The sequence below is a fragment of the Cervus canadensis genome, chromosome 2, assembly GCF_019320065.1.
Source record: "Cervus canadensis isolate Bull #8, Minnesota chromosome 2, ASM1932006v1, whole genome shotgun sequence".
Taxonomy (NCBI): Eukaryota; Metazoa; Chordata; class Mammalia; order Artiodactyla; family Cervidae; genus Cervus; species Cervus canadensis.
In genome coordinates, this window is record NC_057387.1 from 11343936 (window position 1) to 11486836 (window position 142901).

At 50.4% G+C, this 142901-nt stretch overlaps 1 protein-coding gene across 4 annotated transcripts; it reads right to left on the minus strand.

The window, feature by feature from the left end:
- Positions 1–5443: 5443 nt before the first annotated feature.
- KIRREL1 (kirre like nephrin family adhesion molecule 1) lies at positions 5444–105486 on the minus strand. Of its 4 annotated transcripts, none has more exons than XM_043452746.1 (15): positions 105116–105483; positions 23823–23972; positions 21865–22014; positions 16506–16663; positions 14157–14307; positions 13044–13149; positions 12736–12884; positions 12431–12558; positions 11575–11749; positions 11381–11481; positions 9630–9828; positions 8033–8140; positions 7761–7900; positions 7114–7191; positions 5444–6845 (listed from the first exon to the last, which is right to left on the minus strand). In XM_043452746.1, exons 1-15 carry the CDS (start codon positions 105165–105167, stop codon positions 6369–6371), a joined length of 2322 nt encoding a protein of 773 aa, XP_043308681.1. In that variant the 5' UTR covers positions 105168–105483; the 3' UTR covers positions 5444–6368. The 4 variants fall into 4 exon arrangements, with proteins under 4 accessions (XP_043308681.1, XP_043308689.1, XP_043308685.1 ...); XM_043452754.1 differs by having other exon boundaries at positions 11575–11701; positions 105116–105482; XM_043452750.1 differs by lacking the exon at positions 105116–105483 and adding an exon at positions 28912–28963.
- Positions 105487–142901: the final 37415 nt, after the last annotated feature.

Genomic DNA, 142901 nt, shown 5'->3' on the forward strand with positions numbered 1-142901 from the left:
TTTTTTTTTTTTTCCAACTCTCTTGTTTACTTCTGGATCTCAACTATCATGCCATATTTTACCTGTGCCAGTTCAACTTACCTGGCTGTAGACTCGAGATTCACACTGCATGGGCCTCTCATCCTCACCCAGGTTGAACGCCCTGTGGGCTATCTACAGGTTCATGGTCCAGGATACACTGAAACTGCAGTCCCCACTGCATCCTGCCCCTCCCTCTGTAGTAGCTCTTGGTCATGCTCTACAACCTTCTTGGAAATGGGTTGCACTCTCTCAAGTATATTTTTCAGCTCCTACGTCCCTATCTGTCTATGACTGTGTCTGTGTCCCTTGTGTACAAATAGGCTGCTGTGGACCATCTTTAGTTTGCTGGTCTCCTAACCGGATGAGGGAAATGTGTATGTATTATCTGCTCAGTCATGTCCGACTCTTTGAGACCCTATGGACTGCAACCCGCCAGACTCCTCTGTCCATGGGATTCTCTAGGCAAGAAGATTGGAGTGGGTTGCCATGTCCTCCTCCAAGGGATCTTCCCAACCCAGGGATTGAACCCAGGTGTCCCGCATTGCAGGCAGATTCTCTACCATCTGAGCCATCAGGGAAGCCTGGATGAAGGAAATAAACCATTGTATTTCTTTTGTGATTTATAGTTTTCAAAAACATTATCTGAAAACAATTTTTTTTTCTTTTTTTTTTTTTGCCAGTTATCCTCTAAGACTGCTGTGAAAAGAGCAAAGTAAAATCTCTGCAAATTCTACTAAACTTGGGGAATCCAGCATTTCTCAGCAGGATGGTCTGTGTGTGTGTATACTGCTGCACCATCTGTTTTTTCATTCTGTCTCACTTCAAGTTCAAAGGGCTGGTGACCCGGCGATTTTGAACTTTTACCCAAACCACTGCATTTTTAAATAAATGAAATCAGTCCTGTTCACCCTCACACTCCCAAATCCTTTGGGATTTGGATCCCAGATTCAGTCTCCCCTTCCTATCCCCATAATCAAATTTGGCACTGAACATTTGGATGCTGTGTTCCAAAAGCAGGGAGCCTCTGGCTGTTTGTCCCTGAACTGCCATAATTGGCCTCAGGCTTTTGCGACACTCACAAACTGGTGAATAAAACGTGTTTGCCCCACGGCCTGGAGGTGACACAGATAAATAGTCTCTGCCATCTCAATCCAAAAATCGATCTTCTCCTCCAATTCAGATCATTTCACCCCAAATCAGGCAAGCTTTTAAGTAACTAGAGCTGCTTGTACATTAAACACCACAAAACATAGTACTTTTTAAAACATTTATATTTATATATATATAAAAAAATTAAATATATATAATATATAGTGTGTTTGAGACTAAAAATATAGTACATAATATTTAAAAAAAAAGGAAAATGAAAAAAGGCAGAATAGGAAAAGGTGTGAGGGACACACAGATACACATTGCTAAAAATCTACGATGGTTTGTCCTAACAAAAATAATATTTTTTTCCTCTTAATTATCATCATGGATCCATTTATTATCGGGGCTTGGGTGGAGAAAATTTAACTGGAGCCAGAAATGGAGGCTGTAATCCCAAGAGTGGGGTTAGAAAATGTGACCGCCGGGAGCCCTGGACCTCATTCTGGTGTGACTGGAGGCAGCCAACTCTCCTGGGTCACTATTGCTAGCAAGACTGTGTCAGAGTTTGATTGTATTGGTAACTTGGCTGCTCTCTCCCGAGTCAGGGGTACTCCCAGGAGACAGCATCTAAAAGTCTCCAGATGAGAAGAGAAGAACCCATTGGCCCACCAACACTTGCAAAGGCCAGTGGTTGGGGACAGCAAAAAGCCAGGATTAGGGGACAGGAGATTGGTAGGAATGAGTGACAGACAGCTCTATGCAAACGGAGTTATTATCATTACTGTTATTATTTTTAAGGGCAAGCTTGTACCAGAATCGCCCAGTATGGCCTGTGACTTTTGCGCAGCAATTATTCCTCCAGGGACAGGGCCTGGAGCTCCCTCACAGTGATGCAAGAAAATGTGATTCCCCCCCGCCCACCCATTCTGAAACCCTCCTGAGCCACACATCCTTCCATCCCCTCCAGAAGCCCAGAGGTGGAGTGTCAGGACCCAGCTGAAAAGTGAGGCCAATGCCTTTCAGAAACCAGGCTGGCCTCCAGGAAAGGAGCAGCAGTGGTAAGGGGAAGGCCAGGAGAAGGGGATGGGATATTTAAATGCTAATTTTATAGCCTCTTCACAAAAATAAATGCCTTTCCAATTACATCGCTTGGTCTGCGCACTTCAGTGTTCTATTATCACCTCCTTACTGGTCCCACCAGGGTCGGAAGCTTCACTAATGCCTTTCAAGTGATTCCCCACCATGCAGAAGGGCCTGGAGAGGCACAGAGTGAGTGACCTGGCTCATGGCACACAGCACTAAGCTGGCAGAGAAGCCAGGGTTTCTGAGGCCTGAGTCCTTCGCATACAGCAGTGGGGACAGAATCACCCTCTCCGCAAAGAGTGAGGAAGTGATGTCACTGAGCCAGTTCAGCACAGCTGGGGTAGGTCTTGTCTTTAACACGGCTTTCTCCAAACCCGAGTGGCCCGTGTACAACGGCAATGCACATGAGCCAAATACACTGAGACACCATCTGATTCCATCTGAGAAAGCCCAGGACGTGTGGCTCTAGACAGCCAGCCACCCATTTAATGAGAGGGTACCAGGGCAAAAGAGACTCCAGGGCAGTGTGCTCCATCCTGTCAAGCAGAAAAGGCTGCCCTCAAAATTACCGGAAAAGCAGCACCTGGACAAGGAGAGGGCGCAGTGCTTGGAGACGTGAAGGGTTGGGGTGAGATCCGACTAACCTCTGCCATCCCAAGCAGACGAGGTATCTGTGTGAGCACTGCGCCGCTTTCCTTTCTGACTTATGTTGGACTTTGCTTCATGCAAATATTGTGCCTAGACTTTGATGGGGGATCCCGGATTTAGGATGCAAGCTGAACCCTCCACAAGGAGACGGTGGGTCACCCAGCATCACAAGGACCTCTTCAAGATGCAGAACTGGAGTCAATAACTGCTGGACTCCCTCCTCACTACCACTTGCCCTTCTGAACTTCTCCAGAACAGACAGGTCAGCTTGTTCTCACACCTTGCCCTCTAGCTCAAGATGCCTTAGCCTGAAGGCTTCCCCTTACTCTGAGACCAGCTTTCTGGGCCATGGGAGTGCTCCAGAGGACTGGGGCGGAGTGTGGCTGCTTTCATTTCTCCCCAAAGGTTACCTGGAACCTGGGGGCACAGTGAAGGAAAGTCACCATGCCCTGCCTGGGCCAGAGACACCTTTACAAACGTGTCAGGCTTCTGACTGGGGAGCAGCACAAGGTCCAAAGGATAATCCCACATCAATTTCACCGAAGTTTAGGATATTCTTTTTGCTTCTGTTTGAGATCAAGGGGTTTTTAGTGGAAACTCATTCACAACACTTCTGACAAGAGGATGAAGTCCACAGTGAAAGCTTCTTTCAAGAGAAGAACCTTTCAATTTCCCCCCACCCATCCACCTGCTGTTACCAAATCCCTGCCAGGAACGGCAGGCCCTTCCACCTCACCAAATGAAAATATGCAAGAGTGGGACAATCTGAGGTTTGTACAATTCTCCCTTCTCATCTTAAAGACTAGAAAATAGTGGGCGATGAACCTAGAGGTTAGGCCAAGGTCACTCAGTAAACGGCAGCTTCAGAACTGGGTCCCAAGTCTCCGGATGCCTCGCTCTTCCCACCAACACTAGAATGTCGAAGGCAGTCAGGATCACCAAGGTGACCACATCAAGGGCCGAGGCACCATGCTGGAGGATTCTAGCCTTAGGTAAAAACCGTCCAAGCTCAAGGGCATCTACCACGCCCCAGAAAGGCAATTCCATTGGCTTAACAGGTTGGTCCCCACTCAGATTCTGATCAACCCAGAGTAAAAAGTGCACAGGATAGAGACAGTCTTGAACGCTGACATCTCCCTGGGCCTTGCATGGTGCTCACTTGATACCCAGGTAATGTGTTAAGGAACAGAAAACAGGGAAATAACTATCTGGCTTCTGAAACCCATGGTCCCTGCAGTGTCAGCTGGGTTACCAGTGACCTCAGGGCCTCCTCCCCTCCACCAACAGAGTAGACCCAGGACTAAAACCAAAAAGGAGGAAACGAAAGAACGCAGCCAAACCCCAAACAAAAGTCAGCTGGAATGTTCCTGTTTAAAAAGCCACCATCTTTAGATTTTAACTGTTTAGATTACCCCATGGCTCCTGTGCAAATCATCAAAATATGCCTGAACAGGAACCTGCATCCTTATTAGACCTTATGTCACCAAACTCACAGAAAAGGACTGTGCAGGAAGGAGTCAGCTTCCAGGGGTAAGGGTGGAATAACTGCGAAACTATATGAGGCCTCTGAAAGGGCCCGTTCACGGGACTTGCCCCTGCTGAAGTGGAGGAGGATGCGGATGCCGCCTGAGAGGCCAGAACTGGAGCTACAGGGTATGCGCTGTCCTTACTGCCAGGGGATGGCGAGGAATGTCACCCCACAGACCCATCTGCAAAGGTGGCGATGGCCCGTGGCTGATGAGCATGTAACTCATTAAAGCGAACATGACTAATGAATGGCGACCACGAGAAAGGGCAAAACGCATTCTGGGAATTGCAACAGAGGACCTTCCCGTTAGGGCTGAGCTAAGGAAAGAGCAGACCAGGCTTCTTGGGAAGGGAAGGCCGGGGCAGAGGAGGGAGTTCTCTTTGGAGCGCCCGTTCTCTTTGGTCAGGAGGTGGCGGCTGAGCATGTGGAATGCGTATGTGGGCGTGCGTGCAGGTGTGTGTATGGAGGTGAGGGTGGGCGTGGGAGGCCTCATGGGCCGCGGCTGCCTGCAGTGCCTTTCCGTGTGACCTTACCGGGTCAGCCCTTTCTCTTACTAGGTCCCCTCGCCCGTCTGTCGCCTAAACTCTGCAACGCTCGGCAGTGAGTTTGCGCTGACAGTACCGGACCCCTATGCAGCCACCCACACAGGGCCGGTCAACCAAAGCCGGACACTCAAGGCACTGAAAGCGGAAGAAGCAATCTGATTGGTCCGGGGGGAGAGGGGGGGAAGCTAGGTAACAAACGAAAACCCGTCTAAAGAGAACATCTCCCACAGATGTCCCCCAGAAGGTGGCCTCTCTAACCAGCTGGTCAGCTCTGGGGTAGGACAGCAGAGCCTGACAGCCAGGCCCCCTTCCGGTCCTATAGAGCCCATCGGGTGACAGGTCTCATCACCTGAATGTTTAAAATGGATTCAAAGTGCTTCGAGATTGAAAGAGTAATGGAAGGTACTGGAAATCTGATAGAGAACAGGTTCTCCCTTTCCTTTCCACTGGGACTTGTGTTTGGGTGGGGAGCTCCCTACAGCTTCTTTTTATTTTTTTTTTTCCCAAGTGAGGTTTTTTTTAAAAAAATTATTTTTTGTTGTCTTTGAAGAATAGCCAATAGCACCCCCGCTTTCACCAACACTCCCCAGGCAGGCTCATTAAAGCCAGGAAGTGGGGCCTGCTGGGGAGGAGAGGGGGCTTGGATGGGCTCCCTCTAGCGTGGGTTCTGGAAACCGCTATGTAGCGCTCTGCTGTCTTGCTGGTGACTCAACGTGGTTCCTGACCTTTCCTTCTCCATCACGACCCCCTGACCTACCGGCTGGCGCAGCACAGAGGAGGAGGAGGAGGAAAGGGCAGCGCTAGGGGAGATACCTGGGTCCCTCTGCAGGCAGAGAGACAGGTGTCCACAGTGGGCAGCCAAGATGACTTGGCATTTTAATCCCAGCTGAGCTGGATCTGAACTCGGTGCCAGGGCTAACAAAAACAAATCCAAGGTCCCTTCTGCAGTCCCGAGGAGGGAGAGACGCACCCAAGGTATGACGCGGACAACAGATGGGACGGGCCAGGCAATCTATCTGTACCAGAGCCACCCACCCCGACACTCCGTGTCCCCTGGGCCAAAGCTTGCTCCTCCCCACGGGACCCCTGCCCTGTCTGCTCACGTGAGACCAGAGGGGCGGCATAGAAAGGGAATGCTAAAAAGTGGCCCCTCTACTCTCCGCAACCTTCACTTTCCCAGTCCCCAGACTAGGGCCAGGCAAGAGTGCAGGTCAGAAGAGACACATCCTCCCGAAGAAGAGGGAAGGGCAGGCCCAGGAGGCTGGGGCATGCGCAGAGCACCATCCTCGGGACGGGGTGTTTCCGGGAGACCTGCTCCCTGCCTGCCGCGGTGGGAGGAGGAAGGCTGGTCCAGGACGGGAGCAACAACGGGCAATGTCCCTGAATATCAGGGAACAGCTGTAAGAGCCTTCTCCTCTGCCCCGCAGAGACGCCCCGGCCAGGCGCCGGCCCTACACATGCGTCTGCATGCGCTGCTGGAATCTCTGGCCGTAGTCCGAGTGCTGGGAGGTGTAGGAGAATCGCGTGGCGGTGGCGTACTTGCCAATGGGGTCGTATGCCTCGTACGGGGTCCGCTCCAGGCCGGACGGTGGGGCCTGGGGGTAGCCCAGTCGGTAGGTGGGGTACCCTGCTGCCCCGGGGAAGGGATGGGAATTGAACTTCTCATAGTTCTCGTAGGACAGCTGGCTGGCGGTGTCATTGCCAGCGGGGGCAGCAGGACCAGGGGGCGTGGGCTCGGGGCCGTAGTCGGGGGCCGGGGCCCGGCTGTAGGTGTTGAGCTGGGCGTAGCCGCTGGAGTGGGAGAGGCGGGACGAGGGGCGGCCGTCGAAGCGGGCAGGGCCGGGGGCACGGTAGTCAGCATAGAGCACTGCCCTGGAAGACGGGCGGTCTTCGTGGGCACGCACGTTGTAGTAGCCATTGGTGGGGTCCTGGGTGGCAATGAAAGAAGAGGATGAGAAGGTGGGTCCGTCTCGGGGAGGGGTGTGGAGTCTCATCGAGGCCCGCTCGGCCTCCTTCTCTGGCTCTGCCCGGGTTCTCAGCCAATAACTCTTCATCTCCTCTGTTCCCTCAGGAATCTCCTGACCCTGCCTCCGCACACCTGCCCTCACCTCCACTCTGCCCACCCCTGGAGCCCGCGAGCCATGTCCCGCGCCCCTCCAGGGGACCCTTGGGCGCTGGCCCTTCCCCGATCCGCACCTTCATCTCATACTCCTCCCGCGTGTCGATGGTGTCACAGCGCAGGTCCTGCTTTAGGTCCACGTCATCCTTGAAGGACTGCAGAGGAGCAGGGGCTGGGCATCAGGAGACGGATGCCTGCTCTTGCCCGCCCTGCCCACCCCCATCCACACACCCAGAGGCCGCCTGTTAAGAGGAAGGATCTGGGCCAGGGGCAGACTTGAACCCTGCGTCCTCTCCCCGCAGAGACTCTGGAGTATAGTGGGAAGAGGCCAGAGATACGGGTTCTAGCACCAATTCTGTGATCACGCGCAGTGCTTGTGTTATATCCCTGCCCCTCTCTGCGGCTGTTCTTCATCTGATGGAGCACTGAGGCAGTTGGGCCAGAGAACTTCCAGTTGGGTCAAAAAACTCTTGACACGCTGTCGCGGGGAGAATGGGGTGAAGGAAGCCTGAGGTCCTACCCGCCTGTCCTCAAGAAAATTAGCCTGGGGAGCGTGCGCATGTTTATGGGTCTGTATGTATGAGAGTGGGTGTGGGGTGGAGGGGACAGGACCAAAGTAGGTCAACTGAGGGGGCAGAGAGTGGCAGTTTTAGTGACCTGGGGTGGGGCTGGCCCCAAGAGTGTGAAGAAGAGGGTAGGCCGGCAGAGGGGAGCGGACGCTCACCGAGTAGATGGCCTTCATGACACGGGTCGCCGTGGAGACGCTGGCAGTGTCGTCCTCCCGGTCAGAATGCATCGTGAGCGGCTCCCGGTTCACGGTCTCCACTTTGATGTCCAGCTTCCTCAGGGTCACGTCTTTGCGACCTGGGGACAAGGGCCGCAGCCTGGACCTACCTGGCCTGGAGCGCGCAGCTGCCAAGCCCTCCTCGCCCCTCCCCAGCCCTGCCTGTCAGAGGCCCTCGGGAGGGCCGTGGCCCCAGCAGGGCCCATACTCACTGCCTTTGCGACGCCGGTAGAGGAAGAACACCAAGGCGATGAAGAAGAAGATGAGCAGGATGCCTGCACCAATGGTGGCCCCGGCGATGATGCCCACGGGTAACACCTCTTCAGATGGGGGAAGGAAAGGAGGAGGGTGAGGATGAGGTCACAGTGATGGCTGAAGCTCGGAGCAGCCGAGCTCCAGGCCCCTGGACTTTGCACAGGGTTACGTTTCAGCTGACGTCAGTTAAAGTCAAGGTGGCATTTGAGAGGAGGTCTGCACTGTGTCTGGATTTAGACCTTCACTTCATCAGAGCTGGGATCGACTGGTCCCTGGCCGTGGTGGTCTGTCTGTCCCTCTCTTGCAGCCCACCTGCCTGGGAGACTTGTCTCTCCTTCCTGGGCTGGGGTCTTGCCTGAGGTTGGCTGTCCCCAAACTTTCCCACGGCCACCTGGGTTTCCACCTGTTCCACTGCCTTCCTCATCCACACCATTGTGACTGCTCCATCTGCACCTGTCCTCCCAGGGCTCAGGCAGTGCTGGTTGGATCCCCCTGCTCCTTGGAGATGAGAAGGACCCAGGAATCCTGCCTCCAGTTTCCTCTCCCTTCCTGTCTGTCCTGGATGGATCAGATCCATGTAGGGCTCTTCCCTTTCAGAAGTGTTTCCTGCAGAGTCCTCCTCACTCTGTCTCCTCTGTTCTTTCCCACCAGCTCCTTGCTCTTGCTGGTGCCCTTAGCTAACTAAGACAGACCTCCTCCCCTGCTCCGCCTCCCCCCCAGTTATTTCTCCCCATCTCCCACATCAAATAGCTAGTTCTTACTTAAAAAAAAAACTCTTTTCCTCATCAGAGTTGGGAGCTTCCAAGAAACTCAAAAGCATTATGTCTCTTTTATCAGGCTAGAAATGCCTTAAGGGAGAGAATATGTGTCTCCTATCAGACTAAGGATTTATGAAAAGGTGCGTGTGTGTGTGTGTGTGTGTGTGTGTGTGTGTGTGCACTCAGTCATGTCTGACTCTTGCAACCCCATGGGCGTAGCCTGCCAGGTTCTTCTGTCCGTGGAATTTTCCAGGCAAGAATACTGGAGTGGGTTGCCATTTCTTTCTCCAGGGGATCTGCCCAATGCAAGGATCAAACCTGCATCTCCTGCATTGGCAGGCAGATTCTTTACCACTAGCGCCTCCTGGGAAGAGGTGGGAGAACCAAAGCTTCCTATGCTATTCCAAAGTACTCCATGAATATCTTCTCATTAAATCCTCATACCAACCCAGTGAAGTATGGAGTGTTAGTGCCTTTACAGTTCATTTTATTTTTCTGCATCTGAAGTCATTTCCTGCCACTCTCTAGGTCCTCCACTAAACTGAAGGTTCCCGGATGGCAAGGATGGTGTTCATTTACATCTGTCCCTGCGGTTCCTAGTGCGGGGCCTGGCACATAGCAAATGCTCAATGAATGTTTAAAACAGTGAGTGGTTTCCCAGCTGAGCATAGAGACCAGGCTGGGGTGCGCAGGCCCAGGAGAGAGCAGTGTCTCTGAGCCATGCCCCTGGAGAGAAGAGGGAGCGGAGTCCCCAGGCTGCCCTGTGCCCTGGCGACACAGCCAGCGCCGCGGTTACCTCGCTCTTCCAGCTGGATGATGGCCGTGCCCGGCCCGAAGCTGTTCCAGGCGGTGCAGTTGTAGTGGGTCTGAAAGTCGGCCTCCATGACGTTGTTGATGGTGAGTGTGGACAGGACCCCACTGCCCGAGTTGGTCCTCTCCACCGTGTAGCGTTCCAGGGTCCCCACCTCCAGGAAGTTCTCCTTCCATGCCCAGGCCTGGGGTGGGGAGGGCAGGATGGGATGAGGAAGAGGCAGGTGGTGGAAACACCTGACCCAAGGCAGACTCATAGCCTCACCCTGTGTGCCCTCCAGCCCAGACCCACACTCACCCTACAACAAGCCCAAGCCACCTGCTGCCTCCAATCCTGGCATCAAACCTCCAGTCTAGGAGGAGCAGCGGCTCCCAAACGTGCTTGAGACACATGCTGTGACCATTCAGATAAGCGTAGGGACACTCTTTCACATGAGGATTGCTGGGGCTTAGCTCCTAAATATGACTCTCTAGGGCACAGGCCCAGGAATCTCTCTATTTGGTGGTGGTGGTTGTTGAGGCAAGGGAGAGCAATTTGATTCGGAAAGCCAGCAGACCTGGAAGATGGCATACCAGTGTCCCAAAGACACATCATTCCCAAGTTAGAACTGAGGCTTCTCTTATTGGGAATCGCTAGTTTTGTAACAACCCCAGCTGATCCAATGAGCCAACAAGTGGGAACAAGTCCTGGCCGGACAGCCAAGAAGCCTGGGCTCTCGGCCTGGTCCTCCCTTTGGGCCCTGGGTGGCCGCCCCCTTCCGTCTCTGGGCCTCAGCTTCCTCGCCTGTAAAAGGAGAGGACCAGGCTAGTGTAGATGGTGCTCCGGCTTCCTCCAGCTCTGACAGTCTGAGACTCTAACTAAACGTAACTTCGGCCTTGCCTTTCCCACCCCACAGCCAGCCCCGCATGAACCCACCCAGCGGCTCTGGAGACCCATCCACAGACCCTTATAAATGAGTGGGCCTCTCCCAGGCTCCTCCATCCCCCGTCCCCCAGGCTGGGGCATGCCCCCTCCACTGTGTCTCCTCCCTCAGAGTGGAGCCCCAGGGAGAGGGAGCCGCCGACAACTGGCTCTTTTCCAGGGATCAGTCCTCCTCGCTCTGAAAGCGAGGCCCCCCGGGAGCCGAGCCGCCCGCTGCCCAGGCGGCCGTGGTAATGAAGTGTCCCTGGGCAGCCCTGGAGTTAGCCAAATGGTCATTAAATGTGATGAGGGGTTTGACGGTTAATGGTCACGGAAGGAATTAATGGCTCGTGGTGTGGGGGAGAGGGAGGGGTGGAGAGCGGCGGGCGCGGTGCTGGTAGGAGGAGGAAGGCAGGAGAAGGGAGGGGAGTGGATGGCTGGGTGGGATGGAACTGATGGGGCAGGGCTGGGGGCAAGGAAGAGATGGGGAGGCTGAGGAAGGAGGGGGAGATGAGGGAGAGGACAGAGCAGGAGGGAAAGCCCAGGGGAGCGAGCAGCGCATCCAAGGAGACTTCACCAGGACTTTCACACCTGTTGTGAAAGGCAACAGCAGCCCTGTTCAGTAGGGACCACTGCCCCCATTTTATGGATGAGGAAACTGAGGTTCCAAAGACCAAGTAACTGGCTCAGGGTCACCCAACAAGGAAGAGAGGAGGTGGCGTGTGAGCAAGGGGAGGAAGAGAGTCAGAGGATGAGAAGCACAGGGCCTAGAAAGGGCCTGGGGAGAGCGGGAGGGGAGGCTCAGGCAAGGCTGGCCCGAGGCCTGGCCCACTCACAATGCGGTCTGGGGGTGGCGTACTCCCGATGAAACACTCGACCTTGCCGCCGTCGCCCCTGACAGCGTACTGCACAGCCTCGCTGGAGATGATGGGGGGCCCTGCAAGCAAGAGGACAGGGCCAGGGCCAGCTGGAACCTCCAGCAGCCCGCCCCCAGCACCCCCCCCACCACCGCCTTCATCAGGCCCCTCACCGTTCACGTAAAGCGGCACCTCCCGCTCAGCCACTCCGATCCGAGGCACAATGGCCCGGCAGGTGTAAGTGCCGGCATCGGCCTGGGTCACCGACTTCAGCAGCAGCTGGTTGCTGTTACTCAGGACCTGGGCAGAGAGAGCAGCCTCGGGTGGGGAGCCAGGAGGCCTGGGCCCCTAGATCCGTGTGGGCCCCCGCATTGGAGGCATTGGAAAGAAAGCAGGAAGGGCCACAAGTGAATTCCCAGAAGGGAAGCAGAGTCCCGAGTCTATCTGGTCCATCCCTTGATTCTAAACAGGTTAGCATTTAGACACAGCATCTCTGTAAGAGTGGGCAGACCTGGGTGGAGGTGCATGAGGGCAGGTGAAGCTGCCGTGATTTTTAAAAGAGGACGCAGCCACTGCTGGTGGCCTCTCCTAGTGCTTCTCTTGCCAAATGAGGAAGTTTCACTCTAAAATCCCTCTTTCTGCAACTCTGGCCCAAACTGTCCCCTATCGGTCTCTGCAGAGCTGTAGAACTCAGCCTTCTCCCCTCTGGTGCACCACCCCGGCCACCCCACCCTGCTATGCAGCATTCACCGCCCAGGTCTCTCGCTGCAGCAGCGGCTCCACTCCGGCCCCCCTTCCCCCTCCCACCCACAGGTCACTGTCCCTCTCACTGCCACGGAAGCAGCCAGCTGTCTGCCAAGGAGGGGTGGGGTTTACTGCCAGCACCGTCCTTCTCTTCCAAATCCAGAGAACTTGGAAATATCCCAGGTTCAACTTGAAAAAGAATGCTGTGCCCCCTGCGCCCCCTCTTCCCAACCCAAGGCCAGGCTCCTACCACCCAGTGTCCAGGAGAGGCGGAGAGCTTCTTACCATGTTTGAGTCCTTTTTGGTCCAGGTGAGGGTGAGGGGGGGATTCCCAACCCAGACACAGGTGAGGGTCACATCAGAGCCAATGTCTGTGGTCGTGGGTTTAGGGTCAACTACAATCCGAGGGGCAACTGAGGTAGAAAGGGACAAACAGATCATCAGGGTCCTGATCTCATCGGGGCCGGGGGTGGGGGGTGGTAATTCCAGTCCTCCTCCTGCCTTGCCCCCTCTCATGTCTCCTCAGCCCCAGAGAGCCTCCCCCAGCCCACTCCAGGTCCTTTAAAGCCCTCGCCCCTGCAGCTACTCACAGTGGACATTGACCAACGTGCTGACATTGGTGCTCCCCACTTTGTTGTGAACCTCACAGGACACCGGCTCCGTGAAGAAGGAATAATCGACATTTGTTTCATAGCGACTCTCATGGGCATCTTCAATCAGGAAGCCCCCCTTGGCCCACCTGGAGGAGGCAGCAGAGAGCAGGGTCAGGCCTTGGAGCCCTCTCTGGGACATCCCGTGGCCTGTCCTCCCCAGCGCCCCCCGCCCCCCAGCTCCGGATCTCAAGGGCCTCCCAGTATCCCTCCCCTGGGTGTGCCCGCCCCCGCCCCTCCCCTCCCACCTGTAGCCCAGGATCTCCGGGTTGGCCGTGGCCTGACAGGTAAAGACGACGCGCTCGCCCTCCTGCACCGTCTGGGGCTCGATAGACAAGGTCACCGTAGGGGGGTCTGCAAGGCAGAGGACGGCAGGTCAGGGCCTTTTCTGTCCCTCACATTTCTTTTTCTCTCTCTAGCACATACACTGAGACCTCACCCGTGTGGTGATCTGGGAATTTGAGTTTGCAGTGTACCAGCTCCAGTAAATAAGCTTTCCTCACCTTTATTCCAGGAGCCTCTAGGGGCCGGCTAGGGTGAGGACCAACGATGATACCAAAGGGACAAAGTAGGCAGACCATGTAGTGACCAGCTGTGACCACTAGGCGTCAGTGTGGGTTCGCCAGGCTCACTAGCCGGGATGGGGGTGGGGCGCCTCTCCAATTGCTGCCCACACTTGCACCCTTCCCTGGGCAGTGGGGATTTATTGAGCACTTACCCAGTAGCGTACTCCATGTGAGATGCTCGTATACTAGATCTCACTTAACGCTCACAACCCTGAGAAGCAGGTACAGGCCATCACAATCCCTTATCTGAAACCCCCGGCATTAGATGTGTTTCAGAATTTGGAATTTTTCAAATGTTAGAAAGGTTATGGTGACCACAGACCATTTACTGTGCAAGACCCCCAGCAGAATCTGGGCAACATCCCATAGAAACACGCATTAATATATCTGCAGTGAAATGTACAGCTATTCCAGTTGAGTTATTAAATAAAAGACTACAAAGAGCTTCCGTTCAGGTTTTGCCACCCAATCACTTTTGGTTTGGAATTTCCGATAAGGAGCTGTAGGCCTGCGTTTTATTTTCTGCACATATTCAGAATTAGAAACTACGGCTCAGAGAGATTACGTCATTGCCCAAAGTCACACGGTTTAAACCCGGGAACTGCCTGGCTCACAGCTGATGCCTCTTGTGCCAGCTCTCAAAGCCTACGGTTCAAAGCAGGGAATCCAAGAGGACAAAGAAACGGAGCATCTGTCCTGGGGCCCCAGGGGATTCTTCTGTGCTTCCCAAGGGGTGCTGCCCCCCCAGGGTGCACGTTGCCCACCCCCTCCCCTCCACCCCGGGACCCTGCTCACGGTGCACATCGAGCTCAATGGACGTCTCCTTGCCACTCGGGATGGCCTCATTCACGCTGCGGCAGGTGAAGACACGCCCAATGTCCAGGTCTGTAGGGTTGATGAGCAGCTGGCTAATGGTGGTCTCCCTCTTCCCATCCTTCAGCAGTTCCTGGGGTGGGAGGATGAGGTGGGGAATAAGGGTGGGAGACACGGTCAAGCTCAAAGCCCCTTCCTCTGCTCTTGGGGTGATCCACACAGAGCTAGGCTTGCTGGAGGGGCATTTAACCTGAAGCTCTGCCCTCCCCCTAGCCCCTACCTCCTCCCCAGGTTTAGGTTTGTTTTTAAACTAATAGACTTTATTTTTTAAGAGAAGTTTTAATTTTGCAGAAAAATTGAATAGAAAATACAGAGAGTTCCCATATATCCTCCTCCCCAACCCCAGCTCCCGCTATTGTTAACATGATGCACTAGTGTGATCCATGTTACACCTGATACATAAGACAAGTGATGCACCAACATTGATACCCTATTACTAACCAAGGCCATAGTTTACATTAGAGTTAAATCCGTGTTGTACAGTTTTCTCCATCCTTTTAAGTCTCGTTCCTGGAATTCCCTGAGTCCAACCCAAGCCCGTCCTTCTCTGGAAAGTCTTCCTTTGCTCATCCCAGCTCTCAGGACTCTCGCAGACTGAACCTGTGGCCCTCACAGGCAGTCTGTCCTCCGCACTGCCCTGGTCACATCGCCTTGCCGCTTAGGCAGCGGGCCTGTGTCTCAGGGCTGGGCCTCTCCTGCTAGACCATAAACTCCTTGAGGGCAGGGAAGGGAGTCACTGGCTCAAAGTCTCACAATGGTACCCAACCAGACATGATCACAGCACCCTTGGGCTGTTTTCCAAGGCTGTTTGCACACTGCCTAGGGGAAACCATAGTATTAGGCCAAGCGGGGGCCCACGGTTTAACAGCAGTACAAGCATCTTACTAGGCCTGATGCAGTGCTGGAGCAGCACCAGTCCAGTGCAGTAACACTGGCTTCCTCCTGCTGCTTCAGAGCTCCATCGTCTTCAATAAATATAAAAAAAAGGAAGGGGCAGGAGATGGCAAATGGCCATTGACCAGTCAGCTTGTTTGGTTGCCAAAATACTTCAAAACATGTAACCACAGAGGGGAGAAGTGAGAGGGTTCTCGGTGGTGAGAAAGTTAAGCACCACCAAAGCCAGACTGTCAAATGGTGAAATGAAGGCCAGAGAGACGTGAATTGTCCAAGGTGACACAGAGTGTGGAGGGCAGAGCAGACCCAGGCATTCCCTGGGGCCATACTCCAATGCACACAGGTGAAAGGTCTCTCCCCTCAATGAGAAGTGTCTCCTGCAGCATCTAGCAAGGGGGGCTGGGTACACCTGTGCCTGTCCACAGCTGGCAAGAGGAGCTCCAAATAGGACACCTAGATTCTAACTCCAGCTCCACCTCAACTTTGCCATGTGATCCTGGGCAAGTCATTTGATGTCCTTCTCAGCAATAGGTTGCTGCTGCTGCTGCTAAGTCACTTCAGTCGTGTCCGACTCTCTGTGACCCCATAGAAGGCAGCCCACCAGGCTCCGCCATCCCTGGGATTCTCCAGGCAAGAATGCTGGAGTGGGTTGCCATTTCCTTCTCCAATGCATGAAAGTGAAAAGTGAAAGTGCAGTCGCTCAGTTGTGTCCGACTCTTCGCGACCCCATGGACTGCAGCCCACCAGGCTCCTCTGCCCATGGGATTTTCCAGGCAAGAGTCCTGGAGTGGGGTGCCATTGCCTTCTCCCGGCAATAGGTTACTCATCTATAAAATGTCCATATAATCGCTGCTTACCCAAGCTCTTAGCTGTGCTGACTGGGAACATGCACCAGCTAGAGGATGGGGGAAGAAAGTTGAGAGGCTCGGTAGCAAGAGACTACATTCTGATCCAGGTATAAACCCCAGCTCTGCTGCATGTCAGCTGTGTGTGACCCTGGGCAAGTCACTCAACCTCTCTCTAAACATCAGTTCACTCTTTCTGAGTTGGAAGTAACAGCTAATTTATGAAACTCCTGTGAGGATTAAGAGAGACTGTCCATAGAGCTTAGCATGCACGGTGCCTGCTACACTGTAGGTGCTTAATGAGTGTAGCTATTCTCATAATTATTCTTACTCTCTGCTAACGACTGAATGGCCCTGAGAATTCTCGTCTGGACCTCAATTTGCCCAACTATTTAATGAGTGGATTGGACCACATGACTTCTAAGGCCCCTTTCCCCATCTGTGTCCCCCCGTCTGTGGTCAGATCCATGTGGGAAAGGAAAGGTGGCCTAGAGGGTGGCCTTCGAGGAGCTGGGGGGCAGTGGGGTCTCACCGTGCTGGCTACAGCACCCTCCTGCTGCGTCCCGTCCCGGAACCAGATGATGGTGGCGGCAGGCTTGGCGTTGAAGGCGCGGCATGTGAGGTTGTGGGGGGTGCCTGCCTGCAGCAGGATCACAGGACCGCCATCAATCCTGGTGTCCTCTGGGGGGACTGTGGGGAAGAGCAGAGCAGAGTCAGTCCGGGATGTGGCCAACAGTGCCCTGATGACCGAAGCCCCTGCCCCTGGAAGCAACTCTCCTAACACATGTCCACCCTTTGCTGGGGCAGTGCCATGCTTACCCCCTAACTTACAATCACTGAATCTGCTGCTCCTGTGGTCTGGGGGACCTGGCACAGAAAGGTGGCTACCTCCAACATAGCTTCTTATATCCATTCCCTCCTGTCTGCTCCTCCGCCCTGGAGCAGCTGGATGAGTGGGTCTATCACAGCAACCTCCCAAATAGACTCCCTGCCTCCAGCCCCTGCTGGCCTCAACCCATCCATCATGGCTGGCAGGTTACTTTCTCTACAGATCAGCCAAGTCTGTACCACTTCCCTGTTCAACCACCTTCCATGTCTACCAGCTGCCACGGGCACGAGTTGCAAGCCTCTCGACCTGCGACCAGTGTTCCCCAGGTCAAGTCCTGCACTTCCCCGCCTCCTCTTGTTTCTGCTCCCTTCCCTCACAGCTTCTCTTGAGCTGCCGTCCATCCTGTTCACATCCCAGCTCCTGCACCGGCCTTCCATGCCACATCCCCCTCAACCGCCGCCTCTGTGCGTCCCAGCCAGTCACTCGAAGCTCTGAGCACCATCTATCAGTAGCTTGTCTTTGGGTTACTTATGAGGGTTATCCATGTCCCCTCCCCAACAAAACCATTATCCCTGGAAAAGCAGGAACTCCATCACATTAATATTTATATAGTCTCCGGTGCCTAGAACATGACCAAAGCAGGCTCTGGCTAAATGCTTAAGGAATCGAATCAGTCAGATGTCTGAAATATTAATAGGAAATAGTTCCCTGTCCTATACCCACAGGCTTCGAAACACTCAGGTGAACCAGACTGCAAGTTCCCTGGGAGCAGGGGCTGCTTCTTTTTTCTCTTAAAGCCCTAAGATCTAGTGCAGAGGCTGGTTGATAACTCATCCTTGGGGCTATTAGCAAAATAAGTGGTTGATGAGATAAAGACGGAAGGGTTTTGATTATAATTTTGATATTTGGTCTACCTCATGTTCATCAGCCAGCAATGTGAAAGGGTTTCGTTTGCTTTTTTGCTGGGAAGACCAGAGAAATGCAGAAGGGGCTTTCCAAGGGAGCCCTTGAGAGAAGACCCTGGGACGCCCACGGGGCCAGGCGTGGGCAGGGCTGTCCTGGAGTTTATGAGATGACGGCCTCCATTTTCGGGGTTTCCGGGGAGAGGAACCTCTTGCAGCCCATCCCAGCATTTTGCTCAGCTGGTGCACGCAGAGTGGGAGGGTGGGGACAGCACAGGATATAGAAGCAGGCTGCCCTGGTTTCAAGTCCCGGCTCCTGTATTCATCTGTCAAGTGACCTCGGGTGAGGCTGTCAAGTCAGTTTCTTCAACAGGGGCATACGATGCCCATTCGCAGGGTCCTCGTGCAGGCTAGATGAGGGCGGAAGAGGGGCTGTCACGTGCGACCCGCGCCTGTGTTTACGTTAGTGCTCAGACAAGAGCCATCAGTGTCTCCAGCTCCTGGCTGGCCCGTGATCTGCTTGCTGCATCCCGGGATCCTCCTCTTTGCCCGCTAGTGCACATGGTTCCAGGGCCAGATGGATGCAGATTGGCACACAGGGTGGGAAGGAGAGAAAGGTGCAGAGAAATGGAGCTGCCACTCAGGCTGTCTTGGGCTGTGTGGGGCCCCTCCGAGGTCACGCAGCGCTATCACACCCCAGGAGGACAGTCCTAGTTGGGCAGAAGAGGGGGAAGCTTCTTCTCCCATCAGCTTTCCCTTCCCTCGTAACATTGGTCCTCACCCTTTACTTAGGGAAAGACCGCCCACCTGCCGCCTTTGTCACTAGCCCACCTTAGTACCTGGAGAGAAGCAGATATGGCCGTTGAGGTGTCTGCTAAGCTTAGTTGGACGGCATGTGTCCCAGAGGTTCTTTTTTTTTTAATCTGGCCATTGTTGTTCAGTCTCTGTCATGTCTGACTCTTTGCGGCCCCATGGACTGCAGCACATCAGGCCCCCCTGTCCTTTACCATCTCCCGGAGTTTGCTCAGATTCCTGTCCATTGACTTGGTGATGCCATTCAGCTATCTGATCCTCTGCCACCCCCTTCTCCTTTTGCCTTCAGTCTTTTCCAGTGAGTCAGGTCTTAGCTGTGGCATGCAGGATCTAGTTCCCTGACCAGGGATAGGACCCAGGCCCTCTGCATTGGGAGTTTGGAGTCTTAACCACTGAACCACCAGGGACGTCCCCATGAGTGTGTTTATGAGCACATTTTTAGGATTTGAAACTTAAATTTGTATATCAATATTTACGTGTCTGAGGCCTCAGTTTCCTTGTTTGTAAAATTTCAAAAAGCACATTGCCATCTGTTCCCCGGAGTTCCTACTGGGAGAATGAAAGGAGATCAAGGGTGTGAAACCGATGGTAAGCTGTAACATGATCAGAGCATCTCCACCACTCACTGACCGCTCACCAGGTGTCAGGTCAAGCGCCTCGTGCATAGGATTTCATTTCATCCTCACCACAGAGTATATTTCACTAATCCTTTCGTGGTAAATACCACTGACTGCCCCCCACCCCCCATTTACAGACAAGGCACTGAAGCTCAGACAGGCCAGGCCAGTGTGCTCAGAGGCAGGAGGCTGAGCTCAACGGCAGGGCTGGGATGAGGACTAGGCCTGCCGACCCAGAGCTATGCTCATCACCACTGCACTTGAGGTTATTGCCGTGAATAATGACGGAACCGTGGGTCTGTAGATCTATATTATGTCTGTGTCTGTCTGTGAGGGAGTGGGAGGCAGCTGCTCGGAGTTCTGCAAGGCCATTCTGTGGCCTGGGCTGGTCTGGGGTCGAGGGTAGACCGCCAAGGGGTATAGCGGCGAGAGAGGGGAGATGATGTGGCTGGCCATGTGCAGGGAGGCCGATTCCACACCCTGAACACAGCATACTCTCCACTCGGTCCTGCCCAGACTCTGAGCCCCGAATGAACAAAAGCTGTGTACAGGCAGGTGAGCAGAGGAGGGTGCACAAACTGTCCTGCCTTCCCACTGCCTCCATGTGGCTGCAGGAGGCAGGGGGTGTGAGAGCTCCAGAGAGACGAGGAGGGGACAGAGTGAGGGGAAAGGAGTAGACGCATTCATCTTCCATCTCTTTTACTCTTGGGGCCTCCTCCTGCTCCCCTCATCCACCTGAAACACCCAAATAGGCTACAGAGGTCCACATCCTCAACACCCTCCAAATAAGCCAGCCAGCTCCCTGCTCATGTAGACCTCCCTCATTGACTTGAAAGCTTTTTAAACAAGATACTTCTCTACCAAGGGTTCCCACTGATATTCTCCTCTGCCAAGAAGCCTTCCTTGATTGAACCAAGTTGCAGGATGTCATTACTAAGTTCCTGTTATATCTAGGGTCTTGGCTGGCCTTTATCCATCTTTCTCTATTTCTCCATCTCTATGCTGGGGCAGGAGGGGGAAGGAACAGTTTCAGGACCCCCTCATTCAAATGGCAGTCTCCAGTCTGGAAGCAGCACCTTCCAGGACTTAAGCTGAGGCAGTTAGAGAGGAAAAAAGAAGAGATAAGGTCTCCTAAGTATCTCATGTTCCCTTGGAATGCCTGGTCCAGCATAGGGGCTCATACACTCTCCAGTGAGGAGGGGAAGTTGATGCCTTAGCACTCCATGCCTACCCCTGGTGGTCAGCTAACTCCTGCTCCCTAACCTCCATCCTGCTCCATGCTAGTTCTCCCCATGTGTCTTCACCAGAGAGGAAAAGTGAGTCATCTACCAGCCTGGAGTCCTAGTCCTTCAGGGCCTTTACATCCAGAGAAACAGACTGCCGGGTCCCTCTGGTGCTCACTTATTCTGACACCTCACATCTGCCCAGACCTTCACAGTTTACAACTCCCCACTCAGGGAGCAGCAAAGCGGCAGTTGCTAAGAAAAGGCCGGCATCATTATGCCATGTTACTGATGAGAAAACAGATGACCAGAGGTCATGACCTCTTCAGGGTCACGGGGCCAAAATGGTCTAGGCCCTGCCCTGCCACGCCCAGATGGCTTGTCACGTCCTCACCCTTCTCCCCCAGGTAAGAATCTTCCTTGTGTCCAGACTCACTTAGCTCAGCTCCCCGCTCCTTCCTCCCATCCCTCCTGGGGGCATCCCGCACACTTCAACTATTTCGGGGTTGGGGAGAGAAAAGAGAGGGGGCGGGACAGATCAGATGGGAGCAGCAAGAGAAAGGGAAGGAGCAGATGACAAAGGGGAACGAAGAGGGTCACAGGCAGACAGAGCCAAGCCGGAGACAGGGGAGCAGAGGCCCAAGCAGAGCACCAGAGCTTGAGGGAGACAGAAAGATGGATGGAGCTGGAAGTGCTGCCAGGAAAGGGGTGGGGGATGAGGGCGTGTCAGAGCTGGCCTCATTCCGGCGCTGGGTCCTGCCTGCGTGCAGGAGAGGATCCCCTCATTATGCAAATGGCCCCGGGTGTTACCATAGAGGGACATCTGCTCAGTGCCCTGTGGGCGGCAGCCAGCACGGCTTCTTCAGAGACAAGTCCTCCTCTGGCTGCAGCTCCAGCCGACTCAGCCAGGACCCCTGCCCCAGCCCCTCCCCGTTTCTCAGCCCTCAAGGCCCGATCCCTCCAGTTCTGCCCCCCTGTTCCCTGGGGAGGCCAGGAGGTGAAGTGGAGAAGGTGGGGTGAGTGCTGAGGCGGGAACAGAGAGAAGGGGAGAGGGGCTGAGCGGAGGGGAAAGAGCGAAGGGAGCCGCCGTTTCTGGGGCATCTGCGAGGGAGCGGAAGGGAGAGGTTTCCAACAAGCCCTCTGCCAGGAAAGGCTCTCCATTGCCCCGCCAGGCCCCCACTCTGGCGGGGGCAGTTTATGTTCTGAAGGCGGAGCCTGGGCACAGGCAGGGCAGCGAGGATGCCAGAGAGTGGGTGCCCACGTGCCCATTTTTTTCTCTTCTATCTGAACTTGGCTTTGGAAGGAGTTTAAAGGATTGGGGGAGGGAAAGCGAGGGAGATAGTGGGGATAGTACCTGAGGCCAGGATCAGAGACAGAGAAGCTGGGAAATGCAAGAGGATGTTGGGGAGGAGGGGGACAGCTAGGACACCAAGAGAAAGAGACAGGAGGAGGTGGCGGGGCGGTGAGGGTGGGGTGGGGGTGCATGCGGGATGTTGGGGGTCATTACTGAGCACGGTGAGTTTCGCTCGCCGGGAGCGCAGGGCGGCCTCCGTGGCCTGGCACTCGTAAGAGGCATCGTCAGAAAGCTCGGCGTCTGTGATCTCCAGGTTGTACTGCCCGGCCTCCGCAGAGCCCACGACGCGGTACCGTGGCCAGGCTGCAGGAAGAGAAAGGGCTAGCCCAGGTGAGCCCAGCCCCAACCTGGAGCTCGCCTGGACCGCCCTGCCCCCAAGGGCACATCCTCTCCCCACATCAGGGCCCAGGGGTCCCACTGGGAGGCAGCACACCTCCCTCCACCCTCTCCTGGGACCCAGGGGGCCCTCGACGCGGATGAGGTCCCCGGGCAGGCACTGCGATGTCACAGCCTCCACTGAGGCGGGGAGCCACAAAGCTGAACGAGATGGGGGAGAGCAGAAGGGGGAGCTAAGCGGGAGCAGATGAAATCTCCGAAGCTGTTTGCAGACAAATGTCTCTCATAATAATAGGAAAGAAAAGGCAAAAAAAAAAAAAAAAAAAAAAAAAAAGGCAGACAGCAGGGAGAAAAGGAGAGGAAGAGGGGCGGGTGTGTGGGCGCTAGGAAATATAGGCCATTGCAGCTCAGACATGAGCTCACTGGGGCCAGAGGGAAGCCCAAGGCGGGCAAAGGTCTCGCCGTCACTCACCAAGGGAGGGATGTGAGAAGCAGGGTCCTGCCCGCTCCCCCAGGAACCCCTCACCTGCAGGAGCCTCGCGCTGTGGCAGGCGCACCTCTGTGCTTGTACGATCCAGCCTTCTCCCTCCTGCCTCCAGGCTGCCGTCCACCCCTCACAGGCTGTCCCCGCTCTCGTGCTCCCGACCCTCAGCTCCCTCCCACTGCCCACTGCCTCCCTCTGTTCAGAGGCTATCGATTCTTCTCACTCCATATCTATTGATCTCTCTCTCTCTCCCAGTTTCTTTCTCCTTCCATCATCAATAGATCCGCCAGCCCCTCTCCTTCCTTCATAGAGATTGCTCCATACAGACAAATTTCTCCTACCTGCTCTAATGCACGGAACCCACAGCAAATAGTCTGAAGCCCTGGATAACAATAAGAAGAAAAATACACAATCCCTCCCATGCTTTTACCATTACACTGCTTGACAGCGAGCAGTGTGTTTTCACATAGTCTCTCGTCTGGTTCAAAACTCACAAACACTTCCATAAAGCTGGCAGACCTGCAACTACCATGTCTATTTTACACAGTGATAAACTAAGGCCCAGAGAGGTGAAGTGGCTTTCCTGAGGTCACCTAGCTGGAAGGCAGCAGAGACGGGTTCTGACTCCCCATCCACTCTGCCAGACGGCCTTTCCAGAAGTATCTTTACTTGCTTTGGAATAAAGGAGGGCTCCCCCTGTCCCCACCTTGGCACATTATGTTTGTTTCCAAAGCGGCTCCATGGTGCTGGTTAAATGAATAAATAAGTGCTTAGGCTGAAATGAAAATGAATTTGTGGCCACAGAACAGACACTGCCTGGGCAGGGGGCGAGAGAGAGGCTGGAGCAAAGCCAAGCAGGCAGGAGACACTTGCGGGACGTAGAAGCTGCTATGTCCTCCCTCGGCCCTTGCAGGGGGCTCTGGAGCTTCCCAGCCCCTCCTGCTTGGCCCGGCTGCCTGCGGCTCCTCTAACGGTGTCCGTCTGCCTAAAGCTGTCCTGTGTAAAGGTCTTTTGGTCTCCCTTGATTCCTTGGACTTCCCGTTGGCCCTCTGTGAGACAGTCTGCAAACCAGGAGGAAAGGCAGAGCTGTGGAGTTTGGACAGCAGTAGAGAGAGAGCTTGGGACAGGGAGACAGACCCACTCACACGGAAGTGGAAGAGGGGAGGCTGGAGCCCAGAGACGGAGCGTGGTGGGAACGCAAGGATGCTGAGTCCAGTCCTCTTCGTTGGTGGGGGAGGGAGGCCATGATGGGGCCGTCTGGGCGCTGGGCTGCCCGCGCAGCCCCACTCACCTTTGAGGCCCTGGCCCATGCCCAGCGCCAGCCCATCCTTGGTCCACTGCACGATCCCCGAGTAGTTGAGCAGGACGCAGGGGAGCACGGCCCGCTGTCCCGCCACCACGGTCTGGTCGGCTGGCTCCTGGCTGAAGCGGGTCTGGGTCCCTGTCAAAGCCAAAGTTGGCACAGGGTCAGGAGATGAGTGAGGAGGGGTGCACCAGGAGGCCGTGCCTCCCAAGCTTCTGCCCCCACCCCACAGCGGCCCGAGAGAGATTGAGAGAGAGCCGCAGGCCAGGACGGCGGACCCTCTGGTCCCCACGCCACGTCAGCCCCAAAGCCTTCCCTCCAAGAAGCCATGTGCTTGCCCTTGATTCTTCCTTCCCTCCGTGGCCCATGGGACTGGCTTTCAGGAGCTGAGGCGCTCAGCAAGCATAGCAAGTGGTGCAGTGTTATGTAAAGGCCTCAGAGACCAGGCTAGTCCAGACCTCTCCCTGTTCAGACGAGGACCCTGAGGAGAGGAGAGTCACTTTCCCAAGGGCTCCCAGCGCGTTCAGGACAGAGCAGGATGCAAGCCTGAGCCTGAGCACTTCAGGTCCTGGGCTCCACCTCAACCACCGGGACCAGGGCTCCCCCGTCCCCACACCAGGTCACTGGGTGACGAATCCACAACACATGCCGCTGGTGATGCCACGGTTGCCCTCAACCCCTGAGAGGCGAATGTCCTACCATTCCCCCGCTTGGACATGTGTCCATGAGCCAATGTAAGATGACTCACGTGTGTAACTGCGCCAGGGGCAAGTCCCCCTTGGATGCACCCAACGAGCACATAACGGCATGTGCCGTGGGACAGTCACGTCCCCCTGTATGTGTATAAATATGCTTCCTGGGTGGCTGGTGGCGGATCCCAGGCAAAGTAGCTCTGAACCCACTTCCTGTACACGTCTCTGGTCCCCTGTGTTCACCCCGTTGCCCCTGAGCCCTGAGTGCTTACACACAATGGACACACCAGCACACGCCCAGCCTCCCGGCCCGTGGGACCTGACAGGGCCACGTGACTTTGTTCCACGTGACTTTGTTCCACTCTCCCTCTGGCTGCCGGAGCTACACATGGCTGCCCGGCTGGCAGCTCGGCCGGGAGCATTTGATTACAGAACTGCAGAGTAATTGCCTTTAATTGTGGAGCCTAAATAGAGCAGGGAATTGGATTTCGGGTTTCTTCGCCCCCGCCACCCACTGCTCCCACCCACCCACTCCAGCCACTGCTGGTCGGCCCGGTGGTGGGCAGTCCTGGGCACTGTGCTGTGACTGTCAGCTTCCCGCGCTGGGCCCCAGGAGACGGAAGGGCTGCGGGACAGCCCAGGGAGAGGTCTGGGGCTTCCCACGCGCGTCCCCAATCTGTCACACTCGGTAACCCAAATCAGTTTTCCCCCGGAACTCTGGGGACTCCTCCCTGTTCTTTCCCTCCCCAGCTTCCAAGTCTTTTAGAGATGACAATCCCCAGGTCCAACTCTTTCCTAACTCAGCTTTCCAAAATCTCTCTGATCCTCCATCACTCCTATGAACAAGCAAAACAACGGTCCCCCGCCCATTCCAAGACCTCGCTCTTATTCACCAGGAACAGGACTCTCATCTTCTCATCCCTCCCTTCTTCTTTTTCCTCCTCCAGCTCCATTTCTCACCTTTCCAAAACTGCCTCACCTTCCCGCCTCTTCCAGGAAGTCCTCCTGGATTGATCTTTTAGTTCCCTGGGCAAACACAGCTTGTCCTACCTTTCGGTCCTGCTGTCACAGCTCTATCCATGAAATTTCCTCTCCCAAGCTCTCAGAGTCTGCGTCCATGCTTTTGTTTGGGGGTAGAGGGCAGCTGTGGGTGGCAGTCTTTGCACTACCTCTTCCCTTAGAATGGGAACCTCTCCACAAGGCCAAAGCCCAGGCTGTCTCTTCTCTCTGAATCTCCCTGGACATATGACATCCACATTGGTTGTTGCATATCAAGGAGACCAAGTGAGAAAGGGGCAGAGCAAGGGTGGACTGATGGCCAGCATATGATTTACTACAACCAGGTAGCCTCTCTTAGTTAAGTGTGTAAACCCAGTTTTTTGGGTCTGCAGGGTGTCAGGAAGTTAGAAACAGCAGCTCCCCAACTCTCCTGATCTGACATCCCATCTATGTCTTCTAAGGGGAAAGGAAAAGGCTCACCCATATTTCCTGGGATTAGGGTGGCAGGTGCTGAGATCCTGGGGGAGAGGTGGGTCAGGTGAGCAGCTGGTATTATTAATTCAGGCATTGCCCTCATTATTATTCAAATTTATTCATATCATTGCGCATTTCTCTAGTGCAGCTACAGGCTGCAAATTCTACACACTCACGTTTCTCCTTCCCACGGCCCCCGGAGCCCAAGTCAAGGGCTTGCAAGTAGAGTGGCCTGTGCACCCTAGCTCAGAGATGGAATTTATAGTCACAGCTTTCCTGCATGGGGCCTGGACACCCTGGTCTCCTGAGGACAGTGAGAAGCTGGTTTCTTGTCCACTGGGAGGTCAAGGAGGCAGCAGGATGGAGGCGAGAGGCCCTGGGGGTGCGAGTCAGAGATGGGTGGGCGTCTCGCCAGAGGGAGTGGTGTGACCTTGGCCTTGTCACTGCCCCTTCCCGGCTCCTCCGTTACAATGACAAGTCTGGGCCAAGGACCGCAAAGTCCCTCTGAAGAGTAGAGGTTCAGGAAACACTGAGGTTTGCCTAGTACCTCTGCCACTCACTTCCTACCAGTGTGACTGTGGCCAAGTTATTCTGAGCCTCATTCTCTTTACTGGTAAACTGGGGTACGATGACACCTACCCGGACTGCTGGAGAGTTAAATGGGAAGAGGTGGATGATTTGCCTGGTACATTCCCTGGCATGTGCACTCTGAATGGTGGCTATGAGCTTATTTATCCTGGGCAGTTAGATAATCAGAGGGACGGATGGAAACCTGAGCAGTGACATGACAAACACGATATCTGTCATTCTGGGGTTTTTGAAATACAGTTCCCTCTTGGCGTAGGCTTGGTTGAAGCAATTTAGTCTGGAGACAGAGGGATGGAAGCAATGACTCCCATGAGAGATCACAGAGGAGGAGAAACAAAGGGTCTCAGGAATTTAACTCAATGGAAAGGTCCTGTAGATCCTGAGCCTGCAAAAGTGACAGGAAATGTTTGCTGACCCCCAAACAGCCTCTGCAGCCAAGACAGTATCTCAGCTACAGTCCAGATGCCCGTGGGTTGTCCTGACCTGGATCATGATTAGGAGGAAGCCCTAAGCCTGCCGCGCCATGGCCAAGGACCACTCACTCTTGTTTGCACACTCCAGGCTTCTGTCCTTGTCTCCAGGTCCTTATACAGGCCTTTCCTGGGCAGAACACTGCTCCCTCCCCTTCCCTCAGAATTCAAATGATCACCTCCCCTGTGAAGTCCTCCCTGCTTGCCTGCATGGCCCCAGAGCCCTCTGTACTCACTTCCCACCTCTGCTAGTGGGTGAGTCCACGCTGCACTACCCACCCCTCCCTGCCTGGGGAGAACTCCTTATGTCTGGACTGTGTCACTCAGAGCGTCAGCCCCATCACCCAGCACAGGGCCTGACTGCCAGGCACACAAAGGTGTTGTGAATAAGTCCGTTGATTGATGGAGTGAGAATGAGCAAATGCCTGAATAAACAGGGCTGCCTGTGCAACCCCATCAGGGAAGGAGGCAGATGCCCCGTCCTCCTGGCCAGGCTCACGGACTGCGGCAAAGGCAGCGAGGGCAGAGAGGGAGGGGAAGACAGGGCCCTCCCTGCGGGCAGAGGAGTAAGAGTGCGGGGGCAGGCCTGGGGGCTCCCTGAAGCAGGGAATGTGGAGCAGAGGGGAACAGAACTCTGGAAGGTTCTGGTGCAATGATGGGGGTGAGTGAAGAGGGGATATGGGGATTGCTGAGAAAAAAAGCCTAGAAAGTGAGCAGAGAGATATAGGCATCAGACAGGCACAAGAGGAAGGGCAGAAGTCACTTTACAACCGAAAAGGAGGTACTGGGTATATGTTAAGAAGGCACCAAGAACTGGTACCAGCGGCCTCATAAGCATGCATGCAAATCAGAGAACACACACGTGCCTCGGAAGTCCTGGCGGCCTGGGTCTCCCACCGGCTGGGACATATGTGACATAGGACGGAGTCTGCATTGGGACTGGGAGTGGGCATGGGGGTGAAATGTCAGCCCCATCCCCACATCTACACGCTACTTCCAGGAAATACTAAAAATGCAGGGGAATGGTTTGATGTGGGATGGGGAGCCAGGTGGGAGGGGAATCAAGAAGGGCCTGAACACAAACAGAAGGCTGACAATAGACCAGCCTCGAAAGCAAAAGCAGTGCCATCGAACAAGCAGCCTCTCCTGCCTGGCAGCTCCAGTCTGGGGCAAGTGCAAAGCCCCACGTGTGTGTCTAAGTGAATTCCCTTCTGCTTTCAGCCTGCTGCTTCCCTGTCTTCAGCGACTGGCAGATGTTGGTGAGCTCTCGAGCAGCCATTGTGAAGGCAGGCAGAGAAGAAGTGTGCTGCTGCACGGGAGCTCACACTCACAGGCCAACAGGGAGCCTGGCAGGGGCGCCGGTGACGCCGGGAAGCAGAGACAAAGACAGACACCCACCCGGCAGAGGGAGAGAGAAAGGAGAAGGGAGGAGAAGCGGGAAGGCAAGAGGAAGAGGAGATCTGGATTGGAAAGAGCCCAGGAAAAAAGAAGACATGGGCCCAGGGCAGAGACACAGAGGAGACAAGCACCAGCAAAGATCTAGTGATACAAAGACCCAGGGAGCCACAGAAACCCAGGCCAAGGCAGGAGAGCAGGCAGGCTGAGGACGCAGAGAAAGACAAGGACAGCAGGGCAGGGAGGTGATGGTGAGTGTGGTCACAGGGGGCCAGGGCCTCATCTCCAGATTGGTTCCGTCCTTTAGGCAGGAATCAGGAGGCTGGGGCATCTCAGACTCCAGGTGCCCCCTCCCCAGTATTGTCACTAGGACAGGAGATTCCAAGGAGGCTCAGGCAGGGACTGCAGGCAGGTGAAGAGCTGAACAGTGTGGGGAGGGCAAGGGGAGCACAGAGGGACCTTGGGAGAAATGAGAAAAGCAAAACAGGGGTGCCATAGGACAGAGGCCTCTGGGCTCCTCCCTGATTTCCCCCCAGCCCTCCTTCCTTCTGAGTTAACCCTGGGCCTCGCCACCCTACCCCATAGCTCAAAGCACCTCTGGCCTTCATCTTGGGATGGTTCCTCCCCTATTCTTCCTCCCCATTGTTTGAGCTTCTCGTTTTAGCACTTATCACAGCCTGCTTTGGATTAAAAGTTACTCATGTGTGTGCGTTTCTGCCTCTCCCACTCTCCTGGGAGCCCCTGGAGAACAGAGTTGCTTAAATTTTCCTTTCTTGTGCCTTCAGACCTAGCAACGTTCCTTAGTAATGCTAACTCCCGGTTAGAAGATGCTGCCTATGTGCTGGGCTCCACTGCACATGCCTTAGAGACACGGTTCCTGGTATTGTAATATTGTAATCCAGGGCAGAGTGGTGGTTATGGTCTCCATGTCAGAGTAAAGGGAAATGAGGAAGCGGCAGAGACGAGGATGAACTCAGGACTTTTAGGCAGTATACTCCCTGGGGCTTCCCTGGTGGTTCAGACGGTAAAGAATCTGCCTGCAATGCGGCAGACCCTGGTTCGATCCCAGGGTCAGGAAGATCCCCTGGAGAAGAGTGGCAACCTACTCCAGTACTCTTACCTGGAGAATCCCATGGACAGAGGAGTCTGGTGGGTTATAGTCCGTGGGACTGCAAAGAGTCGGACAAGACTGAATGACTAACACACGCACAGCCTGCTCTTGGTACCATGCTGTGCCATTAAGAATATCCAAGAGGCATTTCCTGAATGTATGGGACTCATGTCACCACCCCCGTCACCCACCACAACCACCCCAGAGAAATTCTGGTGCCCCCGACCTCTGCACTCATGTACTATTCTGATCTCCCCCCTACACTCAGACCTGCCTCTGAACTGTGTTTACCTCCCGGAAGGGCAATGCCCCCCTCCTCAGATCTGGCCTGTACTCTGTAACCACTCAGGCTTTGCCCCACGCGCTGCCGCCATCCATCAGAGAAGGCTTGGTGTAAATGTTCCTACATGAACGCAGAGTGGGTCCAAAGCCTGGCAGGCCCGTTAACAGCACCTAGAGGTTTCAGTCGATCACAAAACGCCATCCGTTAAGCCACCAACACCCTGCAGCGGGAGTCGGGGGCTCATACAGCCCTTTCTTGTGAAGGGCCAGTCACGGTACCAGGTACCTCTGTGAGACTAGTTTACTCAATGCACATGACAACTTGATATGGAAGGTACCATTATTATCCCTAACAAGGGCATAGGTTCAAAGAGATAAGCAACTTCCTTCCAGGCACACAGCTGGTAAGAGTCTGGGCCAGTGAGCACAGTGAGGGGCCAGGACACCGGCTCCCCTGGAATGCCAGCTTTCCAGCCTGGCCGCTGCTGCCTTTGGCCTCTCACCATCCCCTGGGCCTCTCAGCTCAGACTCTGGCCACTGTGCAAACTGCGGCCTCTCCATCTCCCGTTGGCAGGGTCCCCTCTCTAGGACACCCCCTCCCGTCTCTCAGCACCACGCCACCTCTCCTTCCCCACCCTGAGCTTCCTGGGGAGACACTGCTGTCCAGCCCAGCTGGCTCTCCACCCCCCTCCTCCACACAGCACAGAAGAGGCCACCCGTCCCTACCTCTGTGTGTGAACACATTTGCTCCCACTGGGTGCTCCCAGGATTGGGGGGACCAGCCTTCCACAAAGGCCTGGTGAAGACAGTGAGATCCCATCCCTTTAAAAAAATTTTTTTTTGACCACCCCATGTGGCACGTGAGATCTCGGTTGCCTGACCAAGAATCTAACTCTGTGCCCCCTGCCTTGGGAGTGAGGAGTCTGAACCACTGGAGACGTCCTTGAATCTCATTAAAAAAAAATTTTTTTTTTAATTTGTCTGCACTGGGTCTTAGTTGCGGCATGTGAGATCTAGTTCCCTGATGAGGGATCGAGCCCAGGCCCCCTGCACTGGGAGCTCGGAGTCTTAGCCACTGGATCACCAGGGAAGTCCCTGAATCCCATTTTTGACTGAAAACTAGGAAGTAACCTCTACATCTACCATAGAGAGGCTTGAAATGCTGACAGATTCTCAGACACAGTTGTGTACTTCTTGTGCACACATGTACATATAAGTACATATGTTCACTGGTGCTCCCCCCCACACACACACACAAACACACACACCCTCTTGCACCTCTGCATTCAAGTCCGCTGCATGGGCGCCTTTCTGCACCCATGTCTTGGCACATGGACCTTGGTGGTCATGTTCACGGAGCCTTGCCCGCCAGGCCAGCTGGGAACCAGAGAGGAAGTGGGGCCAAGCACGGGAGCTGCCAAGGAAGCCGGGCTGCAGGAGATGGGGGTGGCGGAGGCCAAGCCCTGTCTCCCCGGATTTATCAAACGAGCAGTAATGAACCCCCTGGGCCGGAGCAGTCCCCATGCTCACCACTCCAGATCGCTGCTGGTTCAAAGGGAAGCCTTTGATTCGCACTGACAGCTTTCAGATGGAACTAAATCTCTCCACACTCCACTCTTCCTCCTGCCACCCTCCCTCTCTCTCTCTGCCTTCACATCTTTGCTCTCCCACCCTCCCTCAGGCTCTCTCCCCCTCCCCAGCCATCCCCTCTCTCAATCTATGAAAAATACAACAGCCAGAGAGGGTCCCTCCCCTTGGTTGGATTCTCTCATGGAGAAAAGAGGATTGCGATTCTCTGGGCTAGGCCAGCAAAAGGGAGAGAAGAAAGAGAGATTTGCACTTTTGATAGAGGAGGGAAGACGGGGTGGGGGGGGAAATGGGAGGAAGGGGAGTTGCGGAGAGAGAAAGTGCAAGCAAGAGCATGCGCTGGCGGGGCAAAGACATGGAACATAGGAGAAAAGACAGAGATCCTGGCTGCCCCAGAGCGGAGATGTAGAGGCAGGGAGAGAATCAGGTTCAGGACCCTTGGAAGAGAAGCTGCCAGGAGGGAAGTACCACACCATCTAGCTGACTGGCATGAGGGGTGTGGGTCTGTAGACTCTGCTTTATACAGGGCCCAGCCTAGAATCCAAGTGTCCAAATGTGATGTGACCCAGTGACTGTAAGCCCCTTCTTGGACAGGTCAGGGGTCAGGGGTCAGAAAGCTGCATTGACTTGCTTCCAGCAGGTAATCTCGGGCTTGGCTGTGAGTAGAGGTCTGGTGATAGAGATATCAGATGGATGCCCCATGACAAGTTACTAAACATTCAAAGACTATTATCGCCCTGACCCTGCTGCCCACCAGCATTTACTATACCAAAGTACTATGCCCGCACTGCACAGTCTGAAGTGAAAAAGACCCAGTGGGCAGCACGGCCTGAGGAACAGATGCCTCAACTCCAGCTTCACCCTCTTCCCTCGTTTGGTCCTTTCTCGTCCCACAAGGTCAAAGCCAGAGCAGAAGAACCGGTTTCTCTTCCCTCCCTTCACAACCAGCTTGGCCAAGCCACCCTGATGTCTGTCTCCAAGGCTGGGGTTTGGTAGGGACAGCTGAAGGGGAAGCTTTCCAGGGACCAGATGGGCTTTTACAAGTGGCCACAATCTGGCCTGGTTTCCCTGCATTGAACAGACCAGAGAGACTGGCCGCAGGGCTGGTATTCATGGAGACAGGACACAGGAGTTTATTGGTCTGGGCCAGTGTGTTAGTTACTGAAAGAGGCAAGAACAGAACCTTGAAAGAGGCCATGGGGACTGGCCCAGCACTGCCTGCCGGGGCGGGAGGGGGGGCGGGTGGCGGGGACAGAGGATAATGGGCCAGAAGTCAGGAGGCAGGGGCTTTCAGGTTTTGCCTCCACCCCACCCAGCAGCACGACTTTGCGGGGTGGGGAGGAGGGGTCACTTCACTTCTCTGGGTCTCAGTTCTTTGTAACGAGAAGGGGGTAAAGTACCAGGCTCTGAAGGACCTCTCTGGCTCTGAGGTTCTAAGATTCTACTGCATCCCCTGCTCTTCTGGGGCCTCAGGTGGACCTTGCTGACATTTCTAAGGACTCAGCCCAGTGTTCCAGACTGTGAGAGAGTCGGCACACCTGGGGCCATCCTGGCCTTTCCTTCCAGCAGGCATGTGGAAGGAAGGCTGCAAGTTTATGACATTAAGATAGTAACTGAGAAATGCCAGTCTTTGTTTTCCCTGTAAGGAGCTCCCCATCAAGAGTTCCCTTCCAGTAGGTTCATGGTGGGAAAAAAAAGAGAGGATAAGAGGGCAGGCAATCCTGGGTCTCCAAAGTGACCTGCTAGCCCAGACCCACTCACAAGGATGTCAAGCTTCTGAACTAAAAAGACGGGCAGGTGCAGCTGGGAACACTCCCCCCACCCTGCTATATTTGGCTGTCCAGCCCCCTCTGCCCTGCCAGGCTGAGGCACCTGGGCCAGACCTGATCTGACAACTTTATGCAAATGCGCCCTGGCAGGGGACCCTGAGAATGTTCTATGGGAAGGACAACAGCATTACAAGCCCAAGTGGGGTTGGCTGGAGCAGGTATGACAGGCGGGACGAGAAAGTGGGGAGGGTGACAGGGGTGGTGGATGGTCTGCTGAAAAACTGAATTTCAATCTGGCTTCAGTGGGCGAGGGCAGGGCAGTGCAGGAGAGGGGAGGCAGGTGGCCGGCAAGGACTTCGCTCAGAGAGAAGACGCAGGGTATGCAGAAAGACAGCAAAAGGCAGGCAGAGGGAGGGAAGGAGAAGAGACAGCCGAAGAGGACAGTCACAAAGTCAGAGAAGGGACAGAGGACAAGACAAAGACAGAACAGAGAAAGAGATGCTAAGTTAGAAAGAGAATCTGAAGGCTGGTGCTGGAAAGGACCTTCATCACCAGTTCAGAACCTTTATTTTGAAGAAGCTTGGGGTCGGTAAAAGGAAAAAGGTATTTGAGGGAAGCATGCCCCCCAAACTTCTGGTGGCAGCCTCCAAGTTACAGAGGGCTCCTCTCCCCAGGGTCAGGGTGCAGCCCCAAATCTCCCCATCCTGCGATGATGATGGGGGCAAGATGGGGGTGGGGGGGAGCGGTGGTCAGGAATCTTTACCTGGGCACCCTGCCTTCCCTAAAAGAAGTTGGGGAAGCAGCAAGGGAGAAACTGGAGAAGCTGGGAAGACGTCATTTGGAAATGGGGGGTGAGAGTCAGGAAAGGTGTAAGGGACCATCTGGGAAAGGGAACCTGGGAAGGAGATAAGAAATCGGAGAAGGGGTGGGGTCAGTAGAAGCCCCTAGGGGCTGTGCAGGCAGATGGGCGGGGAGATCTGGGGCGGATTACCACCCTCTGGCCTCATCGGAAGGTCTTGAGCATTTAGGTCAAAGTAAAGGAGTGAAATCCTTGAGAAATGGAAGGGATTTTGGAAAGGATTAGCCAAGGTGGGGGAGGAGGAGAGGATGAGGTGGGTGGTATCTGAGTAATTCCTAAGGCTGCCCATGGAAGGCCCTGGTGTGTACCCACAAATGAGATGGGGCCAAGTCACTGGTCCCCCTCAGCCCCGTCCCATAGGAGCCCCCAGGGGGCTAGTGTGTCCTCGCCCTGGGCAGCAGTGTGCCCACCAGGAAGGAGGCCAGCATGTCACCTGTCAGCCACATACCAACCCCAGGGAAACAGGAAGTCCATCCTGGGGTCTGACCCCATCCCCTTCTCCCACCATGAACCGCTTCCCTCTGGCTCCCCCCTCAGGCAGGGAGGCACAGCGGCCTCCCTGTTCCAAGTTCCGCTCTGAAAGCTCCCTAGCTTGCTTTAACATTCTTAGTTACCCTGTTATGAATACAGCTTCAGAATACAATCTGAGAGTGTGAGAATTGCACCCCTGAGGCCCCCAGGCAGGCTTGAAGCCCAGGAAGAAATGCAGGCTGGTCCCCAGACTGTCTCCATCGAAGTCTCCTGGCACTTTTAGGAACAGACGCCAGAATGAAAGTGAAAGAGTTAGTCACTCAGTTGGGTCTGACTCTTTGCGACCACCATGGACTGTGACCACCATGGACTGTAGCGTGCCAGGTTCCTCTGTCCATGGGATTCTCCAGACAGGAATACTGGAATGAGCTGCCATGCCGTTCTTTAGGGGATCTTCCTGACCCAGGGATCAAACCCAGGTCTCCTGCATTGCAGGCAGATTCTTTACCATCTGAGCCAACAAGTTGCCAGAATATATAACCTTAACTCTGAGAAATCCGGAAACGTGAGGACTGGGGCAGCAGAAAGGAGGGCATTCTCCTCTTTATCCAGGAACCAAAGAGCCAGAAGGAAATATGGGTCTTCTGAGCCCCAGTTCAATTCCTGGGTCAGGAAGCTCTCCTGGAGAAGGGATAGGCTACCCACTCCAGTATTCATGGGCTTCCCTAGTGGCTCAGATGGTAAAAAATTCACCTGCAATGCAGGAGACCTGGGTTTGATCCCTGGGTAGGGAAGATCCCCTGGAGGAAGGCATGGCAACTCACTCCAGTATTCTTGCCTGGAGAATCCCTATGGACAGAGCAGCCTGGCGGGCTACAGGGCATCGCAAAGAGTCAGACACGACTGAGTGACTAACAACAGCACAGAGACCGGACCGGAGCTCTTATGGACACTTCTCCATTGCTACGTTTAACGAGCTTTGTTATATTTTTGCATCAACTCATACTCCACCCACCTCAAAATTAAAGAATAAAAAAGAAAGAAAGAAATAGCAGCAGGTCAGATCCAGGTGTTAGACCTTAATCGCTTCCCAGAGTCAGGAACCCTTCAGCACAGGTGACTCTGCAGATTCTCCAGCACTTCCAGATGGACTCTGAGAGCCAGGTGAGCAACTCACCTGGGAAGGCATGGGGCTCTGACGAGTGGCCTTGACCTTGGCTCCACACTAGTGCCTCTGAGAAAGGCTGCCTTGGCAGACATGTGTCACACCCATAACAAAGGCACATCCCCAGGCTCCATCACTGAGCCTTCCTTACAAAGCCCTAGAATGGACTTTAATGACTGTGGCTCCCAGGGGAGCAGATTTTTTTGTTCACATAAGAACCTTTTAGTAGCACTTGGCAGTGAGCTCCTTGTCACTAGAAGTATTCAAGATAAGGGTGGATGACTACCAGCCAGCAATGTTCCAGAGGGCTCTGGATACTATTTAAGATCCCTTTCAATTCTGGTTCTTTAGGATTCTATTCACACACCTCATATCTTACTTTGGACACACACCTATCAAATAATCAATTTGTAACAGTTCGATCAAGGTGGACTGAAATGATTTGCAGAACTGAAGTTTAACAGAAGGAATTCTAAACAGAGCCATCTGCAGGGGGGAAAAAAAAAAAACCAGTTCAAAAAAATCATCTAGGCTGGCAGTCAAGGATTAAGTAAGACTTTGGTCCCATGGCAATTAACCATGAAACTTCAATGTTTCGTGTAGTTTGAGACCTGCAGTTTAGTCTGTAACTAACTATATTGTATTTTATTCTCACTCCTTTTTCACATGAAGAGATTGCAAACTCCTTGAGGTGACAGATATGATGTTGGTTGTGTTTGTCCCAGAATGTGCTTTGCACACAATAGGTGCTCAATAAATGTTTATCATATGATTATCTGAATTAATGGATAAAGCACCTGCACCCAGAGGAAGTCAACTCAATTCAACATTCATTCATTCATGTAACAAGCATTTTAGGGGTGTCTACTACCAATCAGGAAGTACCCTGGGCTCTGGGATGCAAAGTGAACAAGACAGACCTGTTCCCGCCACCACCTAGCTTCTGCTCGAATATCCAGGCAAGATGGCATGATGAGGGTCCTGATGGAGTGACGTCAAGGAAAGAGCACTACATCAATGAATTTTTCTCATGTCTGACTTCCACCCCGGTCTGCCCTCGGGCTGAGACCCCTGTCTTGTTGCCCTTTGTTAGTCCTCAGTCCTTTCTACATCATACTGGTTAAACATGGTAGACCTTGCTTGGCACCCAGTAGGTATCCAATAAATACTCATTTACTGATTAGAACTGCCTTGAGTCTTGAGGACAAGATGGATTTCAACAGCCAGAGTGCTGGGGGAAGGGCATTCCAGACAAAAGGAACAGCGTGAGCCAAGTCATGGAGACATAAAAGACCAGCAAGCAGTTGGAAGTGGCTGGAATTTAAGCAGATAAAGAAATTAGAACCAAGGTCATATCTCTTTAAAAATTAAACAGTTTCTCCTTCTGGGCATTCCTGTCTCTGCCCTCCAGAAACTTCTAGGCTGTTGAGAAAGACTGGGGGCATGACATAGAAAGAAGGCCAGATTCAGGAAGACAGAAGTAGAAGTTGGGGCTGATCCAGGCCACACAGACTCACCCTGTGTCCACCTGCTAAGATCTGGGGAAGGGCTTAGAAGAATCAAAAGGCCCCAGGTGGCTATTTGAAGGTGGATGGTGTGTGTGAGACTGTGTGCTCTCTGTGTCCTTGTTTGCATTCATGTGTCTAGTGAACTTGTGTGTCTGTACACATCTACACACAAGTGTTGGCACGTAGCCACCCAAACGGAGAATGGGGCACTTTCTGCCTATAACTAGGACATTCGGGGCTTTTCCAATTAATCTCCATTAAAAAGATTTCCCGCAAAGGCGCTTCTAGAGGCCCCAAGTTGGGGTCATCTGGATCAATCCTGCATAAAGTAAAAGCAGCTCCGACTGGCGGCTCAATCGATCCATCTAACTTGGTTCATTCTACACGTGCAAGGGGCACGGAATGTTAATTTGCTGCGGGGAGCTGAGGGAGCCCAGCAGTGGAGCCTCTGTAATTAACAGCTGGAGGAGCAGGGTCTCAATATGGTGGTATTCAATTGCGGCACCCAGCATAGGGGAGGGAGGACTCACGGCAGGTCTTCAGTGTTGATGAACACTGTCTGTCTGCTCCTGATCTTTTTTGTTCTGCCTGACTCAGTTTGCCTGCCAAATGAAACACAAATGCCCCGAGAACAGGGAAACCCAGGAAAACCAAATCATTCATCTAACTAAGGTTGGAAGTTTACAGAATATTGATGGGGAGACCTGACCAATTGGGAGTCCAAGGCAAGAGTCCATGGAGAGACCTACTCTTCTAGGCCATGAACACCGGTGACTGTTCCCCAAAGCATGTGAAAGCCAAAGCAGCTCTTTGGTCTTATTTCCATGAAGGAGGCAGGAATTCAGCAGAAAGGGGAGAGCACCCTGCATGTACAGCCACCCTAACATCTCCTAGCAGGCCTACACCTGCTCCCATTCAGAGTCTGCTACAAATCTTTCCAATTCCTATTCTCCAGGCAGTCTTCCCAGAGGGGTTATGAAGAAAGTATTGATTTTCCTCTCTCATCCCTTCCAAACCAGCCCCTCTGGCCGGTGCCCTCATCAGCTTCTCCCATGTGCTCATGCCCTTTTCAACTTTTCTGCTACAAAATTTCTGTAAGCATTTCCTGTAAGCATGACCTGGAGACACCCAACCCTGCTCACTTGTCTCTCTGTCCTGTGTTCTGTGTCAGCCTCAGGACAGCCCAGATGCCAGAGGAGAAGCCAGGAACATGCCTGATGGATGCACAGACATCCCTTCAGGTACAGGAGAAACCCTGGAGAAAGCAGCCTGCCTCTCCCTTCACGCTTTCTCTCCGCATCTCTGATTCTTCCTTTCCCTTTTTGATCTTCCTGTGTTGCCCCCCAGAGAAATGGTAGTTGGAAGTGGGGGGGCCCTCTCCTTCCTCCACCTATGTTGTCTGCGGTCTCTGCAATAACCTAATGATTTCTCATTTAGCTGCCCAGCCCTCGATGGGGAGAGGCGCCCTTTGATTGCTTGTGACACCAATCTCACAACAAATTTAGCACCTCGTTTCCTGGACGAGCCAATATTCCTCCTCGATTATCTCCCTGTGAGGAGGACAGGGTGCTGTGCATTCCAACGAGTAGCTTATGCCTTCCCCCAGTATCAGAGTCAATCAAGCTCACAGCTCTAGGAAGGAAAGATGGAAGGGTGGGGTGGGAGAAGGTTCTCATGGGAGCACAGGAGAGCTCCAAGAGCAAGAAAAAGACAAGGAGGATGATGGGGAATAGAGAGAAGCCTCTGGAAACCTGGCTCTCAGCAGCTTATGTGCAGCTTCTCTGAGATGGGGATGGGAGTGGTGTGACCTTGACTCAGATAATTCTGGAACTTCCTTCCTAAGCCACGCCTGAGACCCTGGCATTTCATCCAGCCACCCCCTAGATCTTGGTGTGGGGCTAACGGAGGGAGGAAAAGGATACCCTGGAGTCACCCTATTTCACCTTGGAACGAATCAAGGGAGGAAGAGTCACTTCCGGACCCCAGGCCCCCCACTCCAGCATTCCTCAGCCCCTTGCTGTCCCATGGAAATGACTTTCCTGAACAAAATCACTTGCTCCCGGCTGGGATCTGCCCCACATGACTGATGAGGGGAGATGAAAAGAAATTTCTCCAGCCCAAGAGGCAGTGAGTTGGAGGGATGGGGTGGGAGATTCTCTGAAAGGAATCTACGGAGAAGGAAGGGCAGGCTGAAATCAGGGCCGCAGGAGACTTCTGACAGGACCCTAGAAAATGGATCAAAAGAGAAGCAGGGAGGGGAGTCATGAGGAAATATTGCTTCAGGGTAAGAGGGGAAATGAGGGGAGGCCAGAGAACCAGGAGAACCCCACTGGAGACAGAGGGTCCCAAACGTGTGCCCACAGAAGTGAGAGAGCCTGAGCTAGGTGGGCAGTGTGCAGGGGAAAGGAGTGGGTTGGGTGCATATGGCGGGGAGATGGGGAAGGAGGGGCCAAGGACGAAGATGCCCAGGGCGTGAGCCCCGAGAGGACAGGAGTACCAGGCCCACCGCTCCCAGGAAGGCAGGATGCAGGACACCTGTCAGGAGAGGCAGAAGGAGGTGAAGAGGAAGGAGACAGGGGCTGATCGCCAGGAGGGAGAGCAGATGGTTGCTGTCACTAAACGGATTCCAGTAAGTCCAGGATGCCTTAGACAGCAAAGACAGGCTCGGGTAAGCAGTGGGAGGGGGAAATCAAGGAGCAGAGCCTTGGAGGAAGCTCCACACCGACCTGTATGATAATACATCTACCCACATCAACCCTCCCGATTCCTCCTTGCACACTAACCTCAAGCAGGAACCCCTAACCCAGCATCAACCCAAACATTCATACCAATCTGAACCTGTCCTAACAATCATTCTAACCCCAAATCTGAACTAGAACATGAGCTTTTAGAAGGCAACGCATCTCGGATTCCCTCAGGGTCTGGTTGGCAGAAGTGATCAATAGATGTTTATTGAATACAGGAACACAGAAACCAAATCTTAACCCCTGCCCTTAATAGTCACCCCTGTTTCAAGCCTGACCCCTCCTGCCTCCCCAGGGCCCTGCTGCGCACCAGTGAGACCCCGGCCCTCACTCTCTTCCTGCCCCAATCCTAAAGGCCATGTTCTTAACTACAGTTTCACTTCATTACCTGTAATCTGCTTTCTTTTCTTTCTCCCTCCACACCTTTGGGTAGGTGGTTCAAATTCATCTGGGCAATCAAGGGGAGAGACAAGTAAAAGACAACAACTCCACCTGGAGGCCAAAACAAGGTGGGAAGGAGGCCCTGAATTCTCAGTCACGGATGTTTTCTTCTCTGCCCGGAACTTTCTGCCCCAGGGTCCTAGAAAGTGGGATGGAACACAACTATGAGGTTCAGGGCAAAGGAGCCTAATGCTTGAGACCCCAGGAAGAGTGAGTCAGATCTGAAGAGGCAGTGTGAGCAGAGAGAAATATGACAGAGAATAAGTGAATGGGCTCCAGGTCAGGAAGCAGAGACCCACCATCTATCTCCTGCTCACAGCTCCTACCCTGGGATCACTTGCCAGGACACAGGGCACTGGAAGCCTTCATGGGGTGTCTGTAGGAAGCCCCGCAGCAGGGAGGATGCCAGGATGCTCCAGAGACTTGGCCTATTGGCCCCCAACTCCGGAGCAAGGGACAGCTCCCTCTGGGCAGTCCCTCCTCCAAGGAGCAAGGCTTTGTCCATCTCTCAGGACCTGTCGTCGCAGTGCCTGGGAGAGGAGCTGAGCACTCTGTTCTGTTCTTGTTGCAGCCAAATCTGATTATCGGGACGTGTGATGGATGAGCTGGGTTTGGACCCCCAGCTCAGGGAGTGGGATGATGGAGTTCGTCTGTCACTCTCCCCAGGGGATGAAGCATCAGTCCCTGATGGCGTCTGGGATGTGCACGCCTCTGAGATGTCTCCCTAACCAAGATTCCTGGGAGGTCCGTCTCCAACCACTTCTTGACAGAAAGACCTCTGAGCACTGAAACGCCTGCACCAGCTCCCGGGGCTCTGCCGAAAGCCGGGTCGGGAGCCCCGGCGCGAGAATCCCCAGCCCTGGGTGAGACCCAGTGCCTCCGGCCAGCTGCCACCTCTGCGGGGGCCACTTTGAGGGAGGGAGTGGAAAAGCCTGCCTCTGCTCGGCTGGGGCCTGCAGGCATCTCTCAGTGACAGCCATGGGCCTTGGAAGCCTGGGGCAGGGCAGGCAGGGAGGAGGGAGAGCGATGGTACAGAATAATAATGAAGGATTTTTAATAACTCGTCAGCTATGGTGTCAGCTCAACAGCAGCGGCAGCACAACCCGTTGGGAAAACTTTGTGAGGAATTGTCTTCCTGGGAAGTGAGAGGAGAGTCACAAGGGCTGAGGGCAAGGAGAAGCGCCCTCCTCATCCCCGGCCACACAGAGCGTTGAGTTAGCATCCAGCCAGTGGTGCAGGGTGAAGTGCAAACAGACTCACAAAGCCCCAGGCCTGGCCCTCTGAGAGCTTCCACTCCGGGCCAGACCCAAGGGTCACGGCCGGGGCTGAGGACAGGAGCAGTCTATGAAGTCACTGCAGGGCACAGGCAAGCCTCCCTCCAGGAAAACACAGCCCCCAGCTTAATTTCTGAAGTCAATCAGCTGGAAGGCAATTACACACTTACCACAGGGCTCCTTCCTTTACCTAATAATTCACTAGGGGATTGTTTGAAGTAGGAGTGTCATCAAAGACACTGTTAGAGAAAGCCCTGGTGAGCATCTTCCCCTCATTCTTCAGATGAGGACGCTGAGGTCCAAAGAGGTTGCAAAGACAGTTGGTGGCTGTGCAGGACTCCTTGAACTGAGAGATCCAGGTCTCCAAAAAATAAACATGATTTTATAAAAATAGAATTTCCGTATATTTTTCCAGGGCCAACTGCTACAGAGAGGGCAGTAACCTGGGACTCCAGTGTGTCAAGGGCAGCTACCTTTCAGGTGGGAGCCATGGGGGAACTTGGGGGAACCCAGCATAACAATTATATGTCTTCTCTTTTCCTCCGATCATTCTAGGAAGGCTTCCTGGAAGCAGTGGCTATGGATGTGGGCTGGGAAATGGAGAGATTTCTCAAGCCCTTACAGTGATAGGTGCAAAAGGGTTTAGTGACATAGATAGAGGGGAATATTCGAGGTCTATAAAATGCCTTGGAAAGGAATGAAAAGATGAGCGTACTTATTAAACACATGTGAAAGGCACAGGGGCTGATGTGTGAGAGCTCAGAACAGTTCCAGTCCTTAGGTGGTCAAGGACCCTAAAAGTTTATTGGCTCTGAGCAGACCGCCAAAGACAAGGCAGAGTTTCCCCTCTAAGTCCATAGTGGTGAGCTAGCTGGGCTCCCCTGGAAGCCCTGGTAGTCTGCAGAGAGCACCCCACACTTCCCTCAACCCTAAAATCCAGCAGAAGGGTGGATGGGTGTCAAACCCTCAGTTGCCTTCACTTTAGGCCACAGTGCTGGGAGTGGGGGATTCACACCTCTATCCCATCCAATCCCAAGAGCCCTGGAGACTGTAACATCTCTTCATGCCCAGACTAGGCACACAACAGTCATTTAACCAGGGCTTGATGAATGAAGAAAGTGCTGGGAGCTTTTGATGATATGGTAAATAAAGGTCTGGAAGCAGGGGGTGGGATGTGGCAAGTGAGGGCACCTCCACACCCTTGCAGAAGGCCAAGGCTCTTTTAGAAAGAGAAACTAAGGCACCAAGGAGTAGACATGTGTTCCAGATGAGAAGTCCTGAAATGAAACCCGGCAGCCAGCCCCACAGCCCCAAGCCCAGGCTGCCAGCCCCCCTGCCCAGCCAGCCGTTCTGCAAGATGTAAAGTGCTATCTAAACGTGATGCATTATTAACACTTTAGAAATCATATTTCACAGTCGCCTGGCTGAAGCTGGGAAATGAATTCTTCCTCCTGCTCTCTGGCAGGGGAATGATCGCTGGAGCCAAATGGGACGGCAGTGACATGTGACTAGGGGCCAAGGGAGGGCAGTGAGGGGTGGAGGCCACGGGCACCCATGCCCGGCAGGTCCTGGGGGCTCTTCTTCCGCCTGGAGCCTCGAATCAAACACTCTACCCCTGCCCAGGCAAGGCAATCAAGCTCACCCCTCCCTCTTCCACTTGATCAACCTTTCAGATCAACCACTCTGCCAGGAGTCCCCGGCAGAAGGCAGAGCCTGTGACCCAGCCCCTCACCCCAGGACGTGCTGAGCACCTCCTCAGGTGCAGGAGGAGTTACAGAGGGTGGAGGATGCTCCAGTCTGATGGAAGAGGCAAGTGCTCAGCATGGACACGCAGGGGCAGATCTAGAAGGACGACGGGCCCTAAGTCACCACCACTGCAGGGGCTTCATGGAATAAGAGGGCTCAGGGCAGGTGGGGGAAGGAGTGCGATGAGGAGTTTGGGACGAGTGTCCTGGGTGGGGTGAGAGGCCTCCAGGCAGTCTCAGAGGTGAAAAAGAGAGGCGTGATGACAAACAGGGAGGTGTTTCGCCCAATTGGGCTGGAAGGAAAGGAGTGGGCAGGATGGGGGGGTGGGAGGAGTGTGTCCTGGGCAGAAAGGAGGAAGCAGGCAGTGAGCTGCATCCTGTCCTTATTGGAGGATCACGGGCCATGAAATGGGGAGGGAGGAGGGGGGATGAGGGGAATCCTGCCTGCAAAGACCAGTGCCTACTCATCAGTAAGAAACCAGAGGACCTCCCAAAGTGAGTGTGGGAGGGGAGAAGATGTCGAAGTGACTGCCATTCCCCCATCCCAGGACCCACCCTGGTCTTCCACAAGGGTGCTGGGCTCCTGCCCATGTGCTCCATTAGCCATACACGCAGCTTGTCATTAGGCACGGGGAACAGACAAACCGATTTTCAATTAAAACCTTATCTACGGGGTGCAAAGATATAAAGGCGGGTGGGTTTGATTCTTTTCTAAGGCAGCCTTCAATATTTGCAATGCTTGGAAGGAGACGAAGGGAGGGTGCCCAGGCAGCCCTGGCGACATATAAATTCTGCTCATAATTACATGACTTTCAACACCATGAGATGCCAATAAAGTATTTGCAAGGCACACAAATTAATGGTGTGTTGGCATTCCCAAGACGGTGCTTGGACGGCCAGGGCACCGGGAGGGGCTGCCGCTCCTGCCTAGGAGGTTGGAGGAGCCGAGGTTGCTGACACAGACCCCCTCCTCGGTCCTTCATCAAAGCTACCCGCTCTTCGGGTCCCCCAGACTGGCCAGTTTCTCTCTCTTGGAACCCCCCCACCCCCACCCCAGCTCTGTTAGGGCTGCAAGCATAAAGGATTTAAGTTGTGTTTCTTCCAGAAGGAAGTGGACGAGAGCCTGAGGGGGCGAGGCGAGAGGATCTGCAGCGCTGTGAACAGCTGCTGGGGGTGACAGCAGACGTCAGGTTCTCACAGTTCAGGAGCAGTTCCCTCCCCTCCCTGAGCGTGGTCCGTTCCTCAGCTCCCCGCTTCTTCAGGTGGGCCAGCAATAGACTACCAGCCCCTTCCCGCTCCCTGCTTCTCATCATCAGAGGGAAAGGCAGATGGCACGGGGGCAAGTCCTTGGGGCGTTGCTTGCAGTGAGTGCCGGCTCAGAGCCCTAGTTTCATCAGTGGTCAAACAGGGGCAGCGGGTGGACCGGGAAAGGGGGCAGCAGGAAGCCCCCCCTGAATATCCCCCTCCCTCGCACCCCGCCTCCACCCACAGTTTAGGCAGTAAACTTGTCAGCACGAGGAACTTCATCTTCCCCATCTCTCTCTCGTTTCAATATTCCCTGGCACGGCCTGCTCTGCAGGAGTGGAAATTCAATAAAATAAATATTTGTTGAATTGAACAGAATGGAGGAAGATAGATGAGGAGGAACCCTCACAGCAGTTTGGTGGGAGCAGGTTTCAGTAGCGGGAGTAGCAAAAAGTGCACCAGCTGGAAATCAGAAGAGCTGGCCTGAACTCCAGCTCTGCCGTTTACAACCAGGGAGACAGTGGTGGAGCCAGCACTCCCGTCCAGGCCCCCGGGTCCTCATCCACAAAGAGCAGGTGTCGGACAGAAGATCTGCAAGAAGACTTCCAATCCCCGAGATGGCAGGAGGATGGGGAGTGGGCTCTAGAACCTCTGTAGGAAAATGTCATGAGGAGTTCCTGGCATGGGCCTGGGTTGGCCCTTGGCACATTACTCAGCACTCAGCATGCTATTTGGAATAATCAAAAATTAAATAATAGCGATAATGATGCTTCCATAGGCATCCAAGGGCAATTTGTTGGTGAGAAGTCCTGTTGATAACTTCTGTGGAAGAATTTCTGTCAGGTTGAAGCTGTCTGCCCCCGGTTTCACCCGCACTCACCCTCAGCTCCAACCCATGCCCAGCACTCTGACTGGGGTCCATGGGGTCACAAAGAGTTGGACATGACTGGATGAGGAGGGGTGGAGGTTGGTGATCAGGAATACTATCAGAGGTGATATCACTTAGACTAAGATTTGAAAAATGGGAGGTGTTTACAAGCATATCCGGAAGATCCGCTGGAGAAGGGATAGGCTACCCACTCCAGTATTCATGGGTTCCCTTGTGGCTCAGCTGGTAAAGAATCCACCTGCAATGTGGGAGACCTGGGTTCGATCCCTGGGTTGGGAAGATCCCCTGGAGAAGGGATAGGCTACCCATTCCAGTATTCATGGGTTCCCTTGTGGCTCAGCTGGTAAAGAATCCACCTGCAATGTGGGAGACCTGGGTTCGATCCCTGGGTTGGGAAGATCCCCTGGAGAAGGGAAAGGCTACTCGCTCCAGTCTTCTGGGCCTGGAGAATTCCATGGGCTGTATAGTCCATGGGGTCACAAAGAGCTGGAAACCACTGAGCAACTTTCACTTAAAAGTAGATAAGAGGGGCACTAGGGTGGGGATGGAGGAATTCCTCCAGGCAGAATGTAAAGGTGAGCAAGGGCTCAGAGGCAAGGATTTTTGGTGAACTCTGATATCTGCAACTGGTCCTTTTTTTCGTTTTGACCACACTGCATGACTGAGGCATCTTAGTTACCTGATCAGGGATCGAACCCATACCCCCCTGCAGTGGAAACATGGAGTCTTAACCACTGGACCACCAGGGAAGTTCCTCTGCCAAGTGGTTCTGATGAGGAAGGGAGACAAAGAGAGAAAGAGAAATGGGGCAAGGGAGGCAGGCTGGAGCCAGATCATAAAGAGATTTACCTGCGGGACCAAGACTGGATTTTAACACAGTGGGTGAGAGGAGTAAATGAAGAATTAGATAAAATACTCTGCCAGTCATAGGGGAGGGTGCCACAGCAGGGAGCTGCAGCACTGCTCCTGGAGAGAAATTATAAGGATGTAAAACCAAGACAGTGGATAAAGAGAAATGGAATAGATTGGAAATACATTTGAAATACATGAAGTACATGAAGGAGGTAGCATCAGCAGGACTTAATGGTTGGGAGAATGTGGTAATGAAGGAAGGGAAAGGGAAACCAGACAGCGGGTGAAGGCAGTCATGGGAATCCTGGTGGAGGAGGTGGTGGTGGGGATGGCCTGGCAGCCCTCCAAGGTCATTCTAAGGGGAATGAACCTGACCCTGCTGATGATGGGGAGCCACCGAAGGGTGGATTTTAGGGAAATGACTCTTGCATCCACCCCAGGGGAAGAGTAAGCAAGAGAGGAGAATGAGTTAGGAGAAGGGAGGGAAAAGAGAGTCGGCCTCCACTCTGCATGTCCTCCAAAGAGGAGATGAGCAGAAGTCAAGAGCAGTGACAGTCACCCTAGTGGTCGGCATTATTGTGGCTATGATTTGTTTCCTGGTAGTGTCAATAGTTGTGAGGATTATATGAGGTATGCGTGCATGCTCAGTCGCTTCAGTCATGTCTGACTCTTTATGACCCTTAGGACTACAGCCCCCCCGCAAGCTTTTCTGTCCTTGGGATTCTCCAGGCAAGAATACTGGAGTGGGTTGCCATGCCCTCCTCCAGGGGACCTTCCTGACCCTGGGATGAAACCTGCGTCTTCTGCACTGCAGGCAGATTCTTTACTGCTGATCCACCGGGGAAGCCCCTGTATGAAGTATATATACACACAGTAAGTACTTTAAAATACTAGTCATCGTTATTATTTCGTTAACATCAACTCTGTCATCCATGGATATTTGTTGAGTGTCCATGAATGAATAATAGTAGAAGCTCATCACCTGTGATTGTAGATGACTGGAGCTGAAAAGAGGAGCTGAGAGTCAGGTTCTCACGTCTCCCCTGGCTTCAGGAAAGGTCGCGGGAAGGGGAGAAAACAGAATGAGCACAGGCTCGAGGTGGAAGGATCGAGAAGGCACAGTGTGTGAGCGAACTTTACAGCTGCCATGGGCTGCCCACGTGCTCCTTGCTCTCCACTTGCCAGGGCCTTCCATCATCAGAATAGGTGAGGACACTCTTTAGCCAACACTGAAGGCTGAGAGGAGGGAGCCTTTGTTCAGAGCAACAGTGAGAAGATGTTCATTCTCCCCAACGAGGTTTATGCTGAAGCAGGAGAAACGGAGGGCAGACATGAAGAAGGACTTCCTGCTCTTGAGTTTGCAAGAATCAAGAAAAGGCAAGATTTCAGGAAAGTGTAGATAGTGAGACCAGGGAAGGCTCAAATGGGCAGCAGTTATCTGACTGCATTCTTTAGAATCACAGAATTTTAGAGCTGGAAAAAACCCATATGAGCTGATCTAATCCAATCCTCTTATTTCACAGATGAAAAACCTAAGACCCGAAGAGGTGAAGTGAATCCTCCAAAGTCAACAGCAAAGCCAGGACATAAACTCCGGTCTCTCTAGACTCCTAATCAGGTGCCATCTCCACCTCTCCCCTCCCCAGTTCCCAGTCACCATAAAGATTCCTTGAGCACTGAACACTCTGTACCGCAGTGCTGAGTGGCCTCTCAAGATTAAGTGATTCCTTGCTTTCATAAGCAACATTCTCCTGTATTTCTGTGGGCCTCCAAGTCCTCTATCTGATATTCCTGACCTCTGGCAGAAGCCTGGGATGGAGGGAACTGGGACTGACCCTCTGTTCTCACCAGGAAGGCTGCCCGTGCCTTGGAGGGCAGTGCTACCGCCTGCGGTGCAGAAACGCATCAGCGGTGCAGAAGTCCTTAAAACTCAGGAATCACTGGTCGAATGTTCTAGAAACTCTCTCCAACCATTCACACACACAGACAATCCCCCCCACCCAAAAGCCACCTCCAGACACTGATCTGTGGCTTTAAACCTGAAAAACCGCCAAGCCTTTGGTCTTCATCCAGGGATTTCTAGGAATTATTCACCAGCACTTGAGACCAGTTCAGTCCACATAAGCCGTGGACTCCGACCCTGGGTCACAAGCAAGCACTGACTGCTGTGACCTCGGCATCATCTACCTCATTTCCTTAGGCCTTCTGCTCACCGATCCTGCTATTTCCCCATCCTCATCTAAACCAGGCACTCATCCCAGGCATTTTCTTCTCTCTTAGCTCATAACAGGTACCGCGAACACTCCTCCTACATAGGTCTCAATCCTACCCCTCCCCCTCCATGCTGACTCCCTTGGTTGAAGTCTTTGTCTTTGCTCCCCAGGACTATTGCAATAACCTCCTAATTGGCTCCTCTGCTTCCAGCTTGCTCCTCTTAAATCCGTTCTCCACACAGTTGCTAGAACGATCTTTCCAGAAGACAAATCTGGTATCATCACCCTGTGTAAAACCCTTCGGTGACTCCCCAGTGACTTCAGATGAAGTTCAAATTAGGTTAGGTCCTGCCTGACCTAGCTGCTATTTACTTTAGCCTCATCTGCTCTCTCCAATGTGCACTTTACTTTCTAGAAATCTCAGATGTCAGAGGTTTCTGCACACTGAGCTGCCTCCCACTCCAGCCCTCCACCTTTGCACGCTCCCCCTCCCCTACCACTTGCCTCACTCTTCGGAGACCTTCAGGAGGCAGTTCAGGCTTCATGCCCTCAGGAACTTACCCTAACTCCTCAGCCTGGGCCTAGACCCCACCCCGAGCTCCCATATTGCTTGCACACCATATGACTCCATGAAGCACTGAATTACAAGCTCCTTGAGGATACTATATTTTTATTTATTTTAATGAACTTTTATTCTTCAGTTATTAGGTGTACTGTTTTATAATTTTCAGTTTCTTTGGGGTGGTTGGTGATATCTTTCAGCTCTTCTCTGCTCTATTTATTTATTTACTTTATTTCTGACTGCGCTGAGTCTTCGCTGCTGTGTGTGGGCTTTTGTTTAATTGCGGAGAGTAGGGGCTACTCTCTAATTGTGGTGCACGGGCTGCTCATTGGCATGGCTTCTCTTGTTGCAGGGCAGAGCCCTAGAGCCTGTGGGCTTGCTCCGAAACATGTGGGATCTTCCCGGACCAGGGATCGAACCCATATCCCCTGCATCGGCAGGCGGATTCTTAACCACTGCACCACCAGGGAAGTCCAAGGATGCTGTGTTTTTAGTTCATCCTTATTATGATCATCGAACTCTGGCTCTCAGATGCTCAACTAACAGAGGTTGAATTCAAAAGGCAAGTTTCTCCTCCCTTTCCACGTCCCACACCACCTTGTCCTAATAAAAATGTCCAAATATTATTCATTCTTCCCCATCCCTTGCTAATCCAAGTGTTTCTTCCTCTCAAATGCAACCCAAAGGTCCCCTCCTCCAGGAAGCCTTTCTGGAGGAGTCCCACCTGACTGCTTCTCTTGGTATCTCGGAGCTCAGCTTGGGCCACATCCTTTAGCATCTTTCCCTTACCTTCTACTTCTCCCTTAAAAGTAAGCTCTACTCCTTCCAAACTGGACGGCTTGTCCTTTCTCACAGTTTAACACGTTATACTCTCTTGGCCAACATCATACTATTTCTTACCCTTGCAACTCCCCTCCAGCTGAGGGTGGCAAGGACATCGAGCCCTGCCTGGGGCAGCACCCAGCCACAGATTTCCTACAACAGGTACTTGGTTGCAGTTGTCAAGGGCCTGTGTTGAACTGCCAATTGTATGTTTTATGTTATTTTTGTATGTGGGCAAAGGTGTGTGTTCCCTTTTCCTTCGGAGGTGTTTTGCTTTGCCTCCCCGTGTCCCAGTTTGGACAGCATCTCTGAGATTCTCCCCACTTTGATGCTCTGTGATGCTGGAGCTGTGAGTTCACTGAGGGCAGGAACTAGATCTATTTCTTCCCCCAGAGCTTCAGCACCACGAAGGCTCAAAAAAGTCCTGCTGAATGAAAGCGAGTTTTTGAGTCTTTCTTTCTCTCCTCCTTTTTCCTGTTAAGGGAGGCAGTAGGGCACATCTGCTCAACATGTTGACTCAGTAACGGTCTCTGCTGCTCAACCTGGGGCAGCGGGCTTGCCTTCTCTGTGCCTCAGTTTCCCCACTTGTAAAACGGAGATGATATTAGTATTTCTCATAGGTAGTAAGCCCGAGGTAAGCTGTTGTTATCATCATCATCATCATCACCATTATTACTATTATCCTTACCCTATCCTTCTTCCTTCCATCCTAACGTTTTTTGGATATCTCACCCTCTTTAATTGTTTGGATGCTATTGTTACTGCTGTTCATTTGCTAAGTCGTGTCCAGCTCTTTGTGACCCCATGGACTGCAGCACAACAGTCCCTCACTATCTCCTGGAATTTGCCCCAAGTTCATGTCCATTGAGTTGGATGCTATAGGTCTCATCAACACCAGAGGAACCCAAGGACTGCTGATCCAGGAAGTCAAAAGAATCTCGCTTTAAGCCAAGCTCTTGAGTTCCAGAGATCTCCTGGAAGTAAGAGAATGATGATGCAAGAACAAGAAAAGGGGAAGGGTCAGGGCCAGAGGGGAGCAGCAGGAGAGAAAGTCCTGGGCAGAGGACAGGAAACTGGCGTAAATCAGAGCAGATTATTTTTTGTGGGAAGCAGACTGCGGAAAGCTCCAAGCAATCAGGGGAGGGGGCACGGGTTATGAGACATTTCTCAAGAGACCCAAACTCTGGCGCCAAAGTCCTTCCATGAGTGGGTCAGAGCAGGTTATACTCAGCAAGGCTGAGCCCTTGGCAGCCCCGGGAAGGGTGTGCACGTTGGACTGGGGACTTGTGAACTTGGTTCTGGCCCCAACTCCATGCTTAGAATAATTATGCAACCTGAGGCAAGGCTCACATCTCTGAGCCTCAGTTAGCCTGACGATAAAACAGGGATAACAGAACGATGTTGGCAGAGCTGTTTTGAGGATTAAATGTGCTCTGTAAATGATAAAGCACCACCCACCTATCAGCCATCATTTTTATTAAGGCTGTATCTACATGGCCTAGTCATCCAGAAAATGTACCTGATAACAGAGGCTCAAGTACCTTTTTAAGCCTCATTTATTTAGGCCAAATAGGTTCTCAGTTATCAGGAGACAGAAGATCCTCGGCGAACATTTATGATTCCCCTGCCCGGCCTGACCTTTCCCTGAACCCCCATTCCCTACCCCGGACCCCTCCCCAGTCAGATGCAGGGGCCCTCGTCAGCACTTTCCACACATATTATTACAACTGTCAGCCTGTGTGGTTCTCATCCACTGGCCAAAGGAGCTGAGTCTTCCTCACACCCTCCCTGGTGCCAAGGCCAGTGCCTGTCACAAAGCAGGCATTCAACACTGATTTTCTTTTTTCAGATTTTTTAATTTTTAAAGTTTTTATTGTAGTATAGTTGCCTTACGATGTTGCAAAGTAAAACGCTTACTTGTCTGTACAGCAAAGTAAATCAGCCATACATATATCAGATATACGTGTATCCTCTCTTTTTTGAATTTCCTTCCCTTATAGGCTCAACATTTTGAGCCATATAGGCCATACAGGCTCAACATTTCTTGAATGAGTAAATAAATGGGGACACAGAATTCTTATTGAGGCTATGCTACAATCCTCTTTGCAGCTTCTAACCCTCAGCTCTTCTCTCTGGAGTCACATAAAATGAATCTAATTCTCTTCCATATGACAGTCCTTTAAGCACGTGAAGAGTTATGACATGCCCCCAGAGTCTCCTCTTCTCATGACCAAACATCCCCAGTTTCTTAAACTGCTATTTCCTCTCCACGGGCATCCGCATACAAATGGGTTACATTCTCTCCCCTTTTAAAAAACTCTTTGGATCCCACACCCAGCTCCCTTTTTCTGCTCTCCTTTAGAGTACCTGTAATGCACACTTCTCCCACTCTGTCATGAACTCACACCAGAACTTTTCTGGTCAAGGTCACCAGCAACCTCCAAGTTGCTACATCCAACATTTATCTTCCTCTTAGCCCTTATCTTGCTTGATGGATCAGCAGCAATTGTTACAGTTACCAATTCCTCCCTTAGCTTGCAGGTCCCCACACTCTCCTGATTCCCTTCCTGTTCCCCAGTCCCATCCATAGTCTCCTTGGCTAGTAACTCCTCATCTTTCACTGGGAGTCACCAAAGGTCCCACGGGCCTGTCCTTGGCTGTCTTCTCACTCCATTCACCCCCCTCAGTGAATTCATCCAGTTATATAATTTAAAATACCATCTCTACACTGGTATTCTAGCAGTTCTGCCTAGCTCTGATCTCTCCTTCACACTCCAGCCACACCTGTCAAATCTGCTTACTTAACATCTCCAACTGGATGTATAATTGGCATCTCAGACTTAACATGTCCAAGACTGAGCTCCTGATCTTCCACTCCCAAACCCGATTCTCTCAGTAAATGACAACTTCATTCCTCTGGGTTCTCCAGACAAACTTCAGAGTCACCCTGCACTCTGCTCTTTCTCTCTCCCCCTGCACCCAATCCAGCCATGAATCCTGCTAATTCCAGAGAAGGACCGCTCCACGAGGCTTCCGTTGGTACCACTGTTGCCCGAGCCATCATCTCATGTCTGGATTACTGCAGTAGCCTCCTGAAGGGTCTCCTGCCTCCACCCTTTCCTCACATAGTCTTCTCTTAACATAGCAGCCAGAGTGACTCTGTTGAAACAGAAATGATAACATGTCACTTCAGCCTAAAACCTGCCACTGACTTTGCATGTTATTCAAAGTAAAAACCCAAGTCCTTGGGATTCCTTCAAGGTTCTTGTCCTGTAATAATCTGTCTGGTCTTTGTCTTGGGTTCCTGGGACAGGGATTCTAAATTCTTGGGATTTCCCCAAATGATAGGAGAGTCTTTGTTATTCACAGTGGACATTTGGACCCTACCTGGCTTTATGCTGATGAAGTGCCTGATTCTGGATGGGGCTAGTCTTGCTGGAAAGACCAACCATGTGGGGCTTTGGGCCACTGATATCAGCCGGACCTGACCTGCTCACCTCCAAGGAGAGGGTGAGGCTGGAAACTGGAGCAATATTAAAAAAAAAAACAAACACCAAAAAATCTCTGGGCACTGGGGAGCTTCCTGGTTGGGGAATACCTTGATGGGAGGGTGTCCTATCCTCTGCCAGGAGGGTGATGGCTTCATTCCGCAGGTCGGCACCTGGGACCCTCTCAGGCCTTGCTCCTTGTGTCTCTTCATTTGGTTGGCCCTGATTTGTATCCTTTAAAAATAAAACTGGGGACTTCCCTGGTGGTCCAGTAGTTAAGACTCCACACTTCCACTGCAGGGGGTGCAGGTTTGATCCCCTGTCTGGAAACTAAGAGCCTACGTGCTGTGGCGGCCAATAAATAAATAAAACCCAAAACTCTAAGTATGGCACTTTCTTGAATTCTGTGAGCTCTATCAAATTATTGAAACTGAAGGAGCTGTGGGAACCCCTGAATTTGTAGCCAGTTGGTCAAAAGTATGGGCATTCCATCACTTCTTTTAGATCTTTCTCAATTATCACCTTCTGACTAAGTTCTTCCCTTAAAATTGTACTTACAATTGCACCACTACCCCAGCACATTCTGGATTCCCTTTCTCTTGCTTTATTATCCCCATAGCACATATCACTACCTAACTTACAATGTATTTTACGTACTAACTTATTTATTGTCTCTCTTCCTGCATGAACCTTATAAAAGCCATGAGGGCAGGAATTTTTGCCTCTGCTTTGTTCATTGCTGTATCCTCACCCTTTTAGAAAAAGTGCTTGGTACTTTAAAAATACTGAATGGATAAATGAATCTGTTATGACTTCTAGAAGCTTTACCACTGTCCCTGAGGGAAGCCCAATATGTCCACTTCCCACTAAGTGGGTGTCCAGAAAGGATGGAAGCTCTTCTGGCATGGACCTCCCAGTGCAAGCAGAGGACTGTCCCCTCCTCCACGGAAGAGGTGACAGTAAGCCCTGAAGCAGCAGGCAGGGGTATTACCTCCCTGCCGTTCAAGGCAGGCAGAAGTGGGTTTACCTCCTGTTCTGCCACTTTTTTTTATATCTGCCTTTTACATCATGCTTCCTATGTATGGCACTTACCAGGCCTTGCAGACTGCTTGTTTCCAAAAAGGTAGAGTCCATGGCTACTTTGCTCACTTTTGTAAATCGAGCATATAGCACATCCCTGGCATCAAACTGGCACCCAGTTCACATTTGCTAAATGAATGGATGAATATTCAAGACATCAAGCTTGTCATTTTGTGTGGGTTGTCTCACTGAATCCTCAACAGCTATCATTATGAAACATATTATTAACCCCATTTTACAGACAGAAATGTAGAGTCTAAGAGAAATTAAGTAACTTGTCTAATTCCTAACTCGTCTAAGAATTTGCAGTGCTAGAATGGAAAAATAAAATTAAACACTGGCTCTTTTTGGCATCAAAGAGCAAGGAGCCCAACCTCAGTGCTATACTGCCTCAATGGTAATATAACTGTAGACAAGTGAAGTCAGCCCTCTGAATCTCAGTTTCATTTATCTGCAAAATACGACTGCAAAGATTAGAGAAACTGAAAGTATGGGAAGTGCTTGACCACACAACTGCTATGTAGATGGTAGCTGTTAGTAACAATTATGACTAGAAAGTGACGTGAAGTTGCCTTAGCCCTTTCATCATCCACACCGAGGCCCTCCATTCACCTTATGCTGGTTATTCATGGGCACCTTCCCTTACCTGGGAGTGAGTACAAGGGGTCCTCACAGGAAGCCCCCGCCCCCTAGGTGCCCCCAGAGCTGGTACTGGCAGAAGGATGGGGGCGTGCAGGGGAAGCGCCTCCCCTCCGCACTGTGGCTCCCAGCCCCAGCTCCGCGGCGCTCTCCAGAAGGCACATTTTCTGCTCTGTTTCCTCCTCTCCCCCTCCCTAAGCAGGGACCCAGGAAGGCAGGAGCCTCACCCACAGCTCTGGGAGCAGCCCTGCTGTGGGGTATCCAGGCCAGGGGAAGAGCATGAGAAGTGGCAGTGGGTGGAAAGAGGAAGCATTTATTTGGGGAGCCCCGTCTGACTTCCCAAAGCCACCCCTCGGGCTCCCCTGAACTATCGGTGTTCCCAGATCCCAGACACAGAGGCCTTTATGCCCTGAAAGGGAGCAGCCAGGCAGAAAGACAAAGGCCATATCTGATCCCGGCTGGGGCGGAGGCCACAGGTTGGGGGAAGGGAGGAGTGCAGAAGGGGCCAAGCAAAGGGTGGAGGGGGGGGCCTGGAGACAGTATTCCTCTTCCTCCCGCTCTGAGAGGGTAGATGAGATGCCAGTTGGTTACCAGGATACCTGGCAATTGTGTCCCCATGTTTATTTTATTTATTTATTTAGAAATCTTTTTGGAGTATAGTATAATCGATTTACAATGTTGTTAGTTTCAGGTGTACAAATGAGTCAGTTACACATATAGCTGCTCTTTTTTAAGGTTTTTTTCTCATATGGTCCATTACAGAGTACTGAGTGGAGTTCCCTGTGCTATTCAGGAGGTCCTTAGTAGTTACCAGTTTTACACACACACACACACACACACACACGTCCCTTGGGGAAGGGCCACACCATCACACATCCGCTCGCAGCCCCGGGTTTGCCTCTGGTCTCTGGTTTCTGAAGAGCTTTCTTCCTCTTCCTGGTCCTCACCCCATGCCTCCCTGCTGGCAGCTGGAGCTCTGGGAGTGCTGGGTAGTACAGCAAATTCTCTGAGCTTCTGTGAAGGCCCTTGAACTTTGTTCTCACTTCCTTCCCCCGAAAGAAGCTCTGAAACTGACCGACTGCCTAAACCATCCCATCTCTAGCTCTCCAAACCCATTCCCTCCAACTATCCATTCAGCCTGCTGCCCACAAGGATGATGGCTAAAATCCTAACACCAGCCTAGGGCTTCATAATGTACAAAAAGCACAGTAAGAGGTTGACTTGTGCGCTGTCCTGCACACGTTAGGTAATCTGGTTCTTCTGGGAGAGGATTAACATGCGGAATCTGAAGAGGGAGGAGAGGGAGGCAGAGGGAAATCAGCCCCCATTCCCCGGGGTTAGGTTCTAAGACAAGAGAAGACATATGCCGGCCCCCCACACTGCAGTTCCTGCCCAAGGTGCGTCTTCTCTGCTCACTCCCACCAGGGGCTCTGCCACCATGCCTGCCCCTTAGATTGGAGCCTCAGAACCTTCCTGAGGGACTGTTCCCTAGAGAGGCTGGACTCCTCCTCCCTCAATGCTTACCTCAATTTGATTGTCAATTCCAACTCCAGAATACTGTTTTGGAGGTAAATGCCTCCTTTCCTGATTTGTTCCTCGCTTGGTTCTAACTCATAGTCTTTGCCTCACTCCCAGGACCACCTGGTGTGGTTGTCTGCGTACATGATACCCCCGGGCACGGTGCCACGTAAGCACATCCGTGCGGGTGAAGGAGGGGCCTTGTCCACAGCCGTTAGGGTTGGCTGTCCCTCCTTCAGGCCTCCCAGGACCAGGGCTGCTCTCCAGCAAAACCCTTGCCACAACTTGGTATGTTACCCATCTCCCTGTCACCTTCAGGAATCTATCTTTGTATCCCAGTGCTCATAGAGTGCCTGGCACATAATAGCTGCTCATTAAGTGTTTGTTGGATGACTATTAATATATTCTATATTCTCTCCCAGGCCCACACTCACCCCACTTCCATACTGCCCCCTAAGGTTATTACCCTAGACACGAAATCGATTTATATCCCGTATTGCTTAAATACCTCCATCATGTCCCTGGCTCTTTGCAATATAATTCAAAATCTTTTGCTGGACACCCAGGGCCTTCCAAAACCAGATCCCTGTTCTCCTCCCCACCTTATCTCTGCCATGATCCCACAGCACACTCTGGCCTTCTTTCTTTGAAGAGGCCAGGCCTTTATTTGTTTTTTGGGTAGGGGGAGAGGGGGGAATGCCACACAGCTTGTGGGATCTTAGTTCTCAGACCAGGGCCTGAACGTGGGCCCTTGGCAGTAAAAGCGCAGAATCCTAACCCCTGGATGGCCAGGGAATTCCCCGGGCCTTTTCCTTACAAGGGTCAAGTTAAGGAAAGGGCAGTTCCCACTTTCTGGAATGTTTTTCCCCTCCATCTCCACCTGGGCAACTGCTCTCTGTGCTATAAGATCAAGCTCAATAACCACCTCCTCTGTGAAGCTCTCCTAACTTCCCAGGCAAAGTGAGACACTCTTTTTATATTCTCCCCAGACAGGGAAAAGAGGGATCCATAATTACAGGGCTCTGACTACATATTTGTTTGTTTGTTGTTTAGTCACTCAATCATGCCCAACTCTTTTGCTACCCCATGGACTGCAGTCCACCAGGCTCCTCCGTCCATGGGATTCTCCAGGCAGGAATACTGGAGTGGGTTGCTCTTCCCTTCTCTAGATCTTCCCTTCCTTCTCTAGAAGATCGAACCCATGTCTCCTGCATTGGCAGGCAGATTCTTTATCCAGCTTAATTTTCCCTCACAGCAACCTTAGAAAGTAGACATTATCACTTCACTGAACATGGGCTCAAGAAGGTCACAAAACCAGTAAAAGCTGGAGCCAAGATCTGAGTCCCAGTCTCTGGTCTTCTCCATCTCACCACCTCTTACTTCTACTGTGGGGGTCTCCATCCTATGCTTTATCGCATACGTTGTCTCCAATTCTGTTTCTCCCTTTAGACGTACAGTTAGAGGCTGGGTCTTATATTTACACTCACTCTCTGCAGGCCCAGGAGTGGTTTCATAGAAGATCTTCATTAATATGGCTAACTGAAGAAATAAATAAGTGAATGAATGAGTGAACTGAGGATTACATCACTCCCCCAGGCAGCAGCAGCAATAGAGGAACTGTCCAGGGTACACGAAACACACGGGACATCCAGCCTCATGCGCTGAGCAGGAGAACCCCTTGTGCATCAGCTGCCTCCTCTCTTCAGAGTTCTGCCCTATGAGCGAGTCATCAGCTCTCAAGGAGATGGCATGGTTGCCAAAAAACAAAACACCAAACACATCAAAACAAACCAAAAAACATAACAACAACACCCAGAGGTGACAAGCACAGCTCCCTATAAAGGATAAAGACAGACACATCCATTGCCTTCTGGGACCTCCCTCTGAGACCAGCACAATAACACAGGTAGCAACATCTAGGCCATTTGGAAAGGAGGCCTCGAAATAGAAAATCAATACATAGCAGACTGTATTTACATCACTGGCCCATTAGGAGATGTGAAGGAGTGGGCAGGCAGGGGAACACGGCGCTCAGGTGCAATAGCAAAGACAGTGGGTCCAGAGCGGTCAGAGGAAAAACAGCTTGATGACTTGGTGTGGGCCAGGGATGGAAGGTTGTAGGCATATGGCGACGTGAGTGTGCGCTCGTCCCAGCCTCACCACCCCAGCCTGGCTGGCTCCCGCAGCCCGCTCGGCACTGGCTGCTCTCCTGTCCTCAGCCCGTGTCTCGGGCCAATGCCACTAATTGTTTTCTCCACTGGCCAACTGGTGGGAATGAGAGGCCATAAAGGAAGCAAACAGCACATGCCGTGCGTCCAGCAATTTTACTGCTGGCAGCTTGATGCAGAAAAATAAAACAGGGACAGAGCTGCAGGGTCAGGGGAGGGAAGTCTATTTTCAGGTGATTCTCCCTTGTAATGTGGAGCAGTCAGGGCTTCTCTTTGTGGGCAAATCTACTGCAAGCAAGGCACAGGCATTGTTACCATAGTCCAAACATTTATGATGCAGGACAGGGCAGGCTGGGCCTGGAGAGAGGTGGCGACAGCATAGCAGAGTCTCAGTGCTGGAAGGGCCATGAAGGTCGCTGTGCATGCCAGTTTCTCCATCAGAGGTTCCCAGTCTGGCGTGCCCAGCGTGTGGTCAGCCTGGCTCATCCTGAACCCTCCCGGGCTGCGGGGCTCTCTGCCTCCTGAAGCAGCCCTTTTTTTGTTTGCTGGACAGCTCTGGCCACAAACTTTTTTAAAAAAAAACAGTCTATGAAGCTCTTTCTAACTGTGGTGCTGGAGAAGACTCTTTAGAGTTCTTTGGACAGCAAGATCAAGCCAGTCCATCCTAAAGGAAGTCAACCCTGAATATTCATTGGAAGGACTGATGCTGAAGCTCCAACACTTTGGCCACCTGATGCAAAGAGCTGACTCACTGGAAAAGACCCTGATGCTGGGAAAGATGGAGGGCAGGAGGTCAAGGGGATGACAGAGGACCAGATGGTTGGATGGCATCACGGACTCAACGGACATGAGTTTGAGCAAACTCTGGGAGACCGTGAAGTGAAGCCTGGCTGCAGTTTACAGGGTCGCAGAGTCAGACGACATAGCGACTGAACAACAGCATGAATCTCTTCCTCTCTGTAATGTCCACTTCCATTAATCCCAGCTGAGCCCCCTGAAGCCAGACAGTATTTACCGAGAACCTACTACATCCCACTACTCTAGATTGTGAAGTTAAAGCAATGAAGGAGACAAAGTTCTGTGGAGTATTTAAATCGAGTGGGCCAGTTAACTGTTTGCTCCACATGAGACAGGATTTTCCCCTTCTCCTCAGACCCTGTGGAACCCTATTTGTGTTCAATTTTCAGTTTGTGAGTTCTCTGAGAGCTAAGAGCAGTTTCTCCTGGGAATTCCTGGGAAGTCTGGCAGTTAGGATTCCATGCTTCCACCAAAGGGCATGCGGTTCAATCCTTGGTCAGGGAACTAAGATCCTACAAGCCACGTATAGCCAAAAAAAAAAAAAGAGAGAGAGAACAGTTTCTCCTATTACACAAGAAGCACTCCTTGAATGAGGAATGTCAGAAAAAGCCTGGAAGATGTCAGCATTTTTTGTGTCACCCTATTAATTTTCTTCATCATAATGTTTATTATTATGTTCTTGTTGATTTACTTATTGGACTCACTCTCCCAGCCGTGAACCAGCTCATTCCAGACACACCAGGGCAGAGCCTCACTCACCTCATCACTGCTGATCACCAAGGCCCAGACAGCGCCAGGCACGCAGCAGAGACTCATGCCCAGACCTCTACCCCCTCAGGCAGCATCACCTTCCTGAGGAAGAAACAGCAGCCTCCCACCCAGCCAGCCAGGCGGACATGAGGCCAGCCCCAGGAGAGCCTCCCAGGAAGGTCTGCAGCCACAGAGTCAGCCCCTAATTCAAGCAGAGCTGTCAGCGGCTGGGTTGCTGGTCTGACCTGGTGTCTAGCTGACACAAAGCTTGGGATGATTTCCTGGAGAGGAAATGGGAGTGAGTCACAGGGGGCCAATCAGTCAGGCACCCCCAGGCTCAGCCCTGCATCCCACAGGCAGGAATCTGCTCTGGGCCTCGAGGAGAGAGGTGGGGAGAAGAGGAGCGAGGCCCTTGCCCTGGAGACCATGTTTCTAGGACACTTAGGACAACAAGCCAACAGCTACCTGGGGACCCAAAGTTCCCAGGTTCAGCCTTCAAGAGCACACGAGTCCTGTGCACCTAGTCAGAGAGCCCTTCCTGGAGGAAGAGTACTGCAAACAAGGTTTGGAAGCAGCAAAGGGGCTTGACAGCTAACAATTTAAACTGATGTCCATTTTAACACTGACGCACACTGGGCACTCTGCTAACCACTTTATAGACACTGATTCATTTAATGCTCACACCAGCCCGAGAAGAAGATATGATTAACTCCTTCCACAAGTGGAAAAACAGAGCTTAGAGAGATGAAGTGACTTGGCTAAGGGCCAACCAGAATTTGAACCCAGGTGTCAGGGACTTCAAATGTGAACTCATTGCTGCTTGTCATCAGAAGACCCCACGTCACCAGAAGGCCCCACGTCATTAGCAGGCTTCGTGGCCCCAGTGGGTCCCTCATGCTTCAGTGGCCATGTGGCATCTTTTGGGACTTTTCTATCATAGGAAAGCCAACTCTCAAGGGCAGAACTGAGACTGTACCTCCCCAGGACCCATTAATGTCCATGCTCACAGAGGTCCCCTGCAGACCTGCCAAGGCTCCTCAGACACCTGACGGATCAAAGCCACACCATCTAGCCTGGGTGCCTTCACCACCCTCACCCCTGGCATCCTTGCGCTTGTTTGACCTCCTTCATGGGTCTGCTCTTCCAGTCTTTCTCGTCCAGTCAGCCTGCTCTCCACCTCAAATTGCCTTCCCTTCTCCCCTTCCAGCCTTAGACCAGGGCACATGAAAGCCGTCAGGAGTCCTCGGCATCATGAGACAAAGCCCTCACTGGACCTGGAGGACATCAGCCCTTGCAGGCCGACCAAGGTCGCACCAGGCTCCATGAACTCATCTCCTTCACACAAGCTGCACTTTCTGTGGGAGAACTTACCATTTTCTGCTCCATGCACCCTCTTATTCTCATTCTTGCAAGTTTCCATCCTCTGTGCCCCTGTTATCGGCTGAATTGTATCCCCCCAAATTTCCCCACCTGATGGGCAGAGCCGACTCATTGGAAAAGACCCTGATGCTGGAAAAGATTGAGGGCAAGAGGAGAAGGAGGTGACAGAAGATGAGATGATTGGATAGTACCTTTGATTCAATGGACATGAGTTTGAGCAAACCCCAGCAGATGGTGAAGGACAGGGAAGCCTGGCGTGCTGCAGTTCATGGGGTCGCAAAGAGTCAGATACGACTGAGTGACTGAACAACGACAGAATTTCCCATTGAAGCCCTAACAAGACCTCAGAATGTGACTGCTGTTGAAGAGAGGGCCTTTAAAAGGGTAATTAGGCTAAAATGAGACCATGAGGGTGGGCTTTAATCCAATCTGACTGGTGTCCCCATGAGAAGAAGGAATTTGGATATGCAAAAGCTATGCCAGGGATGTGCCCACAGAGGAAGGACCATGTGAGGACATAGCAAGGAGGCAGCCTTCTGCAAGCCAGGCAGAGAAACCCACCCTGCTGACACCTTGACCTGGGACTCCCAGCCTCCACGACTGTGAGAAAATGAATTTCTCTTGTTAAAGCCACCCAGTCTGAGGTACTTTGTTATGGCATCTCTAGCACACCATTATACCGCTTCACCATTTGTAAGTACGGGTTACCCAACAGATGACCTTGTTACCTACGCATGAAGCATGTTTCATCGTGCCCAGGTCTGAAAGGGAACTGTGCATTTTTCATCCTAACGCGGCTCCCTAAACCACCTAAACTATCTGCCACAGCCCCTCAGCACCTCCAGCTGATATGTACACTCAGCATTACAAGTTCAATGCTGCATCCGTCTCAATGAGTCAAACCAGAAAATAAGTCTGGAACAATGATTCATAAGTGAATGAACACATATTTTGACATTCTGCACTCCAATTCTATGCTCCAGGGGGAGCCCTCTGCATTGCAGTCTATGTTATTCGTGCCCCTTGTCTTGCAGTGTCAAGGCCCAAGATTTTTTCTCTATTAAAAAAAACACAAACTTGGAATCTGAAAAAGAATATATAAATATATCTGAATTACTTTGATATAAACCTGAAACTAATACATTATAAATCACCTATACTTCAATAAAAACAAACAAATAAACCACAACATTTTTGGATTATCCCAGTATCCCTTGGTTATACTTGGTTATACGGAGAAGGGGCTTCCCTGTTGGCTCAGGAGGTAAGGAATCCGCTTGAAATGTAGGAGACCTGGGATTGATCCCTGGGTCAGAAAGATCCCTTAGAAAAGGGGAATGCCTACCCACTCCAGTATTCTTGGCCATTCCATGAACAGAGGAGCCTGGCGGGTTATAGTCCATAGGGTTGCAAAGAGTCAGACATGACTGAGCAACTAACACTTTCAGGGAAGTTATCTCCTGACACCTTGGATCTCTGAAATTTTTGTGCAGGCTGGCAGTGTGTGTGTATGTGTGTGTTTGTGCATGTGTACACTCTGTCAAAGCGTAAATCTATCCCTGGGAACCAGATCTCCTTGGCAGTGTGTGGTTCTGTAGGGCTCTGTAGATTTCTGGGACACTGGGGTAGTAAGATGTCTTTTTAAGGGCGAGAAGTGTGTTCTTCCCAAATTATTAGTACTCTTCCTTCAGGATACAGATTGTGGCTAAAGCATCCAAACATCCCATTCCAGTTATCAGCCAGTCTCCATCTAGCAGGGACAGGACCTGTCTCCTTCATCAGAGAAGCCCCCAGAAAGGATGGACTGGTTCAAAAGAACCAGGAACCCTGGGCTCAGACAGGTCTTGGTTTGAATTCCAGCTGCTCTCTCACCCAATTGGGCCATACCACCTCACCCAGAAAATAAAATTACCTAACAGGGTTCCATGAGAATTAAATGAAATGGGTAAGTAGAATTTTAGCAGATTGTCTGGTGCAGAGTGGGTCGACGTCCCTGGTGGCTCAGATGATAAAGCGTCTGCCTACAACGCGGAAGACCCAGGTTCAATCTCTGGGTCGGCAAGATCCCCTGGAGAAGGAAATGGCAACCCACTCCAGTACTCTTGCCTGGAAAATCCCATGGACAGAGGAGCCTGGTAGGCTACAGTCCGTGGGGTCTCAAAGAGTCACTTTCTTTCTTTCTAGTGCAGAGTAGGTACTCATTATGCATTACTTCTCTCTTCCGGATTTCCTTCCTTCCTCTGTATCCACCCACCTAGTGTGAAGGTCAGAGTCCTCTGGTCTCCCTCCTGATATCCTTGCCCCTCCACTGATGGATGAGGGATGTCAGAGATGGGGGCAAACCCTCTGCAGTCCTTGCTGTCAACCTGTGCGCGTGCAGTCACACAACGGTCATCAGCCACACAGACCTCCCTTCTCGGTGACACACACTGCCTGGGGCCCCTGTCTCAAGGGGGCTGTTCTAAACAGATTTCCTTCCTTAAGAAAAAAGAAACTGACGGATGGTAAGTAACTCATCCCTTACAAGAGGTAGGGAGGCCGCCTGAATAGCTACCTAGCCAGGAGGCAGGAGCGATGGCTCCTACCAGCTCTTGCTACAGTTCGCAGATCCTAAGAGATGATACATAAAGAGACAGAAGGAAAGGATGCAAGAAAAACAACACAAAGGCAAAATTAAATACAACACACACACAGTTCCATATAAATGTTCGCTAGGTAGAAAACACAGAATCTAATGTTGACTTTCCCAAACATGCCTCAATTTCTTCAATGAAAAACTATATTCATTTATATGTGGTAGCATGAGAAACAAATGGGTGATCTGCAGTAATAACTAAGCAGCCCCGCATTATCTAAAACATGTCTACTCTTTAACTACCCAGCTTGTGGATGATCCATAAAGGCCTCTGGTCTCTTGACCCCTATAGACTGGATAAGGGACAACAGGACTAACATAAAGTTACCAAGAAATAAAAATCTCTTCCATTTGATGAACAGCTTTATAATTCATAAATAATTTTCTTTTTACTTTTGAATCACAAAAACTCAGCCTTGGGAAGCTGATGATTAAGGAGGTGATGCCCCGAGGTCTTACAGCTAGTAATTTGAATGCACATATCCTGACTCCCAAGACATGCACTCATAACACTTACATGCTTACGCACATGTGTACCACAAAGTAAAACATCCAGGTAACTAGATAACAGAGATCTGACAACAACTCTTCTATTTTAGGCATCGCTCAGGATCCTATTAGAGCCTGGGGGTTCACGGACATGAAGGATGTCAACCACTTGGCTATGAAATAGAATGGAAATTGGTAGAGGAAAAATCTATGGGAATCTGAGGCTCCAAGAAGCAGAGACGAGAAGGATGAAAAAAACCTTCATATTCTGTCCCTGGAGCATCAGCTCCATAGTCCTAGTGTCCATTTTTCAAGGGCCAAACAAGAGAAAATGGATTCTTTCTGCAACAGCAGGCTTTGAGACAACGATCAAACAACTTGCTGATTGGGGTGGTGGTAGGGATCAGCAATAAAGTGAGCTGCAAAGCAAGGAAGAGGAGGTACGGTGGAATAATGAGACCAAAAAGCTCACCATCTACCCTGGAACCGGGAGGTGGTATGTGAAAAGGCAGGTGACCACTCACAGACAGCATTATGCTTCCTGTAAAGGGGAGTTATAGGAACAGGGATGAGGTACTCCAAAAAGGGAGCAGAGACCCCCGCCCCCCACCTCCTATCCTTGGCTGGGATGATTTGTAGAGACTGTGGACAACCAGTGAAAGGGTGCTTGGTTGGGGCTGGGGGACCCTTGCATTTGGTAGAGCAGATGGATCTGGAGTTAAAGAAAGGGATATCCAGGGACTTCCCTGGTGGTCCAGTAGCTAAGACTGTGCTCCCAATGCAGGGGGCCTGGGTTCGACCTCTGGTCAGGGAACTAGATCTCATATGCCACAATTAAGAATTTGCAAGCTGGACTTCTCAGTGGCTCAGACGGTAAAGAATCTGCCTGCAATACAGGAAACCTGGGTTTCATCCCTGGGTCTGAAAGATCCCCTGAGAAGGGAATGGCAACCCACTCCAGTATTCTTGCCTAGAGAATTCCACGGACAGAGGAGCCTGGTGGGCTACAGTCCATGAGGTTGCAAAGAGTCGGGCAGGACTAAGCAACTAACACTTTCACTTTCTTACTTTATGCTGCAACTACAGATCCCATACTAATACCCAGAGGAGCCATATAAATAAATATTGGGGGGAAAAAAAGAGAAAGGGACAGCCAGAGTTCATCTCTCCTCTCCTCAGACATGCTGGGAAGGCTCTGAATGGACTTCCTTTTCCACACTCCACCCTTTGCATCCCATTCCTAAGGAAAGCAATTTAAAAATTCTGTCTTCAGTACCCTCCTGACTCCTACTGATCCCAGAGATAATGGATGGGGTCCTAATGCCCTAACAGCTCATCAAATCCAACTTCATACATTCATTCAAGTACCTACTATTCATCAGGCACTGGGGTGCTAGGGGAAAGTCAGTGGTGCCCTCAGAGAGCCTCCAGTACACAACCAGCCCCTTGGCTATACCAACCTCATCTCCCTGTTCCTGGTCCCCACTTCCTGCTTCAGCCACACAGACCCAGCCTCCACCCCATCCTCTCCAGGCCTGTGTAAGGGGCTTTCTTCCCATGGCAAAAAAACCCTGCCCCCTCCCCTGACTTCTCCTTCCTACTCTAGTTTCCCAGCTGCCATTACAAGCCAAGTATTTACTACTTATTTTTACCCTGTCTTGTTCTCATTTCCATGTTCTTAAGACTTTTTGGGCTTCTCTAATCTTTCCTCCAATCAAACAGTGCTAAGTCATTCAGTCATTTTCGACTGTTTGTGACCCTGTGGACTGTAGCCCACCAGGCTCCTCTGTCCATGGAATTCTCCAGGCAAGAATACAGGAGTGGGTTGCCATTCCCTTCTCCAGGGGATCTTCCCAGCCCAGGGCTCGAACCCAAGTCTCCCGCATTGCATGCAGATTCTTTACCATCTGAGATACCAGGGAGGCCCAATCAAATGGGAGCCCTCAAAATGGGACTGTCCCCTCTGGTTCTTTCCTCTCTGCCCACAGGGAGTGACCAGTAACCAGGAATTCACTGCGAGGCCACAAAATGCTGCCAGGCGCTGAGTCCTTTCGACTCAACAGACTATCTATTGAGTACCTACTGCATACCCATGGGACTCAGATATTCTGTACTCTATCTTCTGATAAGAAAACTAATGGCTCTAAAAGATTTATCAACTAATCCACATTGAAACATGATGAGTGACAGAAAGGATTAGAATCAGGGTCAGGTAGAGTCTCTTCTCATCCCCACCCTGGCCCCAAACCTAAAGACTAGGCTACCTGGGAAGTACCACAGTCCACTGGGCAGTCTAGGACTGTGTGTGTGCGTATGCACGTTGAGTGGAGGAGAAAGAAAGGAATAAAAAGGAAGGAATATGAAGGCAACGGAAGCAGGAGGAAAGGTGTCTGCTGTCAAAGGCGTGGCGCTGGAAGCAAAGGGAACCTTCCTACATATTATTTTATATTACCGGAGACATCCTACTGTTTGTTTCCCATTACTGCCTTCAATTCCCTTCGCATTCAGGAGACCTGAAGCACAGAACTGGCTTGTTGATTGGTTTGAGTTTAATTCATTTGTGTAACATCCCTGTTCAGAATGATATCTAATTAACACTTTTGTTGGGGGGAATAAAACCTTCCATAATCATTAATGAACGGGGGAAAGGAGAGGAAGCTTTCCCAGGCAGCAGCCTTGCGTCTACCAGGCTGTTTGCGGCTCCATCTTACAGATGTCTTAACAAGACATGTCTTAATAGTGGGATTATCACTCATTCTGGACCAGGACAAGCAGATGGAGCTGAAATTTGATGATGGGATGCTCAGAGCTACATGAGTCAGCACTCACACCAAGTTCTGAGGACCTCGATTCTGAGTGCCAACTCCAGAGAGGGCAGCATAGCTAGTCAGCCTCCACCAAGCAGAACAGGCACTTTCCAAGTCAGTGTGAAGTTCCAAGTATGACTCTACTTTCTGGTTGTGGCAGTTCCTCCAGGCTTTGCGAGGAAAAACAATACTTAGATTTGTGTATAATCTCACAGTTTGAAAAATGACTTTATAAGTGTTAGTAGCCAACTCACTGGGAGCAGAGAATACCAACCTCATATAATAGTTGAGGACAGTGAAGCTCAGAGAAATTAACAAACTTGTCTAAGGTCACAAAGCTAAGGCATACATGGCCAGGGGTTGAACCCGGATCTTCTAACTCCAGAACCCTGGGCTTCGAGGGGAGCAGTCTCTGCAGGTTATTGGGCATGTTCCATTGCTCTCCAGAGAAGTCCCATGAAGCTAACACCCTATTGAGGATATAAGGAAGGCATTATGGGGAGGGCTTCTACAGAAATCACATAAAATTATACGGCATTGAATCTGAATGGCATTGCAGAGGAGGTCAACAACTTTCATAAGATTCTTGAAAGAGTCTCTGACCCCAAATCACAAGATGCAGCACCTTGCAGGGGAATCTCTGACCAAGCCTTCTGGTGTGACATGCAGAGAATGAGCTGGGTTATTAACAGGAGGACCTGGGTTCTAATTCCACCACTTTCAAACTGCTTAACCTCTCTGGGCTTCAGTTTCCATTCCTAACAAATAGGGATAAAAAAAACCTGTCCTGCCAACTATACAGAAATTCTGAGGATCAAACTACACAAGGAAAAGGGAAATGGTGGCTAGAAGGCAACAATGGGAAAGAGATTTTCAGTTTACCTTTTCACATTAAAAAAAAATGTTCTGCCATGTGCATTATCTGCTAAAAACATATTAAAAAAATTAACAAAAATACGTTTGGCCTTCAGGTTATAGAGTGCTTTATACACACAATGTCACTTATTTCTCTCCACAGACCTGCAAGGCAGAGATAATTTTCCCAATTGCACACAAGGCAACTGAGGCTCAGTCAGCTCAGATAAATTGCCCAGTGTCATGAATGTGACTAAATATTAGCAGGTCTGGGATTAAAATTCATATCTTTCTGATTTCAGTTTCCCTCCTTCCCTCCCTCCCTCTCTCTCTCTCTGTTCCCTACATTACAGGTGCTCATTCCATCTCATAAAAGCTCCCGTGCTAAGAGATAAACTTGATGTATATTGAAGGAGAGTAAATTTTACTATATTGCTATAGGAGGGCTAAAAGTTTCCCCATCATTATCTAAATATAGGACTCCCATAACTACTTGCCTTACAACCAACCCAAATTGTGCACTGGCAGCCTGAAGAATTATACATGTGCAGACACACACACACACACACTTTGTTGTAGCAAGAGGAGAGAGAATTAGGATGGGGATTGAAAAGGCACTCCCATGGTCTGGCACTGTGGAGTACTACCCAGGCAGCTTGGCAAGCGTTGTTCATCCTGTCCCACCCGTAAAACGTACTCATCCTTGCCTCGCACAGTCTTTAAATACTTTGCTGTCGATTCATGTTAGGTTATTGTTTTCATCCTGCTGCCTACATGCCCTGTACAGGCTTATCCATGTCAGTGCCTGGGCGTAGACTACAGGCCCCAGAGGGCAGGGGCTGGGCCATACGTATCCCTTTGTACCGCATCCACTCCGAGCCAGACACAATTACGTGCTTAATAAAGGTTTGAGCAGATGACCACAGAGATAAAGGTCATTTATTCTAACTTAAAGAGAAACGAAGCCTCCGGGTAGGGTAATTTTTATGAGACGGTGCTGTGCTGGGGAACACGCACTAGTACCTGGAGAAAGAGCCCCGTCTGCATCCTGGCTCTACCTGACTCCGGAGAAGGCAAACCTCCTCTCGTGGTAACAGTTTGTCCACCTATAAAACGGAGATGATACCTACTTCACGGGTCTGTAGTGAGAACCGAAAGAAGGGCCTGTGAGACAGTAAACCGAAAAGTGTTATATATCTGCTATTTAGGAAGAAAGAGAGAAAAATGAATGAAAAAATGTCATCTGAGCTGACCCTGAGGTTCCTCAGGGGAAAACGCCTCCCGTGCTTTCCACCCCCTAGCCATGGAAACCCTCTTGTTCACTGGCTTCCCTGTGCTGGCTGAAGGCCTGGCACATCATTGGCACATGGAATACACCAGAGATCTTTGCGATAGCTAGTTGCTACAACGACAAGTTGGACTTCTATCCACCTTTGCAACAGCTAAAAGAAATAGCCCAAATTAACCCTCAATTCATTTAAGCTGCATTGGGCTATAGTCCATGGGGCTGCAAAAGCTGGACATGACTTAGAGACTAAACCACCACCAACAACCCATTTCTACTCATTCTGGATGGGACATACATACACACGGTTAACTACACTTTCCCCAGGGTTAGGGAGGGGTTGTTCAAGCAATAGACCAACTACCGGACTTCCCTGGTGGTCCAGTGGCTGGGAACCCGCCTTGCAATGCAGGGGATGCAGGTTCCATCCCTGGTCGGGGAACTAAGATCCCACATGCCTCAGAGCAACTGAGCCCATGCATCCCAACTGGACAATCTGTTCACCACATGAAAGGTCTCACAGGATGCAATGAAGATCTGACACAGCCAAATAAAGGAATAAATAAATTCCAAAAAATAAAATAAACCAACTAGTGCAGATGACCATGCAGGACACGCTGAGGGGCCCAGGCGGAAGAGACCCCGATCAGCAGACAAATCAAGTCACAGTTCTTCCTGGGGTGCTGTGGCTGGTTTTGCAGGTGGTGAAGGTCAAGGGTAGGCCGTAGAGTGAGCGAGAGCACTCCAGGCAGTGACAACGGTGGCTTGTTCCAAGCCTAGAGGCAAGAGTGAGCCGGCCTTCTGTTACGGACTTGGCAATAGTTGGGGGTGGGGTTGTGCAGGGGAGTAGGAAGAAATTGAATTAGTAAAACCAGCAAGGGGGTGGAGTGAGAAGGCAGGAGTATTGGTCCCTTTTGAAGTGGTCTCTGGATTATCATTCCTTCCCTGGGGGGTACCCCTGCCCTTTCCCTACGATTGAACTCCTATTAATTCTCTTTGATGGTTAAGCTTTCCCAGAGCACCCTAAAATGAAGTCAGTTGTCCTTGCTCTGAGCTTTCTGGCTCTGCTACTCACACGGCAATATAGCATCTACTGCCTTGCTCCAACAGGACACAAAGGTATCAAGGACCCAGTGTGTGCTAGATGCTTCCAACTGATCCACTCCTCCCCACAGCCCTGCACTCAGTTCATTATCTCCATCTCAGAGAAAGGCCTTAGAGCATGGTAGGTAGTTGGCAGCAGGATCTCCAGGCCAGACAGACTGCAATTGCAGCTACTCTGTCGTGTCTTAGCTGTGAGACGTTGGACAAGTCACTTAACTTCTCTGTGCCTCAGATGCCTCTTCAGTCCAATGGGGATGACAAAATACCTGGACAACCGAAGATCATTAATGCATAAATGTACTAATGTTGTTCAGAAAGGTGCCTGGCACATGGTTCATGTACAAGGGAAGGGATGCTCGGAAAGTTGCTCAAGACCTTAAAAGCTACACAGCTGGAATTCCATAGAGTGCTTCACTCCCTTGGATTTCCCTAAGTATACTGTCCCCATCTCTCCCTGGTTTAGGTTATAAACCACTCAGGGGACACTGGTAGGCTCCCATTTGCAGCCCCGTCCTCCAGGGCACCTAGAGGGTGTATGATACACGAGTGCAGATAAGTGAGTCCAGGTGTTGTACATGAAACTTGGCTCCTCTGATAACCAGCAGGACAGGAGTGGGGGGTACACGGGAGCAGCCTGAGGCTAGAGTTTCACCTGCCTCTGATTCACTTTAGTGCCTTTGAGGTTTGAGGCAGAGCATCAATACCAGGCAGTGATACTGGACAGAAGAAAATATCCCATGCTGGGGAGAAGAAACCCCTGCCCGCAGTTCCTCCCCACTTCTCATGAGGTCTTTGGCTTTCTTAGCACATCCCCAAGAGGACAGCAGTCCACAAGGCCAATTGAGATAGGTGTGCCTCCTCCTACCACACCACCCGGGTCTGACAGTGTGCCCGCCCACCACCAGTCCGGGGGAGGCCTGATTAATCCGGGGCAGGGGCGCCATCTGCCACCCTGCCCGCTCTGCACTCCTTCCTGCCCCTGACCCCAGCCTGGCCTTCTCCCACCCTTCACTCCACCGGCCATTCAGCTGGGTGAGGGCATTTCTTGAGCACTCCTGACCTCCTCCTGTCTGGGAGGATGGAGGCATAATTAGTGCACTTCTCCTGGGGAGTGGGAGAGGCAGAGTGGCTCATTAAACCAGCCAGGCGTGCCTCTTCTGCGACCCCCTCCCTGCCCTCTCCTCTCTGCTCCTGGTTCCCTCTTCGTTCCCCTCACCCCTCTGGCCTCCCCTCCTCATTAACCTGCTTGCTCCTTTTTCTCTTCTGTACCACTCTTGGCTGTACCTCTCCCTCCTCATCTCACTGTTTCTCCTCTTCTTTCTTTGGCTATTATGCCCCCTGACCCTTCCTTCCTCCCATCCCCCAAGATCATATTCTCTTGACTCTGGCCTCCCAGCTTCCGGTCTCAGCCGATTTCTCTGGGCCACCTGCCCCCGCTGCTACAGGCTCAACCTCAGAATCCTTATTTCCTTGCCTCTCTTGTTCTTTTGGGCTTCCCTGGTGGCTCAGCTGGTAAAGAATTCTCCTGCAGTGAGGGAGACCTGGGTTCGATCCCTGAGTTAGGAAGATCCCCTAGAGGAGGGCACAGCAACCCACTCTAGTATTCTGGCCTGGAGAATCCCATGGACTGTAATTCCATGGACTTTGTGTCCATGGGGTCACAAAGAGTTGGACATAACTGAGCGACTTTAACTTCATTCGTTCTTTTGCTCCATTTCTTTCTTCTGCTTTCTTTATTTTCTTTTATTTATTTATCTGGTGGCATCAGGTCTTAGCTGGGGTACTCGGAATCTTTGATCTTCATTGCAGCATGCAGGATCTAGTTCCCTGACCCGGGACCAAACCTGGGACCACTGCTTTGGGAGTGCAGAGTCTTAGCCACTGAACCACAAGGAAGTCCACGTTTTCTTTACTTTCTCACTCACCTTTCTTGGTCCACTTCTGTTTCTCTCCTTCCCCTTTTCTTACTGCATTCCCTTCCTTCCAGCTCTCACTCTCCCCCCGTCCCACTCAGCGCATCTGCCACACTGAAGGAAAGGTGCGTTTTGAGGAATTTGTATACGTTCTGTCCTTTTTCTGGTGGGGAGGAGAGAATGGGGGGATTCTCGGGGGAGGACACTCATGACCTGTCTCATCCTAAGTGCTCTTTTCCGTTCACAATCCACTAGTTAGTTCCCAACACGAAACACAGGGACAGGGAAGAGCTTGTGGAGTCAGGACCAAGGAGAAGAGACCTCGTGATGTCTTTTCCGCCCAGAGGAGGCAGATACAAAGGGGCTTTCTGGAGGAGTTGCCACAGCTGCCTTGGTGACAGGCTATCTGCCAGCCACACCTGGGCTGCCCACAGCTGCTGGGAGGACCGCTTTTTTTGGTCTTGTTTCCTCAGCTGAGGGCAAGCCATTCCAACCTTTGAGGAATCACTGTCTTAGTTTTCGCCACACCGCCCTCTCTCCTAAAAATACAGCTGGTGGTGAGCTGCCTTTATTCTTGGGTCAGGGTGGACCCTGCAGAGACTTGGAGGGGATACTTGCTTAAGGAAAACATCCGGATTTCGTCTGCTAGGTCTGTTTCAAGTTCCTCTCTACAAACCCTTATGATTTAAGCACTGGGTCCAAAAGCCTTTCCACAGTCACCCTCCAGATCTGCCAGTTCCCCCGCTACTTATTTACAGTATCTTTTCAAAACACATTGTCTCAGGACTTCCCTGATGGTCCAGTGACTAAGATTCTGCATTCCCAATGCAGGGGGCCCAAGTTCAATTCCTGGCCAGGGAACTAGATCCCACATGCCTCAACTGAAGATCTTGCATGCTACAACTAAGTCTCTTGTACAGCCAAATAAATAAATATTTTAAAAGGATATATTGAAAAAAAAAAAAAATCCATGGTCTCCATTCTCTCCCTCCCTCCACCCTTTCCCACCTGCTTTTTCCAGATGATACTACACAGCAGGGATACCTTTTCCAGAACAGTAACTTTAATATTCCACCCCGCCCCCCACATTTTTCAAGCAGAGAAATTGCACTTCTTCCAGGAAGTCTTCCTGGATTGACTCTTAAAGATGGAAGAGAACTAAGAAATTATTTAATTGCCCTTCAGTTTAAATTTGGTAAAGAACTCACCTGCCAATGCAGGTGACAAGAGACATGGGTTTGATCCCTGGATTGGGAAGATCCCCTGGAGGAGGAAATGGCAACCCACCCCAGTATTTTTGCCTGGAGAATCCCATGGACAGAGGGGCAGAGCTGCCAGGCTACAGCCCCTCGGGTCGAAAAGAATCTGATATGGCTGAAGAGACTTAATTCACACACACAGTTTAGAATTAGGACAGAGTGCCAGAGCAATTAAATGATTTGCCTGGTGCACACAGTATGGCAATGCAAAGAGAAGACGCCCACGTTTCCTAACCCCTCCTCTTGTGTTCTTCCATTGTCCTGAAGCTGCCGTCTCAGAGAAGGCAGAATAGTTGGCCCGGTCTGCTGGTCGGGGATTTCCATAGCTGTCCCTTGTTCTCTATCCCAAAATACCTTTCCCTGTAGTCAGTCTCTGCTTTGTCTGAGATATGTGTTGTTGGTCTTAAATAAAAATTTACTCAACTGTGTGCCTTGAAGGCAAGCAACCATATTGTATTTATCTCTGTTTCCTCAGCACCAAACAGTGCCTGGCACTCAATAATTGCTTGACGAACTGAAACTAACTGAAATGAAAACATACTATTGACCCTCTGAAACGGCGGAGCCCTCACCCTCAGTAAGATGATGGAGGTTTTTGTTGACCAAGATGATAAAGCACAGCCATGTCCATTTGGGGTCAGCCCCCTCCTGTCACTCCCTATCACTCACAAAAGGCAATGGGGATGTAAAACAATCACTTAGGGGTACAACCTGCACCTTCTACTGTTTTCCGAGGCCAAAAGAGAAAGGCATGGACTTCCAGGCCAGGAACTTAGCAATTGCTTGGCCCACTTCATGGCTGCAGGCCAAACTTGTGGAAAGGAAATTGTGGGAGCTACACAGGGCTCCAAAAAAGAACTCCAGAAGACACCTGTGGACCCTAGCATCCTCTAGGGCGGTCACTCCTGGCTCTTCCTGGGCCGAGCCCTAGGTCTCTCCTCACTTGCACCCGCGCTGGGTACACCCGGATTAGAATCCACAGGAGGAAGAAGCAGCCTGGAAACAGGGCCCATGGCACTTTAGCAGAAGGCTCGCAGATGTTCTCACATTCTTCAAAGGGATACAGATGTGAACAGGCAGGAGAGGAGCCCAGCAGAGCAGTACTTGCCTGAACACTTGGATCCCCTTCCTCCCTTCCGATCAAGTTCTTGGGCAATCGGTGCTGGAAGCTGTGTGGGGAGTTTAAATCTCAGAGCCTGGGATTCTGGCAGCTGGCAAAGAATTTGGGGCAAGTCCTGACTTTTGACTGTTGGGGACAGCCCATCGTTTGCAGAGCTCCCAGGGTGTGTTAAGGTCACATAGTCTAAATTCAGAGGAACTCCTCAGAAGCTATGTCAAAGTTAATAGGGAAACTGAGTTCAAGAAATTTGGGTGGTACTTAGCTGTCATAGAAAGAGCACTGGAATGGGAATCAGCATTCGAGATTTCCAGCCCTGGTTTCAGCAGAATCAGCTTTGTGGCACTGGACTAGTCCCATCCCTTATCTGATCTTCATATCCTCATTCATGGACTAGGCACCTCCAGAACTGACATGCCAGAACACAGGAGGTGTTTAGCACAAGCTAAATGACTGAACAGATATAATTCTGAGACTCCCTTCCTCCAGATACTTACTAAGTTTTGCACACTGCTGGCATCCCACTGATCTCATTTGGATGATAATGGCCCCTTCAGCATCCTCCCTGCTTCTGACTTTCCCCACTTTCATTTGCCCAGAAATCTGACTGCCGCCTCTCAAACTTCATTATCTTGACCCACTTCTCAAGAACCCACAATAGCTGCCTATGGGAATCCAGGTGCACAAGGCTTTAATAGCTGCCCACCAAGCCCCACCCCCAACGCACCCGCCCACACACCTGGACTGGATTTCTTTCTCCCCTTGCAATCTATGCCCTGCTTCTTCCTTCTGAGCCCTGCTCCAGACTTACCTTTTTCAGGAAGGCTGGCCAAACTATACCATCTATAACCACACCCAGTATTATGTCCAGTCCCTTCAGTATTTAACGCCTCAGGTTACATTATATTTATCCGTAGTTTCTTATATATATATATATATATATATATATCCTGGTATATAATTTACCCCTGAAACCTGACCAATGAACAGAAAGGACTAAAGAAAACTCCCTTCATAAAGACCCCTCTCTCAGAGGGCCCTCTCTCTGAGTCTTCCCACAGGTAAGGGAAAAAAGTTAAAAAACATAATAACTTTATATATAGACACAAAAGCAACAGCTAAAAAGAGCCTCTGCTTTCACCTAGCCCAACTTCCTCATGTTAGGGGAGACTGAGACCCAGAGAGGTTAAGCAACTTGTTCAAAGTCACACAGCTCGCTCAGTAATCAGGAGGGAAACCCAGACAATGTCGTGTGCACTGCGATCCTTCCACCAGCTGACCCAAGTATCCAGCCTAAGGAGTCATTCCGACCTCATGCAGCCCGCTGAACTGTTTGGTGGAGAGTCCACATTCAAGGGCCGGGAAAAACCTGCACTCGCTACCCAGGAAAGAGATCTGATGACAAAAGGGTACGTGAGGGTCTGAAGGAGAACCAAAAAGGCTCCCTATTTCTATCCCAAGAAAGAGTGCAGCAGCCCTAGAAGGAAATCCAGGATACAACACTTTCGACTGAATTGTTGAGGTTTTGCTGGAGCTACTTCCTTGATGCCAGCCCACTGTGGCCATTTTTAGGTTGCTGCTGAGGGCAAGAGCACCCACACTTAGTGCCCTGGACAGATCCCAGAATGCACGGCCACTGAGAAACTGTAATTACAGAGGCTGAGGGCCACGCCCCTGCTCCTCCACCAGCGAATCCCACTGCGCTCCACTGCGGTCCCACCATCAGTGCTGGCGTTAAGCATTCACATCTCAGTTATTGGTACCACTGAGGAAGACTGGTGCTGTGGATAATGGAAAGTCATTTCTTTTTGGCTTTGGAAAGCACGATAATGAATTTTTAGTGGCACCTAATTATGTTCTACTGAAGATAATATTAAAAAAAGTGTTTGCATTCTTGAGCACATATTAAGTGATAGGGAGGAACAGAAGTGGTTAGCTGGAAGAGGAACCAGATTTTGAATTAAAATTTCATTATGGGGACCTGCCAATGACCAGAATATTCATTCAACAGCTGTGTGTGTGTGCGCACGTGTGTGTGTGTGCACGCGCATGTGTATCTGTGTGTATGTGTGTGTGCGTGTGTGTGCACGTGTGCGTGTGTGGGCTTGTGCAGGAGGCACTCTGTTTGGTGCTGGGGAGAAGAGGGAACTTACAAACAGGACCAAGACACACTCTATCCTCCAGTCTGGTGAGACAGGCAAAGGTAAACAACTCACTATGATTAAGACAGAATATAACTGCCACATCAAGAAATTCAAGCAATTTGCTTTAGAAGCTCAAAGGAAAGAACAGGTTTTTGGAGGGAGCAGAGAAGACGACCTAAGAGAGAGGCACTAAAAGTGCCTCTTGGAGGCAAATCCAGATTTTAGAGCGCATGGGATGGAAAGAGGGGTCACTGGTCTGAATGAGCCTGGAGGCTGAGAAGATGTATGAGCAGTGCAGGGAACAGTGTGAGGAACAGCACTGGTTCTCCCCTCCCCACCCAGGGCCGTGGGAGGAGACCTGACTGATCTCCTCCTTTGAGCAAAACGAAATTCTGTAAACCCTCAAGATCTCTTTCAATGTTCTCCCTGCTCCACCATCATTTATTTCAACAAGATGGTTCTTGCTCATGCCCTACTAAAGCAAGTTCCTTTCCACTAGTTACTCCTTAGAGCTTTAAAAAGAAAAAAAAAAAAAATCACCCTGGGAAAAATTCCTGTCCCAGTCCACAGCAATCTATTTTCAACCTCAGACTTACACAATCCAGGTCTAGCATCTCTGGGATTCCCAGACCTGGAACTTTCCTTACAGGAGACTGTTATGCTTGGGACCTCTCTCTTAGCCATCAGCCCCACTAAACCCTTCTAATTTGCTGCTGCTTTAAAAACTGGGGAGGAAAAAAGATGGAGAGGACGCCCTCTCTGCCTCTCTGCCTCTTTCCCTTGCTCTGCGGTTACGCTCAGCAATGATCCTACAAGCCTGGAATTTGAGGAATTTCCTGCCCTGTGCTCCCTGGAAGAGCTGAGAGAGACCTAGCAATTAGGCCTGGAGTTTCCACTCCTGCCTCCCTCCACCCAGATGAAGTACCCTGAGTGAAGAGCTCGCTCTGAGGGGGCCACGTGGAGCTCAGTCTGGGATGTCTCAGTACCACAAGAACGTCACCCCTAGAGAGTCACCCCCATTGCCACCACCTCCCTCAGTCCTTCCCAATCTCCTAAAGAGTGCCTGCCAAAATGATCTACTTCCCGTCCTTTGCCCACCTTAAATTGTAGCCATAATAACACAGGGCATATCGAGTTAATTCCCTCCTAAATCCATCCTGTTCTCCAACTGTCCCAGGGTAACTCCGCTCCTTTTTTTTTTTTTTTTTGGCTTTCCCCCATCACAGGAGGAGTCAGGAGCCACACTTTGCCTCAGCAATTTTTCCTTCCCCTTCTAACCTGCCCCTCCCTGCCCTCCTCTCCCCTTCTCCCCTTTGCCTGTATGTCATTATTACTGACTTATTTGATTTGTGCCCTTGTTCAGTGTCCTTTCATAGGCTGAAGGTCTTAGCTCTGCTCCCAGGCAGCATGTCTGTCTCTGGAACTTTCAGAAGGCAAGGGAGGAGGCTCTGCGCCTCTACTTCTTTGTTCAAGTCAGGGACCTGGGAAATGGGAATGGGGAAGATGGTCCCAAGTCATTTATGTAAACCTTATGTAACCTCTTTTTTTTGCTGCAGCAGCCAGAACTACTGAAGCAAATTTCTCTTCCTAATCATGTTTTGTTCAGGCTGGTATTAAAATTGGTTCACATTCCCTTGTCACACATCAATCGATGGCTGGATACCAGGTGCTGGAGCAAAAGCAGCCTGGGATTTAAACACTTGCCACAAATAGTTTTCGAGCTGCCCCATCCACCAGCATCAGCGTGGCCTCCTGGGAAGGTAGGCACTTACACGGGTTCCTGTCCTCTTTTTGCACTTCGTTTTTGTTGAGGTATCCAGCCTTGTGGTTTCTTCCTCATTCTAGTCTTCTCTTTCCTGAGACTCTTTCAGTAATGCCCCATGTCACCCTGCTTTCACTGTTCCTCAATTCAAAGAACACTTGTGACTCTTTAATGCCTGAAGCCCTAGAGAAGCTATGATCTGCCATCTCTGTCCACAGCACACACCCTCTCAGCTTTCACTCACAGGTGGGCAGCCGCCTCTCTCCACCCCAGTTCCAGGACAACCCTGCCCTGGGGCCGCCCAGCTGCCCACAGATCTCTCCTCGGGCTTCCCGTCTGTTCCCCTGGTCCTCCCCGGCGTCTCGCGCTCAGAAAGCATGAAGTCCAGGAACAGCAGTGCAGCCTTTGGGGGCCTGAGATTTCAAGGCCTGGATTTTCTTTCCACTTGTCCTGACTCTGACTCTTGACAATTCTCAAGCAGATGGCATTAAAACGGTAGTTTCCAGCTTCTCTTTCCTTCCCACCACCTCAATTCTTCTCAGCATATTCTAGTAGCCTCAGAAGGAGAAGACTCTCTGGTTACAAAGGAAATCAAAGCTATTCCAATACTTCAGTGGGAATGCTCACTATCTCCAGATTCCCTTCAACCCTCAAGATATTTGCCTTTTGAGGTTGAGAGTTGCTAGTTGCCAATTCCCTCCTCCTCCCCCTTCACATTCCCTTCAAACAAAGCTTTTCTGTCAGGTTTTTGACCCTGATGAAGATTTTTTAACTGGAATCCCCTTTTTTTTTTTTTGCTTTCCCCCCTTCCTCTCTAATTCTGAAGGATCTTTTGTCTTTTGAGCAAAAGAACTGAGAGGCTGGGAGGGCTGCTTTTTTTTTTTTTTCTCTTGTAAGTAATTGGGAAAGAGTTTTAAAAAAAAAGAGAAGAGAAGGTAGGGGAAAAAACAATATAAAGCCATTTTATTTCTTAAAATAATTATTTTAATAGAAACAAAAGAGAAAGATCTTGAAAAATGTAAAAAGAACTTTGAAGAGAAAAGATCCTGGAATGGTAAAAGAGAGAAGGAGGGAGGGCTGGAGAGAGACCCAAGAAAGAAGAGCTTAAAAGGGACTTAAGAAATGCATGCGCAGGAGGGGGAAAGGAGGACTATGCCGAGGGATTGGAGGTGCTCATTTCAGGACTGTGTACTCACTGGACAGCTTCCCCAACTCAAAGGTAACAGAACGAACCAGAACCTCACCCTGAGGCCATAAAGAGACCTCTCCTCGCCTTGCATACCACGTACTTAGCAGTGCCTAGCATATAGCAAATGCTCAATAAATGCAGGGCTGAACAAAACAAGTTGGTTATGGGTGGTTGTTTTTTGTTCGCTGTGTCTGTGCTTTCTTTTTCCTCCAGGACTCAATGAAAGGTTGACTGGGGGAAAAAAAGGGCCAGCCTCACATGATAGAGATCAGGTTGCGCCAGGCTGATCTCGTTGACACATTTTGTCAACCGCTCCTTGTCTCACCCTACTATCTTCCCCGGGCTTATAGTTCTCACCCTCTTCTGACTGGGCAGTCATGCATCCAACGAAACGCTATCAGTTCTCCATTACTCGCATATAGGCTTCTCAATCTGGGGATTATCCATGGAAAAATCTTAATCCCAAGCAGGTTGATTCCTTTTGCCACCCAGAATGTCTCGGTTGTCAGTCTTGGGGTGAGCAGGGAATTAGAAACTCATTTAAATGGCCATCCAAGTCAACTCTAATAAGCAAAGTAAATCTGATTATTATCATCATGAGCACCACCAAGATGCATCCCAATGTTAAAAAAATAAGCGATTAAAAAGAAACAGTGGCTGAGCGTTATCTCTGTCAAGGCTCTCCCTCTACTGGGTCAATTGGGAGTTAACTGTATTTACAGACGGACTTTAATCTGGGGGACTCAGCTCTCCACAGCCTCTGCTCCATCTTTATAGCACCTCTAAAGGGAAGATTACAGACAACTTATATTATTTGTTACTTAAAATAGTAGCTGACATTTCAGTAGCTGCTAGCGTATTGTGTGCCAGGCACTATGCTATATGTTTTATATATTTTAACTCATTTCATTTATTCATTACAATAAAGACTTGAGGTAGCACACACAGGGTCAATTATGTAAACAATAAATTGGGACTTCCCCAGTAGTCCAGAGGCTGACTCAGCATTCCCAACGCAGGGGGCCCAGGTTCAATCCCTGGTCAGGGAACTAGATCCCACATGCCGCAATTAAGAGTTCCCACACTGCAACTAAGATCTGGTGCAGCCAAATAATAAATAAATATTAAAAAAAAAAAAACAACAGTAAATGAAGAGATGACCTAAGACATTGTGCACAGATGGTGGTGCTTAGGCAAACAGGGAGAGAGAGTAAGAAATAGAGAAATAAAGAAATAGAGAAACAGGAGAAATAAGCTGAGGGACAGGTGAAGTTATATACTAAATATTTGCCACAAGATCCTCAGTCTCTCATCAGAGATGAACTGCAAGATTAGCCTTGAGCTTCCAAGCAGCATGTGCAGAGGAAAAAATTCAAAATTAGTGATGCAATTTACAGTACCCATAAAATAAAAACTAGCCAGTACCTTAGGAAAAGTACCACTACAGAACTTTCTTCTGTGGATCCTCATACAAGGTTCATTGTGATGTGTAGAACCATGTCCTGGGTAATATCCCTACCATAAACAAAATAAGGAATTGCACAGGGCTGCCCCTTAGAACATTCCTCAGTGCGGGCTGATGGCCCAGTGCCAAAGGCTCAGCTTAGTAAAAGCAATTCTTCGAGGGGCCCAAACCACTCAGTCTCGGTTTGCCAGGCTGGCTTAGCCTAAGGATAAAATTGAGAGTATCTGGAGGAATGGACTGGAGGTGGGTGATAACAGTGGGTGGTGGGGGTGAGGGAAGACTGGAGATATAAAACAGGACTCTTGCAACTTAGCTATTTTGGCCTTCAGTTCAGAACTGCATCCTGAGATGAGAGGAAGGAAAGAACATCACAGCCTTCTCTGATATCCAGGATTTCTTGGGAGGCATCTGAAGGTAGGGGGAGGCAGAACTCAAAAGATTATTTCCCTGAGGAGATGCGGCAAGGGGCCAGCCAGTTGTTGTGATGTCTAGGGTGGGAGTGAGGTGACTGAGTGAGACTCATTTAAAATACAAAAAAGTACTTTGGCATTTTCTTTCTTTTTTATTTCTGCTGAGTATATCTAACCCTCAAAATATCAGCTTAGCTTTTGGCCATCTTGAAGCTTGGGGAGATTAAGCCTGCTGGGAAAAAAAATCCTAAGGAGCATTCAAAGAGGAATTAGAGGTAGAATTAAACACAGTTAAACAGCCCCAGCAAAGCTCCCAGACTTCCCCCTCTGAAGGAAGAGCCCAGGCACCCCAGCATTTCAGAGACCCAGAGGATGACAGTCAGCACAGAGGTCAGCCTGCCTGTGACATCTACGTCCCTTAACCTCGAAGTCCTCCAAGGGAAGAAAGTCCGCAACTTAATTATCCATCTAGCAATGTAGCATCCACAAGTTCTCTGACCAAAGCCTTTTTTTGCTGTTTTCCCTAAAAAAGACTGTATTTTTCCTAATAGTGGAAGATAGAAAGCTTGTCCAGCCTTGGTCCAGGGAGCTGGCACTGCCGTGAGAGGGACAGTCCCCAGTTAAAGAGAATAAGGTTGGAAGGAGGGTTGGGGATCCCTAGCTGCTGCTTGGAAATCCTCTTGGCGAGTGAGGACAAGGATAAAGGCGGGGGAGAAGGAGAGGTAGAGCAAGCTGGCATCTCAGGCCAAGTCCCCTGACAATGGGCAGGAGTCTGGAACCTGCAGCCTGTTACTTAATTATCTCTGAATGGTTTTTGTTCCTGGCTTTAAACATTTACCCCTATTGGGTTTTCACGGCTTCACAAGCTCTCTATCTCCTTTTCTTTGCCGTTGCCATGGCAACGACTCCAGGCGTACAACTGCTCTCTGATTTTAAATAAAAGTTGAGGTTTCTCTCTCTCTCTCTTCCCTCCCCGCCCCTCCCTCCTTTTCTCTCTTAGGATGGATGAGGTTTCTCTCATCCCCTCCCTTCGTTTCACCTTCCTCTCTGCCCTGCTCTACCCCCACCCGACTCGGTTTCCTTATCATCACCCCATTCTCTCATTTCCTCCTTCCACCTGCCTCTCCTCTAAGCCCTCTCCCCTGTCACTGGGCTTCCTAGATGGCCCTAATCCCCTGGTTGCCATAACAGCAAGACAAGGCTCTTTAGGAGAGCCGGGGGCAGAGGTCGAAGGATAAGGGCATGTTGGGGGGGGGGTGATCTGTTGGCAGCCCTAGGAGCAGTGTTACCCAAGATTCTTTGGGGACCACCACCTTCCTCTCTGGGCCTCAATTCTTCTAGCAATTAATGGGCAATAGACTCCTTATCTATTCCCCACCCCACCCCCAGGCACCAAGGAAGGACTTTTTGATCTGTGCAATTGGGAATGGTGGGGGAGGAGACACGGAGGTCTGTGAAGGTGTGTGTGTGTGTGTGTGTGTGTGTGTGTGTGTTGGATCGGGGGCAGGGCAGGGTGAAGGCAGAACTTCTAGCATCTGCTCTGGGGCAGTGAGTCACTTACAGTCCTGAGTCTTGGTTTTCATTGGCAACTTTCAAGGGCTGGATTAAATCTTTGATTTTTCTGTACTTTAAGGTGCCCAAGGACATCAGAGAAGTCTCAGCAGCTATAGCTGGTGGGGGTAGGGACCAGGGTGAGGAGGGGGGATTTGAGGGAAGTGGGAGGTGAAACACGTGCCTGAGACCCAAAAGAGCTAGTCCTACTGTCTGGTACCACAGGGGTCTGCTTTTATCTGCTCAAGGCAGAGGAGGGGTAGACCTCCCAGAAATCCTCATCACATGTTTCTAAAGAAAGCCAGGGCCTCCACTCACTCCCCACCAATGGACTGTCCAAGTGGCTGGCTTTGCCAGCTACCCGGTCATTCCCTGGCCCCTCTGCTGGTAAGTCATGGTTTAAGCGGAGACTTAATCATTCCTAAAATGGTCTAGAGATTGAAATATTCCACTTACTCCTCAACAACATAAACCATTCTCTCTTAATTGTATGATACGGGTCAAGGTTAAATACTTGGGTATAGGGAGAAATAAACAGCAGTCTGGCATTTTAGAGAAAGCTATGGATTGGGGGTCAGAAGACTTGATTTCCAGGGCTTCCCTGGTAGCTCAGCTGGTAAAGAATCTACCTGCAATGCAGGAGACCCCAGTTCAATTTCTGAGTTAGGAAGATCCCTTGGAGAAAGGATAGGCTACCCACTCCAGTATTCTTGGGCTTCCCCGGTGGCTGAGATGGTAAAGAATCTGCCTGCAATTCAGGAGACATGGGTTTGATCCCTGGGTTGGGAAGACCCCCTGGAGAAGGGAATGGCTACACATTCCAGTATTCCGGCCTGGAGAATTTCATGGACAGAGGAGCCTGGCAGGCTACAGTCCATGGGGTCGCAGAGTCCGACAGGACTGAGCGGCTTTCACTTTCACTTTTTCTCAGGGCGATTTTATCCCAGGGGGCACTTGGAAATGTCTAGAGACATCTTTTATTGTCGTACCAGTGAATGCAGGGTGTGTTGCTACTGGCTCTAGTGAGCAGAAGCCAGGGACACTGCTAGACATCCTACAGTACACAACAGCACCCCCTCTTCCTCATGCGTGCACACAAACACACCCACACATGCAAACACACCAAACATTAGCTGTATCTGTCTCAATCAATTCACTTTCCCATTCAGAGCCTCCATGTCCTCGTTCATAGATTAGTACCTTACACTCAATTATTTAGGTTACACACATTTCCTGAGTGCCCATGTCAGGCATCTTTCTAGGCACAGAGGGTGGAGCAGGTGCAAGATCAAGAGAGAAGGTCCCCCTGCCCCCAAAGACTTTTCATTAACTCATCCTCACAACTTGAAATGAAATTGCACAAGGTCACACAGAAAATCGGGAAGCAAGCTGGAATCTGAACCCAGGTCTTCAGACTACAAATCCAAGGGCTCTTCTCAACACTCCACGCCATAAAATATTAGGATTCAACTCAGCAATAAGAGCTATCACATACCACTTAAAGCATCTCAGATACCTCTTCCAAGCATTCTATAGAGATTATTTAATTCAGTCTGTGTCACACGCTATGAAGCAGATGCTGCTATTCTTCTACACCAAAGTGAAGGGACTTGTACAGGGTCATGATGGCAGCAGGTCTGGATCTGAACCCAAGCAGCCTAAACTTCAGATCCTGCCCTTTTGGTCAAAAGCTCAAGAGTACTTCCAGGGCATCATCTGCATCACCTGTGAGTGCCAAGTCACTTCAGTCGTGTCCAACTCTTTGCAACGCTATGGGCTGTAACCTGCCAGGCTCCTCTGTCCATAGGGATTCTCCAGGCAAGAATACTGGAGTGGGTTGCCATGCCCTCCTCCAGGGGATCTTCCTGACCCAGGGACTGAACCCGTGTCTCTTATGTCTCCTGCCTTGGCAGGCGGGTTCTTTACCACTAGTACCTCCTTGTTTTATAGTTGAATAAACTGAAGCTCCAAAATAGCATATCCCTTGCCCAAGAAGAGTCAGGATGAAAATCCAGGTCACCCAATCTAAGATCAGCTTAAATATCCCCTCGAACTCTCAATGCCTATAGTCCTACCGGGGGAAGGCAGTGGGAGGTGCATTATAAGAAACAAAGTCAGGATCCCAGTCTGAGCGAAGGAGGACGTGGAAAAGTGGGAGAAACACCCAGTGGTCAGGAGAAAGGAAAGCGCTGCCTCCAGATGGTGAAGGAGATAGTGGAGGAGGGGGAGGAGAGAGAGGGAGCTCAGAAAGCAGCAAGATGCTGAGCACAGAGGGAGGAGCCAGACTAGGGAAGGAGGAGGCCCTAGTGGCTCAGATGGTGAAGAACCTGCCTGCAAAGCAGGGGACCCAGGTTCAATCCCTGGGTCAGGAAGATCCCCTGGAGAAGGGAATGGGTACCCACTCTGGTATTCTTGCTTGGAAAATCCCATGGCCAGGGAAGCCTGGCGGGCTACGATCCATGGGGTTGCAAAGAGTCAAACACGACTGGGCGACTAACACTCTTCTGAAACCTCGGGTGGCTTCTCTCCGTGCCTCGCCACCTATCAGCTGGCTAGGCTGTCAAGACATCCAGATACTTAAAACAACCCTGTCCCCCTGGTCAGGGAACGAGAACTTAGAATCTGTGACCCACCCCCCAAGTCCCCAACCCCAGTGTCCAGGGGCTTCACTTGCTGCTTTTCCTAACAACCAGCCCCAGCCCTGAGGGAGGGGGACAAGAAGAAAGGACAGGCCTTGAGACCGAAGCACCCAGCAGAGAACGCAGCACCCAGGAGGCACCAGGACCTGCCAGGCTCCCTCCCGGCTTCCCAGTTCCTCCTGGAGATTCTTCCAGGTTCAGCTCCTCTCTTCAAATCCATTTTACAAATGAGGAAAACAGGCCCAGAAGCTTCTCTGGGGGCCCTGACCCTCACCGAGAAGGCCCAGGCATGACTTATGAAAGAGTCTGGGGTTTCTTGTTTGTTATTTTTGTTTTGTTTTGAACAAAACAGAATCCAGGGCCTTGGGGAACTTGCAGTCTGGTAGAAAACTGAAAGGTCAGTGCTTTAAAACTGAGTATAAACTAAGCCTGTGAAATGAGATAAAGGGAGGGTTCGTCAGAAAAGGCCCTTGGAGGAGGTAACCCTTTTGAGAATCAGATGAGGGAGGGGGAGGGTGAAGATGGAGAAGCTTACATAGCGCAGGCTTTAGGTCTTTACAGACTGAAATTCCTGGGCTCTGGCTCCTAGGAGAGGGCCCTGGTTTTCATTTTTTCCCTTCCCCCCACAGCTCAGCTCTGGTCGGCCTCTGAGATGATTAAAACCAAAAGAATTTTAAATGCCTGGAATTCACTTTTCACCACTGATGCCATTTGCTTATTTTCTCTCTCTCCCCTCCCTTCTTATAATTTCTCCTCTTGGGAGAGCTATCTGTTTGCCTCACTCTTTTCTTCGGGCCGAGTTTGCTCTGCGATGATCCCAGTACCCACAGTTGACTGTTTTCATTTCGGGGAGGAGGAGAGAGGGGGTAGGGTGTCCCAGGCAGAGGGGAGGGAGGAGGGGAGGGTGGAGGGGCCTTGATCTTGCTGGTGAAAGTTCCCAGAAAAAGAAAGAAGAAATAGTTTTCAGGGAAAGAAATCCGCCAAATGTTTATGTTCCCACAAGACTCTGCGAAACCTTTTCACAGACCAAAGCTAAAGTTGAGGGTGAGATCAGAACACGTTTCTTAAGGAACAAACTCTTATCAACAGGCACACTCAAGCACCCACATCCTTGATCCAGGGTCCCCAACCTTCCCAGAGCAGGCTGGATCATCTCCATTCCCAGGACAGCAGACTCGTGTGTGTGTGTGTGTGTGTGCAGACTCATGTGTGTGTGTGTGTGTGTGTGTGTGTGTATCATCTCCATTCCCAGGACAGCAGCAGACTCGTGTGTGTGTGTGTGTGTGGTGTGACTCGTGTGTGTGGTGGTGTGTGTGTGTGTGTGTGTGAGCAGACTCAGTGGTGTGTGTGGTGTGTGTGTGTAGTGTGTGTGTGTGTATCTATCTCCATCTCCAGGAACATGCAGCAGACTCGTGTGTGTGTGTGTGTGTGTGTGTGTGTGTATCATCTCCATTCCCAGGACAGCAGACTCGTGTGTGTGTGTGTGTGTGTGTGTGTGTATCATCTCCATTCCCAGGACAGCAGACTCGTGTGTGTGTGTGTGTGTATCATCTCCATTCCCAGGACAGCAGACTCGTGTGTGTGTGTGTGTGTGTGTGTGTGTGTATCATCTCCATTCCCAGGACAGCAGACTCGTGTGTGTGTGTGTGTGTGTGTGTGTGTGTGTGTGCAGGGAGAAGGGTACTTCTGCTGTCCTTACCCAGAGTCCAGACCAGATCTGAAAAACATATACAAAGTTTGCTTCCACCCTGGTTCCTAAACAAATAATGCTTTTCCAGGGGAACCCCAACCCTGGCTCTCTGAAATCCATACCTCTGGTTTTGGCTCAAAAACCAAATCAGAGAGATCCAGGGCCTCATTCAGGAAGAACCAGTCCTTTATGTGAACTCCCCCCAGATGGCAAAGAGTCAGAAAATGGTACAGCCCGAATCTTGGAGATTATTACCCTTCTCATTTTATGATAAGAAAACAGGCTCAGGTCACCGCATAAGGCACACTTCCCGACAAGCACAAATGGAGCTAAAATTCACAGCTAGACTCGCAATCCAGTGCTCCTTCCATATTGCCTCCTAAATGTAGACTTTCCTACATTCAGTGCCTGGGAAACCAGGAGCTGAGACAGAAGCTACAAACCGTCTGAGTGAGACTGGACACCTTTAACCCTTTGGCACGGGGGCTCTGCTGCAGGTGCGGTGGGCAGTCTGAGGCGTGGAGGTCAGCAAAGGGAGGATGTCAACCCTACCTGGAGCTGGATGCCAATAAGCTCTGAGCTGGAAGTAGCCCTGTCCGAAACAGGCAACTTATTTATGAAAAGAAAAATTGCACCAGGACAGAGTGACCTGGGTTGTCAAGGCTCAACAGCATATCCCAGAAGAGGCACAGTGTAGAAATTTTGTGCCCTCCCTTACTGAGGAAGGTGAACAAAAGCACTCTTCCTCCCTCATCAGCTTTTTAAAAAATTAACTTGTTTGATGTGGTTTCTAAGGTCATGGGCTAGGTGCTTCCACGTGTAGTGGTAATAACAATAGGAATAGGAATAGCAGTCAGAGCTACCATTTGTTAAACACCTGTCATATGCCAGGAACTCTGTTTACATATACCATCTGCAGTCTTTCCAAGATTCCCACTGACCAACCAAGAAACTGAGACTCAGATTATATGACAATTCCAAGGTCTCATGGCTAGTTAATGGCAAAAAGGTCGATAGGATCCAATTCTTTTCTTTTCTCAAGACCAAGCATTGTGCTAGGGTGAAGAAAGAAAATTCAATACAGACAGCGAAAGAATGGGCACCCCCCATTCTCCACCACGTCCTGCGGAGCAGCAGCCCAGCCCTCAGAGACAAGATGAACAGCAGTGGGGAACAGTGGTGAGCTGCCGGAACTTTGGGTTCCAGTCCCACTCTGCGTCTAACCCTCTGAGTAAACTTCCACTGTCTCTCAGTCTTCTCAAATGCATCATCTGGGCATCTTCCTCTCTGTTTTATCTTCGGGTTGGGAGCCCAAGGAAAGCCCCAAGGTTTGTGGTTCTGCCGGGGCTGAGGGCCCAGCAGGAACAGCGCTCTCTCCCTCCTTACCTCTTCTTCCCGGGTCACAGTTTTCCTCTTCTCTGAAATGGAGCATATTGTCAGCTCCTGGCATAGCACCTGCAAGGTGTAAGTCTAAGTGCGAGGCCTTCCCCCTCTTCATCCAGTCACCATTATGGAGTGGTTGTTCCCTGAGTGGGCTTCCCAGGTGGTGCTATTGGTAAAGAACCCGCCTGCCAGCCCGGGAGACTTAAGGGACACAGGTTCGATCCCTGGGTAGGGAAGATCACCTGGAGGAGGGCATAGCAACCCACTCCAGTACTCTCGCCTGGAGAGTCCCATGGACAGAGGAGCCTCACCGGCTTCGCCACAGGGTTGCAAAGAGTTGGACACAATTGTAGCAACTTAGCACACATGGCCATGGGATTCAGCCCCAGAGTGTGGGTCCCGCTCTCCTCAGAAAACGTTCCCAGGCCAAGTCCCGGGTCCTGACTGGGTGGTGGCCCTGCCCTTTCTTTCCCTCTCATCCTTCTCACCCCTGCTGACTTCACTTCCCAGCATAGGGTCGATGAACTTCACTGGGACCATCTCTTGCTCCTCATCAAGTGTCCTGGTCACCAGCCTATGCACACCTCCTGCTGTACCCCACCCTACCTCATCCCCCCACACCCAGGGAGGCCAAGGGAGCCAGCGATGTGCAGCTCTGGCGGACCAGGTGGAGCCTCCCCCAGGGAGCATGACCACCAGCAGAGCCTCCACCAGCCGCTGGGAGACCAGGGGTTCTGGGCCCGTGCTCCGCTCAGCATTCCACGCACCCCCTCAGTGCTGCTGCCTGACGTCCCCTTCTTCCCCTCCCTTGGTCTCTGCCCCCACCTCCCTCCAGCATCTCTCTTCCCACTCTCCCCTCCTCTCCCGCTTCCTCCCCTCCCCCCTCTGCTGGGCTTGGAGCAGGAGGTTATGAAAATGAGCTGCGTGCCCAGGAGACTGTAATTATCTGCTAAGTGTGAAAGCCAGAGTGATTAATTAAGAGATAATAAAAAGAAAAGGAGGGCGAGAGGGGGGCCTCACGGCTTTGCTTTGATGATAGAACCTGAGGTGAGCCAAGCAATTAGGGGAATCTTTATCGAGAGTTAGCTATAATCCACAAATTATCAAGCACCAAATGCTCCAGGAGCAGGGCACATTTCACTCCTGCCGAGTGACAGACCGACAGACAGGGAAGGACAGCGGGAGGAAGGGGCCCGGGGAGCATGCAGCTGGGAGTAGGGAGAGGCCCAGCGCAGTGGACAGATCGTCCCGTGCCAGGGTGCCGGGCGGGCAGCACTTCCAGGCCCTCGGGCCGTGGCTACCCTTGAAACAGGGTAGCAGCCCCTGACAAAGACAGGCTGCCCCCCAGGCAGGCTCCACAGCGCAGCCAACTCGCAACACCCCCACTGTTTCCTCCAGAAGGACCAGAGGGCCAGGCGCCGGTCTCCCCCCCAGACATGTCAGCTCCTCCTCTTCGAGGACTCACATTCTCCCCTGTCCTCAAGGGACCAGGAGCTGCTGAAACACCATTCCTCTCCCCGCCTTGGCATGTGGAAATGTGTCACGCGGCCGGTGCGAATGCTGCAGGGGCCACGGCTCGACAAGGCGACACGGCAGCTCCCAGCTCCCGGAGCCAGCAGCCCATGGGGCCCTAGCTGGATAGCCGTCCCCCGGCCTTCTCCCACCCAACCATCCTGGAAGAACAGTCTCTTCTTTCCCACTGGGTCCTGCCCTACCAGTCCTTCCCACGGGGGTCCATTTTTCCTTCTTGTCCCCTCCTGGAACCCTTCCCTAACTGACCCCACAGCTCCGGTATCTCTTTCCATCTTCTCCTGGGCAGAAGTACAACAGGGTTCAAAATCCACCCCTTATTTAGATGATCTTTGTGTGTGTTTAGACCCCGAGGAAGATGGCAACCTGTCTCCTCTATTACAACTAGCTACCTGACAGCAGAAACCAAGGCTCCACCCTCAAGTTCAAGCTTAGGGCTAAGAGTTTGCACTGATCGAATACAGTCTGGTATCCTAGTCCACACTCCATCAGATTAGCAGATCTCCAAGGCAGACACCCTATCCCTTTCTTTCTCCGCCCACAGTGATGTCACTTGGGATCCACCCTGTCCACCCAGGCACGGCTGTTGAGGACATCCCTGTGTGGCTTTCCTGGTGGCTCAGCAGTAAAGAATCTGCCTGCCTGCAATGCAGGAGACATGGGTGCGATCCCTGCCCTCCTCCAGGGCACGGCAACCCATTCCAGTGTTCTTGCCTGGAGAATCCCACGGACAGGGGAGCCTCAAGGCTACAGTCCATGGGGTTGCAAAGAGTCGGACACAACTGAAGCGACTTAGCACGCACACACACACACACAATATGTGATTCCAAAAGGAAGATATTCCTGCTCTGAAGCTAGATCAGGTCCTGCCTGTGGCCTCGGCTCACCTCTGCCATCTCCCCTGCAGGCCCCACTCTCCTCCAGGTACCCGGTGCTGCCCCAGATGCCAGAGCTTCTCTCAGCCTGGCCCCCGAGGAGGGGGAGGAGGGGCCCCCAAGCCATCCGCCAGAGCCCCTCAGCCTGCAGCTGCTCTGAGCCACCGAGGAGGGGAAACTGAACAAGCAAGGGCATGGTGACTCAGCCGGGCTCCTGGGAACACTGCTCTTCTGGCCCTGACTGGGGACACTGGGAAGACAGATAGCCTTGGCGGTTCGTTGGAAAGTAGACCTGCTCCCTAAAGAGACAACCTGCTCGACCTCAACTGAGGCCTCAAAGACAGTGTCACCTCTGACCTGTCTAGCCTTGCTTCTCTATCCCAGGAACTCTGCCTTGCACTGAGAGAAAAATGAACCTTTTAGGGGAAATGTTATTTTTCCAGACATAAAGAATACTGGACTCTTACTCAGTTATAGTCTCAAATAAGACAGTTTTTTTCTTTTTCTTTTTTTTTTTCCATGGAAGAGCAGGAAGGTTTGGGGTTAGACACAAAGAAGAACTTCCTGCTTGCCAGGGATTAATTGATACGAAGGTGAAAAGAGAGCAAACGAAATTCCTTTCTCTTCAGAAAAAGGACAAACGCTGATGCATCCAGGTTGATTCAAGTTAGTCCTGCCTAAAGAGAGAGATCTTGAGTGTCCAAAGATGTTCAGATTCTTCCAGAATCACCTCTCCACCTTCACTCCTGACCCTAGGATCTACGTTCTAGGAAGCCCGGTCTGACTGACCCCACCTCCTCCTTTGTTTATTCTGAAACTCCTCAGGATGGATGTGTGTAGTCTGCACTTGGAGATGGCTGAAAGTGTAGTCAGTTTTCTGGGGGTTCTTCTTTCCCCTAGTGGACAGGATTCCCTAGATATACGGAGCAAACTTTTCCCATTTTATCAGAAAACTCTGAGGGCAGAGGCTCTCTTCTCTGGCCTGTGGACCTTCCTCGACAACCTGAGGCTCTGCACCCAGATCACGAAGGGAGGCAGAGAGAGAGTTAGCTCATCACGTTGCCTGAACAACCATTAGGGCTACATGAGTGTGGGAAAATGACCTGCCCAGGGGTGGTCCTCCTTCCCTCCCTGAAAACCACGACCCCAAGTAGGTCTGTGATCCACCTTCCTTCCCAGGTCTCACTTTGCTCATGATCAAACTTTCAAGCCAAAGCCAACAAGGCCCAGGCCCTGGCTAGCCACTCAGTCAAAATGTTCCCCCCTAAAACCCCACCAAATGAGAGCTGGGTTATGAGGAGTCACTCTTTTCATTTAAAAAAAGAAGGGAGAAGGCTGACAGATGACTGACTGGCTCGGGCATGGAGGCATGTCTCCACCAACACCAACAACTGGCTAGTTGCTTTTCAACTTTGCAGCTGGCAGCTGTTGGCATGAGTGAACACTTGGTGGGGTGGAATAGAGGTGGCTGGGAGCGTGGGAGGTGGTGGAAATAAGGCTGGGCAGGTTAGGCTTGGGGCCGAAGATGGGCACTCCGGCACACACTGCCCCCTCTCCTGTCGCACAACCTGCTTCTCTAAAACAAACATATCGATGGTCCTGAATCAATGACCCATCCAGGCTCCGTTATACAACCAAGCCGGCTGAAAAGTGAATTCAGGTAAATGAATTCTATCTTTTCTTGCTTCCCATTAGAACGCTGAAGCTCTATTTCCCTACAGGAAACACATCCTCTAACACTTCAGAGTGTGGCCCAAGGGCCAGCAGCATTGGCATCACCTGGGAGCCTGGTGCCAACTCAGAAACCCCGCCTGACCCCAGATCTTCTGAACCAGAATCTGCACTTTTTAACCAGATTCCCCAGGTGCTTCACAAGCATGTTCAAGTCTGAGAATCACTGTTCTAACATACTGAGTTGAAACCTTGTGGAGAGATAGGGATTTAAACCTAAACCTTCTGGTCCTGCTTACTGTGCATTGCCCAAGGAGTGCTTTCCCAGGGCTTAAAGTAGAGGTAAATGGTTGCTATCACTCCATTTAACAGATGAGGAAGCTAAGGCCCACAAAGATGAAGAGCCCACTGAATCTTCAGAGCCAGGATCAAACCTGATTCTAAAGCAGGGTGCCTTCTATTTGCTGCCATTTCAAAGCTCCCACCGCACGGCACTCCAGAGACCATAAATTCAGGGGTTACCAGCATCACTGGCATGGTTCACATAGACTTATCTGTATTTGCACCATTATTTGTTCTTCACTCATCCTACTGATCTGCTTTGGACTATGAGCTATAAAAAAGCAGGCAGTATGCAATATGATTTACTGAAAACTAACTGTGCTCCAAACACTGCTCCTTCACATAGATTCCTTCATTCAGTCCTCACCGACCTGCTAAGGTAGGTCTTACTGTCTCCATTTTATAGATGAGAAAACTGAGGCTCCAGTGAAATGACCTGGTCCTGCTCACACGGGTGGCAGCCTCTCTGGCTTTCCCATAGGCCCTCTGGTCAGGAGGTCCCAGGGCACTTGAGGAGTTATCCAATTCCAAGGGTATGTTGAAAGAGCCCAGTCTTAGGACACGACCCTGGTATGAAACCAAAGGCAACATGCACAAACCAAATCCCTGAGATACGGGCCGTACGGGCTCCTCTCTCAATTTTCTGCACAAATGGAGAGCAGCAACAGTGCAGATAATCCGGAAGTCATTTCAACTTGCTTTGCAATGCGTTAATTTTTTTTTTCCCCAAGTCAGATTTTCCCTTCTAATTATATTTGGCTCAAACTGACATTAAAATGAATTTGTATTCTCACTTCACCGACGGCCTGGTGAGGGAAGAAGTCCCAGGTATGTGCAGGGTGATAGGCACATCAGTGTAGAATTAAACATCATCCAGGCAGTAGCCGACTGGGGATGGAGGCTGGAGAGCTGTCAGCGCTGGCAGCAGGATTATGTGCGTGGGAGAGGTGATGGACAAAGATGGAGCGGGCTTCAGGGGCTTCTGGGAGTCCCCTCGAACCATCCCCACAGTGAGGTCAAGCTGATAGGTTTCCAAGGAGGTACGGGCTGGGGCACAGACCAGCACACAGGGTTTGCGGTCAATTGCTCAGGGTCTGGGATTAAAACCCAGGAGTCCACTAGGTTATCACAATGAAGAAAACCCCAACTTCTCTCTGGGGCTTCACCTTACCCGTCTGCCTGCTCCCGCTCCCTAGTCTCTCTCTCTCTGCCCCCATCGGCCCATCTCAGCTTCTTTCCTTTTAATAACCTCCCAGTTAAGTGAATCGAATGGGAAGAAGCAGTTAAAAGCACCTCATGGCTTGACAATGCTGGGTAATGGACCGAGCAGGGCCCCAGGCTGTTCCTGGGAGAATTCAGGAAGGAGGGGGGGAAGGAAAAAAAAAAAACTCAAACAAGGACAAAGTTAATTTAGAAATCAGCTCAGTAGGGTGGGGGGAGTAGGGATAGGGAAGAGGGAGCTGGACCCAAGAGGTTGGGAGATCTGGGGAAAGCACGCTTTATATAAACTGCCTTTGTTCCTGGAAATCATAATCCTTGGGAGGGACCTCGCTCACTCCTTCGGATTCCTCAGCTCCTTCCATCCGGAGCAGGGGGCACAATCAGGGATTGTCCGGAGCCGGGATACCTTCAACAGCGCTGCATTCCAGAGGCTCCAGCCGCAGCCCCGGCCTCACATCTGTGGCCGTGCCCTCCCCCTGCCAGGCGGCCTCTTCCACTCCCCGCTCTCTCCGATAGCTAGACTTCAGCATTTTTCACATACCTCTCTTCCAGCGTTTATCTTATAGTATTGTCAATATGTGTTTATACATCCATCTCCCACACCCGCCTTGAGTGGCTCAAGGACAAGGACCAAATCTCACTTACCTTTGGATCTCTGGTGCCTCCATGCAGGCCCAGCCCAGCCCAGCCATTAAAAACACACCAGCTTAGTGGGACACTGGCCCTCACCCCTGTGGCTCACTCCCCTGGTGGGAATCTTCTTCAAAGGCTTCCATCTGAAAAGCCAGAGCCAGCTTCCTTGAAGAGGTTTGAAGAATCTCCTAGGCTCAGCCCCTAAATGCACACACATCTCTGGCCACTGACCAGAGGAAATGGCCCAGGATTGACCCTGCAGGGACTAAATAAATCCAGATTGGCGCTCTGATGAAACCAGGTGGTTCCCCTAGAGTCTGGGCAGTGCAGACCCAGCCCAGGTTCCCAGAGAACATGGGACAAAGAACCTAGGTATCCACCAAGCTGCAGGGTTCACCACTGAACTCTGCCTGCGGGCATCTTTATCTTATTAGACCTGAGGATTCGAAGAGAAAAAAACATCTCATCATTTCAAGCCTCCCCAACTCTGGTCACAGATCTGAGACTTCCCAAGGCAAACTGATTTTCTCTTAAGTTTTTCTGCTCACTTCTACCCAGTCAAACCCCGACCATCTGCCCATTTCATTTCATTTTTTTTTCCCCAACTTAAAGGGCTGTAAACCTCAACAGTGAGCTTCCCATGTGGCACTAGTGGTAAAAAATCCGCCTGCCCATGCAGGAGACGCAAGAGATGGGTGTTTGATCCCTGGATCGGGAAGAACCCCTGGAGGAGGGCATGGCAACTCACTCTAGTATCCTTGCCTGGAGAATCCCACGGACAGAGGAGCCTGGCGGGCTACAGTCCCTGGGGTCACAAAGAGTTGGACACGGCTGAGCGACTGAGCTCACACGCACACAAACCTCTACAGTGGCTCCAACAGATGAGGAGTCTAAGAGGAGGGGAGGGTTTGGTGAAGAATGAAGTAGGGATCACAAAGTTTTTAACACTTCCTTTGCTTTAAAAGCAGAAACCCCTGTCTCTTCCTTCTTACAGGAGGGTCTCAGGCCTGGCATTTCCAGGCTTTTTTGGGTCAAGTCCCAGACTACTGTTCCATTATTTCTCCCTAACCCAAGTCCTCAGCCGCCACCAGCCTCCATGGACCTTGCGCATTCCGGCAGCCACACCTTGACTCGGGAAGTTCAGCCGGTCTGGTAATGCTCTCCCTCTTCCTGCCACATCCACATCCTGTCCATCCTTAGACCCGCTTCCTCCATGGAGCCTTTCCTGGCCTCTTCAGCCCACAGCAAGCTCCCCAGCTCTGACTGCACACTGGCGCCAAATACACCCAGCCTAGCATTACCTGGAATCTTTGCATATATAGGCACATCTTAGTTTCTTAAAGGGAAGGGACCATATGATATTGTGGGTTGTTTTTTTTTTAATTCTCCATAATACCTACATAATGTATGTTTCATATACAGTAATATACATTTGCTGACTTGGAAAAAAACCAATTCTCCCCATTTTATGGAAGAGTAAACTGACACCTACAGAAGCTAAGTAATTTGCATCTAAATCACAAAGTGAGACCCTTAAAGGCAAAGGTAGTACTTTATTCTTTTTGCAACACTGGTGCCTGGAACATAGTCTAAGCACACAACACATCTCTGTGGGATAAAGGAACCAGGTCCGGACTCTCTTCCCACACAGTGAGGATGGACTCTTCAAACTGCTTCAGAAGGAAAAGAAGAGGCAGAGAAGAAAAGCATCACATGGCCAGTTGGGAAGAGGGATGTATGACTCCTGATCTGGCCTGGAGTGGGACAAGCTACAGGCACAGGCCTGCCAGCTCAGAGCACTCAGATACCTGCTGTCCCTTGCTGCCTCCAACCCAGTCCCCATGGCCCTCTGGGAGATTCTTCCATCACCTTCCCAGAGTCAGGCCGCTGGAGGAATGAAGCAGCAGCAGCATCTCCCGGGAAACTAATGGAATTTGCTGGGGAGTACAACAGAGTTCCACCCTGGATTTAAGACCCTTAATCCTGAGGAAGCTGGCTGGCTACAAGGCCCATTTATTTCAATATGATCCCAATTTTGTTAAATGGACTCAAGGAGGGCAGAGAGGAATGAGGCTTCAGCTCCCTGAGACTACAGAGGTTAATAAAAGTTGCTGGAGAAATTAAATGTGGAGGGGGAGAAATTGGGAGCTTGGAGAGAGTTGATGCAGGGTGGGGGAGAGCAGGATGGAAAAGAAAAATGCAATCTTCAGCAAAAAAGAAAGTCAGCTTTCATCCCGGGAGCTCAAAGAACTCGGTCAGGTTGCACTGTCTGTGAATCAGTGGGAGGGAAGGTGTCAGAACTGGGGCTGCAGGATGGAGAGGGACCAGAATCACACAATGGAGAAGCTGAGGGTTCTAACTTTCCTAACCTTGGAGTGTGTGCATCTTCAGAGCAAGACAAGACAAAAACTGGTGTCTTCAAAGACTCTTCAAAGGATGGCTGCCATAGCTGGCAGGGGAATGGTACACAGAAACATGGCAGTATTCTCTGGCGAATGGATGGGCCAGGGGAAAGGGAGAGATATCTGTTCCTAGGTGCACGCGGGTGAGAAGTGGCTACATGTGCAAGTGCGCAGGAGATCACGAGGGAATCTACACGTGTGCATGTGGACACACACACTGCACAGTGAGACTTGCATGCGGCAGCAATGTGGAACGGGTGGGTGTGCCCATCCATCTTCAGGGGCTTCCCTCTGGAACCATTCCTGCCTCCCACTCCAACTTCCCTGCTTGGGATCCCGTCCTGGCTCTGTCACTACTTAAATATATCATGTTGGCCAATCTGCTTAGCGTCTTTCTTTGTTTTTCTTTGTCCACTCACAAAATGGGGATAACTCCTAACAGGATAACTCCTAATACTTAAAAGAAATTTTTTAAAATTTATTTTTATTTTTGGCTGCACCGAGAGGCACGTGGGATCCCAGTTCCCCGATCAGGGATTGAACTCATGCCCCCTGTATTGGGAGCACAGGGTCTTAACCACTAGACCACCTGGCAAGTCCTTACTGTTGGTATTAAATGAGTTACTAATGCATGCAAAACACAAAGCGGGCTCTCTGCAAAAGAGAACCACCTTCTCTCTCACTTAGAATGGACTCATTTTCTTTCCTGACTCCTGAGACAGCCTCTCTTTGACATAACATTTCAGAATTGAGGACATGGCAGCCTCTTTCTTCTTTCCTGCTGACCACTGCCTGCTGCTCCCCCACCCCCAATCCCAGCCCTTTCCAGGTCAAAGCATCTTCCAGGACAGGGCCAAGTAAAGTGGCCTGGAGGCCTTGAGAAGAAATCAGGCAGGAGCTGGTAGGTGGGGAAGGGTCACAGCCTTCCCAGCTCTGGACGCATGGATAGGAATGTCCCTATCCTTGGTTGGAAACCATCCCAAAAATTGGGATGATGGAGGCATTTGCCCCCATCCCAACCTCTGCTTAGCAAGTCATTTCAACTCTCTAAGACGGCTTTATTATGTATTAAATGGAGGAAATAATAACCACACTGCCTATATCATAGGACAGTGGTAATATATCTACCAAATGAGATTGTACATGTGAAAAAGTTGCTAAAATTGGAACACACTATATAAATACAGGACTTCCCTGGTGGCTCAGTGGTTAAAAAAAAAAAAAATCTGCGTGCCAATGCAGTAGATGCAGCTTTGAACCCTGGGTGGGGAAGATCCCCTGGAGAAGGAAATGGCTAACGACTCCAGTATTCTTGCTTGGGAAGCCCCATGGACAGAGGAGCCTGGCAGCTTACAGTCCATGGAGTCACAAAAGTGTCTGATGCAACTTAGTGACTAAACAATACAAAGTTAAAAAGACTCTACAGGTGGGAAGAAGAGATCTGTGGTGTTACAAACCTCCTGCTCCTAACAGACAAGGAGTTCCCATCCCCACTAAATAAAACAGATGGTCATCCAAGCAAGACAGCAAGATGCACGTGGGCTAGATGTCTCGGCTGGGCCCTGGGGGAGCAGGCTTAGCCAGGCAGCAGGAGGAGCCTGTCTGTCACTGTGGGGAAGGAGAGCAGGAAGACACCCTCTGTTCCCCTCCAGAGCCACTCAACCGAAGGGAGGCCACTGCACAGGTGCCTCTGCCGTGGAGGGTGCCCAGGGGACCATGGGCTTTGTAGTAAAACAAAGAGTTTGAATCTGGGATCTCATACTCCAGGGATGGCCCTGAGCAAGTTAATTAAAATTGGCTTTGGTTTCCTTATCCTTAAAATGGGGGTAACATTTCCTTCACAAGTGTTGTTACAAGTGAGTGTGAAGAGCACAGAGTAGGGATTTGACAAGAAGTCATTTTGATGCTTTGGTTGGGAGACCACCTCTCCTACAGTCACTTTTCACTACCCTAGGGCAGGCAGGGCCTCCCAAAGCAGATGAGACCACCAGACCCCGGCCTCTGTGTCCGCCAGGGACTGGGCTGAGTGTCTTGGTTTTCTCCCCAGGCCTGCACTCAGCACCCCACCCCTTGCATGACTCTCCATAAGTCAGTCTTGCACGTTACAGGGGCAGTTTCCAAGTTTGCAGCTCATGGACCTGTAAAGGCTGTGTAATTTTAGAAACCAACACAAAGTTGCAAACCTTTTCATTTGCTAAGTAAAGCGCTTTGTACAGACTTCCCTGGAGGTCCAGTGACTAAGACTTCCTGCTCCCAATGAAAGAGACCCAAGTTCAACCCCAGATCAGGGAACTAGATCCTACTTGTTGCAACCAAGAACTTGCAGCAGTCAAATAAATACAAAATATAAACAAACAAACAAAAAATCAAAAGTCGTTTATGGGCACTGTTATATTACCAAAGAAAATCCCGTTCAACACCCAAAAATGTAGGACAGAATCTCAGAATAAAGGATGGTTTTAGGATTTTGAATGAATTTCCATTTATGAGCGCTTGCTCCTTTTTCCTCTTAGTTCTTCAGCTCTAGGTCAGGAAGGACCCTGTCCTGGCCCAGCATCTGTCCCTGTTGGCATGCGGGATCCCAGTCAAAGGAAGGTGGGGGCAGTATTTGAGAGGAGCTGGTTCCCCAGCCATTAATACCATCAAGATGCCCAACTTGTCTAAACCTCGATTTCTCAGCCATGAAATGGGGATAATTACAGAGCCAATCTCAGGAGGCTGCTGTACAGATTAAATTAGATGATGCAAATAAAGTAGTTAGCACAAGGGCTCCATAAATGATCCATATGATTTCCAGACTCTGAAACGCTGCCACTTCGGGGCTAGTGTTCCTCCTTTCTCATAAGAGCTTTGGCTCCTTCTCACTAGAATGCCAACCTCTTCCACTTGGCCCTCTTCTTCCCCAAACCCTTCCTGAGGTCTCCAACCAAGGCTGGTTAGCTTCCCCTTCTGGGTCCTCCACAACCCAGTTCTCTCCACGAGAGATACAAGACAGAGGTGCTGGAGTCCAGGACCAGGAATCTGGGCGGCTGGAGCCGAGAAAACAAAAAGAGAAGGAGGAGCTGGAAAGGAAGCAAAGAACTGGGCTGTCCATGTCCAGCCACAAAGTCCTAACAGAAGCACTTACAGGGCATGTCTTTCCAGACACTGTTCCATGCACCTTATATGGATTAACATGCCATTGCCACCCTATGAAATGCTATTTCTATCCTGACTGTACAGACAAGCAAACTGATTCACAGAGAAAACACACAGCTTGTTCAAGCTGACACAACTATCCAGTGGCCTGGGGGAAGGGTTTAGCCAGGGAGCTGGACAGGAGTCTGTGATTTAAGCACCATTTAATACTGCCTCCTTCCAACATCATAGCACTCTCATCGAGTCAATCAATTGATCAGATATTTAAGGGCACTTATCTCACGCTTAGCACTGTGTCAGAAAGTGAAAGGATAAAAGAGAAATGAAGACTTAGTCCCCAAGGACATAAAGCTACACAGGAGCTTCCATCAGAGCACTTGGTTCTCAGCTCAAGATGGGGTGAGGGCCAGGGACAAAGCTGGGCTGCTTCATCCCTACCCCACCAGAGAACCAAGGGCAGAGGAAGACAACCAACCATGGGAGCCAGCAGAAGGTGGGAGGCCTAGACACCCTCTCCTCCTCTTCCTGATCCAGGATCTTCTGGGGTCCAGAGCTAGAGCTGGAGGTAATGCTAGGCCCTGAAAACTGCGTTTACACCCTTCTCCTTGGGTCTGAGCAGAAGTCCAATCAAGGTCAAGGAGAGGGACCAGGTATCCTGATTTCTGCCATGTCTCCCCCTGCTCTTCCCCATCCTCAAGATCCTGCTTTGGGTTAGAAATGTGGGCCATCTGAAGTGTGTGTGTGTGGGGGGCATGGTGAGAAGGGAGTCCATTCCCAGCTACTCTTCTTTCCAGACTCTGGCTCTCTATCAGGATGTAGCTGTACTCAAGCAGTTGAATACTGGGAATTTAGGAGGCCCTGGGGCCTCTTCCCTTTATTCCTCGCCACCCTGCCAAGTGGTGGCAGGGATGCCCAGGGGACATCTAGGGGCTGGAGGGACACATTTTCCCCCTACCCCCACCTCCACCCTCCCCTGGAGGCAGCTCCCGCCCCGAGCCGGCCTGTCATCCCACATTGCTCTGATTAGCTATAATCTTTCTTTTTCAATTTCTCCTCCCTGAGACTGGGGAGCGAGAAAATCTCCCAGAAAATGAATAAATATTTCAATTTTCGGCGCAATCAGTCTGAGGAGCCAGCGCATGATGGAAACGGGGGGAAGGATAATGGTTTTCATTTAGATAAGATACAGAAAATTATTTAGTGAAAAATGAAGATTGATGAAGCCCATTGAAATTCTTTAAAACGCGATTTTTATTTCTCTGCCTAAGCTGTACGTTCCCTTCCTCTCTCCTCTCCGCTCCCCTCAATTCAACTGCCTTCTCCTCCCACCTTCTCCGCACTTGCCCACCACCCTCCCTCAGATGCCTGGTGACCCCCCCTCAGGTTCCTCTCTCACTGCCCCAGTCCCTGCCTACAACTCCTCCTTCCTAAGGATGGAGGCTGAGGAGGGAGGTCCTGCCACCGCCCCTGCCCCCCTCGTCTCCCGCCCCGTCCAGAGAGCATCCCAGTCTCCCCAGGTCCCCACTCCTTCCAACCTTGCCTCCTCTCCAGTCCCTGCTCAGCCTCCCAGGAACACTCTGGAATGACTTCCTCTCCCCTCTGCTCTAACCTCTCCCTTTTGCTCCCTTTGGTATCCCCCCTCCCACCCCCAAATACTTCTGTACACTTTCATCAGGTCTTGCTTTCACCCCTGCAGGAGGATGGGCGATGGAATCTCAGCTAACCCCTGACCCCTCCCTCCCCAAAACAGAAAGGCACACAGCACTCCTCTCTTGGACCATTCTGCCCTGCTTCAGTCCACATGCCTCTCCTGTTTGCGAACTGCAGCTTTTGTTCCTTGAAGCTTGTTCGTATCCATGTTGCTGACACATTAAGGCTGCAGGAAAGGGGCACACAGACGCTTGCCCCCAACACATACCAGCACTGACCCAGCTGACCCCTCCCCCACCACCGTGGGCCCTCCTCCCCTCCCCCTCCTCTAGCAGCCTGGCTGAACAAAGTCAGAACTTAAGTCATCCTCCCAACTTTCTGCCAAGTGGCTGGCTTGGCCTGCCAACCCCAGGACCAGGCCTCCTTTCCCCCAGCACCACTTCCACCCCACTCACACTATGAACGTGGGCCCTACCCAAATGCTAAGTATGCCTGTGTGTGATGGAGGGGGGTGGGAGCCTTAGGGGACAGGATTGGAGACCTGCCCCCACCAACTCAGCCAGGCTTGGCCTTCAGAGCCCCGGAGGGCCCAGCCAGGAGGAGAGGGGAGGGGTCCAATACAACATCCCTCCCCTAAACACACACCCACCAGGCCAGGAAGGGAGCCGAGAGCAGGGCCCCGCCTGAGGGTGCTCTCCGCAGAGTAACTTTCCTCGTCCCAGACCCACCCTCCCGACACCACCCAAGAGGAGACCCCCTCCTCCATTTCGTCGTCTGTACATCTCCATAGGTATCTGCCTATAGGAATGTCTGTTCAAGTTTCTTTGTTTGCTGGAGGGTTGGTATTCACAGAAGGGTCTCTGTGTGTGGCTATGTGTTGTGTCCTTGTAAATGCCCGACTGCATGCATGGACTGTGCCTGTGAGTTGTGGTGCGTTTGGGGGCGTGAATATGCCCGCGTGTACCGATATGGGGGAGGAATCTGTCTTCCTCGGATGTGCCAGCGTCTTTGTGTATATGTGTCTGTCTCCGTGTGGGGAATGCTCGCGGGTATGTCTGTCTCAGTAGGTGAATAGTCTGTCTCAGTGTCTAGGGCTGGTTTTTTGGTGTTTGTATGTCAATTTCTGTGTGGCAGCTCCATCTTGGGGGTGGGGGTAGAGTGGGGGGGGGGGCGCGGCTAGGTCAGCAGGATTAAATCTTCCTTAGAGTCAGATCCAAGAGACAAGAATCCACTCAAACAGACCCCAGTAGGGGCTGAAGTCTGGGCCCTCGGTTTCTTCAGTTACCCTGCCGCCCCCCAGCCCAGCCTTAGGATACCCTAACATCCTCATCTCTTTCAACCTCTCCTTCATCTATCAACCTCTCCTCCATCTCCCAGGCTCTTCCCCGCCGGTCCCAAATAAAGCCCCAACATCGGTACTTTTCTGACCCAAGAGGGTGTTAGCCGCCCCCCACTCCCGCCGCCCCCGCAAGTGGCCACTTCCGTACCCAGCGGGCCCGAAGCTGCCTTTGGAACTCCACTCCCGACCGGGAGCCTCCGCGGGCAAGGGTTCAAATCCCCACCAGAGGCCCCGAGGCACCCCTCCCTTCCTCTGGAGGGGGCAGCCCCAGGCAGTCTGGAGCCGCGGCTCGGACTCAGCCCCGCGAGGGGCTGGGCTGAAGGAGGGCCGGGATTCCCTCCCGACATCTTCGGGAGCCTGGGTCCCCCGCTTTCCGCGCACCTCCGCCCCCCGAATCTGAGATCCCACCCTCTCCCCAGCCTTCCCCCCGCCGGGACCCAGGCGTCCGGACTCCGGGTCTCGGAGGGTGGAGGTGAGTAGAGCTGCCAAAGGCTCCGGAAGAGACTTTGAGCGGTCGGATCCCTTTTCCACTCCGACCCCCAGCCCTCGCGGCCCCGATTCTCGGTTCTCCCGCGCAGCCAGAGGAAACAACTTGGGCAAATCAACGGAAAACTCCTCCTCGCCAGCCCCCGGTACTCCGCGCGGGGACCCAGCCCCCACCTCGTGGCGTCCCGACCCCCGGGGACCGGCCGCGGGCGGCCGAGCCCCTCGGCGCGCCCCGGGTGGGGGCGCACACTCCCGCCCCGGGGGTCGGGTGGGGGCAGCAAGGGCTGGCGCGGGCGGAGCGGGGGGTGGGGGAGCTTACCTTGGGAGAAAGTATCGGAGAGAGTGAGGATCCAGACGAGGAGGCTCAGCATGCTGTCCTTCCGCCGTGCGCCCGCCCGCGGCTCGGGCCCGGAGTTGGCGAGGGAGCGAGAGGAGCGGGCTGGGGAGGAGGGGAGCCCGGGAGCCCGCCCCCCGCCCGCCCGCGCCCGCCCCTGCACACTCACACGCACACTCACTCGCGCGCACAAACTCACTTCCCTTCCCTCCGCTTCTTTTATCTCTCCTTCCTCGCGGTCCCGTCTCTCTCTCTCTCCTCTCTCGCCCCCCTCTCCTTCCCCCTCGCCCTTTTATTATTTCTCGCCTCGAGCTTTATCTCTCCGGGTCTCCTTGGCTCTCCGCTCTCCCTTTCTCCCCCCTTGTCTTCCTTCCCTCTCTCCCTCCTCCCTCCTCCTGACGTCTGCTCTCCCTCCGACGGCCCTCCCTCCACAGCCCTCCCCGTGCCCCCCCAGTGCGCGCGCACACACACACTCACACCCCTCGCTGCAACTGAGATGGACGGAGCGCCAAGAGAGAAGGCGGTGGAGGGCCAAGGGGTAACAACGGGAGAGTCGCGGGCGCTGGGGCGGAGACGGCGGGACCCCTGCCCACCCGCACCTCCCTCCCATCTATATACACAGCCCTGGTCCCGGGCTACCGAACTAGGCAGTGGACTGGGGAGGCGGGGCATGGGCTGAGGACCAGCTTTTAGCCCAGGGGATGACTGTGGTGGGGAAGGGTGTGTGAGTGTTTGTGTGTGTTTGGGTGTGTGTAAGCATGTTTAGGAGAGGAGGGGGTGGGCAGGCGGTGGTTCATGTAATCAAAAAGCTTAAAATCCTTTTTTTTTTTTTCCTCTTGTTAATTCCACACCCAAAATCTAACCTCTGGATTCTCAAATTGGGAATTCTCAATTGACTAATGAATGCTGGAGGTGGGGAAGGAATCACTCCTCTTCCCACCTCCTAAAGGCAAAGCTGGAGAATTCCAGCTGCTTCCTGGATTGGCCTGAGGCCCCCGCCAGGGGGCCTCACCCAGCACACAGTGGGGCCAGGCTGTGTTGGAGTCCTCAGCTGGTGGAGGACAGGCGTAAATGACTCCTTCCTTTGTTCATCTTATCTTCCCATCCGGAAAGAAGTACTCAACTGGAGGGCTTCAAATAGCTAAGAGGAGGGCAGCCACAGGAGGATGGATCACCAAGCAGAGTTTGAAATCCTTTGGGGTTGAGGGATCTGGGTGCTGGGAAGAAGGAATTCCCGGTGAGATTGATGAAGGCTTTCAGTAGGGGTCTCCTTTTTCTTAAAGAGACCAGCTTAACAACTAGCCTCTCTCCCAACCCATAACTAGATGCTTCTGCTCACAGGACCCGGGGTGCCTGAACCTCTGGGTCCTAGGCAATGAGTTGAGGATACATAACAGAAATCGCACAGGAATTGCACAACTTTACAAAATTGGTCTAGAGAGGTCTCCACTTCTTTCCTCCCAGATCTTAAGTCTCCTGGGTCCCTCATTACCCGCCAAGATTCTGGATTTCAGCCCCCGGAGCCAAGGTTCATAGCTCTCTGGTGCCCTCTGCTGGTTTGAGGCAGTTATGATGACTTTCTTCCACACATACTGACACCAGGCTGAATGGTCCGGACACATCCACATAAGAGGACACAGAAATAAACTCACATCCAGAAGCATACTATGCACAGACCAGAGGGTCCTTCATATGTTCTAAAACACAGGTGTATGGTCAAACACACAGCTTAAAAATAAGGAGCGTACCTAACCCAGAAAAATAGGAATATAATCACAAATACATACAAACAGCCACACATCAGCATGCAGACACATAAGGGCTTTTAATTTACTCATCATTAATCTTGCATTTTGCAGATATTCTTGCATCTTGCATTCTTCAATGTTTGCTTATGTTCCAGTCACAATTCTAGGCCCTGGAGCTATAGCAATGAAAAAACAAACAAAAAAATTTTTTTTTTTTTTTTTTACAAAATCCCTCCCTCAGAGTATTCTATACTGGAGAGCAGGAAGAGGCAGTAGAAAAATAATAGAAAACACAAGGTTGTAGTAAAGGCTATGAGAGACAAATAAAGCAGGGTACAATGAATAGGGAGTGGAAGGAAAGCAGAAATTGCTACTCTTACCAGAGTCAGGGGAAGCTGCTCTGCTGAAGTAACATTTAAGCAGATACCTGAAGGAACTGAGAGATTTAGGTTTTCAGGCCCGCATCTGAGGGGAGACTGTAGCAGGTAGGTGGAAACAGCAAGTATAACAGAAGGGCCCTGAGGAAGGGATGTTCTTGGAATATCGGTGAGACAGCCTTTTCTCCTTTTTATTCTGCACAGAAAGGAGGCCCATGGTGATGCGATTTAGGAAAATTTTCGAAGAAAAAGTCCAGAGCCAAGGAAGAGAATATTCTTAGCTTAGTGAATGCTTCCTGTCTACCTTCTGCTATTCAGGTTTGATGGTGATTCTCAGTGTGAGGAGGGACTGGGTTATCAGAGCTTACCTTTCCCTTGGCCTTTTATCTCACCTTGAAACCCTAGTAACAGAGAAGCCAAATTTCTCTAGATCCTTAACAGCCAAAGGAGTAATCTCATTCCCCTCTCCTGGTCCCTTAACTTCCCACCCCGCCTGCTCCCTTTAATCTCTGATTCTTACCAGCTCTGTTCACAGCAAACACAATTCTCCAGACTCCCCTCTACAAAAGCCAGTCGACATTCCAGATGCCAGAGTTTAAGACCCCATCTCCAGCCAGGGGTCCTCAACAGCAGCTGTGTATTAGAATCTCCTGAGGGGCCTTTAAAAACCACCAGTGCTTTGGCCTCACTCCCAAAGATTAATTGTTGTGTAGTGAAGCCCCAAGCATCAGGATTTAACCTCCCCAGGTAATTCTGATGGGCACCAGGGTTGAGAACCAGGAAGCAAGCCCCTGCTTTCCAGGCATTGCCCTCAGCCAGGCCGCACACTCAGGGCGCTGTGCCCTCTTCTCTCCTCCAGCCCCTCTGCTTCCTGCTAATCCTGCTTCTTCCTCCCCTCCTTGGAGGGAGGACCCCAGTCAAGCTGTCCCAACTTTCCTCCATTCTAATCTCTCTCACGGTAATGTTCACAATTCTAATTGGATTAACTGAGTCTACTGGAATTTAATCACCTAACTTTCATCAAACTGGGGACATCGTGGGGCTGAGTCTCCAGTATCTGATGGATGGTCCTGGAAGCAAAGCCTGTGTCTTTTCCATCAGACTAGACATAACCTCCCCAGGTCAGGATATCTGCCTCCCCATCAAACTTGGGGCCTTTGGGGCAAGACCTAAGCATGTCCTCTCAGTCTGGAGCTCTCCGAGGGCAAGGAAGAAGCTGGGAACCCCTCTCCACAGCAGAGATGCAGCAGAATATTTGAAAGCAAGACACATAAGCATAGAAACCACCCAAAGCGATCCTAATCCAGGTTCTGCCCCTTACTTTTCGTGTGACCTTGGGTAGCTTATTTACCTCCCCTTTCTAATCCTTGATTTCTTCATCTGAAAGCAGAGACAATAATAGTACTTGCTTTATGGAGTGGTTGGGAGGATTAAATGGGTCAATATCCACATAGCTCTTACAACAGTGCAGAGCACCAAGTGAGAAGTAAATGCTAGCTGTGATTAATTTCAGTTTGAGAGGTCCCCAAAGCAGGGGCCCTTCCAGTCTTCCTCCTGCTGGATTAGTCTTCATCCCCATGCACAGGGCCCTGCCCACAGAGAAGTGTGCAGGCGTGGAGGTAGAGGAAGTAATCCCTAAGGATGCTACTTCACCCTGAAAAAAAGGAGAGAAGCAGCCAGAGGTTGTATATGGAGTTAGGAGAAATAGTAATAATTTTTTGAGCACAAAAGTAAAGAGATCAAGAGGTCAGGGAGTGAGAGGAAGGCAAATTACGACCATCAGCAGCAGAAGCCACCCTGAGAGACGGAAATGAATTCTTTGTCTCAATGAGGGCTAAGAACAGCAGAACAATTCTATAAATTGTCCTCTTTCCCCCTAGAGGGGGTGGAGGATTGTGTTCCTGCTGCTTACCAGAAACTCAAAAGGGAAAGGCCAAGATCCTGATTTTCAGCCTGGAAAATAACCCTGACCAAAAAGGAAACCCTGAGTCCCCAAGAGTAAGGAGCTGCTGGAGGTCACCATGTCTCTCCCGCTGCTATAGTGACTGCAGCCCAGAGCAGTGAGAGAACATCCCTTCTTCCAAAGTACCCCCAGCAAAGGGGCTTGCTTTCAATCCTGCTCCAGTTCTGTGTCTTAGAACCCAGATAATAGTGTAAGTTCTTCCAGATATCAGGCCTTGGGTTTTCCTGCTGCTATACCAGTCTGTTTCCTCTTGTTCTCCTTTTCCTTAAGATGCCCAGCCTTTTTCAGTCACTCAGTCATGTCCAACTCTGCGACCCCAGGGACTGCAGCACACCAGGCTTCCCTGTCCATCACCATCTCCCAGAGCTTTCTCAAACTCATGTCCATCAAGTCAATGATGCCATCCAATCATCTCATGTTCTGTCATCCCCTTCTCCTGCCTTCAATCTTTCTCAGCATCAGGGTCTTTTCCAATGAGTTGGCTCTTTGCATCAGATAGCCAAAGTATTAGAGCTTCAGTTTCAGCATCAGGCCTTACAATGAATATTCAGGACTGATCTCCTTTAGGATGGACTGGTTTGATCTCCTTGCAGTCCAAGAGACTCTCAAGAGTCTCCTCCAACACCACAGTTCAAAAGCATCAATTTTTCGGTGCTCAGTTTTCTTTATAGTCCAACTCTCACATCCATCCATGACTACTGGAGAAACCATAGCTTTGACTAGATGGACCTTTGTCGGCAAAGTAATGTCTCTGCTTTTTAATATACTGTCTAGGTTGGTCATAGCTTTTCTTCCAAGGAGCAAGCATCTTTTAATTTCACAGCTGCAGTTACCCTGCTTTGAGATGTATGAAAACTGGAGCAGAGACAGAACAGGCTTAATGGTGATGAGGAGAGATTCAGATCTGCACTGTGAGGGATGAGGGAGGGGGCCGGGGGGGCATGAGGAAGAGCAACAGCAGCTGAAGTGTTCTGACCAACCCTTAGTGGTCCCTTGGGGGAGGGTGCACCAAGGAATCGGGCTCCTTGGATGAGGCATGGGTGTCAGAGGTTATCTGAGGGGACACTGCTGCTATGGAAGCAGAGGGCTAAAGATTAGACTTCAGAAGGGACCATCTACTGAGGAGGAGTGTCCAAAATATTTGAGGAGAGATTTGGATAGGCTGAAGCTGCTCTGAGGCAGGGACGAAGAAAGAATGACCTTGGCAAAGACAGGCTCCCAGGGTGTGTTTACCACGCACCAGCCTTGCCTGTGAGCAACTGTGATCCGCTCCTTCCCACCCATTTCAGCCCCCTCTTTCTCACTGCATCACATCCCAGCTCCAACATGGGGAGACAATTTGTGCTAAATGGACCAGTTATCTCTTATTAGGTTTAATGAGGATTTCATTGCCTCAGCTCACAGGGATTGGAAGATTCCTGCTTCAAATGAGCAGCCCATTTGAGGAGATCAGCTCAGAGAAAGAGGAGAGAGCTAGGGCTCAGGGGCCCTGGGCAGGGGCACAGAGGCGGGGAGTGGGTGGGGGCGTGGGTATTGAGGAGGGGAGAATGGGGAATAGATTTAATTAGGAAAAAATGGAAAGAAATGTCAACTAATGACTCACATGTCAAGCTCCAGAACTCTATGAAGCCTCAAAAAACATGAGGCCCCTTCTCCCTTGAAATGGTGAAATGACAAAGCAAATTATAGTAGAGTAAGATAAGACTGGGATCAGAACCCAGGCCTCTTGCCTCTTAGGCCAGGATTCACTTGCATATCTTGTTAACTTCGGCTCCCCATCCCTGCACTCCAGACCCATTCCAAGTGCTTTTATCAGTAAAGTCAACCCATAAGTCCAAACAGCTCTGGTCATAGCTCCGTAGCGCTGGTCTCCTGTAGGTATCTGAAAATCAGAGACTCAACTAAGCAGAAGGGGGAGTTATGAAGGAGAAAGGAAGCGTCTCTCTCATCTACCTTTGGCCCTTGCTTTTAGTTCCCTTGGATCCTATTCCCAAGTTCACAGTCTCCTGATTTTTAGCATTCCTTGGTGCTTCTTTGAAGACCTAAAACTTCCCATCATTAGATCTATTTAGTATCAGGACTGGCTGTGAGAATTGTGGTTTATGCTTACATTCAAGCTAGACATGAGATCAAGCTGGTAGCTAAGATTATGGTCAGAAGTTACAGTAAGGTCACTGGACAACATAGGAGGTTTAAGAGTGAAGTTGAATAAGGTTCACACAAGTGGAAATATACAATTAGGCTTACATAACCCTCATTATGTGCTTAATCACTCAGTCGTGTCCGACTCTTTGTGACCCCATGGACTGTAGCCTGCAGGAATCTAACCCAGGTCTCCCGCATTGTAGGCAGATTCTTTACCATCTGAGCCACCAGGGAAGCCCCATCCCTTATTATGTGTGTGTGAAAGTCACTCAGTCATGTCCGACTCTGCGACCCAAGGGACTATACAGTCCATGGAATTCTTCAGGCCAGAATACTGGAGTGGGTAGCTGTTCCCTTCTCCAGGGGATCTTCCCAACCCGGGAATTGAACCCAAGTCTCCAGCATTGCAGGCAGAGTCTTTACCAACTGGGCCACAAGGGAAGCCCTACCCTTATTATAAGAGGCGTCAAAGCACAACCCTTAACTATGTCACTCCAGGAAGGAAGAATTAGGAGTTGGAGATTAGCTGACACAAACTATTATACATAGAATGGATTAACAAGATCCTACTGTGTAGCACAGGGAACTATATCCAATACCCTATAATAAACCAGAATGGAAAAGAACATGAAAGAGTGTGTGTATGTATATATATATGTATAACTGAATCACTTTGCTGTGTAGCAGAAATTAACACAACACTGTGTATCAACTATACTTCAATTAAAAAAAAAACAAAGTTGGACTTCCCTGGCAGCGCAGTGGGTAAGAATCCATCTGGTAATGTAGGGGACAGCCCTGCTCAGGGAAGATTCCACGTGCCTTGGAGTAACTAAGCCCAAGCCCCACAACTACTGAGCCTGAGGTACAGAACCCAAGAGCTGAAACTAGTGAGCCTGGGTGCCACAACTACTGAAGCCCAAGTGCCCTGGAACCTGTGCTCCATAACAAGAGAGACCACCGCAGTGACAAGCCCGCTCACCGCAGTGAAGAGTAACCCCCACTTGCTGCAACTAGAGAAAGCCCGAGCAAAGCCACAAAGACCAAACACAGCCAAAAAAAGAAAAAAAAAAAACATACAGGATATAGCCAAAGGTGTGCTTAAAGGGAAAATCAATAGTGCTAAACAATTTAATCTTAACTAATAAAATTTTTAAAACACTAAAAAAAAAAATATGTCACTCCAGCCCTAATAACCCCAATAGAGGCCTGCAAAGGGTTTGGGTTAAGATTAATTAATTGGTAATTTGTTTGTTCACCCATTCATCCATCTCTTCATCTCGCAAACATGTATTAAAAGCTCACTCTGAAAAAAATAAATAAATAAATAAATAAAAGCTCACTCTGTGCCCAGGTACGAGGCTAAACACTTAGGACACAAAGATGAATAAAATGCGCCTTGTTGAAGCCACAGTCTAGTGGGAAAGACCGACAGATAACTACAAACGGAGTTGGGAGGTGCAGAGACAGAAACACGCCTATCTCCTTAGGAGTGCAAAGCATGAATGATGCACTTAGCTTGGAGATGTCAAGCAAAGCTTCCTAGAGTTGAGAGTTAGGATCTGCAAAGTCTGAAATAGGGCCTTAAATAAGATAGTTCCCCTCTCTGGGCCTCATGTCCTGTAGCTCTGACAGCCCTCCGTTACAGTTAAATGTTTGTTTATACTAAGGAGGCAAAGGCTGTTCCCTAGAGATGCCTGCTGAGAGGTTCCATCGGGATATCTACAAAGTTGTTCTAGAAATGCTCCCTGTTTGAGAACTGCTTCTATTCCTCCTGAGATCCAGGGTCAGAGACCCATCTCCTAACTCCTTACATACAACACAGTGGGCCTTCCTATGTGAGACAGCCATGCTCCAGGCCAAAGTATTCCTCCCTGATCCCACTAGCTTCCCAGCTTCTGTGCCAATGAACAGGCCTAGCAGTGACTGCCAGGCAGGGTCTGGCTGCTGGTTTCGGTGGTATTTCCTAAATGGACAGATGGAGAATGTTGATTTAATGTCCCTCCAGTGCCTCTCTTCCAGCTTCCCAGACACAGCCAGCAATAAGGCCCTGGCATCTAGTCCTCCTCTGGCAGGCACGGCAGTGGCCCTCCTCCAACAGCCTCATCCCTGAGCCTGCAGCTTCCTCCAGCCCCATCCCCAAGTCCTCTCAACACAGAGCCTGAGTCCAGGCTCCGGGAATAGGTCTTTTGTTGTTGCTGTTGAGTTGCTAAATCGCGGCCGACTCTTTTGTGATCCTTTGCACTGTAGCCCGCAAGGCTCCTCTGTCCATGGGATTTTGCAGGCAAGAATATTGGAATGGGTTGCTATTTCCACCTCCAGGGGATGTTCCTGATCTAGGGATCAAATCTGTGTCTCCTGATTGCAGGCAGATTCTTCGCCACTGACCCACCTGGGAAGCCCCACGGTCTAGGGAAAAGCAAATCCCGATGAAGAGTTTGCCACCGATGAAAAAGGACAAAACAACGGAAACCTGGCTCCTCCGTTAGTGGTCCTTCAAGGGGTACCACCTGAGAGCAGGATGCTGTTTGTCAGGGGATGAGGATGGGGAAAGGAGAGGCATTAGTCAAAAGGTACAAGGTTTCAATTATACAAGAGGAGGTGATCCTAGAGAGCCACTGTGCAGCTTAGTGCCTGGAGTTAACAATGCTATATTGTTCTCAAGCATTTGCTAGGAGAGTGAATCTTATGTTAAGGGTTCTTATCTCAAAATAATAATAATACATAAAAAGAGGCAGAAGGGAACTTCCCTGGTGGTCCAGTGGCTAAGACTCTGCACTCCCAATGCAGGCAGCCTAGGTTCAAACCATGGTCAGGGAACTAGATCCTGCAACCACAAATAAGGGTTCACATGCCATGACTAAAGATCCTGAATGTCGCTATGAAGATCCAAGATCCTCGTACCACAGCTAAGACCTGGCACAGTCAAATTAATTAATTAACTTTTTTTTTTTTAAGAGGCAGAAGGAAATTTTGGAGGTGATGGATATGTTTATGGTACAGATACAGTGATGGTTTCCTGGATGTATATTTATTTGCAAACTCAACATGTTGTATACATTAAATGTATGCAGCTTTTTGTATGTTAATCAATCCTCAATGATGTGATTAAACAAGAAAAAGGACGGGCACCAGCTTCCATCCTGTTGTTTAAACCAAACACCTGCTGCACTTGACTGTTTCTTCTTTCTCCCCGTCTATCCCCAATCAGTCTCCAATTCCTATCAGCCGCTATAAGTTACATCCAGTTCCTTCCACCTCCGCCGTTACTGCCTCGGTCCTCTCCTGCCTGGGCCACCAGCAACAGCCTCGGTGTCTGTTCAGTTCTGTTCTCTGCAGTTCTGTATGTCTGCAGCCCCGGTGGTCTTACTCAGGCTTAAACTGGATCACCTAATTCTCCCACTTAAAACTCACTGGCGACTCTACAGCCCCATGGATCAGACCCAGAATCTTCCCATCAGCTACCAGATCCTGCCTGGGATGGCTCTGCCTTGCCTCCCAGCCTCACTGCTTCTGACTCTCCCTCTTACCCCTTATACTGACAGGCTTCTCTGAGTTTTTGGAACTGGCCACATATGGGTCATCATCGGGGCCTCCACGCGTCCTCTGCCCTACCTCATTCCCTAGACTGAGTCCTGCTCATCTCTCAGACCTCACACTGAATGTCACTTCTCCATGGAAGCCTCTCTAATTCCTGCAAACAGGAGAGATCACCCATTATTGCCCTCAAGCACCCTCCGTTTTCACTGGCAGCATTAACCACACTTGTAATTAGGTATTCAGCGTCCGTCTCCCCTGTTGGATCCTAAGCCCTGAGCAGGTAGAGCCTGCCAGTACTGTTCACTGCTGTCACCATAGACTGAGACAGAGATATGTTCCCTATTTTGAGTTCTGGAAAGGATTTCTGGGAGTAGGGAGAAGGCTAGTTTCCATGTAACAAAGTAGAGCCAGAGGGCTAGCAGTTAGACTCCAGGAGGAACTTCCCCACCAAGTAGGCATTTAGCAAGTTCCAGGAAATCATCCATGCAAGGCACCAGAAGAAGAGCAAAAATGGCATGTTAGTTTATCTTCTCTTGTTCAGAGTGAGTGTGTGCGTGAAAAAAAAAAAAAAAGAAAACCAGGGAGCAGTGAACAAAGCTATAAATACAGCCGAGCGTCGAGTGACATCACCTGAGCACAGTGCGGCGATTTATGGGCAAGTCACACGGCCCTAAAGTGTATTTATAACGGTGTAACTCACTAGTACCTCTCTCTGCCTGCCTGCCCTCCCTCGTCCTCCTGTTCGATGGTGGCCAAAGTCCTGCTCTTCTCTTGAAACAAGATGGCTGGGCCAGGCCCCTGCTTTGGCGGTACTGAGGAGTCGGGAGTTCTCTCCAAAACCATGCATTCAATAATCTGCCGCAGTTCCCCATTTACTGATGAACTGTGGACACTTAAGACATGCCAAGCCTCCTTGGCCTTTGCCTATCTTTGGGCTCCATGTATGGCCCTGGGTGGGGAAGAACCCTTGGAGGAGGGCATGGCAACCCACACCAGGATTCTTGCCTGGAGAATCCCATGGACAGAGAAGCCTGGCGGGCTACAGTCCATCGGGTCACAAAGAGTTGAACAGGACTCAGCCCAGCACAGCACAGCTTTATTCACATTCACCATGTGGTCCCCAGTCTTCACTGAGTTTCCCCAAATAGCTCCTAGGTGTTCATCCCTCCATGTATTTGCCCATGCGTTCCCCTCCATGTGTCGTGTTTTTCTATAAATCTCCAGTCAAAACTGTTCCTTTATTAGACCCAACACAGATGCAACACTTTCCCTGAGATGCCCAGTGCAAGATGCACCGTTTGGTTCTCTCCTCCCAACACCACGGACTCTGCATTCTCTGCTCCTTGAGGTCACCTGTTCGCTATGATAAACTTGCACCCAGACATGTCTTGTTTCCAACTCAAATGGGGAGTCCCTGCCCCACACATCTTAGTTCCTTCCTCAAGGTCTGCTCCAGGTCCTGCCACATGGCAGAAACTCAGAGAATGTTTGTTCAAATATCTGTTTCTTCTGTGAACCTAGTCCCACTTGAACATCTGCAGCCATGTCCAATTAGAAGCTCCACTGGCACAATTTTCAATCCTCACATGACCAGGAAGGTGTCAGCATCCCCTCTTCTATGTAAGATGGTTGAGGCAGAGACAGGTGAAGTAGCTTACCCAAGGTATACAGCAAGTAAGCGTGACCGCAGGATTCTCAATCAGTATGTCAAAATCTACCATGTTTTTCCTATTCCTGGAGACCTTGGGCTGTATGGTCTACAGTCTGGTTTCTATCTAATATCCCCGGATATGCATTCTCTTCTTAAAAGCACTGCACACAGCCAGCTAATAACCTGCCTCTTCACAACTGGTTCCAGGCTTGTTTACCCAGGTGCTGGAGTCATCAAAATGAAGTTTCTTTTTTTGGGGGGGCGGGGGGCACTGCACTGAGTCTTCATTTCCACACACAGGCTTTCTCTAGTTGAGACTTGTTGCTTTTGGCCTCTGGTTGCTGCACTGGGGCTTAGTTGCCCCTTGGCATGTGGGATCTTAGTTCCTGGAGCAGGGATCGAACCTGTGTCCCCTGAGATGGGAGGCAGATTTCTTAACCACTGGACCACCAAATGAAGTGTTCTGAGGGGGCTTGTCAGAAAATCACTGCTTTGAAAGAAGAAGCCCCAGGGCCTTTTTCTGTCCTGGGGACCTATCCCTCCCCTACCTCATATACGTGGGGGAAAGAAAACTCAGAGACAGCAAGAGAGACTGTGAGATAAACAGCCACCTGGCAGCCAAACCACCCACTGCTCAGGACCCTGGCTTTCCTCTGCATCTCCCCTCCTCTGCTTCTGGGTCTTCTTGGATGATTTTACCACAACCTCTACCCAGAGTCTAAATGGAAAGAGGGACTTTCCTTGGGGGTCCAGAGGTTAAGACTGTGCTTCCAATGCATGGGGCATGGAAGCCCCATTGATCTCAGGGTGGGGAATTAAGATCCCACCTTCTGAGCAGCAGGACCAAAAAAAAAAGAAAGAAAGAAAAGCAATGGTGAACTGAGATTCTCTTTCTCCCAAACAAACCATCAAATGTCTACCTCAGGGAAAGTGGGAACTAGAAATTACCCAAGGTGGGTGGGGAATAGGGTGTTTGGTGGTGTAGTTCAGATAGGCTGGGATCTGAGTCATGATCTTAGGCAAGCAGAGGTTAGGAAGCAGAGACCGGGAAGTGTGGGCAAGTGATTGTAGGGGAAGCAAGCCAGAGCAAATCAGAAAAAGTATATGTCTTCCCAACTCATGCTCAGCTAGGTCACCAGCATGTGGCTTAAGGCACTGAATAAAATAAAAAAATATTTACCAAGCAAAGTGATTTTGCTAAAAAAATTCTATTAATATTATAAATAATTCTTATCTCTTCTATTATTGCTCAGAATTGAAAGGTGATTAAAAATGATGCTGAGTTCCTATAAGTGTTTCCCCCAGCTCCACCTTCTCACATAGGCTATTTGCAACTCCATATTTGGCTGCAGAATCCAGCACATTCATTCCTCACACAAAGTGTGAAGTGAAAGAAGTTTGTCTTTGATGATCCAGTATCTTTCTTGAAGCATTATTCCACAATCTTGAGAGCTCTCTTTCTGCTCTAAACTTTCCCTGGAGAATGAGCTTATGCTAAAATGTGAAGGACTCCATATCCTCCCCCTGACAGCCAAGATATTATATAACATATATAAATTGTAACCACTGGACCACCAGGGCAGTTCCTGGGGCAGTGTTGTAACCGAGGAAATGTGTATCTGACAGTGTAATTATAGACATTTTTATACTTGATAAAGAGGCATTTTGGGGGTACTATAGAGAAACCTTCTAGAGCCCATGAAATTACAGCTCACCCAATAGTCTACAAGCAGAAGGAGAATTACCATGAAGCTAATGAAGCTCCGTTGCTCAGGACCTTCCAAGGCCCTGGGTGGCACCCCGTCTGTGCGCCAGTGCGTTCATGTGGTTCTGCATAAACAATGCAAGAGTAAGATACTGTAATCACAGTTGGTTACGTCTGCTGTTTCTTTTCACTCTTACTTTCCTCCACCTCACTTTCCCTCAGGTCAGGAGGTGAAGAAGCTGTGGACATTCTGCGGGCCCAGCTAAAGGGAGATTGAGTAGGAAGTCCATGCAATACAGCTCATAATCACTTGCATGTATGGTTATGCTAACCCTCTGGTATAGGGGTGGATTCTAGGAATGCTCCTGTGGTTACCAAGCTGACTCAGGCAGCATCGGGACATGTAGATGCAGAACAAGAGGGTCGTGGTGGTGAGAATATGTCCTCTAGGACTCAGACCTGGAGGAACGGAAAGCAGAAGCTAGTCCACGGAAAATTTTTCTAATCACCTGACATGTAACGTGGCAAGTGTCGAGTTTGGTTCTCATTGATGCTCTGTCAAAATGGTAGTTCTTTCCTGTCAGGAATATGCTTAAATGATGTTTCGTATAAATTATAAATATGCCATACAAAAATGTTTTCTGTGTATTTTATTGAAATGATTAGATAGAAATTATTCTGACATTAGGAAGGGAATTGTAACACAAAACTAAGTTTATCCCCAAAGAGATATTGCACTAAGAGGAAAAGAATAGTTTTTTAAAAGCTCTGGGATTCTTTAATATCCCAATTAATAAAGAGGGTATCACATATGATTAGAATGGAGAAAGTTTTCAATTTCTTGGTGATTTGATAAAGATAACATAATAGATCACTACAATGAGGACAAGCTGGTTAATAATGACTGGTGTCCTTTATAACAAATACCTAAGATTAGTTACAATACTTTGGCCACTTGATGTGAAGAGCTGACTTACTGGAAAAGATCCTGATGCTAGGAAAGATTGAGGGCAGGAGGAGAAGTGTGAGACAGAGGATGACATGAAATGGTTGGATGGCATCGCTGACTCAATGGTCACGTGTTTGAGCAAACTCCAGGAGATAGTGAAGGACAGAAAAGCCTGGCATGCTGCAGTCCATGGGTTGCAAAGCATTAGACAAGACTTAGTGACCGAACAACAACATAGAAAAACCCAAACTGTCCTAATATCTTACAGCTCAATTATTTTTTTAAAAAGTGTACAGATTTTTTGTCTTCCAAAAATAACAATTCTAAAATTATAGATGGTATTATCAATATAATGGTCTTCCCAGGTGCTGCTAGTGGTAAAGAACCCACCTGCCAATGCAGGAGACATAAGAGATGTGGGTTCAATCCCTGGGTGGGGAAGGTCTTCTGGAGGAGGGCATGGCAACCCACTCCAGTATTCTTGTCTGGAGAATCCCATGGACAGGGGAGCCTAGTAGGTACAGTCCATGAAGTGGAAAAGAGTTGGACATGACTGAAGCGACCTAGCATGCATGCATACATTAATACAGCAAGTTTAAAGTTGAAAGACATTTTTAAAGACTATTGATAATAAAAAGATAAATTTTGATCAACCATGCCAGAAGAAAACAGAATTATCCTTCTGCTCTCTCTATAAAAAACATTACAGAATCATTATGAGGAATCAATCAAAGGGTATGCAGCCAAAAAAGTAGCAAAAAATATTAATGGGTGTGTCAGGCAGTTAATTAATAAAAATGATTGTGTTTTTTCCTGGATTTTAATGATTTTGATTTGCCAACTTTTTAAAAGTTGTAACTTGTTATGAATCCTTTATTCATTTTTAAAACAAATGTTCACTTCTTACCTACTTTTGTATTTATAATTTTGTATTCTTTCCCTTTATTAATGAAGCCCCCCAGCCCCCCAGCCCCCCAAAAAGCAAAATAGCATAAACCTCAGGACCCCATAAAATAGGATTCATCTATGTCTACAGCACTGGTATTTTATTAAGATAATGCTGAATGGCAACACTTTTCCTAAAGTTTATTATGTGCCCGAATTATTCTAAGTGCTTTACTGTAAAATTATCTCATTTACTCCTCTCAGTAACAACTTGTTTCCCTCATTGGAAAGTACTTGTTTTCTCCATTTTACAGATGAAGGAACTAAAGTCCCAGAGAGGTGAGGCAACCTGCCCCCAGGTTGCTCAGCTGGGAGGCTGCAAAGCCTGGATACAACACAGAAACTTATTTCCTGTGTTCGCTGACCTAAACCCTGGTTCCCTCGCCTCCCCTGGCCCCAGAGTGGAGAGAGAAGCTCCCAGCCTCCCCCGCTCGTCTTGCACTCGCAGCGGCCGAGTGTAAAGCTGGAAGGCGGGCGGCCGGCCGACGGCAGGAGCGCTCAGCGTTGGCCGCAGGCTTTCCCCTGAGCTCCCTCAGCCCGCTTCGCCGGCCTGGGCCTCGGCCTCGCGCCCCGGTGGGCGGGGTGCGGCCGCGGGCGGCCGACGCTCGGCAGGTGGGCCCCGCAGGCCGCCGGGGGCCGGGGCCGGGGCGGGCGCGGAAGGGGTGGGGGCGCAGGCTGCCGCCGCGGGGAGGAGATGCCTTCAGAACTCTGGCGTCTCCAGGGGCAGCAGCCAGCACGCAGCCTCCTCCCCACTTCATTAACTGGAAAATAAACTGGAGCCACAAAGGCCTGGAGAAAGGAGAGGGCGCGCGCCCAGCTGCCGCGGGGCCGAGGGGCGGAGGTGGCGCGAGGGGGCCGCGCCAGCTGAGGCCGCCATCGGTCCCCGGCCGCCCAGCCCCCACCCGCCGGCCCCGCCGCATCCCGGGAGCCGGCCCTCTGCTCCCAGCGGCTCCGGGGGAGCCCTGGGAGCCGGAGGCCTTCCCGGGCCGGGGGAAAGTGCCCCTCGGAGTCACCCCCAAGCTGCGCGGGCACAATGGGCCGTCAGATGGCGGGGAGGGGCGGGCGGCTCTGCACTGGCCCCTCCTCGGAGCCAGACCTTCTGCTCCCCGAGCAGAACAGAGGGACAATGAGAGTGTGGCCCTGGGGAAGGGCCGGCTCTGGGGAAATGGGATTTTAAGAGAGAGAAGTGAGAGACCCAGTGCCCTCCGCTCACTGCCCACCACCCCGCAAACACGCGGAGACACGCAGGGCTTCTCCTTCCTCTCTTAAGTGCTCTGCCCCTCTTCCTTTTCTCCCAGGACCCCCCAGAGCTGTGACGCCCTCGGCACCATCCCCCCTCACTCCCTTGCCCCTGCTTCTCTTCTGAGCTCACCCCTTAGCAAAGCTGTCCTCCTTGCCCGCCGGGCCAGTTCCCTTCTGTATCAGTTTGCTGTGGCTGCCGTGACAAAGTGCCACAGCCTGGCTGGTGTAAATATTTCCTCCTAGCTCTGGAGACTGGAAGTCCCAAATCGCTGTGCAAGACTGGTTTCTTCTGGGGCAGCTCTCCTTGGCTTGTGAATGGCCGGATTTCTCCCAGTGCCCTCCCGTGGTTTCCCTTGGTGCTTGTGTGTGTCCTAAGCTCTTCAAATAAGGACACCAGCCATGTTGGATTAGCGCCAACCAGAACGATCTTATTTTAATTTAATTACATCTTTAAAAAATATATTTTTGGCTATACAGGGTCTTCCTGGCCTTCTCTGGTTACATCCAGGACTACTCTGGCTGCAGTGCCCTGGCTTCTCGTTGAAGTGGCTTCTCTTTCTGCATAGCGTGGGCACTAGGGTGCAGGCCTTAGTAGTTGCCCTGAAGCATGTGGAATCTTCTTGGACTAGGGATTGAACCTGTGTCCCCTGCATTGGCAGGTGGAGTCTTAACCACTGGACAACCAGGGAAGTCCTATTCGCTTCTTTAAAGACCTAATTTCCATATATAGTCACATTCTGAGGACCCTCAAACATGGATTTTGGGGAACACAATGGAGCTCTTACCACCCTCCTTGTCCAGACCAGCCTACCACCAAATCTTGCAGATATCAGGGTTATCTAGGTTGCCCTAGACTGGACCCTGTAACATTCCCACACACAGCCCCACAAACACATCCTAACACATCCCTCACTTTCCTCTGAGACATTCAGGACCTCACAGAAGTACCTGGTCACACAGATCCTAGTTAATATAACCTAGCACACAGGAATATCGCCTTCTTGGTTGTGAAATCATATCTGGCTTGTCTTTTTTCTGTTCAGTTTGGAGGCTGCCCGTCCCAGAATCACAGCTCTTCAGTTTGTTTGGTCCTTTAGGAATCTCTCCCCCTCAAAATGTTTCAGTACCTTTATTTATTCATTTATTTCACAGTTTTGTTGAGATATAATTGACATATAGCACTGTATAAGTTTAAGGTGTACAGCATAATGATTTGGCTTACATACATCATGAAATGATTACCACAGGACTTTTAGTGAACATCCATCGTCTCATGTAGATACAGCATTAAGGAGGTAGAAAAATTTTTTTTTCCTTGCTCAGTACCTTTAAATAATTTATTTTGAACAGGTTCAAAGGTTTATAGAATGGTATAAAAAGGAGTATATTGAGGAGTCTCATTTTTACCATCTTCATCATCCCTGCTCTCCAACACCCACCCCCCCATCCCATCTCTTATAGGAAACTGGATTAATTTGCTTTTGTTCTGTCTTTCCAGTGCCTTCACAAGCCCATACAAATGCATGAGTTTATAGTCTTCTTTTCTTAGACAGCTTCCCTTATGACTCATCTGGTAAAGAATCCACCTGCAATGTGGGAGACCTGGGTTCGATCCCTGCATTGGGAAGATCCCCTGGAGAAGGGAAAGGCTACCCACTCCAGTATGCTGGCCTGGAGAATTCTATGGACTATATAGCCCATGGGGCTCAAATAGTCGGACATGACTGAGCGACTTTCACTTTCAGTTTTTCTTAGACAAAAGGTAATATGTTCAGTGTTCTACCCCTCTCTTTTTTCACCTAACAATATAGCCAGGAGATTTTCCCCATAGCTCTAAAGATGGCTTCCTCCCCCTGCCCACCCCCCACTACTTTAATAGCTTCATAGTACTTCCTTATGTGGATATAACATGATTTATTTAACAAATCCTCTAAAGAGATACCCTTGGGATATTTCCAGTGCTGTTCTCTTGAGAGGAGAGCCCTGAAAACCTTAACCAATTTACAGTTTCGTAACACCTGAGAAATGGAGGGGCCTGGAGGTAAGGCAGTGGGGTGGGCAGAAAGGATCCGCAGGTGGCAGGAGATGTGCTCTCTGCCCTTGGGGATGTTTTGAACTCGGAGAGCTGTAGTTCTTCTCTGTGGAGTCTTCTTTATGAAAAAGACTCTACAGAATCTCACCCTGCACACATTTCTTTGATGCTACATTGCTAATTCAAGATCCCTTAGATTAGTGATACATTGCTGTGTAATCAAATACCACAAACTTAGCAGTTCTAAACAACGTGGACTTATTTGCTTACAGTTCTGTAGGTCAGAAGTCTGGGCAGAAAGAAAGGGATGAAGCTGGAATAGGGTAATAGGAGCAGGTAATTACTAGCCCGGGAGGTCTAGAGCCCAGGATGTAGCGAAAGTGTCCCCGGAAGTCTGTGAAAGTGAAAGTTGACTCTTTGCCACTGCATGAACTATACAGTCCATGGAATTCTCTAGGCCAGAATACTGTGGGTAGCCTTTCCCTTCTTCCAGGGGATCTTACTGACCCAAGAATCAAACGGGGTCTTCTGCATTGCAGGAGGATTCTTTACCAACTGTAGGGAAGTCTGTAGGGCTTTGTCATGGAGACTGAACAGGTTCTCTGCTCAATTGGTTGTGGGACTGAGACAGACAGCTCCTAGAAGCCAACTCTCTCTACAGGCCACTCACACTATGAATGTCCTCTTCTTTAAGGCCAGCAGGAGATTGTTTCTGCTGCTTTGAATCTCTTTTTCCAGAGAAGGCCTAGTTCCTTTATTAAGGGTTTTTTCCTGATTAAGCAGGCTCAGGATAATCTCCCTTTTAATTAACTCAAAATCAACTGATCTGGGACCTTAATTATATCCACAAAATCTCTTCACCAAGTTTGTGTCGACCTGCCCTCATCACTACCAAATCTGGTACCAACCAAGTCTCTTCTCCAGATACCCTTCCTGCACACAGGCCGGGCACCCAGGTCCCATCCCTTCCCTCCTTAAATGTCTCAGAACACTGCTGCCTTGGGACTTTCCTGGTGAGTCAGTGGTTTAAGAATCCGCCTTGCAATGCAAGGGACAGTGGTTCAATCCAAGATCCCACATGCCTCGGAGCAACTAAGCCCAAGCACCTAAAGCCCGCGCCCTGCAGCCAGAGAACCCACCTCAGTGAGAAGCCCACATCCCTCAAGAGCAGCCTCCACACACTGCAACTAGAGAGACCCATGTGCACAACAAAGACTCAGCAGAACTATAATAAATACATAAATATTTATTTGTATTTATTTATAAAAATAAATTTTAAAAAAGCGTAGAGTGTATCAGTTCACCTTAAAAAAAAATATATATATGTTGCCTTGTCAGGCCCACATTATATCCTAGGGGATCAGGTCCAGCATTCACAGCGTCAGTGACCAGCACTCTCATGCCTCCCAGTCCTATTTCCTAATCATCCCTTAGAGCAGAGGCTCTGGACCCACTTGCCTGCTTATTACTCTTCCACCTCACCCCATCGCCCCATTCCAGCTTGCACATCTTTATTTCTCCTGACCGCACTGCCTGGAATACCTTTTTCATGTCTCTCCACTGATTCTGCTCTTTTCCATTGCTAATATATTCACTTAGTAAATTTTTTTTTTTTTTTTTAAAGAGACTTCTGAGTGCTCTGGGGATTCAGAGGTGCAAGTCATCTTCCAGGTCCTCAAGAAGTTTGCAGACTGAAGGAACAGATGAGCAAGCAATAACAAAGCACCATGGGACGTGCTGAACTACAGGTAGATGTCAGCCTAGGGCACAGTGGGGTAACAGAGGTGGAGTACAAAACCCAACTTGGGGGTCTGGAAAGGCTTTCTGGAGGAGGTGGCTCTTGAGCCATGTCTTGAAAGTTGACTAGATGTAAGATGGGTGAAGAGAGGAATTGGCTGGGCTTCATCTAGAGAGGAGCATGGGCTGACCTGGGTCTGTGAGCAAGGGGCATCTTGAGAAAGGCAGAATGCAGGTGTAAGGTCAGCTTTGGCAGGAACTGAGATTGGAGAGGATGTCCCAGCATCAAAGAAGTCATTGGAGGTGTTTGGATTTTCTTGATAGGGAGGGGGAGTTAGAAGGCTGGAAGCAGGGGAGTGATCTGTGTTGTTATAAGGATATTTTAAAAATTAAATAATTGATTTATATTTAGCTGCTCTGGATCTTTGTTGTTGCCCACAGGCTTTCCCTAGTTGCAGCGAGTGGGGACTCCTCTCTAGTTTCAGCACATGGGCTTATCACTGCAGTGGCTTCTCTTGTTGTGGAGGATGGGCTCTAGGGTACGTGGGCTTCAGAAGCTGTGGCACACTGGCTTAGTGGCGTCTCCCCGGACCAGGGGTCAAACCCACGTCCCCAGCATCAGCAGGCGGATTCTTAACCACTGGCCCACCAGGGAAGTACCTAATAAGGATATTAAACTGCAGACTTGTGGTTAGAGAGCTTACTGCTGCAGTGGGTTAGAGGTCAGTCTGTAGATAAGAATGGTTAAGCTGAGATGGCAACAGACCAGGTTCCAAGTTCTACCTCCCCCAGGAAGCCTTCCTGGGGAACCCTTCCCAGAATAATGATTGTGTCTGGTAGCAGCAGCAGTTGTACTAGAAGCAATAGCAATTTAAATAATGACACATCCATCCTTGTAAATGATAGCCCTGTGAAGTAGGCAGTAGAGTTATTATTATTTCTATTTTGCAGATGAGGAAAACAAGGAAACTTATCTGTGGCATAGAAACAGCAGTGATGGACCATGAACCCAGATTGTTACAATCCCAATGACATGTTATTGCCACCACAGCAAACTGCCTCTTGGCTTGTTTTGCATTTAAAGCCTTTTCTTAGTATCCAGTCTGTTTAATAAATATATACATTTTGTCTGCTGAGTTGTACACAGTTCTTGCCTCTGTGGCTGCAATCAATCAGTGTGAGTTAATGAAGAATATGGTGGTTCTTGAAGGATCCTATGATATTCTCCAATTTTAATTCATGAAATGATGGAACATTCATTCTGTCTTCATACCTTCTCCCAATACCTAGTACAGTGCAAGGTGAAAAACAGGCATTAGTAAATTTGTGTGGAATGTAAATGGGATGAGGAATATCAACCATTTAAAAGAGAAGTCAGGACTGTTTGTAGTGATTCTGGGAGGGAGGAGGGGCTGGGAGCCAGACTGGGTCCATGGGGATGGGTTAGTGGGACCGAGAGCCACCCACCAATGGTCCCCCAGCCTGAGCAGACTTGGCAGCCAAGTTGAGTCTAAGTAGCACTTTTCTATTAAGTGCTCTGTGGGGAGGTGTAATGTGTCTCTATTTAAAATTAATTTTTCAGAATTGGAAGCCCCATTCTGAAAGGCAGTGCTCCCCTGGTGGCTTCTGGCAGGATTGGAAAGCCATAACTTTGGAGAGAAACACAATAAACCAGAAATTTCCTCCCAGGTGAGCGAGAAACTGCCTCTCTCCTTTTGAAGAGAGCATTTTCCAGAACTTTACTCATCAAGTAGCTAGTTTTCAAGTCATTTCTTCTGTGTGTAAGTGAACTACATTCCAGTCAACTGTCTGCTCTCCTCTCTGATAGATGGGGCAGAGGCACAGGCAATCCACACACACAGGAGAACACAAAAGTAATTTCTCTTTGGCTTGAGGCTGTGTTTCTGTATTTACATGTGAATGGGGTAGCAGCTGATGCTTTGAAAATGTGCAGTGCCTGCTGCCAATGGAGAAGCACCACTATAGTAGTGGTCCCACCAATGTTTGTCTAGGTGCTAGAGTTACAAAGATTTGTTCATGTAGTCATCCAATATTGAGTACCTACTATGTGCTCAGTATTGTACTAGAATTGGAGAAACAACAGTGATTAAAACAAAAGTGAAAGTTGCTCAGTTGTGTCCAACTCTTTGTGACCCCGTGGAATATACAGTCCATGGAATTCTCTGGGCCAGAATACTGGAGTGGGCACCCTTTCCCTTCTCCAGGGGATCTTCCCAACCCAGGAATTGAACTGGGGTCTCCTGCATTGCAGGCGGATTCTTTACCAACTGAGCTATCAGGGAAGCAAACCAGCTAACTAGGCAATAAAAAAACCCCCGAAAGCCTCTGCATTGATTTTGGGGTAAATGACAGTATTACAAATAAGTTATAGACAGGCACTTCCCTGGTAGTCCAGTGGTTGAAAATCTGCCTTCCAATGCAGGGGACCTGAATTTGATCCCAGGCCGGTGAACTGATATCCCACATGCTGTGTTGTGCTGTGTGTGTGCGCTTGGGTGAATCCAACTCTTTGCGGCCCCACGGACTGTAGCCTACCAGGCTCTTCTGTCTGTGGGATTTTTCAGGCAAGAATAGTGGAGTGGGTTGCCATTTCCTTCTCTAGGGGATATTCCAAACCCTGGGATTGAATCCACATGCCATGAGGCAACTAAGCAACAGTTAGAGAGAAGCCCAAAAGATCCCGAGTGCTGCAACTAAGACTGGGCACAGCCAAAAATAGATAAGCAAATAAATATCATATTTAACAAAATAAGTTACAGACAAATAATTAAATGTAGCTAAGGAGATAAATGGGCTTCCCAGGTGGCGCTAGTGGTAAAGAACCCTCCTGCCAGTGCAGGAGATGTAAGAGATGCAGATTCAATCCCAGGGTCTGGATGATCCCCTGGAGGAGGGCATGGCAACCCACTCCAGTATTCTTGCCTGGAGAATCCCATGGACAGAGGAGATTGACAGTCTACAGCCCATAGGTTTGCAAGGAGTCAGATATGACTGAAGTGACTTAGCATGCACACAAGGAGATAAAGTAAAAAGAGGGAATAGAAAATGTTAGGGGAGGTTGCCCTGGCAAAGATGCATGGAAAAGATGACACATAAAGAGGAACTATAGGAGGTGAGGGAGTTACATGTGCAGAAATCTGGGAAGAACATTCTAGAGAGGGCATAGCAAGTGCTAAGGCCATCAGGTGGGCACATGTCTAATGTGTCTGAGAAACAGTGTAGAGAGAAGAGTGTCAACTTGAGCCCAGAGGGTGAGGAGACCCATCAAGGAACAGAAAGGAAAAGGTCAGAAAGGCCTCAGCGATCATTGCAAAGACTCCAAGTTTTAATATTGATATGATATTGATATTTAACATTGATATGATGTGTTGTGCTGCCAATGGAAGGTAGTGAGCAGAGGAATAATGATGATACTGCCTGACATATTTTCACAGGAACATTTTGGCAGCTATGGGGACACAGGCAGAAGCGGGCCGGCCGGCTGGCGGGTGGGGTGCGGCTCAACAATCACATAAGTCACTTGGGCTGAGGTGAGGGCTGGTGAGAGGGGAGTAGTCTAGATTTACTTTGACGGCAGAATGGACGTGATTCATTGACGGATTACATGTGAGGTGTGCGAGAAACAGCAGAGTCAAGGATGACGCTCAGGATCTGAGTGGCTGCAAGGAGGAGGTGCTGTCATTTCCTGAGACAGGGAAGAAGGCAGAAGGGGCAGGTCTCCATGGGGGAGGGGGAAGGGCAGGATGGAAAATCAGGAGCTTGGTTTTACACATGCTGAGTTTGAGGTGTGTTTCAGACACCCAAGTAGAGCTAGCCAGTAAATAGTTGGCTAATGGAATCTAGAATTCAGGAGAGAATATTCTGAGCAGAAGATATAAATTTGGGAGTCATTAGCATATAGATGGTATTTAAAGTCCTGAGACCGGATGAGATCACCTGAGATGTGAGTGAGTATAGATAAGAAAAGAGAAGAGATCCAAAGATAGAACTGGAGGACACTCCAATGTTTAGAGGTTAAGGAGACGAAAGGGAGTGAGCAGAGATTTGCAAGGAGAGTGGAGAGAAACGCAAGGCAGTCGGGTGTGCTGGACGCAAGGGAAGAAGGGATTTCTAGCAGGAACGAGTGGTCAACTGTGTCAAAGGCTGCCAGGAGGTCAAGATAATGAGGAAAATAAGGAAGTCCTGGCTGACCTTGATATCAGCCTTTTTGGTGGAGTCAGGAGGGCTGAGGCCTGGCTGAAGTGGGTTCCAGAAAGAAGGTGAGGAGAGACCGATAAGAAACAGTGAGTCCAGACAACTATTTGAGAAGTTTCACTGTAAAGAAAAGGAAGAATTCAATGGTATCTGGAGGGGGAAGTAGGGTCAAGCTTTTTCCTTCAGACTGGAGAAATAAAGGTGGATATGGTAGAGTCTGTCCTCAAGTTGCTTTAATTCTAAAAGGGGAGATAGACACAGCAGCGAAGCCATCACTTTAGAGATGCTCACCTGCTTCCATAGCAATACTCTCTAGAAAAATCTAAAAGCTCTAACCGAATGTAGGCGGAAAAATTACTTTAAAAAGAAGTCCTGCATCGGGACCTACATGATAAGTGATCTTTATCTAGGGAAGAAAGAAGAAAATGATATTTTAGATAAAAAAGGAAGAAAGAATATAAGTCAAATCATGGAAACCTGAATTGGCTGTGGGGATCACAGAGAGATCGGCATTTCTGTCCAGAAGTGAACTGCCTGGGTGTGACTCCCAGACTCTGCAAGATATGTGACCTTGGGCAAATTACTAAGCTATTCTATGAATCTGTTTCCTTACCCATAAAGTGCGGCTGCAGTGGTATTTGCCTCAGGGGGTTGTCATGAGGATGAAGCAACAATACGTGTGAAATGTTTGTTAAGTGTCTGGTACCTGATGTGAGTGTGTGTGCGCGCTCAGTCGTGTCTGACTCTTTGCAGTCCTCTGTCCGTGGGATTACCCGACCTAGGGATCAAACCCGCATCCCCTGTGTCTCCTGCACTGCAGTCAGATTCTTTACCACTGAGCCACGGAGGAAGCACTTGGTTTGTAGCAGATACTCCATACATACTAGCTCTTCCAATATGGGTGCAGACAACGATAACAGGTTGATACGATAGAAGATTGAAGACATCCCTAGCCAGACGTGAAGGAACGTGTATGTCATACTAAAGGTTTTGACTTTATTCTAGGGGTGGCTGCCATTGAAGGGTTTTAGGCTGAGGAACAGCACAACCTGATGAGTGTTTTAAGAGGTTCACTGGGGCTCCGGAAGATGGTTGTAAGGGGAATAGCAAAATCCTGGAGGCAGGATTCCCATGACCAGATTGTGTATCCTGGCTCCACACTCACCAGTGTGTGAGACAGTTCTTTCCTTGAGCCTCATTTTGTTCATCTGGGAAGCAAACTTTACAAAGTGCAAGCAAAGGGCTGCTTTGAGGAGTAAATAAATCATAGAATGAAAGTACCTGACCCTGGTTCATGAAACATAGTAGATGCACAGCAAAAATGTGTTTGGTTTTGCTATGAGATGTATTACATGTGAGGAGCAAGAGCTTGTCAGTGTCCTCATCCTTATGCCCTGTCCCTTCTGGAAACACAGCATCTTTCTCACACTCTCCTGTCCCACTCTTCTCATCTCTGTAGCTGTCTGGTTCACCTCTGCTCAATGATCAGACCCTGATGGCCCTAACGTGCCTGCCAGGTCCAAGGCCGAGACCATGTCCTCAGGGCCGGAAAGTGGGTCAGGAGAACCTCTGAGGTACAGCCTTTCCTTTTCATGTTGCCTGTTATCAGAGGACTGTTCTTCTTCCATTGACCCTTGACGCCTGTAGCACATTTTGTCATCATCTCCCAGCATCCATGTCTCGGCTCCCCCGGTAGCTGACATGTTTCCTGGAGGCCCAGAAGGTACCGCAGAGATGCCTGAGGCCCCAGCTCTCCCAGCACAGCCCCTCACTCAGCTGAGGGACTTGGTGTGGAATGAACTGAGTAAAGAGTTGACTGATGCTCCTCTGCAGCCTGCCAGCCTGCGAGTAAGTGTGAGCTGGTTGGATTGTGAACGATGGAAACTCATGTCTTCAGTTTTAGAGTGGAGGTAAAACCTCGAGGCGGCCCTGGACTTTCTCAGGCAGGGTGGACAGGGCTATGACCTGTGGGCCCAGAGTGATCGCCTTGATAAGCGAAACAACAGGCAGCTCGTTGGCCTCGTGATCCCCATGAAACGTTGAAGAAGGCGCGGAGCCTTGGTGGTCAGTGGCAGTTCAGGGCCCTCCTTCCAGTGATGGAGGAATCAGCTTGAAACTGATTCCTACCAATCAGCTTGAAACATTCTGAGAAAACAGGCTGATTTACACGATCTTTCCCTCCTGTTGGCTTAGCACCCGCTTGAGCTGCTCTGACAGCCACAGGAGCAGATGCTTCTCCAGCCTCTGGGAAGGCAGAGGAAGCCCGTGCCACAACGGATGCTCCTCCCCTTCTCCCTGGGCCACTGGGAACCCATTCACCCTTCAGTATTCAACTTCTACTAGGATGTTACTGATGCTGAAGCTGACGCGCCAACACTTGGACCACCTGATGTGAAGAGCCAACTCATTGGAAAAGACCCTGATGCTGGGAAACATTGAGGGCAGGAGGAGAAGCGGGTGACAGAGGATGAGATGGTTGGATGGTATCACTGACTCGATGGACATGAATTTGAGCAAACTCCAGGAGATAGTGAAGGACAGGGAAGTCCGGTGTGCTGCAGTCCATGGGGTCACAAAGTCAGACACAACTTAGCGATTGAACAACAGGATATTACTACTACTTCTACTGATAATGGAAGCTGCAGTAACAGTAGCCAACCAAGCTTCTGAGCACTTGCCATGTGGCAGGCACAGTGCTAAGTGTGTAACATGGGTGATCTCACTTAATCCTCCAAAAACTAGTAGTTATCACTACTTTTGGTTACACTGTGCAGCATGTGAGATCTAGTTCCCTGACCAGGGGTTGAACCTGTGCCCCCTGCAGTGGAAGTGTGGAGTCTTCACCACTGAACCAGCCGGGGAGTCCCCAGTAGTTATTATTAATATCCCTATTTTACAATTGAAGAAATTAAAAGATAAAACAGTTCAGGAACTTGCCCATGGCTGCACAGCTGATTAAGTCCATAGAGTCAGAATTTACACTTAGGGTAAGCCTTAGGGTGGCTCACAAATATTTCTGTCTCTCAATCCTTCCCTGTCTCTTTCTCTTTCTCCAGGTTGTCTCTGTCACACTCCAGCACAACTACACGACTTCTCTGGCCGAGGAAATGGGAGGAGCAGGGACCCTCCTGGTCAGCAACTCTAGAAGCCAGGGTGTGCTCTGCGACCTTCTCTTCCCCGGCCACAGTGCCTGGGGCGTCCCCGGGAGCGCTGTCCCGTCAGCCTGGTCTTGGCAGGAGGGTGGGGGGGGGGGTGTGTGTGTGTGTGGAGTAGAGCCCTCAGCGGAACCCGCAGTAAGTCTTCGTGATTGACACCAAGACTGCAGGGCTGTTTGTTATCACAGCAACACTGTGTAGCCCATCTTGACTGGGTTGGAACCAGGCCTCTGTAAGCAGGGAACACTCTTAAACCCCACGCTCAGGAGTCATCCCCAGTTTCTCCAGCTGAGATAGCTGTCTCACCAATGGGATCAAGTAGCCCTCTAGCATGACTTTGATCACATCGTATGTCCAGTCTTGTCTCCATCATTTGATTGAACTTGGAGGGTACACTTCTGCATGTTTGGTTTTCTGGCACAGAGCCTGGGACATGGTGGGTGTTAAGGGCATTCTCGCTGGGTGAATGTTTGTAGGAAAAGAACCCTGGGCACCGCAGTTATCCTGAAACTCCAGGTAGCCAAGAAGTCTAGCCTACCTCTGGCTCCACATTCCTGTGAGGTGACATCGGAAGATGTCCTCATCTCTGGGGACTCTGCCAGGTGGCCTGGCACCTGGGGATCTACCCAGCTGGCTAGCAGAATTTGTCCCATCCTGTCCAGACCGCAGCAGTAAATCAGCATGTGTGAGGAATTTACCCCAGAGAGTGATCCCGCAATGGTACGAATGAGTAATTTACAAAGCCCATTAAAGCGGCGCAGAATTACTTATTTATGAGAACTTTTTGACAGATCTGCGGCTTAATCATTTATCCCTCTGAACATTTAGCCAGGGTCATTGGTAAATAATTCACTTATTACACACTCTGGAGTGGTTTATGGTACTGTGACTTATGATCTCACGCGAATACACAGACAGGGAGGCTGGGATGGGAAGGCTGGGGAAGCGAAGGGCAGCTGAGGGTCCTCCCCCAACATTTATGCTGGGCCTTCTGGATCCAAGAGGAAGGCGTGCAGTTTCTCCAGCTGGGATAACTGTCTCTCCAACGGGCTTGAGTAGCCCTCTAGCATGGCTTCGGTTACATCATATGTTCATTGTTGTCTCCATCATTAGACTGAATTTGCAGGCACATGTCTGCATTTTTGATTTCCTGGCACAGATGCTGGGACATAGAGAGCTCGAAATTTGCTCTAAGTCACCCTGATGTTACATGCAAAAGGATGTGAGTCCTTGGTCTAATCTTTGGAGATATGGTGAGGGAGGAAATACATGTGTAGAGACTGGTCTAAAAATGTTAGGTCTTAGCTCCAGGCAGAGAGCGGAGCTCTCCAGGGCCTTGTGAGGGAAATCTAGATGCCCACTTGACATTCAAGACCCTCCAAGAACTGTTCCCAGAGAAATCACTCATTTCTCCCTCTCTTGTCTCAGCACTAGCCGCTGGGGCTCCTGAACAAGGCCAGTCTTGTCCTCCCCCTAAGCATTTGCTCACAGCGTCCCTCCTGCCTGCATTGTCCTTCTATTCTCTTGCCTAATGGCTACTTTTCGTTCAGTTTTCAGCTCAAAGCCACCTCCTGGATGAAGCCTTCCCAGACTACCTGAGCCATGCTTACCACCTCCGTGAAGTTTTCAAAAACCGACAAAGTGCCAGGCATACACTGAGTACCTCGCACATGACACTGACTGGCCTATTTCCCTGGTTATGCTAGGTACCCCCATAGGGCCAGAACTACTCAGCACTAACCGAACAGGGCCCCCTCTCTAGCTGGTCCAGACCCTGCTCCCTCCCACCCCTCAAGGAGTTAAAGAATGTGGGCTGTTGTTGAGGAAGATAATACAAATGACTGTGATGTTGACTTCCTAGCATCCCACCTCTGCCCCCCTTCTCTCTCTCACACCTCCCACAGTCCCCGACGACAGTGGGAGCACACGGCCAATCTTTAAGATTCTTCATTTCCAACTGGCGCTGTAAGTGGAGAGAGAAGTGCCTATTGGGCTAGAGAAGTGTGTTTGGATGGAGTCACTGGAAAGGAAGCAAGTGGAGGAAGATCCAAGTGCAAGTGTCACGCTGTGCACTTTTTTTTTTTTTTTTTTGGCTATCCCGCCTGGCATGCAGGATCTTAGTTCCCCTCCCAGGGATGGGACCCAGGCCCCCCTGCAGTGGAAATGTGGAGTCTTAACCACTGGGATGCTGCAGAACTCCCCATGCTCTCCACTTTGATTGAAGATCCTTCCCAAGCCACACCTATCCCACCACCTTCCAGCAAGACCCCACAGGTTCCAAATAGGTTTCCCACGGTCCTGACCTTGAGGGGATTAGCTGTCTTCTCAGGCTGAGGCCGCCTGAATGAGGTCTGCTTCCTTTGCATCAATACCATCTTGCCCAGATAGATGACAAAGACTTCAGCAAGACACTTTCCCCTAGACACCGATCTCCAGTGGGAAGAGAAAGGAGAGAATTTACTCTGCCTAATGCCTCTTGGGTACCAGGAAGTCCTTCCTAAAGTCTTGTCTTAATATGATGTTCAAGAAGGAAGTGTACGATATTAAACAGCTCATCTTTCAGAGAGGGAAAGCCTGAGCCTGCCTGAGATGAGTTAAAAGGATACCATCATTCCTGAACACAGAGTTCTCCTTCCTTCCTGAAACCTCTCTGGGCTTAGGGAATTATAAGTTGGTCTCTAGTCACTGACTAGAGTGGACAGAATCATGTAGTTTGTCTTCTATTTATTTTTATGGATCCCCATGACACCCATGTCCAATAGGTATTGTTATTAATAGCTTCTGTTAGGGACTGAACTGTGTTCTCCCCAGATCTGTATGTTGGAACCCTAACTCCCAACATGACTGTATTTGGAAATAGGGCCTATAAGCAGGAAAGTAAGATTAAATGAGGTCGTAAGGATGGGGTCCTAATCTGATAAGACTGGTGTCCTTATAAGAGCAAGAGACGCGAGAGAGTTTTCCTCTCTTTCTCCAGTGACTCCCCACACCTCCCCCCATCCCAGAAGACATGTGACGACAAAGCAAAAAGCCAGGAAAGGTGGTCTCGCCAAACGCCAACTCTGAGGCGCCTCAGTCTTTGATTTCCCGCCGTCAGGACTGTGAGAAAATAAACGTCTGCTGTTTAAGACACCCAGTCCGTGTTCTGTTTGTTATGGCCAGCCTGAGTAGACTGTGGCAGCTTCCTTTTACCGGCTGAGAGAAGTGAAATGACTTGCCGAAAGTCACCCAAAGCCTAGACGACAGCGAGGGCTTAAAATGAGGATCGAGTCCCAGTGGATGTACTGGATCCTGCTGAAGCCATCCCAGGAGTGAAACTCCAGAGCTGAGGCTCTATGTCTGGCAGTCTCCTACTGACCGTCCCGCTGTGGGGTCCGGTCACAGCTTCTCCCTCTCTGCCCCCTGCTCCAAACCATCCCTTGCTTCCTGTTGTTCCTCCTGGCTTCTAGTTCTGGACCCTTTGGCGTCCACGTAGAAGGCTCACATCAGCTTCTGTGGTGCGATGCTGCCATCTGCTGGCCAGAGCCAACAGTCACGCCAGCCACCAGGGCGGTAGTTTTCTGTATTTGTTGTAGCAGAACACTTAACGTGAGATCTGCTCTCTTAAAAAAAAAAAAAAAAAAAAAAAATCAGTGCACAATACAATGTTGCTAACTCTAGGTATTATGTTCTAGATATCTAGAACTTGTCTTGTGTAACTGAAGGTTTCTTTACTACTCTGTATCTCTCTTACCCCATGATCCCACCCAGCTCTCTCTCCTAATTCCAATCCCTCTAATTTTCTCCTGAAGGCAAGTAACTAACATGGTAGGAGCCTGTGCAAAAAAGAAAAAAAAAGGCAGACACAGAAAACTGTCCTCTTGGGTCTGAGGAGAAAACTGACTGCAAAAGGAAAAAGACAGCTAATTCAAAGGGTGAGATCCCCACAGTGTCAAGAAGCCCCCCAAGTCCAGGCCAGGAAGCTGGGGGGAGTCTTGGTGCTGTGGGTGTGGTGCCCCTTGACAGAAGCACTGAAGACCTCTCATGTGTCCAAAGAAAGTGTGTATGTGTGTGTCGGGGGGGCGGCGCAGGTGCTTCTGAAAAGGTTACAGGGAGAGGCTATCAGGAACTGAACACCATCCTTTTCTTCTGCAGAATGAGAGCGTCCTGTTTGCTGGTTTGTCTTAGGCAGCCTTTCATAACAACCTGTACGGTGAGTAATCCCACACTCTTTTGACAAACGAGGAAATCGAGGCTCAGAGAGTTTGTAACCCAGAGGACTGTGTGCATGAATGACACCAAACTATTTATCACAATGTGAGCGCTGGGCCTGGGATGTAGTTACGGGTATCTGACAGCTCTGATCCATCCATCCACGAGTGTGAAGCGTTAACATCAGTGTTTACGGGGATCGCACAGTCTCTGCTCCACAGAATCCCGGCCTGAGCATCTCTTTGTGTGGTCACCCAGAGTCTACTTTACATGCACAAGAGGGGCATGCCACAGCTGGTTGCTGCTCTTCTGTGTCCCCCGAGAATCAAGAGGGGTAAGTGTGAGCCCAGAGAAGGGTGCAGAGAGGAGGAATGATCAGGAGAGCCAGAGGAAAAGGAGGGCGGAGGGGGTGCAGAAGGAACACAACACTGATGCGAAATACAGAAACTTTGAGTCTGAAGTCACCAAGCAAGCTGGGTCTTTGGGAAAATGTCTTCATCTTTGAAGTGGAGATGATACCATTGTACCTATCTCACAGGACTGTTTTTGAAAGTTTAGTGAAATAACAGAGTGAAATCCCTAGCTCCCATATTCAACTCAAACAGAGTGAACCACAAGCCCGCATGCTCCACTCACAGTGAGGCCCTAGTAAGTGTGTTGAATGTGAAGCCACACGCAGTAGAGGGCCGACAGTTGACTTAACATTAAGCCACTCATCACCAAGAAGCATGACGTCTGTTGAGCCTCTGTCCCAGCCCATTTCAGGAGCCGAGAGGTGGTCTTGCTCCCTCCAACTTTGCAGATGTAGGTTTTGCCGCACCCCGCTAGACTCATCGGCATTCACAGAAGCTATGGCGTAAACACTAGACTGAAACAGGTCCTAGTTAGTAGTTCCAGGAAATCACGTTTTCCAGTGGAAGGAGGTAATTTTGGTAGTTTCGGATTCTAGAGAAGGACAGCATGTCTTTGTGGATTTGCAACAGGACGGAAGAGCCCTCAATGTAGAGTTAGGAAAGTCTAGGATTGGCTACAACCTGTGTTATCCTGGGCACACCTCTTTCTTCCTCAGGGCTTAGCACTTTTGTCTATGAACTGATGGTTTGTCTAAGTAGGATGATCAGCTCTTCTTGTTTACCTGACATCGAGTTCCAGGGTGTGGGACTTTGAATGCCCAAACCAAGAAAATCCAAGGCAAATCAAGACAAGTCGGTCACGCTGTGTATTAGCCCTGTCTTCTCTAATATTTTATGTCTGAATTGCTGGCTTACTTGATTCTACCTGCTTGCTCTTGCTTCTGTTTCTGTTTCCGAGAAAATGCTTTTGTTTACAGGAAATAGAATACTCAACTAACATTGGCTTTTGATCTGAGGGTGTTTATGGTTTACAAACAAGCCTTCTGGGCACAGGCAGCTCAGTAGCATCGTTAAGGATCTGGGCTCTTTCACCGTCTTTAGCATCTTAGATTTTCATTCTCATATTTGTCACCCTGAGGTCACAGGAGAGCTACCCCAACTTTGAGTATGACACAACTGCTCAAGGGAGAAAGGAGGAAAATCAGGGGCACCAACTGCCTCTGTTACTTGAGGAAGCAAAAGATTTTCCAGAAAACTCCTAGCCGATGTCTCCTTAGATTTTGCCAGCCACTTCTAGCTGTGGGAGAAGCTTTCCAACCTCTGTAAGTGGAAGGCAGCAATGGGGTACGCAACCCTGATGGACATACATTCCCTAGTGTTGCTTTTCTTTCTTTCTTTAAAAAAATTTTTGGTCACACCATGAAGCTAGTGTGGTATTACTTCCCTAGCCAGGGATTGAACCCATGCCCTCTGCATCGAGAGCATGAAATCTTAACCACTAGACCACTGGGAAAGTCCCTAGTGTTGCTTTTTGGAGGGCAGGAATGTGGTACCAATGAGTAACTTGGTATGGAGAGAGAGAAAGAGCTCTGCAAAGCAATAGGCTTTCCCTTGGAGTTTAGACAGAGGTGGGAATAACATGAACATCATGAAGTTCAGAGGTCTGGGGTCAAAGGTGCAAAACATAGGTGTGGGAAGGCCCTGAAATCAGCAATATATTTTGCTGGGTTTGCTATCCTCAAAGCTTGGAGGTGTATCAAGGGGTGAGTCCCCAGCTGTCCAAAGCTGGAGAAGCGGGAGCTGTCATCTCTACGAAGCTCAAGGAAACCTAGCAGTGGCATCCAATTCTTTCTTCATCCTCCCCAGAGGCTTTGGACCTTCAGGCACCCAGATCTATTGTAGTGCATAGATACTGCTGAGTCATGAAAAGTGATACCTCTGTGCCTCCTCTCAGAAGCTCAACTACTTCCTTACTCCATCGAAAGAGTCTTGTGGGTTCTGCCCATTCCTGAACAGCTGTGCCTGTGGGATCCCAATAAAGTGCGGTTTCTGTATCATCAGCACGCTGCTTGTGCTTGCTTGCTCGGTCGTGTCTGACTCTTTGCAACCCCGTGGACTGTAGTCCACCAGGCTCCTCTGTCCATGGGATTTTCAGGCAAGAATACTAGGATGGGTTGCCATTTCCTTCTCCAGGGGATCTTCCTGACCCAGAGATAGAACCCCTGTCTCCTGTGTCTCTTGCATTGCAGGCAGATTCTTCACCTGCTGAGTCATCAAGGAAGCCTCTATCATCGGTATAGCTATCATTTATTGACGGTCCACTCGTGCTCCAGTCTGTACTAAGTCCTCGACTTAAAGGATCTCAATCTTATTCAGGGAAGGGAATCCGCTACTATCCCTGAATTAAAGACCTTCCCTGGTGGCTCAGGTGGTAAAGAACCCGCCTGCAATGTGGGAGACCTGGGTTCGATCCCTGAGTCAGGAAGATCCCCTGGAGAAGGGCATGGCAACCCACTTCAGTATTCTTGCCTGGAGAATCCCATGGACAGAGGAGCCTGGCGGGTATAGTCCATGGGGCTGCAAAGGGTTGGACGTGGCTGAGTGAGTAACACACACTGAATTAAAGACAGGAACAGCGGTTTGGAGATGGCCTGCCCCAGGCCGTATAATTCCACAGGTCAGCCTGACTCCTCTGGTCTTCCCTTTCTTGTTGGAATAATTTGGCTTTTAAGTGAGTTCCCCAGAACTTGTGAAATGTCCAGCACTCATGTATGAGTGAAACTGTACATGTATGAGTGAAATTGCTAATTTCCTGGACCAGTTCATCTCTCTTTTCTGATTTCTGAAGACCTCAACTTTTTCTTAGAAAAGAGTATATCCTCAGCGTCTTTCAGAATGATGCCTGACCCATACTGACACTTATTTGTGGAATGATTGTTACATAAAGTAAACACTCATTCCCCCAGGCTTCCTGGTATTTGCACTGATAGAGAGAATGGATGCGTAAACAAGGATCTCTCATTCTTAGAGATTATTCAATTCAATTCTCTACTTTTACAAGTGACAGACTGAGACCAGGAGAGATGAAACAACGAGCCCAAAGTCCCTTCATGCTTGTGTGAGTGCAAAGTCACTTCAGCTGTGTCTGACTCTTTGTGACCCTGTGGACTGTTGCCCGCCAGGCTCCTCTGTCCATGGGATTCTCCAGGCAAGAATACCTGAGTGGGTTGCCATGCCCTCCTCCAGGAAACCTTCTCAACCGGGGGACTGAACCCACGCCTCTTTTGCCTCCTGCATTGGCAGACTGGTTCTTTACCACTCGGGCCACCTGGGAAGCCCCAGAGCTCCCATAGCAATGTTAGCAAGCACCTGGATTAGACTCTATTCCCAAGCAGCAGCTGTCGCCAGATCCAGCAATCCTGTCCTGGTGGGAGACAAGGAGGGGGCAGCTAGGCTTGGACACTTTGAGGTCAGATTTTAAGATCTGCTCCTGGCTCCTGGTTTACTGTGGGGGACTCTGCTAAACTCAGAGATGCTTAATGCAGCTGTGCGGGAATCTAGCTTTACTTTGCACTAAAATGTTGGTTTGAATCTCAGTTTTACCAGGAATGAACTTGGAGGTCTTGAGTAAGTTGTTTAATCTAAGTCTCAGTTTCCTGCCCTGGAAGGTGGACATGATAACAGCTTTTTTTTTTTTTTTAATTAATGATTTATTTGGCTGTGCCAGGCCTTAGTTGCAGTATGCAGGATCTTTAGTTGCTGCATGTGGAATCTAGTTCCCTGACCAGGGATCACACCTGGGCTCCCTGCATCGGGAGCAGAGAGTCTTAGCCACTGGACCACCCAGGAAGCCCCAGCTCTCCGTCTTTTGACACACCCTTCTGCCTATCGCCCTCCCAACTCTCCTAGAATCTTCCACTTGGCTCAAATGTTATAGGGGGCAGTAGGCTGACCCGCTGAAATGCCCTGACATTTTGCTCTCGAAACTGGTGACCCTTTATCACTCCTGGGCAGAAGCTGGCCTGCTAATCCGATGGTAATTAACAGAGCCCAGAGATAAACTGCCAGGGGCTAGGGGCCAGGGAAATGACATTGGCTACTGCCTCCCATGCAGTGGTCTTCTGGTGTGCTGGAGCTGGATTAAGTTGATGGTTAAATAGCCAGGGATTTGGTAACAGTTAGTGGTTAAACTGTTGGTAGTTTGAAATCAACTGCTGCTGCCGTGTTTATACCACGCATGCTAAGCTGCTTCAGTCTTGTCTGACTCTTTGCGACACTGTAGACTGCAAGGCTCCTCCATGGATTCTGGGATTCTCCAGACAAAAATACTGGAGTCAGCTGCCATTTCCTCCTCCAGGGGATCTTCCTGATCTAGGGATCAAAACTGCGTCTCTTATGTCTCCTGCATAGGCAGGCAGGTTCTTTACCTTTAGTCCCACTTGGGAAGCCTGTTTATACCATGGGAATCAGCAAATACTACAAATGAAGATGTTACTTTCTCCTGCGGCCATTGGGCTACCATTGCGTCACCAAACAAACCCTTCTCTTCCTAAAACTCACCAGCTGGCAGAGGGACTACAGAATTCTGGGCTAGACACCTTGGTTACTACACTCACATTTTAGACAATTCTTTAAATTATAGCAGTAATACAAAGTTGTTATGAAGCATCTGAATAACATAGGACAAGTACAACTGAAAAGTCAAGGCCTCATTCCATTTATCCCTTCTGGTTGCAGAGGTATCCGCTTTCATTTTCTTTTGTGTTTCTCTAGAATTCTTTTGTGGTTGTAGAAGAATAGCTATATATATAGTTTTATTGAAAGGGTTGAACTTGAAACAAGAAACAGCTTCCTTTTTCTCTCAGCTCTGCTGCTGCTATCTATCACATTATATAGAAGCTCTGTGATTTGCCCCTGAAGCTGACACAATAGCTCTCTGACCACTTTCAGGCCTTGAAAAAATAGTCTAGCTTAGCTCAATTTAAAACTTAAGTGTCACATCCAGTTCAAAGCTTCTCCTTTCCCCAATCATTGGCTTGACCTGTGTCTTAGAAACCTGCAGTGAAAAGGGGGGCCGTTCATTCTCCTTCTGTTTCCTCCTCCTCCTAGGGCCAGAGGAAGAGCGATAAAGTTCTTTTTATCCAGTGACTACTCTTTGTAGTTCTCTCTTGGCTGTTATGGTTGCTATATCTTCTCTAGTATGGCAGAAAGTTCTTGGGAGGTCTGTCGCCGGGGCCTCCTCACTGTCCAGTTTCCTGCTGGCTGACCCGTTGAGAGCCTCACTCAGGTCATGCTCCTATAGGTATAAACCACAGCCTCTTACTGGTGGACTCCCTTCACCCCAGTGGGCAATCTTCTTGGATGGACTCGCATCAGAGTGGTTCTAGTGTGGCTACTGTTCATAGCTTCCACTAGGCTCATTGGAAATTCATCAAAAACAGCCTGGACTCATTGAATGGTGGAAGCGCAGCTCGCCAAAACACCGACTCCCTCTCCTCTTTCTTCTGTCATGTCCAGCTCCAGCCAGTGGTTCTCGGGCAGCAGCCATCTGCCCAGAACTCTCACATGACCTAGGTAACTCTCTTACCTCGGTCCTGCTGTGGTGCACCTAGGTAAGCATATGAGAAGCTACAATTCAGCAGGTTTTCAGTGAGGCAGTGAGCAACCAGTCTCCCTTTCCTGTAGGCACTTCTGATCTTGTGAATTATTCTTCCAGGGTTTCCCCTATTGGCTTGTTTGAGAGGAAAAGGAAAGCACCATAAAACTCTACTCATATGAGCAACCTAAACTTCCCTTTAAGTTTCTAGTCCTTTCTCTGGCTGG

Excerpts from the sequence above, each read along its gene's own strand:
- KIRREL1 (XM_043452746.1), bottom strand. The coding sequence starts at position 105,167 with ATGCTGAGCCTCCTCGTCTGGATCCTCACTCTCTCCGATACTTTCTCC. Across the intron at positions 16,664-21,864 it reads AGCGAAACTCACCGTGCTCA|TCCCCCCAGAGGACACCAGG; the intron begins GTAATGACCCCC and ends TCTTCCCCACAG. Across the intron at positions 14,308-16,505 it reads AGGGTGCTGTAGCCAGCACG|GAACTGCTGAAGGATGGGAA; the intron begins GTGAGACCCCAC and ends CTCCCACCCCAG.